General features: G+C 45.5%; 19 protein-coding genes across 20 annotated transcripts in view; 14 read left to right on the top strand and 5 right to left on the bottom strand.

Moving 5' to 3' along the window:
• The first annotated feature begins 707 nt into the window (after positions 1–707).
• Positions 708–3,470, top strand: LOC129456178 (zinc finger protein 773-like). 2 transcript variants are annotated; one of them, XM_055221206.1, is made up of 3 exons: positions 709–1,169; positions 1,716–1,802; positions 1,964–3,465. In XM_055221206.1, exons 1-3 carry the CDS (start codon positions 974–976, stop codon positions 2,713–2,715), a joined length of 1,035 nt encoding a protein of 344 aa, XP_055077181.1. In that variant the 5' UTR covers positions 709–973; the 3' UTR covers positions 2,716–3,465. The 2 variants fall into 2 exon arrangements, with proteins under 2 accessions (XP_055077182.1, XP_055077181.1); XM_055221207.1 differs by lacking the exon at positions 1,716–1,802 and having other exon boundaries at positions 708–1,169; positions 1,964–3,470.
• A 1,896-nt stretch (positions 3,471–5,366) lies between these two features.
• LOC117369955 (zinc finger protein 32-like) lies at positions 5,367–9,484 on the top strand. Its single transcript, XM_033965297.2, has 2 exons — positions 5,367–5,666; positions 6,648–9,484. The coding sequence occupies exons 1-2, from the start codon at positions 5,480–5,482 to the stop codon at positions 7,811–7,813; spliced, it is 1,353 nt and encodes a 450-aa protein (XP_033821188.1). The 5' UTR covers positions 5,367–5,479; the 3' UTR covers positions 7,814–9,484.
• A 5,408-nt stretch (positions 9,485–14,892) lies between these two features.
• LOC117369954 (gastrula zinc finger protein XlCGF57.1-like) lies at positions 14,893–21,689 on the bottom strand. The gene is made up of 2 exons (XM_033965296.2): positions 21,432–21,689; positions 14,893–17,242 (listed from the first exon to the last, which is right to left on the bottom strand). Exons 1-2 carry the CDS (start codon positions 21,601–21,603, stop codon positions 15,924–15,926), a joined length of 1,491 nt encoding a protein of 496 aa, XP_033821187.2. The 5' UTR covers positions 21,604–21,689; the 3' UTR covers positions 14,893–15,923.
• A 3,805-nt stretch (positions 21,690–25,494) lies between these two features.
• LOC117369953 (zinc finger protein Xfin-like) lies at positions 25,495–29,224 on the top strand. Its single transcript, XM_033965295.2, has 2 exons — positions 25,495–25,705; positions 26,533–29,224. The coding sequence occupies exons 1-2, from the start codon at positions 25,510–25,512 to the stop codon at positions 27,993–27,995; spliced, it is 1,659 nt and encodes a 552-aa protein (XP_033821186.2). The 5' UTR covers positions 25,495–25,509; the 3' UTR covers positions 27,996–29,224.
• An 811-nt stretch (positions 29,225–30,035) lies between these two features.
• Positions 30,036–33,146, top strand: LOC117369952 (zinc finger protein 891-like). Its single transcript, XM_055221204.1, has 2 exons — positions 30,036–30,287; positions 31,126–33,146. The coding sequence occupies exons 1-2, from the start codon at positions 30,089–30,091 to the stop codon at positions 32,076–32,078; spliced, it is 1,152 nt and encodes a 383-aa protein (XP_055077179.1). The 5' UTR covers positions 30,036–30,088; the 3' UTR covers positions 32,079–33,146.
• A 2,682-nt stretch (positions 33,147–35,828) lies between these two features.
• On the top strand, positions 35,829–39,684 carry LOC129456227 (zinc finger protein 501-like). The gene is made up of 3 exons (XM_055221576.1): positions 35,829–35,901; positions 36,291–36,395; positions 37,774–39,684. The coding sequence occupies exons 1-3, from the start codon at positions 35,829–35,831 to the stop codon at positions 38,781–38,783; spliced, it is 1,188 nt and encodes a 395-aa protein (XP_055077551.1). The 3' UTR covers positions 38,784–39,684.
• A 655-nt stretch (positions 39,685–40,339) lies between these two features.
• LOC129456180 (gastrula zinc finger protein XlCGF8.2DB-like) lies at positions 40,340–44,790 on the top strand. Its single transcript, XM_055221210.1, has 2 exons — positions 40,340–40,498; positions 42,556–44,790. The coding sequence occupies exon 2, from the start codon at positions 42,564–42,566 to the stop codon at positions 43,491–43,493; it is 930 nt and encodes a 309-aa protein (XP_055077185.1). The 5' UTR covers positions 40,340–40,498; positions 42,556–42,563; the 3' UTR covers positions 43,494–44,790.
• A 4,478-nt stretch (positions 44,791–49,268) lies between these two features.
• On the top strand, positions 49,269–52,733 carry LOC117369951 (zinc finger protein 467-like). The gene is made up of 2 exons (XM_055221211.1): positions 49,269–49,540; positions 50,112–52,733. The coding sequence occupies exons 1-2, from the start codon at positions 49,342–49,344 to the stop codon at positions 50,837–50,839; spliced, it is 927 nt and encodes a 308-aa protein (XP_055077186.1). The 5' UTR covers positions 49,269–49,341; the 3' UTR covers positions 50,840–52,733.
• Positions 52,734–53,008: 275 nt separating this feature from the next.
• On the top strand, positions 53,009–57,757 carry LOC129456181 (zinc finger and SCAN domain-containing protein 10-like). Its single transcript, XM_055221213.1, has 2 exons — positions 53,009–53,288; positions 55,536–57,757. Exons 1-2 carry the CDS (start codon positions 53,093–53,095, stop codon positions 56,135–56,137), a joined length of 798 nt encoding a protein of 265 aa, XP_055077188.1. The 5' UTR covers positions 53,009–53,092; the 3' UTR covers positions 56,138–57,757.
• LOC117369950 (zinc finger protein 583-like) lies at positions 57,715–58,829 on the top strand. The gene is made up of 2 exons (XM_055221575.1): positions 57,715–57,745; positions 57,867–58,829. The coding sequence occupies exons 1-2, from the start codon at positions 57,715–57,717 to the stop codon at positions 58,718–58,720; spliced, it is 885 nt and encodes a 294-aa protein (XP_055077550.1). The 3' UTR covers positions 58,721–58,829.
• A 4,231-nt stretch (positions 58,830–63,060) lies between these two features.
• LOC117369949 (gastrula zinc finger protein XlCGF57.1-like) lies at positions 63,061–70,386 on the top strand. Its single transcript, XM_055221200.1, has 2 exons — positions 63,061–63,308; positions 68,190–70,386. Exons 1-2 carry the CDS (start codon positions 63,110–63,112, stop codon positions 69,398–69,400), a joined length of 1,410 nt encoding a protein of 469 aa, XP_055077175.1. The 5' UTR covers positions 63,061–63,109; the 3' UTR covers positions 69,401–70,386.
• Positions 70,387–73,405: 3,019 nt separating this feature from the next.
• LOC129456179 (zinc finger protein 135-like) lies at positions 73,406–76,239 on the bottom strand. The gene is made up of 2 exons (XM_055221209.1): positions 76,065–76,239; positions 73,406–75,177 (listed from the first exon to the last, which is right to left on the bottom strand). Exons 1-2 carry the CDS (start codon positions 76,237–76,239, stop codon positions 73,844–73,846), a joined length of 1,509 nt encoding a protein of 502 aa, XP_055077184.1. The 3' UTR covers positions 73,406–73,843.
• Positions 76,240–77,440: 1,201 nt separating this feature from the next.
• On the bottom strand, positions 77,441–81,437 carry LOC117370428 (gastrula zinc finger protein XlCGF52.1-like). Its single transcript, XM_033965881.2, has 2 exons — positions 81,213–81,437; positions 77,441–80,206 (listed from the first exon to the last, which is right to left on the bottom strand). The coding sequence occupies exons 1-2, from the start codon at positions 81,349–81,351 to the stop codon at positions 79,008–79,010; spliced, it is 1,338 nt and encodes a 445-aa protein (XP_033821772.1). The 5' UTR covers positions 81,352–81,437; the 3' UTR covers positions 77,441–79,007.
• Positions 81,438–84,815: 3,378 nt separating this feature from the next.
• LOC129456177 (zinc finger protein 316-like) lies at positions 84,816–87,661 on the bottom strand. The gene is made up of 2 exons (XM_055221205.1): positions 87,444–87,661; positions 84,816–85,761 (listed from the first exon to the last, which is right to left on the bottom strand). Exons 1-2 carry the CDS (start codon positions 87,643–87,645, stop codon positions 84,824–84,826), a joined length of 1,140 nt encoding a protein of 379 aa, XP_055077180.1. The 5' UTR covers positions 87,646–87,661; the 3' UTR covers positions 84,816–84,823.
• A 2,405-nt stretch (positions 87,662–90,066) lies between these two features.
• On the bottom strand, positions 90,067–91,944 carry LOC129456182 (zinc finger protein 84-like). The gene is made up of 2 exons (XM_055221219.1): positions 91,881–91,944; positions 90,067–91,367 (listed from the first exon to the last, which is right to left on the bottom strand). Exon 2 carries the CDS (start codon positions 90,979–90,981, stop codon positions 90,388–90,390), a length of 594 nt encoding a protein of 197 aa, XP_055077194.1. The 5' UTR covers positions 90,982–91,367; positions 91,881–91,944; the 3' UTR covers positions 90,067–90,387.
• A 350-nt stretch (positions 91,945–92,294) lies between these two features.
• On the top strand, positions 92,295–102,843 carry sgta (small glutamine rich tetratricopeptide repeat co-chaperone alpha). Its single transcript, XM_033965882.2, has 12 exons — positions 92,295–92,430; positions 94,120–94,268; positions 95,890–95,993; positions 96,493–96,583; positions 96,660–96,759; positions 96,839–96,943; positions 99,347–99,482; positions 99,715–99,777; positions 99,867–99,904; positions 100,469–100,573; positions 101,376–101,499; positions 101,609–102,843. Exons 2-11 carry the CDS (start codon positions 94,169–94,171, stop codon positions 101,485–101,487), a joined length of 954 nt encoding a protein of 317 aa, XP_033821773.1. The 5' UTR covers positions 92,295–92,430; positions 94,120–94,168; the 3' UTR covers positions 101,488–101,499; positions 101,609–102,843.
• A 458-nt stretch (positions 102,844–103,301) lies between these two features.
• On the top strand, positions 103,302–111,522 carry LOC117370430 (zinc transporter ZIP3-like). Its single transcript, XM_033965883.2, has 3 exons — positions 103,302–103,369; positions 106,781–107,036; positions 109,241–111,522. The coding sequence occupies exons 2-3, from the start codon at positions 106,830–106,832 to the stop codon at positions 109,958–109,960; spliced, it is 927 nt and encodes a 308-aa protein (XP_033821774.1). The 5' UTR covers positions 103,302–103,369; positions 106,781–106,829; the 3' UTR covers positions 109,961–111,522.
• A 6,471-nt stretch (positions 111,523–117,993) lies between these two features.
• slc1a8a (solute carrier family 1 member 8a) lies at positions 117,994–128,740 on the top strand. The gene is made up of 11 exons (XM_033965880.2): positions 117,994–118,251; positions 119,252–119,331; positions 120,694–120,909; positions 122,738–122,780; positions 123,509–123,716; positions 124,302–124,401; positions 126,177–126,410; positions 126,514–126,708; positions 126,802–126,936; positions 127,681–127,783; positions 128,587–128,740. Exons 1-11 carry the CDS (start codon positions 117,994–117,996, stop codon positions 128,722–128,724), a joined length of 1,710 nt encoding a protein of 569 aa, XP_033821771.1. The 3' UTR covers positions 128,725–128,740.
• A 6,139-nt stretch (positions 128,741–134,879) lies between these two features.
• LOC117369948 (zinc finger protein OZF-like) overlaps positions 134,880–135,702 on the top strand; it is a 5,387-nt gene continuing 4,564 nt past the window's right edge. Inside the window, exon 1 of the mRNA XM_055221199.1 lies at positions 134,880–135,015. Coding sequence (XP_055077174.1) covers positions 134,946–135,015 — 70 coding nt within the window. The 5' untranslated portion in view covers positions 134,880–134,945. The remainder of the gene's footprint in view (positions 135,016–135,702) is intronic.

Genomic DNA, 135,702 nt, shown 5'->3' with positions numbered 1-135,702 from the left:
TGTCCTTAAATATTTCAGTGTTTTGTGTTTTCCTGGAGATTCGTTTCGTTTGGTTTGGACTGTGGGGCAAACCCTGGGATTGTTGTTCTGTGGTTTTAGTTCGTTCATTTTACAGATTATTTCTGTTCATTGTCGTTAAACTTTATTTATACTTAGTTCATGGTCATGGCTGGTCCCATGTGGATCAAAACACACGTGACAAAAGTCACAGACGACGAGGGACGGAACTGTGTTTATAAATAAATAGCTAAAATTATATTTAAAAATACACGTGTGTGTGTGTGTGTATTTCTGTGTTTGTGTGTGTGTGTGTATGTAGGGGTGGGGGTGTGTAGGTGTGTGTGTGTGTCTGTATTTGTGCGTGTTTGTGTGTTTATGTAAACAGCTCATTCATGCTCATAATATCTAAATGTATTTGCACATTTATATTTATATTGACGCATCACAACATTTATTCTTGTATTTATTTATTTATTTATTTCCAGTTTCGTCACTTTTGGTCCTGTAGATTCATCTGTCACAGACTCACGTGTTTACTCACGTGTTTACTCACGTGTTTACTCTTCTCTGTCCAGGGTTTGTCCACAGACTTTGTTTAATATGTTTGTTCTTTTTGTTGATTGTTGGTGTTTTGTGTGACATTATCGCTCGTGTCCACGCGGGGGCGCAGTGGGGCTGTAGTGGAGCTCGTGTCCACGCGGGGGCGCAGTGGGGCTGTAGTGGAGCTCGTGTCCACGTGACTGTCCAGTGTTTTGAGGTTTGCTCTTTGCAGATTTAGTGAAACGTGAGGAACAGCGGAAAAAATACCGTGAAAAATCCGCTGAGTCTGAGGCCGCGGCTTCGACAGAAAGAGCCCGGACTGAAGCGCGCTCAAGGCGGACTGTGTCTCCTGTGAGCCCCGGTTAGCCCCGGTTAGCCCCTGTTAGCTCCGGTTAGCTCCGTGCTAAAGCTAAAGCTAAGTGCCGTGTGTAAAATGTGTGAAAAGAGGCGCAGACTGAGAGCGCAGGTGACAGAGCGGCTGACTGCGGCTGCGGACGAGATCTGTGCGCTGTTTGAAAGAACAATAGCGGAGTATGAGGAGGAACTGAGCCGCTCCAAAGAGGAGAACCAGAGGAAACAGCGGCTCCTGGACTCGGCTCTCAGGCGACTCCAGGAGCAGGGAGGAGCAGGTGAGGCGTTTACACTCACTGTTTTAAAGCTGCACTGAGTCACTTTTCCTGCACGTGCGCAGTTGTGTCTTTATTTTTATGGGTTTTTCCTCCTTGGACAAAGTAAAATTTATACATGACAGAAGATAAGAATAAATACATGAACTACAAATATAAACTGTACATCATCATCATCACACATAAACCCTGCAGATGTGTAACAGAAAACACTCTGTTCCACCTTGTGACGTCATCATGTGGCAATACAGGAAGTGCTCCACTGTGTTTTTAAACTTTTAAACCAATGACTTAATATTATTTAAGGTAGCAGTGCTCCTACTCGAGTACATTTGCCTTACTTGAGTACATTTCATAATCGTGCTGTAAATCGCCGCCGTGTCTGTTCAAACGTCTCCCTCTCAGTGTCTCTGCGTCGCTGTTGTGTTCAGGGCAGTTCAGACAAGTCAAACCTAAAGAAACATGTCGGAAAAAGGTTTTGTGCCTTAATCAGTAAAAATAATAATGTGCTTTGGTGATTTAATATATAATAATGATCTGTATTTATAGAGCACTTCCTGTATCACCACATGATGACATCACAAGGTGGAACAGAGTGTTTTCAGTTTGAGAGAAGAGCTCAGCCTAAATCTGCAGGTTTGTGTGTTAAACATGTGAGAATGAAACAAAACACAACTCCAGGTCTGTGTGTGACGAGGAAACATTAAAACAGAAGAACATGTTTCTTCAAAGGCCTGATAATAAAAGTGAGTCTTGGTTCCAAAAATCTGACAGTTTCCGTTTGTTTTTTGTTCCAGAGGAGAACGCTGAAGAAGAGGAGAACGTCCTGAGACTAAAGCAGGAAAACCTGGAACATCGTCAGGAGCCAGAACCAGGAGTCCACTGGGAAACAGAACCATTCCAAAGCTTCAATGAAAACTTGGATTATGGAAAAACAGAAATGAACTTTGAAACGCAGGGATATTTACACGATAAACAAACTGAGCAGTCTATGGACTCAGAGAACGATCGAGGAGAAGAGGCTCCGGTCTGGGAACCTGAGACAGAGCAGTTTTACGAAGAGAAAGAATCTTCCTGCGTGAACACGTTTCAATCTTCAGAGGGAGCAAAACGCACGGGAGGTCGCACACAAAAGCAGTGCGCCGTGTGTGAGAAGGTTTTTGGGAATTCGAAAGATTTAAAGAGACATATGGTCGTCCACACTGGAGAGAAACCTTACAGCTGTTCAGTGTGTGGGAAAAAGTTCACTCGAAAAGGTTCCATGCAGTACCACATGGCAGTGCACACGGGCGACCGGCCGTTCAGGTGTCACGTCTGCAGCAAAACCTTCTCACAGAAGGGGAATCTGCAGGCGCACTTGGCTCTGCACTCAGGGGAGAAACCTTTCAGCTGTTCAGACTGTGGGGCCAGGTTCTCCTCTCAGCCGCCGCTCATCAGACACAGGAAAGTGCACACGGGAGACAGACCTTTCAGCTGTCCATTCTGCAGCAAAGGATTCACCCGGAACGAGCATCTGCAGAGACACATGCAAACTCACACCAGCTCATAAGCAAACTCTTCAGTGACCAGTGTGACCGGTGCAGACTCACACAGCCTCTGAAATGTGTTTGACCATTAAAGACGTTATATACGACCACAGACTGTGTAAAGGACTGAGTGAGTGTGACATCACCACAGCGTTGAGTCAAATGAAGCTCGTCGAGGCTGGAGCAGGGACGATCTGGGGCAGAGTTACATATTAGGAAAACTGACCACAAGTATCATAGCAACCAAAGAGCCAATCCAGAGCCAGGCTGTTGAAGGTAACGCCCCTTTCCTCCCACAGCGCTGGTTTAGCAGGGAGCGGGTGCCTAGCAACGCTGTCAATCAAACCTGTTGCTAACGCTAACAGGAGCGACCTCGGGGACAGAAGGACCTGATTTGTCTGTTTTTAATGTTCAGATCTTGATTTACAGACACAATAGTTGTCGTCTGGAGCCTGGCGGCGGTGAGCGGGTGAGCTACACCCAGTTATACGCACAGTCTCTGTTTGTGACCGTGAAGTTTGACCGGAGCAAACTCACTTAAGGGAAAACTGTTACAAAAAACAACCACCAAAGAACTCCAGGACACAACCACAAACCTAATGGTTAGTGGGACCCAGAGGTTTCAGACACGATATGAATAAAGAACATTTATTAGTTCAAATGAAGTGTACTTCAAACTCAGGCGTCTGTGACACTGTCAGGGAGGGCATCCGGTGTAATCTCACATGTTTATTATTTGTAATGTTGATCTGTGCAGTAAAGTCTTGTTCTGGAACATAATGGCTTCTCTTTTGTCTCAGAGTTTGACTTTTCATCCCGATGTTTAATAAAGTTCATCTGTTTTATTTCCCTAAAACAAACTAAACAAATGGACCAATGAGAGAGCTCGGGTCACATGGCCACGCCCACATTACGTCTATGATATAAACACCAGACCCTGAAATGAAATACAAATTGTGGCTTTAAACGGGAGGAACATTTTAGCCAAAAACTGTGACATATTGTTTTCATTTTTGTTGTGCTTATTGCATCTCCACAAACCTGACTCGTATTTGCCTCGTGTTTTGTTTATTTGTGATTTTAATGTTTTACCAAGCTCTTTATATAAACCTCATGAATCAATGAACCACTGTCACACCTATCCGTTTGTCACACCGTATCCGTTAAAGGATACGGTGTGACAAAAACGAAAATTTAAAAACGTTTGTCACACCGTATCCGTTGAAGTACCCTTTAAAGTACCCTTTAAAGTACCCTTCAAAGTACCCTTCAAAGTACCCTTCAAAGTACCCTTCAAAGTACCCTTCAAAGTACCCTTCAAAGTACCCTTCAAAGTACCCTTCAAAGTACCCTTCAAAGTACTCCCCTAAGTATCTTTGAAGCACAGAGAACGTGTCGTCCTCGGTGTAGACGCCTTCGTGCTGAAATGGGACAGGCCTAAACCACAGACTGCACTTCCTTCTCTGTCTTCGTTCTTACATTACGTATGTTATTTTTAATTATTTATTATTTGATATTATAAAAGTCAAGGTGCCGTCGATGCAGCCGTTTATAACAAATATAACGTTGTAACTTTAACAAAATAAACCTTAAAACGTAACAACAGAGACAGAGGAAACATCATTTTACATCAGAGTCGATAAAACACAGAGTTTAATGATTCTGTGTTTGGACCAGGTTTAATTTGATCTGTGGATAAAACACTAACACCAGCAGAGGGCGCTGTTCAGCTTCAGTCGAGATTCAGAGCTGAAATGATCAGATCAGAACCGTGTGATCTGGACTTTTTATTTCATATTTGGACACAAAAAATATATTTATATATTTTTGAGAGTCAATGTCGACTTTTTGGTGATGAATCAGTTTCAGTTTTCAGGCCCTGGACACAGAGTGGACAGGACACAGACAAGACAGAGAGTGGACAGGACACAGACCTGAGAGGACACAGACCGGACAGGACACAGACAGGACAGGACACAGACAGTACACAGAGTGGACAGGACACAGAGTGGACAGGACACAGACAGGACAGGACACAGACAGTACACAGAGTGGACAGGACACAGAGTGGACAGGACACAGACAGGACACAGACCGGACAGGACAGGACACAGAGTGGACAGGACACAGAGTGGACAGGACACAGAGTGGACAGGACACAGACAGGACACAGAGTGGACAGCCTCCCGCCGTCACACGTCTCTCCCTCTGGTCCTTTGTCCCCTGAGAATCTGAGTATTTACACCAGAACGACAGAACGAGAGAACGACAGAGGGACAGAGGGACAGAGGGACAGAGGGACAGAACCCTGTCAACTGGACAAACGTCGAAGGAGTGAACATTATTTAGTTTTTTATTGTTTGTTTATATGGACTGTAATTTGACTCTGGACAAAATCAATTCTAAACATTTTGTCATTTTGTCACTTTTCATTTATTTTTTATGTTCATCTTATTTTAAAAATGTTGTGTCATTTATTCATATTTTCTTTTCAAACGTGTTTAACATAAAACATCAGTTTAACAAAGTGCAGATCTTAAATATAAACATAAAAACAGGGCGGATCCTTTAAAATAACAGATTAACAGGAAAAGGCGTTTGTTTTTCAAATGTCCACAGGGGGCGCCACGTTCACGCCGTCCTGCTTTACGGCCTTTTACGACAGTCAGGCTGCGTCACGACAGTGGGCGGCGCTTTACGGGTGTTTTGTCTGATCGCGGCACACGTCCACGGTCCGCGGCGTTAGCTTCGTGCTAAAGCTCAAACTAGAGAAAAACTGTGCGGAAAATGTCGAAAGGCCAAACTCTGCGCACTTTGGTGAACGAGCGGCTGACTGCGGCTGCGGAGGAGATCTTTGCGCTGGTGGAGAGGACGATAGCGGAGTATGAGGAGGAACTGAGCCGCTCCAAGGAGGAGAACCAGAGGAAACAGCGGCTCCTGGACTCGGTTCTGCCGCGGAACTCTCATGGAGCAGGTCCGAGCCGCGGGTCAGAGGGTCAGGGGTCACGGGGTCAGAGGGTTCTGTCATTTATGGAGCGTCACAAAAGATCCGCAGAGATGTGAGAGTTCTGCGGGGTTAGCATCCTGTCCAACCAGATCTGCTAAATATCTGAGACAGAACCTTTAACAGCAGAGTCTGTCCCGCACGGGGGAAATTCCAGGGTTGCAACGCACAGTTTAAGGACAAAGGCGAACAAAAATCACGAGAATAGACTTAAATCTGACACTGCAGGTCGAGCACAAACATCAGGCTCTGTCCAGGACCAGGTTTAACAACAATGTGCCACACTTAGACTTTAAATATGCTTAAAAATCTGATTCTGTTCAGAGTTTACGTTTGAGAGACAGAGAAACGAATCCAAGAACATGTTTGTAGAAGTACGACAAGATCCTCTATGAAACGGCGATCTGCTCAGTAACTGCACCAACTCAAACTGTGAATCCAACACGTTTGAAGCAGCAGAGACGCCCGTGGACTCGCCGTGACGTCACTTCCGGGTCCAGCGCTGTTTGAAAACAATGAACACGTTTAGCTGCAGTTTCCTCGGTGACACGTCTCGGGTTAAAAAGAGACCGCAGTCGTTCAGAGCTCACACTGTTTTAACTGACCGAAAGTGTACGAGCTAAGACTCTGGGCTAAGCTAGCGTTAGCGTAGCAGCCGGTGAGTTGTACGCGCTGATGATCGTTACTATTATTTACGTCTTTGAGCTAATCGTGGTTTGAAAAGTTATTGTCTCTTATGTTTTTGTGCCGGAGCATGTAGAGACGCGGCAAAACCACGATTAAAAAGTAAACCAAAGAGACGAGTGGGCGGGGATAGGGGGTGGGTGGAAACAGGAATTTTAGATGAATATCGTGACTTAAAATGTGCAGATTATGACATAACGATCCACTGAAGCCGGAGATGAGAACTGTAGACGCACAGTAACGCTGATTCTGCATTGTCCCCCGCAGGTGTCCAGTTTGAGCCCGTCCGAGCCGAAGACTTTGTCCCGTCCTCAGACCCGGAGGAGGAGCAGAGCGGCAGACGTGAGGAGGAGGAGTTGGCCTTCATCCCCGACATCCTGGTGAAAGGAGAGAACGGAGGAAACCTGTCCTCACTGTTCCAACAACAAACTGATCACAGAGAGGGTCCTGGGACGCAGGGACATTACGGAGACAAGACACAGGGACACGGGTACGGAGACAAGACACAGGGATATGGGTACGGAGACAAGACACAGGGACATGGATACGGAGACAAGACACAGACACAGGGACATGGATACGGAGACAAGACACAGGGACACGGCTACATAGGAGACAAGACACAAGGATATGGATATGGGGAGAAGACACAGGGACATGGCTGTGAAGGGAAAGTGGAGGGACATGGGTATGGACAGGAGGACATCCACTTTAAACACTTTCAGGAATCGGAGAAAGTCGAACAGGTCGACTCGGACTCGGAAAGTGATGAGGACTGGGAACCACCGGGGGGCAGCAGCGAGACAAAGCGGATGGAAACGGAGGACGGAGAAAACTACGACCATAAGGACGACTCTTTGGAAATGATGCTCAACGAGAGTTTTTCAGACCACGACATCGAGAACAAAATGCAGACTCACGAGTGTCTGGCCTGTGGAGAGACGTTTGAACGCAGCGGCGAGCTACAGAAACACATGGCGTCCCACGTGGGGTTTAACTGCCCCGTCTGCGGGAAAGACTTCACGCGGGAACACGACTTCAAGACTCACTTGGCCGTCCACACCGGAAGCACACCTTTCAGCTGTTCAGAATGCGAGGCGCAGTTCGCTCTTCAGGATCATTTGGACCGTCACGTGAAAATCCACCTCTCCCAGACGCCGTTCAGCTGTCCGGTCTGTAAGAAGTGTTTCACCAGGAAGTACCGCCTCCGCTCGCACATGTCCTCGCACACGGGGGAGAAACCTTTCAGCTGTCCGGTGTGCGGCCGAGGGTTCACGCGTAAAGATAATCTGGGCGCGCACATGGCCACGCACACGGGGCAGAAGCCGTTCATCTGCGCCATCTGCAACAAGTGCTTCATGAGGAAAGACCGGCTCACGGCCCACATGTCGTCTCACACCGGCGAGCGCTTCTGCCTCAAAAAGAAACACTAGAACGAAGCGCGCGCCGTTCAAAAGCGCCGCCACGTAGTATTAACCCCGAAAAGAGGGAGTATTATGCAAAATCATGTTGTTGTTTTTTTTTATCTTTCTCCCACGTTATTATGTCGTCCCCTCATCCCTCGCGTCTGAAGAGGTTTTAGTTAAGCAGCACGTTTACGGTCAGCGGTAAGATTCTGTACGAGGCTCCGCCCACAAGCGACAGTGATCCATAAACATATAAACACGATGCAAAGCTGCGCACTACGACGCGACAAACCTGGTGTGATGTGCAGTGGGTTCATTCGTGCGACGTGGCCGATTGTGTCGTGATCGCGCTCTGAAGGGGGAGGGGCTTAGCACAGAGAGCAAAGAGAGGAGAAATGTTATAAATGATGTTAATACTTGATTTGGGCGGATACAGTATTTTAAAAACAATAAAACGTGATCTAAATGTTGATTCTTTAAATGAACTGGTGTTAAAAATGAAACTTTACGGTGTTTTGTGTTTAAACAGTTAACGAACATAAATCACGTTTGACTCTTTAATCTGCTGAGTCATGAGATAATCACAGGCAGATGTGGTTTTCATCTAGAGATCGGTTCGTTCCTTATGGTTCTCATCGCTCAGTCCTGTTTTCTCTCAGATTGTTGCTTTTTTTTTCAACTGTTTGGAGTAAAAGTCGTTTTCTTAAACAAAACGCGGCGCGGGCCTTTAATGGAGTGTAGTTTTTAATGAATAAACGTACTGATACTTTGCAGTGACGTCACACGGGGGGGTTCTGCATGTATGTCTATAGTGGAATGTCCAGCAGTTGCCGCGGTGACACAAAGCGCACATTCGCAAACTCTGTGTCTGAAAACCTCAAGATAAACGACAAAATGGATCTGAACAGCACATTTTTCATGGTCCTGTTTGATTTTGAATGAAAAGGTGAGATTAGCTAACTGAAAAACTGTTGGCTAATGCTAATGCTAATGCTAGCTTGTGGCTAATGTTATTCGAGGGACTTGTTTTAACAGCACAAATCACCTGCTGTACTTCAGATAAATCAGCTCTTTATGGTGAGTTTGTGCTGAAACAAAACTCAGATTAAAGTCTAACAGCTTCAGACAGAGCGGTGCCTCCAGTTAGCGTCACACCCCTGGGAATGTTGATGACATCATCTGCAAAGGCTCGTTTGATAGAGTTTTCTGTGGGTTAAAGCCTCATGGTTGTGGTTCAGTATTTTACCTTCAGTGTGACGTCTTTAGCCACAGTGAGCTGCCGTGTCGGCTCTGTGGAGAGGTGCTTTATTTTATTTTATTTTATTGCAGTTTTTTGAGATGGGGGAGGGGCTTAAGTTGCTTTTAGAAACAGGTCATTTATGTTTTTCTTTTGCAAAGTGTTAAGTGTAAACTCGTCACCGTCGGAGAGCGTGACATCACACCTGAAATCGACCAATAAGAGACTTTTAAACTTTATCTCTGGACCAAAACCACTTTGCCGCGGCGGATCTGCGGAGCGTCTGACGGGGGCAGTTAAAGTCGCCTCGTTTCAATTTTTACTTGTAAAAATCTGTTCATCGTGTAAATAATTTGGGTTTTGTATTTTGAGAATTTTCTGTTTCTGGTTTGAGGAAATATTTTATTGTTTACGACCTTCATGTGCTGGAGTGTGATTTTTAAAAACTTAAAATAAAATGCAAAAAAACAAAAAACAAACACTGTCTTTGAGTGAATGAGGCTGGAAAAAAAACAACTATATGAAAATAAAATCACCTCTGAAGATTCACAGCAGAAACAAACGAACTGCACAAAGAGACAAAGAGACAGCAGACTGTGTCCTGAGCTGTTCTCTCTGTGTCCTGAGCTGTTCTCTCTGTGTCCTGTTCTCTCTGTGTCCTGAGCTGTTTTGTCCTTTGGTTGAATCAGTTTTTATCTTTAAGAGTTTGTGGATTTGAAAAAGTCCAGAATCTCAAACTGTGAAGATTCTCTCAAGTTTTTCAGACACGTCCTCAGTTTGAGGAAAAGTTCCATCTTTCCTTCTGGGTCGTCCTGTTTTTTGTCTTTCTTAGATCTACTGAAGACACATTTTGGACGTCCACAAACAGAGAGGACTTTGTCCACATGTTGTTCCTCCTTCACTTTTCCCTCTGTGTCTGTGTCTCTGTTTTTGTGTCTCTATGTTTGTCTCTGTCTCTGTGTTTGTGTCTCTGTGTTTCCTGTAAACTTCTACCTGGAGACACTGGTCAGTCTGAGGAGTTTGTTCTTTGTTCTTCTCGTGTGATCTTCTTGTTTGGATCCACATTCAGTGGGATCCCAGTGAGTGGGAGGAGCCTCTACAACACAGAGCAACGTGGCGCCGCAAAACTTCAGTTGAATCTTCAGTTTGAGATTTCAGTCTTTTTCAAACCCATGAACATTTTAAGACAAAACTAAAGAACAGCTCAGGACACAGAGAGAACAGGACACAGAGAGAACAGGACACAGAGAGAACAGGACACAGAGAGAACAGGACACAGAGAGAACAGGACACAGAGAGAACAGGACACAGAGAGAACAGGACACAGAGAGAACAGCTCAGGACACAGAGAGAACAGAACAGGACACAGAGAGAACAGGACACAGAGAGAACAGCTCAGGACACAGAGAGAACAGAACAGGACACAGAGAGAACAGGACACAGAGAGAACAGGACACAGAGAGAACAGGACACAGAGAGAACAGGACACAGAGAGAACAGGACACAGAGAGAACAGGACACAGAGAGAACAGGACACAGAGAGAACAGCTCAGGACACAGAGAGAACAGAACAGGACACAGAGAGAACAGGACACAGAGAGAACAGCTCAGGACACAGAGGAGAGGGTCGTTAAGGCTGAAACCAGAGACAACAGCCTTTTACAGTTTCAGTGTCGTTAGCTTCAGTGTCGTTAGCTTCAGTGTCGTTAGCTTCAGTGTCGTTAGCTTCAGTGTCGTTAGCTTCAGTGTCGTTAGCTTCAGTGTCATTAGCTTCAGTGTCGTTAGCTTCAGTGTCGTTAGCTTCAGTGTCGTTAGCTTCAGTGTCGTTAGCTTCAGTGTCATTAGCTTCAGTGTCGTTAGCTTCAGTGTCATTAGCTTCAGTGTCATTAGCTTCAGTGTCGTTAGCTTCAGTGTCATTAGCTTCAGTGTCGTTAGCTTCAGTGTCGTTAGCTTCAGTGTCGTTAGCTTCAGTGTCATTAGCTTCAGTGTCGTTAGCTTCAGTGTCATTAGCTTCAGTGTCATTAGCTTCAGTGTCGTTAGCTTCAGTGTCGTTAGCTTCAGTGTCGTTAGCTTCAGTGTCGTTAGCTTCAGTGTCGTTAGCTTCAGTGTCGTTAGCGCCCCCTTCAGACAGACATGAGGCCGTGTCCAGAGGAATCTGACCAGGACTGAAGAAGAGACTTGGACGAGCAGAAAAACATCTTCACTTCTATGATTGTCCAGTTACAGATTCAAACTTCCTCTTTTGCTCTGGACCTGGACAGACGTCTCACTGCAGAGGAACAGACTCCGCCCCCTTCACCAGCCTCGCTCCTGATTGGCTCTTTGGTTGCTATGATACGGTGAGAATTTCACTGCTCCAGTCTCAACTTCATTTGGAGCTGAAGTGACGTCACTTTGTCACTTTTTTGTACCAGAAGAAATTTACAAAAACAACTCGATAAATGGTGCACTCAGATTCTCTCTCTCCTCCTCTTCCTCTCTTCTCCTCTTCCTCCTCCTCTTCCTCCTCTTCCTCTCTTCTCCTCTTCCTCCTCCTTTTCCTCCTCTTCCTCTTCGTCCTCCTCTTCCTCCTCTCTCTCCTCCTCTTCCTCCTCTTCCTCTCTTCTCCTCCTCCTCCTCCTCCTCTTCCTCCTCCTCCTCTCTCCTCCTCCTCTCTCTCCTCCTCCTTTTCCTCCTCCTCCTCTCTCTCCTCCTCCTTTTCCTCCTCCTCCTGCTCTCTCTCCTCCTCCTCTTCCTCCTCCTCTCTCTCCTCCTCCTCTCTCCTCCTCCTCTCTCTCCTCCTCCTCCTCTCTCTCCTCCTCCTCTCTCTCCTCCTCTCTCTCCTCCTCTCTCCTCCTCCTCTCTCTCCTCCTCCTCTCTCTCCTCCTCTTCCTCCTCCTCCTCCTCCTCTTCCTCCTCCTCCTCTCTCCCTCCTCCTCTTCCTCCTCCTCCTCTCTCCCTCCTCCTCTCCCTCCTCCTCCTCCTCCTCCTCTCTCTCCTCCTCCTCTTCCTCCTCCTCCTCTCTCTCCTCCTCCTCTCTCTCCTCCTCCTCCTCCTCCTCCTCTCTCTCCTCCTCCTCTTCCTCCTCCTCCTCTCTCTCCTCCTCCTCTCTCTCCTCCTCTCTCTCCTCCTCTCTCTCCTCCTCTTCCTCCTCTCTCTCCTCCTCCTCCTCTCTCTCCTCCTCCTCTTCCTCCTCTCTCTCCTCCTCTTCCTCCTCCTCTTCCTCCTCCTCCTCCTCTTCCTCCTTCTCTCTCCTCCTCTTCCTCCTCCTCCTCCTCCTCTTCCTCCTCCTCTTCCTCCAGTCTCAGTGAACGTCCAGTGAAAAATTCTGATGAATCTTTATTTATTTATTCGACAAAAGAAAAAGCTGAAATCTTAAAAAACGTCAAACATCAAAGTGTCCGAGTCCGATACAGAAAAGTATTTACACTTTAAACATGATAAAGATTTAAGCTCCGCCTCTCCACAGAGCCGACCGGGCGTCTCAGCATCTCAAACAGAAATGAAACCCAACGAAAGAGCGGAGAACTGTTGAAGTGAGTCCTCACATTTATCGGACTGTGGCGACTGTGACTCTGGCGGCGATCGGGAAAGAACATCATGAGGAATACTTGAATCTGATTGGCCGAAGCGTCGCAACAGCAGAACACGCCGAGAAACTTCAGTTAAATCCATTTGAGAGAAAAGCACAAAGATGTTTCCCTCCTGGATCATTCGTGTGTCTGCGACGCCATGTTTGTTTGGAGCGTTTCACCTTTAGCTCCGCCCCAAACCTCGGGGCTGCTCTGTGATTGGTCTAAACCGCTCGTTAAACGGGAGCCGCACCAGTTTGAGCCGGGCCAGAGTTTGTGAGACGTCTGAAAAAAAAGTGAACAAATGATCGGTTTAAGTTCGGGATAACTCTGACTTTTACACACGGCTGTCACGCGTCGCCCTCTGACTCATTTTCTCGCGTGTATTTTATGTTCATACACGTTTTGAGGCGCATTCTCGTCGTACCAGGTGGGACTGTCCTGTTGTCGCCTTTTGTTTGATAAAGTTTTGTTTGGGGACATTTTCGGTTTCATGTCAGACGTCGGCGCCTTGTTCGAGGTTGGCCCCGTGGTTCTGTTTGGCTCATTTCTGTTGTTACTTTATTTTCCGAATGGGAGACGCTTTAGGGCTTTTTAAAGTAAATTAAAGTAAAATAAACTACTTCACTTTTGATAAACCTCCTCTTTAAAATGTTTGATCCACCCAGGACGTAACAACAATGAACAACTGTAAGGGTTTTGTCGTGCGTGACCTCTGACCTGCTCCTAAAGGGCGCTCTCGTTCTGAGCAGCTGCATGGTCACTGTGAGTTTTTCTGTGAGCTTCGAGATTGGCCTTTTTGGCAAATGTTTTGTCACAGACTGAACAGCTGAAGGGTCTTTCGCCGGTGTGTATTCTCATATGTGTGGCGAGGTTTCCCTTTTTGGCAAACGTTTTGTTACAAACAGAACAGCTGAAAGGCTTCTCCCCTGTGTGTGTCATCATGTGTGTACTGACATTGTACTTTTGAGCAAATTTTTTCTGGCAGATTGAACAGCTGTAAGGTTTCTCTCCCGTGTGAACTCGTATATGTTTTTTTAAAGTCTGTTGACCTGGAAATCTCTTTCCACAGAAAAGACAATCGTATTTCTTCTCCAATATTTGCCATACTCCTAACCATCCTTCCTCTGCTCGTCCCACTGCTCTCCCCATTGCTCCTCCCACTGCTCCTCCCATTGCTCCTCCGATTACTCCTTCCACTGCTCCTACCCCTGCTCTTTCTGTTGCTCCTCCCACTGTTCCTACCTCTGCTCCTCCTCCTCCTCCTCCTCCTCGGTCGTAGTGTTCTCTGTGGTCAGCCTCTGTCTCCATGTGTGCAGTTGAAGTGCTGGCTGGAGGCTCTTCATCACAGTCAGTGTCTGAAGAGTTGTGAGTTTGTAGGTGAGTGTGTGAGTGGACCTGTCCATGTGTGTGTGCTGTGCTGATGTGTGCTCGTGCTCCTCCACAGAGCTCTCCCTGTGCTTCCTCTCTGGGTTCAGTTTGTCCTTGTTGAAGCAGTGAGGACTGTTCTTCACTCTTCACACACACAGCAGTGAACTCTGGGAGCGCCTCTTGTTCCTGTTTGAGGCTCTGTTCCTCTGCTTCCTCTTTAATCTGTGGAGTCTCTGGGGTTTCCTGCTTCACACTGGGCTCGATCTGAACACCTGCAGGAGGAGGAAAACACACAGTTAACAAACATTTGGAGAAGTCTTTATTGGTAAATGACAAAATGAAGAGATGAAATCCGCTTTCACTAAAACAGTCGACTACGTCACAATGAAACGACGACAGACCAAACCTCTTCGTCTGAGTCTGATCCGTCACATCTCAGAGACTAAAACCTGGACCTGGTCAGGACTCAGATGTGACAGGAGCCACAGGGGGCGCCAGAGGTAAAGACTGTTATTTTGTCCTTAGGCGAGACACTTCACCCACACTGTCTATGTACGAATGTGGTGTGAGTGTTGGAGGTGGGAGGGGCAGATGGCGCAGATTGGCAACTCCTGTAAGTCTGCCCCAGGGCAGCTGTGGCTGTATCTCACTGTATCTCAGTGTGGAGAGTTTTATTATTGCAAACAAGAGAATCACATTCAGCGAGAGCAGAGTCTCACTGACCACAGCAAGTCCAGGTCTAGTCCTGCTTTAGTTTGGTTTAGTCCTGGTTCAGTCCTGGTTCAGTCGGATCTTGCGGTGTAGTAGGTCAGAGGTCAGAGGTCAAAGGTCTTTAACTGCTGTGTAATTTGCTCAGGGACAGATGTAAATTGAAGTATTTGCACATTCATGTTTGTGTAAACATGAATGTGTCACGATCAAATAAATAAATAAATAATAAAAACAATAATAGCCGTGTGTCTTTAATAGCATTTTTTATGAAGTTTTTACAAGGAGCTGAACAGTAAAAATAAAACAGAAAAACAAACAAACATGTGAACAGCTCAGTATTTACACAGAACGAAGCTCCTCTGATTGTTTTTGGTTTAAAAGGCATGAAAAAAAAACACACAAAATGCTCCCAGACTCATGTCGAGAGTAAATCTGTTTCCTCTCAAAGGCACGTCTCTCCTCTGCGCTCACACTCCTCCTCTCAGAACATGACCCGGTTTAAACCTGATGTCACGTCTTCAGACTAAATCCACTCATTTCAACACAGAACAGTTTAGAAACTCATTTAAACTTGAAATGTGAACAGAAAAGTGAACAGATCATCAGTCAAATGAAACATCTCTGAAACAATAAAACAAGTTGGACCAAAATAAAACATCTCAAACGCCCCAGACCCTCAAAGCCTTAACACCACAACAGCGTTTTTTAAAGAGCCATTTCATCGTCATAGTGATCACAAACGCACAACATCTCACAGTCGCCAAATAAAGCTCAGGAACGAACCGATCGGACACCGGTGCCTGAAGGTTTGATGGATCAGATGTCACTTTCCATAAATAGGTTCCCAAATATTAGTTCAATCGACATTCTGCTTTCAATGGAAGTATTAAGAGTCTTTACTGGTCGAAGATTAAAGGGGAGAGTGAGGAGGAGGAGGGGCGGGGTCTGGAGGACTAAAGGGGAGAGTGAAGAGGAGGAGGGGTTTTGAGGTATAAGGAACAGCGTGATTGGTCCGACAGGTATCCACCCCTGCAGCCAGGTGTTTGCGATTAGAAAAACCTGGCTGTAATCAGGGCAGTCCTGTGTGATGTCACATAGTACTTGAAATGCAAAGACCACCGGAGGCAGCACAAACTTAGATTTAGGCATGTTTGACCAGAAAGCAGCACTAAAATGCCAAAAATGACCAGGAGCAGTAGATAATAAAAAACCCCTCCACATACATAGTTTAGTTGTAAAAAAGAGTGGATTTAGTGTCTGTTCCACTTTAAGGCTGAGCTGACCCTGATGCCCCGGAGACATTCTGAACAGACGGGTCAGTGTGACTTTCCATGATGTGGTTTTGAAGCTCACACTTTTGGACAAAGGTTGTCTCACAGACTGGACAGCTGAAAGGTCTCTCTGCTGTGTGCGTCCTCAGGTGGACCTCCAGATGACCCTTTCGCATGAACTTTTTTTCACAAACTGAACAGCTGTAAGGTTTCTCTCCCGTGTGGGTTCTGATGTGCACGTTCAGTGCAGATCTACAGACGAACGCTTTGTCGCAGGTGGGACAGCTGTAAGGTTTCTCTCCTGTGTGAGTCCTCATATGGACATTGAGGGCGGAGCTAACGGCGAAGCCCTTATCACAGATTAAACAGCTGTAAGGTTTCTCTCCTCTGTGTCGCCTCATGTGTGAATCACAGTTACCCTTTTTGGTAAACTCTTTTTTACAGATGGAGCAGCTGTAAGGTTTGTCTCCAGTGTGCGTCCTCATGTGGTCATTTAAAGCCGTCTTATGGCCAAAGGTTTTGTCACAAACTGAACAGCTGTAAGGTCTCTCGCCTGTGTGACACCTCATGTGCACTTTGAGGGCGGAGCTCGAGGTGAACGCTCGGATACAGATTAAACAGCTGTGGGGTTTTTCTCCTCGGTGGATTTTCATGTGTGTGTGACGATTGCCCTTCGTGCTAAAGGTTTTGTCACACAATGAACAGCTGTAAGGTTTTATGCCAGTGTGAACACTGATGTGTATTTCATAGCTCTGTTCACTCGTGAAGCTCTTTAAACAAAACGGACACACAAATTCCTCCCCTCCTCTGTCTTCATCAGTCCCAGACAGGGGTCCCTCGGGGCCAGTGGCTCTGGGCTCGGCTCCACTCCTGTATTTACTGAATAGACCTGAGTCGTGAGCAGTTGGACTTGTGTCTCGTCTCTGTCCTTGGTCGTAGTGTTCTCTGTGGTCAGCCTCTGTCTCCATGTGTGCAGTTGAAGTGCTGGCTGGAGGCTCTTCATCACAGTCAGTGTCTGAAGAGTTGTGAGTTTGTAGGTGAGTGTGTGAGTGGACCTGTCCATGTGTGTGTGCTGTGCTGATGTGTGCTCGTGCTCCTCCACAGAGCTCTCCCTGTGCTTCCTCTCTGGGCTCAGTTTGTCCTTGTTGAAGCAGTGAGGACTGTTCTTCACTCTTCACACACACAACAGTGAACTCTGGGAGCGCCTCTTGTTCCTGTTTGAGGCTCTGTTCCTCTGCTTCCTCTTTAATCTGTGGAGTCTCTGGGGTTTCCTCCTTCACACTGGGCTCAGGGCTGGACCGGTCCATCTGAACACCTGCAGGAGAGGAGGAGGAAAATGTTAAATAAACAAATAAATAATGAGGAGAACAAAAATCTGTGTTTACCTTGTGACTACAGGAGGAGTGTTCCTTATTCTGATAAACAGATTTAACCATTTGAACAAACACGTCTCTGTCGTATTTAAATGTCGCCGTGTTCTTCATCACAAGGACAAAAAAGTTGATCAGAAACAACAGTCTTTATTTCACTGATCTGCCCTGGCAGCACCGGCGGCGCGGGGAGGAGTTAGAAGGTCTCTCGTTCAACTCATGGGCCTTTCTGTGTGCAGTTTGCATGTTCTGTCTGTGTCTGTGTGCAGTTTGCATGTTCTGCCTGTGTCTGTGTGCAGTTTGCATGTTCTGCCTGTGTCTGTGTGCAGTTTGCATGTTCTGCCTGTGTCTGGTCTCTCCAGTTTCCTCCGTCGACCCAGATCATGCACAACAGGTCAAATCCTCCGGGTCAGTCCTGACCAAGACTAGGTCAAGATCCTCGTCTTTACAGGTTTAACCTGTAAAGACTCTGACTCTGACTCAGACTCTGAGGCATGGGTCAAATGCAGATGAAACATTTCTCTAGAGACAATAACGTGTCTCTGTAGAGAAACATCAGGCCACAGACAGGGGGCGCTGGAGGGACTTGGAGGTGGAGTTTATGTTCTAATAGCTTCAGAAACACGAGAACGTTTATGTAACTCGACACCAGGCCCGAGGCGGCGACGTCATCAGAAACACAGGCGTCACAGATGGAGCGGGTGTGGAGCGGGTGTGGGGCGGGTGTGGGGCGGGTGTGGGGCGGGTGTGGACAGGGTGTGGAGCGGGTGTGGAGCGGGTGGAGACCGGGTGTGGAGCAGGTGTGGAGCGGGTGGAGACCGGGTGTGGAGCAGGTGTGGAGCGGGTGGAGACCGGGTGTGGAGCGGGTGTGGACAGGGTGTGGAGCGGGTGTGGAGGGGGTGTGGACAGGGTGTGGAGCGGGTGTGGAGCAGGTGTGGAGCGGGTGTGGAGGGGGTGTGGAGGGGGTGTGGAGCGGGTGTGGAGCAGGTGTGGAGCGGGTGGAGACTGGGTGTGGAGCGGGTGTGGAGGGGGTGTGGACAGGGTGTGGAGCGGGTGTGGAGCAGGTGTGGAGCGGGTGTGGAGGGGGTGTGGAGCAGGTGTGGAGCGGGTGTGGAGCGGGTGTGGAGCGGGTGGAGACTGGGTGTGGAGCGGGTGTGGAGCGGGTGTGGAGCGGGTGTGGACAGGGTGTGGACAGGGTGTGGAGCGGGTGTGGAGCGGGTGTGGACCGGGTGTGGACCGGGTGTGGACCGGGTGTGGAGCGGGTGTGGAGCGGGTGTGGAGCAGGTGTGGAGCGGGTGTGGAGGGGGTGTGGAGCGGGTGTGGAGCAGGTGTGGAGCGGGTGTGGAGCGGGTGTGGAGCAGGTGTGGAGCGGGTGTGGAGGGGGTGTGGAGCGGGTGTGGAGCGGCTGTGGAGCGGGTGTGGAGCGGGTGTGGACAGGGTGTGGAGCGGGTGTGGAGTCAGTAGCAGTAGCGATAGTCTGGTCTGGAGCGACGGAAATGATCACGTAGCTCTGGTTGCTACGGTAACATGTTAGCGTCTGTTGCTATGAACAGGCTTAAAATGTGATATTTTTTATTTATGATGTAAGTTGAGACTTTTTTAAGTTAGTTCTGCCACAAAACATTTATCTAACCTTAACCATTTTCCTCATTGTAACGTGATCCTGCTCCAACCCGAACCCTGACCTTTACCTAAGACTAAACCTGTGACGTTCATGTGATGTTCATGTGATGTTCATGTGGCGTTCATGTGATGTTCATGTGGCGTTCATGTGATGTTCATGTGATGTTCATGTGGCGTTCATGTGATGTTCATGTGGCGTTCATGTGATGTTCATGTGATGTTCATGTGGCGTTCATGTGATGTTCATGTGATGTTCATGTGGCGTTCATGTGATGTTCATGTGGCGTTCATGTGATGTTCATGTGGCGTTCATGTGATGTTCATGTGATGTTCATGTGACGTTCATGTGATGTTCATGTGATGTTCATGTGGCGTTCATGTGATGTTCATGTGGCGTTCATGTGATGTTCATGTGATGTTCATGTGGCGTTCATGTGATGTTCATGTGATGTTCATGTGATGTTCATGTGGCGTTCATGTGATGTTCATGTGGCGTTCATGTGATGTTCATGTGGCGTTCATGTGATGTTCATGTGATGTTCATGTGGCGTTCATGTGATGTTCATGTGATGTTCATGTGGCGTTCATGTGACGTTCATGTGACGTTCATGTGAAGTTCATGTGATGTTCATGTGAAGTTCATGTGGCGTTCATGTGATGTTCATGTGACGTTCATGTGATGTTCATGTGGCGTTCATGTGACGTTCATGTGATGTTCATGTGATGTTCATGTGACGTTCATGTGATGTTCATGTGACGTTCATGTGACGTTCATGTGATGTTCATGTGATGTTCATGTGATGTTCATGTGGTGTTCATGTGGCGTTCATGTGGCGTTCATGTGATGTTCATGTGGCGTTCATGTGATGTTCATGTGATGTTCATGTGGCGTTCATGTGATGTTCATGTGGCGTTCATGTGATGTTCATGTGATGTTCATGTGGCGTTCATGTGATGTTCATGTGATGTTCATGTGATGTTCATGTGGCGTTCATGTGACGTTCATGTGAAGTTCATGTGATGTTCATGTGAAGTTCATGTGGCGTTCATGTGATGTTCATGTGACGTTCATGTGATGTTCATGTGGCGTTCATGTGACGTTCATGTGATGTTCATGTGATGTTCATGTGACGTTCATGTGATGTTCATGTGACGTTCATGTGATGTTCATGTGACGTTCATGTGACGTTCATGTGATGTTCATGTGATGTTCATGTGGCGTTCATGTGATGTTCATGTGGCGTTCATGTGATGTTCATGTGATGTTCATGTGGCGTTCATGTGATGTTCATGTGATGTTCATGTGATGTTCATGTGGCGTTCATGTGACGTTCATGTGAAGTTCATGTGATGTTCATGTGAAGTTCATGTGGCGTTCATGTGATGTTCATGTGACGTTCATGTGATGTTCATGTGGCGTTCATGTGACGTTCATGTGATGTTCATGTGATGTTCATGTGACGTTCATGTGATGTTCATGTGACGTTCATGTGACGTTCATGTGATGTTCATGTGATGTTCATGTGATGTTCATGTGGTGTTCATGTGGCGTTCATGTGGCGTTCATGTGATGTTCATGTGACGTTCACCCATAATAAAATCATTGATTTTGCTGATTGACATTCATTAGCGCTAACAGGCACGTTTATTGTTATTAGCCTTATTAGCTTAACATTAATGTTTTTATTTATTACTTTAGCAAACAGTAGCTAACGGCTAACGTTACACCTGCAGTTATTTAAACAGCAGCGTCGGATCTTTCCACAAATCTGCGGCTGTAGAGACAGAAAACCGCTGAGTAGAATAATAATAATAATCTAATCTGTCAGATAAATAAAAATGATCTGAGTTTGCTGCGTCTCCACAGAAGTGACGTCACCCGAGATCCTCAGCTGCTTTTCATGAGCGTTTTTAACTCTTGAAAAACATTTTCCTGAGTTCTTGAGGATGAACAGTATTGAGGACTATTGGATTGTTGATTTGAGCAGTTTGTTTGTTAGCTATGCTAGCTAGCATAACTGCAATCAGTGCAACGGGCTTTACACCAAATATGACAGAAGACTAAGAGGAAACAACAACAGCCCCAGAGCACCCCTGGCGCCCCCTAGAGGCTGCTGTGATGAACACAGAGGAGGGACACTTTTGTCCCGAGGGCTGTACTGTCCTCACACGGCCCTGACACAGAAGTGACGACTCTACACTTGGATCTTCTGTTATATTTGTGTTTTACTGCTCCCTGCGCTTAAACTGTCCCTGGAGGTTCACTCAGCCCTGAGACCTTCTGGTTACAGGGCGCATACATCTGCACAGAGGAGAATGCGCCACCTCCGCTGGGGATTATCTCAAACTTTGTCACGGTCAGTCATGTTTTGTTTACGTTTCTTTCACCTGTAAAACTTATGTAAATGTCTTTAAAGGCGCGAGGGAGACGCACGCGGCTTCCGTAGGCCTCGCGTGGCCAAAACACGCCGCGTGTCCAAACCCCGCGCACCGACACAAGGAGAGACCCACCTGCGCCGAGAGCCGAGTCCAGGAGCCGCTGTTTCCTCTGGTTCTCCTCTTTGGAGCGGCTCAGTTCCTCCTCATACTCCGCTATTGTTCTTTCAAACAGCGCACAGATCTCGTGCGCAGCCGCAGTCAGCCGCTCTGTCACCTTCGCTCTCAGGACCAGAACTTTAGACATTTATGATGTTTAGAGACGCGCGTGAGAGAGAAAAGAGCCGCGTTACACAACAGACTCACGCTCCACTTCTGCTTCCGGTCCCGCACAGGCGCATGCGCACTGAGCCTGCGCTGGGCAGCTGAAAGTTTCAGGGATGAAACATGAGATTTAAAGAGTCTCAGGTTTATTCTGTTACCATGGAAACACAGGACTGTCCCACCGCCAGGAGACAGCAGGAGACACTAGGAGACACCAGGAGACACTAGGACACACCAGGAGACACCAGGAGACACTAGGAGACATCAGGAGACACCAGGAGACACCATGAGACACCAGGAGACACTAGGACACACCAGGAGACATCAGGAGACACTAGGACACACCAGGAGACATCAGGAGACAGCAGGAGACACTAGGACACACCAGGAGACATCAGGAGACACTAGGACACACCAGGAGACACTAGGAGACACTAGGACACACCAGGAGACACCAGGAGACACTAGGACACACCAGGAGACATCAGGAGACACTAGGAGACACTAGGACACACCAGGAGACACCAGGAGACACTAGGACACACCAGGAGACATCAGGAGACACTAGGACACACCAGGAGACACTAGGAGACACTAGGACACACCAGGAAACACCAGGAGACATCAGGAGACAACAGGAGACACTAGGAGACATCAGGAGACACCAGGAGACACTAGGAGACATCAGGAGACACTAGGAGACATCAGAAGACACTAGGAGACATCAGGAGACACTAGGAGACATCAGGAGACACCAGGAGACACTAGGAGACATCAGGAGACACCAGGAGACACTAGGAGACATCAGAAGACACTAGGAGACATCAGGAGACACCAGGAGACACTAGGAGACATCAGGAGACACTAGGAGACATCAGGAGACACCAGGAGACACTAGGACACACCAGGAGACAGCAGGAGACACTAGGAGACATCAGGAGACACTAGGAGACACTAGGAGACACCAGGAGACATCAGGAGACACCATGAGACACCAGGAGACATCAGGAGACACTAGGAGACACCAGGAGACACTACGAGACACTAGGACACACCAGGAGACACTAGGAGACATCAGGAGACACCAGGAGACATCAGGAGACACCAGGAGACATCTGGAGACATCCAGAGACACCAGGAAACACCAGCAGACATCCGGAGACACTAGGAGACATCAGGAGACACTGGGAGACATCAGGAGACACTAGGAGACGTCAGGAGACACCAGGAGACATCAGGAGACACCAGGAGACACTAGGAGACATCAGGAGACACTAGGAGACACCAGGAGACATCAAGAGACACTAGGAGACATCAGGAGACACCAGGAGACACTAGGAGACATCAGGAGACACTAGGAGACATCAGAAGACACTAGGAGACATCAGGAGACACTAGGAGACATCAGGAGACACCAGGAGACACTAGGAGACATCAGGAGACACCAGGAGACACTAGGAGAAATCAGAAGACACTAGGAGACATCAGGAGACACCAGGAGACACTAGGAGACACCAGGAGACATCAGGAGACACTAGGAGACATCAGGAGACACTAGGACACACCAGGAGACAGCAGGAGACACTAGGAGACACCAGGAGACATCAGGAGACACCAGGAGACACTAGGAGACACCAGGAGACATCAGGAGACACCATGAGACACCAGGAGACATCAGGAGACACTAGGAGACACCAGGAGACACTACGAGACACTAGGACACACCAGGAGACACTAGGAGACATCAGGAGACACCAGGAGACATCAGGAGACACCAGGAGACATCCAGAGACACCAGGAAACACCAGGAGACATCCGGAGACACTAGGAGACATCAGGAGACACTGGGAGACATCAGGAGACACTAGGAGACGTCAGGAGACACCAGGAGACATCAGGAGACACCAGGAGACACTAGGAGACATCAGGAGACACTAGGAGACACCAGGAGACATCAAGAGACACTAGGAGACATCAGGAGACACCAGGAGACATCAGGAGACACTAGGAGACATCAGGAGACACCAGGAGACACCATGAGACACCAGGAGACATCAGGAGACACTAGGACACACCAGGAGACATCAGGAGACACTAGGAGACATCAGGAGACACCAGGAGACACCAAGAGACATCAGGAGACACCAGGAGACACCAGGAGACATCTGGAGACATCCAGAGACACCAGGAAACACCAGGAGACATCCGGAGACACTAGGAGACATCAGGAGACACTGGGAGACATCAGGAGACACTAGGAGACGTCAGGAGACACCAGGAGACACTAAGAGACATCAGGAGACACCTGGAGACACCAGGAGACACCAGGAGACTCAGAGAACGATAAACAGACCATTTAAACCACAATCTTTTCTTACATCTAATCCATTTTGTCTTTCGTGGCGATGGATCCACTGAATCTGCCTGAGAGTGTCAGATCTGATCTGGACAGAGGGGGCGCTGTGTTTCTAAACTAAAGGCCTTGGACACAGTAAACCAGTCTGTCCTCCTGTCCAAACTCTCTCAGCTCCATCTTTCCATTGATGCATTACATCGGGTCAAATCGTGTCTCAGATCAGGTCCTCTCTGCAGCCGTGGACAGCAGGGTCCCACAAGGGTCAGTCCTGGGGCCCCTGTTGTTCAGACATCAGGAGACATCAGGAGACAAAGGGGTCCCACAAGGGTCAGTCCTGGGGCCCCTGTTGTTCATCATTTATATCAATGACCTCAGACGTGACATCATCGTGTTCAGATGATGATGTCACAGACACATTTTCTTCAGCCGTGGACAAAACTGTGGTTGGCTCCAATTTTCACGTCTGACACTAAACATCAATAAAGTAAAAATAGTAAATAGTAAGAGTAAAAATAAATATTGTAACAGAATCAGAAGAATCAGAAGAATCAGAAGAATCAGAAGAATCAGAAGAATCAGAAGAATCAGAAGACAGAGACAAAGTACTGAGGGTTCACCTGGACCAGACTTTGTCTTTCAAAAAGCAGATAAAAAAAAGTACAACATCTCTGCCCTGAGACACATGAGGCCCAGACAGTAGAGGGCGCTCTCACACACTTCAGTGTTTATCTCACACACTTCAGTGTTTATCTCACACACTTCAGTGTTTATCTCACACACTTCAGTGTTGATCTCACACACTTCAGTGTTTATCTCACACACTTCAGTGTGAGCGGCTCAAACCTCAGATCCATCTATGATCAGTAAAAGATAAAACACTGTAATGTCCCAAATATAAAAGGTTTAGTTACGATTTTGTATTAAAATCTAAGAAATGTGTATAAAATATAACAACAATACAACAAAGAAGCTCCACCTACTTTGAAAAAATGTTTTAAACTTTGTTCCAAACAAACTCCAGATCCACTCGGTGTGAACTGCACAAACTCTGTCGACTTTTCATTTAAACTTCAGAGAATCAGACTCTGAAACGTCTGGTTCTGTTTCACTGTAAAAACAGAGTCATTTATTTTTATGTGTTTGAGCTGAAAGAAACATCAAGGACTGGACATTTTATTGTATTTTCCTGAAGATGAACTGTCTTATATTTAAAATGTGTTTCATTGTGTGTTTTATTGTGTGTTTTATTGTGTGTTTTATTGTGTGTTCACGTGAACAGCAGCAGGAGCTAAATCTGATACAAATCATCTTTTCTTTTCTAAGATTAATGAATTTGTACACGATCCCAGACAAATAAAAAAAAGAAAGAAAAAACGCCTGCAGTTCTGCGCCTCTCCGCTGCGTGGCGCCACAGAACGGCCCCACGCGCCGCCATTACAGTTTACTTCCGGGAGGACACGCGCTCTGGGCTCGTTCTTCGGCCTCAGTTTGAGTTTAAACCTTTAAAATCTCTAAACATTTAAACATTTAAACATGTCCAAAAAGAGCGAGTATCTGCGCGCGCTCGTGACGGAGCGGCTCACTGCGGCTGCGCAGGACATCTGTGCGCTCCTGGAGAGAACTGTGGAGGAGTATGAGGAGGAGCTGAGCCGCTCCAAACAGGAGAGCCAGAGGAGCCGGAGGAGCCGGAGGAGCCAGAGGAGCCGGAGCCCCACAGTCCGCAGCGCAGGTGAGTCACGTGTCCAGCCCGGTGCCGCGGCTCTTTTCACGGCTCTTTTCACGGCTCTCCTGTGTCTTTCACGGTAAAACTCTCCGAGCTCCGAGCCCACGCACCGAGGATCCGCGCGCTCGAGTCCACGCGCTCGGGTCCACGCGCTCGGGTCCGCCATGAAGCGCGTGACTCCAAAGTTTAACTCCCAGAATAAACCCAAGTTTGAACGTGACTTTTTCGGGCTCCATGAGAGGCACAGTCTACACATTATTATTGAAATGATTATTATTGTCATTATTAGGGACGAATATTGTGAGAAGAAGCGTCAGATCAAACTTTCTACAGACACAGGACAGAGGACACTGGACAGAGGACACAGGACAGAGGACACAGGACACAGGACACTGGACACTTCACACCACTGGACTCATCCAGAATCTGAGCCCTCCGCCCAAAGGCTCCAGGAGGAAACAGACTCATGTGAAGCTGCGATGGATCCTGGTTTAGTGGATGATTTTTGACACATGTTTTTAGAAAATTTGATGAGAGAAAGTGAAGATGGATCTCACTTTTATAGCAGTTTAACATTTTTGGCAGGTGTCGATACTAAAAAACGTCCCACTGACAAAAAAGAGTCTTTCCTGAATCTGTTTATACTGAAGTGTCTCTGTTTCACATGTGAACCGACTGCACACTGAGCAGAAAACAATGTACGAACGTTTCATGTGGAAAATCACAGTAAAATGTGGAAGTGTTTTTATTATCATCAAATCTATTCTTAGTATCGAGATCATGTTTAAAAGTTTAATATCGTAAAAACACTAATAAGTATCTGTGTGTTACAGGTGTCCAGACTGAAGCGGTGTATGAGAGTCCAAATGAGAACTCAAACTGCTCCTCTTCATCAGAGGAGGTCCAGGCTGAGGGAGATGAGGAGGAGGAAGAGGAGGCCCTGGAGGAGGAGCTGGAGGAGGAGCTAGATGAGGAGCCAGAGGAGGAGGGAGGAGCAGAAGCAGAGGAGACGCAGACAGACCTCCGCTCCGACTCTGACGAACCAAAAGAGCATTTTGAAGTCTTAGAAGGTCCATTCAGCTGTTCAGCCCCAGAGACAGAGGCTTGTTTAGAGACTTCCAAACAAACCCAGATGAACGACGACTCCACGGAGGCCCAGCTCCCCGCCGCTCAGCCCAAATCAAAGCTGCGCAAACGGAGAGGTCGTACAAAGAGGAGCAGCATCCCGTTCAACACCTTAAAACGCAAAACCAAACACCAGTGCTCAGTCTGCAACAAGGTCCTCAAAGGCCCTCCGTTTAACCTCCTGCGTCACATGATCATCCACACGGGAGAGAAACCTTTCAGCTGTTCGGTGTGCGGCAAGACGTTTACGCAACAATATCTGTTCAAGAGACATATGGAAACTCATCAGGAGGAGGCGGAGCCAAGTCCCACTGAGCAGCAGAAGGAAACGCAGACCGGAGCAGACGAGCAGAGTGCGGAATGTCGCCAGATCAAATCAGAAGACTGTGGCGTATCTCAGGACTTGGACACTTTCGGGTGTCCAGTTTGCGAGAAGAGGTTCAAGAGGCAAGTTGCGTTTAAGAAACACATGGAAAGTCACGAAGCCGCAAAAGAGCAGGTGAGGAGACACAGAAGAGACGCACACACGGAGGGAGAACGTGAGCGGGCCGAGGCGAAGGGCGTCACCGAGGAACGAGAGGACAACGCTCCACAGCCGGACTCGGAGAACGGACAGGACTACACCCAGGCCACGCTGATGAAGAGCATGCACGCCGCCAGCGCCACTGCCACGGACCACCGCTGCTCCGTGTGTGACCGAGCCTTCACCACCAAAACCCGGCTCAAGAGGCACATGATCGTCCACACGGGAGACAAACCTTTCAGCTGTCCCGTTTGCAACAAGTGCTTCTCCCAAAAATACAACGTGAGGTTACACATGGCCGTCCACACCGACGAGAAGCCGTTCACGTGCGAGATCTGCCTGAAGAGTTACCGGCGAAACGATGATCTCCGTACACACATGGCAACGCACACGGGCCAAGTGCTGTTCAGCTGCATGGTCTGTAACACGGGCTTCAAGCAGAGGAACTGTCTGGTGTCGCACATGAGACTGCACACGGGGGACAGACCTTACAGGTGTCCAATGTGCTCCAAGACCTTCATACAGAAGTCCAACCTGAATCGGCACGTGCGCTCTCACACGGGGGAGAAGCCGTTCCGCTGTCCCGTTTGTCCTCAACGCTTTGTGCAGAAGAGCGACATCCGCAAACACATGTCCATCCACACTTAGGCCGCTGACCGGTCCAGTCTGTGGTGGAACGGGCACTTTCTACATTCATCGTTTTCTTTCATATAATTTGAGGAGACTGTTGTAGCTTTAAGTCGTGTTCTAACGCTGTTCCTTCCTCAAAAACAGACCTGGAGTTGTGTTTTGTTTCATTCACACACGTTTGAATCTCACTTTATTATAAGTCTGTAACATCTACACCTTGTGATGTCATTCAGTGGTAGTTTTCAAGTTTACCTTTTAGTTCACTACAGATGGGCAACTCCAGGACTGAAATGATCCAGATGATTCTAGAAATGAAGGTGTGTGGAGTTTAAAAACACAGTGGAGCACTTCCTGTATCACCACATGATGACATCACAAGGTGAAACAGAGTGTTTTCAGTTTGAGAGAAGAACTCAGTCTAAATGTAAGAAAATAAGAATAGTTTAGTTCTTCTGTGTGTTGGGTCGAGCTCAGAGATAATGTTGGAGTTATATTTCTGGGGGTGATTTGTCTTGGTACTTTTTCTTTGCACTAATGTGGAACTTTTTGTGATTTGAGCTGCAGAGGTTTGAATAAACGGCGTCTTCCAGACATAAAAACACTACTCGAGTATTTGTGCTGATGGTTTTGTGTTTTAATCTTATTGTTCAGTTAAAACACTTTTCTGGGGATAATTCTGCTTTAGTTTTTGTGTCAGAGGGAGATTATTTCCAGTATCATTGTTTATCGTCTGTTCTTCAATATGTTGCACTTGAAAATGTGTTCGACGTCATGTCTGTGCTGAGGCTCTCACTGCAGCTCAGTCCTGTTACCACAGGTATAATACTCCCTACAATGGAAGCAGAGCAGGACCAGACTGGACTGGACCAGACTCTTGTGCCTCTTCATCTCTACATCAAACCTGTTTAAGATATTGTTTTGTCATTGTCATTTAAACTTTGTCATTTAAACTTTGTCATTTAAACTTTGTCATTTAAACTTTGTCATTTAAACTTTGTCATTTAAACCACTGCTCTCCACTCCACAAACCTTCTGCCACCATCAAAGTTTAGATTAAGATTCAAAATATAAAAGGCCCTGATGTAAAGTAGAACTGTCAAAAGAATCAGTTAAAACTAAAACTCATTTAAAACAGCGGGTTAAGATTCACCTGAGATTCTAGGCCAATGTCCAGAAAAGTTCCACAGTGCATCTTTAACCTGTAGGTTTTTATTTCACAAAGACGTTTAACCTTTGAGATGAAACCGACTTCTGTCACATGACACACTTTCTGTTGTTGTGATTTTCCATTAAAACTGATTTTTCTCATTGATTTGACTCATTTGAATCACAAGAGACGTCCCCATCAGACTGTGAATAATATTTATAAATATAAATATTATATACAAATATAAATGTATATGTACAGTCTATGGTCACGATCTCACACTTTATTATTAAAAACACCATTTAACCATTATTCACTTTATTGACACAACGGAACAACAGTGAAACATCACATTTGTGTCATTTTTGTATTTCACACGTTACAACCTCTGACCTGTTTATGAAGCTGAGGAGCTGTGATTATTCAGTGCCCTGAATAATCACGATTATAATGAATAATCACGATTATAATGAATAATCACGATTATAATGAATAATCACGATTATAATGAATAATCACGATTATACAGTGACTCATTCAGGTGTCCAGATCCATTCAGGTGTCCAGTTCGTCAGTTGTTTAATTCAGATTGATCACAAGTTTATTTTTGTTATTAAAAATACTAAATTATAACTTTATTATTTAGTCCATGAACATAAACAAGACTTTTGTCATAAACATTTAACTCAGATCATTTAAATGTAAAAGCTGAAAATCGTGTTGTCCCTAATAAACAAAACTGAACTGAACTCTTTTGAACTTTTTTTTTTTTTATTTAATTATATGTATTTATTTAGTTAGTCTCAATCTTCTTTATGAAAAAAACAAATCTGTCTTTCTCCGGTGGGCGGGGCTGTGGGCGGGGCTGTAGACGGGGGGATGTGGGCGGGGTTTACAGCGGAAGTCAGACAGTGGTGCGGTGGTTAGCATCGTGCTAAAGCTAAAGCTAAAAACAGTTTGTAAAATGTCTCCAAAGGCTGAAGTCCTGAGAGCGCAGGTGACAGAGCGGCTGACTGCGGCTGCGCACGAGATCTGTGCGCTGTTTGAAAGAACAATAGCGGAGTATGAGGAGGAACTGAGCCGCTCCAAAGAGGAGAACCAGAGGAAACAGCGGCTCCTGGACTCGGCTCTCAGTCCACAGCTCCGGCTCCACAGGACACAGGGTCAGGATCACGGCCCGTTTACCCCCGAGATTTACCCCCGAGATTTACCCCCGAGAGAGCGAAGGGGCAGATACAGGGCAGATACAGGGCAGATACAGGGGCAGTTGGTGTTATACTGGATCAAACTGCTTCTCTTATTGGAGTTTTGTGGGGGTTGGTGTCAAACTGCTGCACTGTAGGATGAAAACTGTTTAGAGAGAGATTTTAGTCTCTAAAAACTTTGTTATTATTCACACTATGTGGCAGTAGGATGTGGATACGCCCTCTGGTGGCAGCTCAGCGTGAGAAGCAGACTGTATAATGGATATGTACAGTCTGTGGTTGTACGTTTCAGAGCTTCAGAGGTTTCAGGTTAGGGCCACAGTGACCTGCAGTACTGGACACGGCCTGATGGAGGCGACTCCAGGGTAACACCCTCCTGGAGTAAATAGTGATCCCTGCATTTGTGCAGCACTGAGCCTCTCAAAAGCTGCTGTGTATTATTCATTCACTCCACACTCGTGGTAACAGCTGCAGGGGCCTCTCGCCCGCTGTCTCATTGAGAGAAGGTTTTGACACCAGTCCCCACATTCAAACAGAGACAAAGAGGTGACCTTTTGGTTGGTGGGAGCAAATTCCTAACCACTAAGCCACTGCCGGAGCATGGCTGTAACCTGAAGAGTGTGTCCAGGGTGTAAAGGGTCAACCGTGACCTGCCCCCGAGTCCCTGAGAGCCCTAGGCCTGTTTTTGTATTCACAGATATCAGTGTGCCAAATATCACTGACACAAATATCACTTAAAATGGCCGAGCTCATCTAAAATGATCTGTATTTACATATTTCTTATTGTCTCCTGCAGGTGTCCAGACCCACTGGTCCAGCCCTGAGCCCAGTGTGAAGGAGGAAACCCCAGAGACTCCACAGATTAAAGAGGAAGCAGAGGAACAGAGCCTCAAACAGGAACAAGAGGCGCTCCCAGAGTTCACTGCTGTGTGTGTGAAGAGTGAAGAACAGTCCTCACTGCTTCAACAAGGACAAACTGAGCCCAGAGAGGAAGCACAGGGAGAGCTCTGTGGAGGAGCACGAGCACACATCAGCACAGCACACACACATGGACAGGTCCACTCACACACTCACCTACAAACTCACAACTCTTCAGACACTGACTGTGATGAAGAGCCTCCAGCCAGCACTTCAACTGCACACATGGAGACAGAGGCTGACCACAGAGAACACTACGACCAAGGACAGAGACGAGACACAAGTCCAACTGCTCACGACTCAGGTCTATTCAGTAAATACAGGAGTGGAGCCGAGCCCAGAGCCACCGGCCCCGAGGGACCCCTGTCTGGGACTGCGGGAGGGGAGAAGAAATATGAGTGCTTTGTTTGTAAGAAGAGATTTGCATCAAAACTACATTTAACAATTCACATAAGGGTTCACACAGGGGAGAAACCTTACAGCTGTTCAGTCTGTATGAAAACATTTGCCCAAAAGGGGAACCTCACCGCACACATGAAAACGCACACAGGAGAAAAACCTTACAGCTGTTCCATTTGTGAGAAAGCCTTTGCCCGGATGTCAATGCTCAATCGACACATTCAGGTTCACACTGGCGAGAGACCATACAGCTGTTCAGTCTGCAAGAAAGCCTTTTCCCAGAAGTTTGACATGGATGTTCATATGAGATCCCACACCAGCGAAGACCTTTATATGGCCCTGGGAGGGGGCGGGGCCGGGTGGATTGGGGGTGTGTCCTCTGTCCAAACTGAACCAATCGAATCTGTGGAAGTACAACCGCCCACAATGTGACTCTAGGACAGTCTGCTGCAACGTCGAGGAGCCGCGTCCCAATTCAACGGCTGCGATGAGGCCTGTCCCATTTCACGCGCCGACGAATGCGGCCGACAAATGTGCCCTGCGTGTCCATGGAGATCGGCCGTGAACGAAGCATTTATCCGAGCAGACGCTGCGCACTTCTACATCCCATCAAGCAGACCGCTACAGAATAGTTTTAAATGTAAGTGCAGGTTTACGTCACCTACAGCGTGAAACTCTTAAAACTTGAGTAAAAAGCAGCTGTCACGGTTGCTAGGCGACGTAACGTAAGCGCACAGACAGCGGTTGACATATGCTGAGCTCGCTTCGTCGGCCGGACCGTTTGAAGGAGCGGCCGTTGGATTGGGACACGGGGTTTACTCTGAGTGTGAACATGAACCACAGACCTTACAGGTGTCCAGTTTTAAGTTTCTTTTATTACATAAATGTGTGGGACGTTTCAGGGCTGCAACGAACAATTATTCTGTTAAATCCGCTCTGTTCAATCTGTTCAGATGTTTCTCCTCCAGGTTCTGGTCGTTTCTTCTCTTTGAGCCTCTGAAGTTTTATTTGGACTGATTCATGTTTGAGTTTAATTTTTAATCCACTATTTTTGAGACGCCATTTTGTTTAACCGTATAACCTCCACCATGACATGCCCACTGTGACACGCCCACTGTGACACGCCCACTGTGACACGCCCACTGTAACGTACACACCTTCTGAAGTTTACATTTCACCCGTTTCAGCCTTTGTGTGTGTGTGCGTGTGTTGTGTGTGTGTCTGTGTGTTACATAATGAAATGGAAGGACCTGGCTCCTCTGGCTCCTCTGTCTCCTCTGTCTCCTCTGGCTCCTCTGGCTCCTCTGTCTCCTCTGTCTCCTTTGTCTCCTTTGTCTCCTCTGTCTCCTCTGTCTCCTCTGTGTCCTCTGGCTCCTCTGTCTCCTCTGGCTCCTCTGTGTCCTCTGGCTCCTCTGTCTCCTCTGTCTCCTCTGGCTCCTCTGGCTCCTCTGTCTCCTCTGGCTCCTCTGGCTCCTCTGGCTCCTCTGGCTCCTCTGGCTCTTCTCTGTTTATTTTGCTGCTCGTCTGAAAACTCAATAAAACAGTTTCTCTGTGGCTCTGGCCTCATTCATGACACAGACACATGGATCAGTCTAAAGTCCTACTGTGGAACATTATGGGTGAAATAAGCAAATCTCCATGGAGACGAGGAGAGAAACTGAAGCTCCTCACAGACCGACAGAAGCACTGTCTTAAAGTGACAGAGTCTGGACGACATTAAACAGAAGGAGAAAGTTTCAGTAGAATCAGTATCATTTACTTTAATACAAGGACGGGAGGGCATCTGACACACAGGAGGACGGGAGGGCATCTGACACACAGGAGGACGGGAGGGCATCTGACACACAGAGTTGTGTTTATTTACTTCACTGTGGAGATTCAGATGAACTTTTTCTTCTTGTCCTTAAAAAATCTCAGGTTCCAAACTTTAAGGAGACGAACTTGGTACTTTTCAGTTCACTTCAAAATACACAGTAAAAAGTAAATACAGTAAAAAGTACACACAGTAAAAAGTACATAAAGTACATAAAGTACAGATGCCTCAAAATGACACTTAAAGTGGAGGTTTAGTGTAAAATCATCATGTTATAATGTTGTTCCTGAAAAGGTTCTACATGTCGTCCATGTTTGAGTCATCTAGAGATCTCTCCCACAGTGAGCAGTACGAGCCTGTACGAGGCTCCACCCACGAGTCTACATCCCCCGTGTACGAGGCTCCGCCCACAAGTCTACATCCCCCGTGTACGAGGCTCCACCCACGAGTCCACATCCCCCGTGCTCCACACACTGGTGGAAGAAGTACTCAGTTTTCTTACTTAAGTAAAAGTATTAAAGTACTTGTTCAAAAATGTACTTAAAGAGTAAAAAGTAAAAGTATTTGTTTTGTCTTATGAAGTTACTTTGTTCTTCCACTTTAACACAAAATATACAAATAAAAAATGAGAAAAAAACATTGATTTATTGTTTCGTTTGACAAAATCAAAATCACGATATTTGGAGATTTATTAAATGAAAATCTGCACGAAATACTTTTGAAATAACTTTTTACTCTTTAAGTACATTTATAAACAGGTACTTTAATACTTTTACTTAACTAAACTGAGTACTTCTTCCTCCTCTGGTTAACAGTTAATACTCCATAGAAGTGTAATACTCCTCTTTAAGTGCAGTACTTTTACTTTAGTACTTTGTCACTGCTCAAAGTCTCCACTGCAGTGAGGACCAGAGGAGCAGAGTTTGATCCTCTGACATTTAAACAGGGACAGAAAAATGGAAACAGCTTCTCCCTGAAGCAGCAGTTTGTGAAGGAGAAGAGGAGATCTGCAGAATGTGCATCATAAAAGGAGACCAGACCCTTTCCATAGTCCACAAACACCTCCACCTTCTGAGGAGGTGTCTGAGGAGACAGACGGACAGGAGGAGAAGAACAACCACTGTACTCATCTTTGTTTCTCAAGATGCTCCACAGTCCATGTTCAGGTCTTAGACTGATCTTTCCCTTCCTGTTGATGGACTCTTGGGTCACTCCTAAATCCCAGTTTGTTTTCCCTTTGACCTGAACCTCAAAGTAAAACCTGCCTGAAGAGAAACTCTGTTTTCCTAAAACACAAGGACATTTATCAAACCGCAGAGGAGAATCTGGGAGCTGCTTCTTCACATCAGTGTCATGAACCTGTTTAAGATCTTCAGACAGAGCGAGTTCAGGACGAGCCGTGTCTGGATCCAGAGTCACCTCCACCGCTGCACTCTCAGCTCGGCTTTGTTCAACTGTTTAAACTCCTGAGAGAGACTGTTCTCCAGCTCAGACAGAGCCCGGGTCACACTGTCCTCACACGTCTCCGGCTCAAAGCTCACGCTGCTCCACTCCTGAAGCCCAGCAGGGGGCGTGAGTGCAGCGCTGTAGAAAGTGGAGGGGGTCAAGAGAGCGTGAGAGACATTCAGCCTCAGCGCCGCTCTGCTCCAGATCACAGATCTCCTGCTCCAGCCACCGCACCAGATCCTGGGCTCGTCTGTGGCTCTGGCTCTGACGCGGAGTGTGTGGAGTGTGTGGAGTGTGTGGAGTGTGTGGAGTGAGGCGGAGTGTGTGGAGTGTGTGGAGTGTGTGGAGTGTGGAGTGTGTGGAGTGAGGCGGAGTGTGTGGAGTGTGTGGAGTGTGTGGAGTGTGTGGAGTGTGTGGAGTCATTGACAGTGCGTCCTTAACGTGCGTCCACACCGGGGCATCAGGGGCCTGCACTTTACATCAAAGTCTATGGTGGACGTGCGTCTTGGGCGTCCTGTGTTTTTGCGGCTCGTCCTGAGCGTCCAATGTGAACTTCTTGTCCTTTTTTGACTTTCTGTGCCGTGTTTTAGTCGATGTGCAGGTGAATGATGCTGTTTGAGTTGAGTCGTCACATCAGGGGCGTCAAACTCAGTTTAAGATAAATATTTACTCTCAGGGACAAATGTCGCTGTAAGAAAAATGTCACTAGGTTTTATCTTTTTAATGAACCGTTTCTATATTTATTACTTATTCAAGTTACAAATATCACATATGGATTTGCACAGATATGAAAAATGTCTTTTTAAGTGTGAATCTCCTGATAAACTGATGTTTTAATTCACTTTGTCACGGGCCACAGAAAATGACGTGGCGGGCCGCATTTGGCCCAAGGGCCTTGAGTTTGACACATGTGTCTTATAATAATGGCAAAACGACCGGACAGCGGCACGTCCCCTCAAAGCCAAACCGGACTGTCCCAGACCACAGGAGGACAATGTCCCTCAAAAACTTCACACAAAGACAAAAGTCACAGCTTTGAAAATGAATATAAAATATAAATATTTATATTGATGTCCACCGTGCGCGTGTCTGGGACCAGGGAATTTTGTGTTTGCTCAGACTCGTACAAAATTCGAGGGAACGTTGGTCACAAAGTGGAACAGAGTTTTGAGTTTGAGAGCATGAAACACAGATCTGTGTTTTTCTGACTTTTCTGTTTCTCTTTTACTTTAAGTCTCAGTGGAAAAATAAAAGAATAAAATAAATGATAAAAGTGTAAAACGTCACGGGAGGCTCAGTGAGTCCGTCTGGAGGGGGCGCTGTGGAGCTGCGTCACGGCGGAAGCGCGTGGAGCACTCCCACGTGACCATGAGCACGTGACTCAGGGCTGCGGGACTCGGTGCGCGGCGCAGAGGCACAAAGGCAGAGACCAGTGAACGTGAACGAGGAGCCGAAGAGCGAAGAGGAGCCGGAGCTCAAAGAGGAGCCGGGTACGTGCGTCACCCTCACGCGCTTTTACGTCTGTCTCTGTGTGCGCGCGCTCCAGGCGTCAGTGTCTCCAGGTGTAAGAGAAGAGAGGAAAACAGGAGGAAAAAGGAGGAAACAAGAGGAAAACAGGAGGAAACAGGGGGAAAAGGAGGAAACAGGAGGGAAACAGAGGGGGAAAAGGAGGAAACAGGAGGAAAAAGGAGGAAACAAGAGGAAAACAGGAGGAAACAGGGGGAAACAGGGGGAAACAGGAGGAAAACAGGAGGAAACAGGAGGAAAACAGGAGGAAACAGGAGGAAACAAGAGGAAAACAGAAGGAAACAGAGGGAAACAGGAGGAAACAAGAGGAAAACAGAAGGAAACAGAGGGGAAAAAGGAGGAAACGGGAGGAAAACAGAAGGAAACAGGAGAAAATAGGAGGAAACAGAGGGGAAACAGGAGGAAACAAGAGGAAAACAGAAGGAAACAGGAGGAAACAAGAGGAAAACAGAAGGAAACAAGAGGAAAACAGAAGGAAACAGGGGGAAAAAAGGAGGAAACAGGAGGAAAACAGAAGGAAACAGGAGAAAATAGGAGGAAACAGAGGGGAAAAAGGAGGAAACAGGAGGGAAACAGGAGGAAACAGAGGGGAAAAAGGAGGAAACAGGAGGAAAACAGAAGGAAACAGAGGGAAACAGGAGGAAAGAAGAGGAAAACAGGAGGAAAAAGGAGGAAACAGGAGGAAAACAGAAGGAAACAGGAGGAAACGGGGGAAAAGGAGGAAACAAGAGGAAAACAGAAGGAAACGAGAGGAAACAGGGGGAAAAGGAGGAAAACAGGAGGAAATAGGTGGAAAACAGAAGGAAACAGGGGGAAAAAGGAGGAAAACCGGGAGGGAAAACAGGAGGAAACGGGAGGAAAACAGGAGGGAAACGATGTTTAACACAAACCCTGCAGATTTAGGTTGAGTTCTTCTCTCAAACAGAAAACAGTGTGACTCAAACACGTGTGAATGAAACAAAACACAACTCCAGGTCTGTTTTTGAGGAGGAAGAACATGGATTAAACCTCACACGGTCAGTTTTGTGATACAGGATACAATCTTGTTCCATCAAAGTGAAAATCGTCTTGTTTGTAATATTCAAGTGATGCTTTAAACTTTGATGCTTTGATCAGCCCCTCGTCACTTTCATACCAGGAAACGTGAGTGAAGTGATTTGCCGAAGGATATAACAACAGAACATGGGAACTGAACCGTGGACCTCTAGTGCTGTGTTTATCCATTCAGCATAAAAACAAAAATATATTTAAAATAATTTTTACAGTTTGGAAAATATCATTTGTGAAACTTATCTGCAAACATATGAGACCAGTCTTTGTGTTAACTCTCCTCTCCTGCAGGTGTTCAGATGGACCGGTCCAGCCCTGAGCCCAGTGTGAAGGAGGAAACCCCAGAGACTCCACAGATTAAAGAGGAAGCAGAGGAACAGAGCGCAAAAAACAAAGCTCCAAACATTATTAGTGATCTGCAACGAGGAGGAGAGAAGAAACATGAGTGTGCTGTTTGTAAGAAGAGGCTGTCGACTAAACGGCAATTGAAAAGGCACATTAGAGTTCACACAGGCGAGAAACCTTACAGCTGTTCAGTTTGCAAGAAAGCATTTAGTCTCAAAGGTAATCTCAATGTGCACATGAGAACTCACTCTGGAGAGAGGCCTTACAGCTGCTCGTACTGTGAAAAAATATTTATAGACAACTCTACCCTTAAAAGACATATAAGGACCCACACAGGAGAAAAACCCTACAGCTGTTCAGTTTGTCAGAAAATGTTCAAAGAGAAGTCTGCCCTCAGGAAACATAAAATAACCCACACAGGAGAAAAACCTTACAGCTGTTCAACGTGTGAGAAAGCATTTCGGAGCAGTTCAGGTTTGAACAAGCACATGATGGTTCACACAGGAGAAAAACCTTACAGCTGTACAGTGTGCCACAAAGCATTTGCTGAAAGGAGTAAACTCAATGGACATATGCTGACACACACAGGGGAGAGACCTTACGGCTGTTCAGTTTGTAAGACAACCTTCGCCCGGCGTGACTATCTGAATGTTCACGTTAAAGCTCACACAGGGCTGAGCTGTTTAATCTGTGAGAGAAACTTTATGAAGAAGTGTGATCTCAAAAGACACATGAAAACGCACATAGAAGAAAGACCTTACAGCTGTTCAGCACGTAAGAGAATAAAAAACCCCAAACGTTCTTCAGACAGACGCGGGAGGCCTCACTCCAGGGAGATGCCTTACAGCTGTTCAGTCTGTGGGAAAGTCATTGGCCGGTTGTATAAACTTAAAGCGCACATGAAACGACACACGACGCCTCAGGATGTGCGACTTTTATCACCGTCTGACACATGAGCCGCTGTCAAAGAGGGAGGACAAACCCAGGAACATTTTAATCTGTGAAGACTCTGTGCACCTGACGGACGACAGGTGTGTAGGAGGAGAGGCACCTGACTGAAAGGTTTTAAGACTCCCACAAACCGCCTCACTCTTGGTTCACTTTTATTAATCCTTCTGACCCAATAAAAGCCACAAAGGAATGGAATGGGCTTCAGACAATCTAAAGAACAGGACTGATTTTTACAGCTTCTCAAGGGCCGTCAAAAATTGGATTCTGGAGCATCAAACCTGCTCACACTAACAAGACCAGACGGGGATTTTACCATCAGGTGTTACCCTCGTGGGTGTCACCTGATGGTCCCCAGATTACCAACCTATAGTGTCACTACATTACATAACATTATATTACATCACACATTGCACTTTTAACTTATATTTATTTGTATATTGTTCCTGTGTTATATTTCTTATATTTTATATTGTATTTTTCACCTGTTCACGACAGACGGAAATCCGCTTCGGCTCTAATCTGGTGCAAAGCATCTTTAATGTTTTTTTTCACACTGTCCCTTCAAATAAACTAAACTAAACTCAAGTTTCTGAACTAAACTAAAGAGATGCCACATTGGAGAGAGACCTTTCAGCTGAACAGTTTGTGAGAAAACTAATCCAAACAGACGCTTCATGTGATCTGGGAAACACAGAAGATCCCGCCTCCAACTCGGAAAAACGGGAATGAACTCAACTCAAGTGGGAAGTGTTGGGACTGGAGGACAGTGGGGATTTAGTTTTATTTTTATTTAGTTTTATTTTACACTGATGTTTATTTAAACCCATTTAAGCCAAAAGAATGTTTATTTTTTTGTGGAAAGTTCTGGATGTGCCTCTGTCTTTGAAATAAAAGCTCTTTACTTTTGTTGGAGTCTGTTTCGTCGATCGACTGATCGTGATTTTCAAAATACGACAGATTACTTTTATAGTCGTCTGCTCGTGACTAAACGTCCCCACTGACCCGGGACAGTCCCACATTTAAACCCCGAGTCCCAACAGGTTCAGACAAAACCACTGATTGGACACAGTCCCAGTGTCTCTGTTTTTGACCAAAGACTCGTCCAACAGTCGAGTCGAGGATTTAGTCACTTTTATGTAGAGAAAACACAGAAAAACAGAAAAACAAAAACAGAAATACAGAAAGGCCTTAAAATGAAACAACAACTCGGATTCAGACACAAGTCAAGAAAGACGATGATGAAGATGAGGATGATGATGATGATGTCGTCTTTTCACTCCTTCATTGATCTAAATCCCGGTGTGTTCCAGGTGTAAATGGCCGTTCTGTGGTGCAGGTTAAAATAAAAACACAGAATAAAGCAGAAAAATAAACGTCTCTTTAACCTGAGCCACACAGGAGCCACTGACTCCTCCTCCTGAGCCTTTAGACACTGTAGTGCCCCAGTCTAGCATTCTGAGGGGACTGCTCTGGATCATTTGGTCCTGGAGCATCTGACCCGTCGCCCCCGCGCCGTCTGGAGGGGGCGCTGTGGAGCTGCGTCACGGCGGAAGCGCGCGGAGCATTTCCACGTGACCATGAGCACGTGACTCGGGGCTGCGGGACTCTGCGGTGTCTCCGGTGTCTCCGGTGCGCGGCGCAGAGGCACAAAGACAGAGACCAGTGAACGTGAACGAGGAGCCGAAGAGCGAAGAGGAGCCGGAGCTCAAAGAGGAGCCGGGTACGTGCGTCACCCTCACGCGCTTTTACGTCTGTCTCTGTGTGCGCGCGCTCCAGGCGTCAGTGTCTCCAGGTGTGAGAGACGTGGGTTTACGTGCGTCAGTGCGTCTGTGCGTGCGCCTCAGGCTTCAGTGTGAGACAAGAGACAGGAGGAGACAAGAGACAGGAGGAGACAAGAGACAGGAGGAGACAAGAGACAGGAGGAGACAAGAGACAGGAGGAGACAAGAGACAGGAGGAGACAAGAGACAGGAGGAGACAGGAGGAGACAGGACACAGGAGGAGACAGGACACAGGAGGAGACAGGACGAGACAAGAAACAGGAGGAGACAGGAGAAGACAGGAGGAGACAGGACGAGACAAGAGACAGGACACAGGAGGAGACAGGACACAGGAGGAGACAGGAGGAGACAAGAGACAGGACACAGGAGGAGACAGGACACAGGAGGAGACAGGAGGAGACAAGAGACAGGAGGAGACAGGAGGAGACAAGAGACAGGACACAGGAGGAGACAGGACACAGGAGGAGAGAGGACACAGGAGGAGACAAGAGACAGGACACAGGAGGAGACAGGACACAGGAGGAGAGAGGACACAGGAGGAGACAAGAGACAGGACACAGGAGGAGACAGGACACAGGAGGAGAGAGGACACAGGAGGAGACAAGAGACAGGACACAGGAGGAGACAGGGTGGTGTGTTAATGACAGGGACCGTTGTGTGTCCCGCCTCTTTGTCTCATCTGACTCTAAACCTGCAGAGACATGTCCAGCTGTGTCTCTGTCTCAGTCTGTGGACAGGTCTCCTGTTCCTTTCTCTCTCTGAGTCCTGAGGCTGCAGACGTCTTCTGTCTGTGAGACGTTTGACCTTTGACCTGCTGCTGTGGTGGGCTTTTTATGAAGTGTTATTTTTACAAAGCGACGGACACAGACGGACACAGTGAGACGGACACAGGTTTGTACGTCCTAAATGATGTCATCAAGTGGTAGTTTTCATGTGAACTCCTCCTTTTACCTTTAGTTCAGTCGAGATAAGAGACAACTCCAGGACTGAAATGATCCAAATGATTCTAGTGAAGGTGGAGTTTAAAAACACAGTGGAGCACTTCCTGTATCACCACATGATGACATCACAAGGTGGAACAGAGTGTTTTCAGTTTGAGAGAAGAACTCAGCCTAAATCTGCAGGTTTGTGTGTTAAACATGTGAGAATGAAACAAAACACAACTCCAGAGCTGTGTGAGACGAGGAAACGACAGATCTGAGCTGTTGTGTTTCTGCAGTAAATGTTAAAGTTTATAATAATTATGTTTGAGAAACATTATTTTAAAAACACATTTTTCAAGTTTTTTTCTTTTATTTAATCGGGTCGAGTTTAACACTGTATATTTCAGTGTGGACACAAATATTTCAAAGTGAAGAAGATACAAAAGGATGAAAAAGGAGTTTAATCTGAAAATGATAAATCATCAAAAACATAAATGAAACTGTTTTTCTCCACATTTAATCACGTTTTATGTGGATTAAGATTTTTGACCAAACCTTTTTGTCTGAGCCTGACGTCATCTCAGACGTAAAACACGTCCTGGTCAGGACTGAGACGCTACAGGGGGCGCCAGAGGCAAACGCCACCATTGTGTTCTGAGGCACTTCACCCACAGTGTCCAGGATAAATGAGCTGATGTCCTGTGGCTGGTGGAGGAGTCAGAGGTGCAGGGTCTGACCCAGGGCAGCTGTGGCTACAGCCGTGCCCCACCACAGAGTGTGGAGTGAAAGAAGAACTTGGAATTGTAAAGTGAGTTTGAGCGTCTGGAAAAGCACAGAGTAAAACTGCTCCTGCTCAGTGTCAGTTTGACTCAATGTAGAGAAAGTTTCATCTGTTTTTGTGAAGATAAATAATCACAGTCCAGACGTGACTCTGTCCAGTCACAAACTGACGCCCTGTTCATCGTCACATCATGTGTTTTCCTCTGGTCCAGCTCTTTGTGAATTATTCCTCCCACTGTCTGAGCTGCACAGAAGCTCGGCTCTAATGTGTGATCTTTCTATTGTCTCCTGCAGGTGTTCAGATGGACCGGTCCAGCCCTGAGCCCAGAGTGAAGGAGGAAACCCCAGAGACTCCACAGATTAAAGAGGAAGCAGAGGAACAGAGCCTCAAACAGGAACAAGAGGCGCTCCCAGAGTTCACTGTTGTGTGTGTGAAGAGTGAAGAACAGTCCTCACTGCTTCAACAAGGACAAACTGAGCCCAGAGAGGAAGCACAGGGAGAGCTCTGTGGAGGAGCACGAGCACACATCAGCACAGCACACACACATGGACAGGTCCACTCACACACTCACCTACAAACTCACAACTCTTCAGACACTGACTGTGATGAAGAGCCTCCAGCCAGCACTTCAACTGCACACATGGAGACAGAGGCTGACCACAGAGAACACTACGACCAAGGACAGAGACGAGACACAAGTCCAACTGAATGTGAAACTAACCCAAAGGAATGCCCCTTCTGTAGAAAGAAATGCAGAACCAAACAGGATTTACTGAGACACACAAGAGTTCACTCTGGAGAGAAACCTTACAGCTGTTCGGTCTGTAACAAAACTTTCACCCTCAAATTTAACCTCAAAGTTCATATGAGGATTCATACAGACGAGAAACCTTTCAGCTGTCCAGAGTGTGGCGCCAAATTCACCCAAAAGCATCGTCTTACGGAGCACATCAGAACACACACAGGGGAGAAACCTTACAGCTGTCCAGTTTGTAACCGAGGATTTTCACGAAACGGAAAACTCAATGAGCACGTACGGACTCACAGCACGGACAAACCATTCAGCTGTACAGTCTGTCACAAAGGCTTCAGGCAGAAGGATTACCTCAAAGATCACATGAGGATTCACACAGGGGAGAGACCTTTCAGCTGTTCAGAATGTCACGCAGAGTTCAGATACCAAAGTAACCTGAAATATCACTTAAAAATCCACGCTAAAGAAAACCCATAGACTGTTTTTAAACTACCAAATACAGTTGTTCCTGTCGACTGTTCACTGTCCTGAGAAACAACTGAGATACGGCACTTTAAAGAGGGAGGACTGTGCAAAATGTACTTTTTAAAATCTTTCTCCCATTTTCTAACAGTGTTTCCTCATCAAAAACACGTCTGAAGAGGTTTTAAATGTCACCCATGTATGTTTGAGTAATCTAGCGATCTCTCCTAGGCTCTATTCAAACCCTCCTTACTGTTAGCTGTACAAATCTGTACGAGGCTCCGCCCACAAGTCTACATCACCCACGCTCCCACACGACAATTCTCCATAAATATACAAAAACATGATACAAAACTGTGCACTACGACTTCACAAACCTGGTGTGATGTGCAGTATTTGCATTAGTGTGATGCAGCTGATTGTGTTGTGATAGTGCTCTGAAGGGGGAGGGGCTTAGCACAGAGAGCAAAGAGAGGAGAGACTCAGAGCATCAAAAACAAAAGTGAAACATGTTCAGTTGTTTTGGGCGAATGTAACATTTTCAAAACAATAAAAGGAAAAATGTTGGTCTGATGATGTTAGAGTTAAAACTTCACACAAGTTTAATATTCACTCTTTAAGTGACTCAAACGTATTAAATGTTTCAAATGTTAAAACATAAATCCAAACAAGTTCAAGAAGAAACTCTGTACAAGTGTTTGGAGTGAAAACTGTACTCGAGTACATGTGCTGTTACTGAAAGTACTACTCAAATACAGTAAAAAGAGTAAACTGATCCAGTCTCTTTCACTTTATTAAAACAAACATCACATCATGGAGACGTTTAGTTTTTGTTTTATATTAAAATATGAACCTGAGGAGCTCAAAGTGTTGAACAGGACTGAAAAGTAAAAGTACTTTTCATATGATTTTAGGGGTTATTTGATCACGCTCATCCTGGGGAAAGTTTAAGAGTTAAAGCTTCAGCTTTGACCAAAACAAAAATACAAAATTAAGAAGAAAAAATAAACTGATTTGTTGTTGTTACTGTGGCCAAAATGTGAATAATCCTGAATGAATCTCTACATTTACACTTTAACAAATGTGAGATACTTTTACTTTTTACTCTTAAAGTGCATTTATAAACAAGTATTTAAATACTTTTACTAAAGGAGATTGTTTCACGTGGTACTTTTACTTGAGTATTTGTTTTTACCTCTGTACTTTTACTTGAGTATTTGTTTTTACCTCTGTACTTTTACTCGAGTATCACAGTGGAGTACTTGATTCTGACGGGACCAAAGTGTAAAGTGAATATTCATTTTCATGATTCAGTTTCTGTGTCATGTTTCTGTTTTACATGTTTTATTTTTCATTTTAATAGTTAAACCTTTAAACACAGTGAACACTTCAGACTCCAGGCCGACAGGGGGCGCAGGCCTTTCAGCTGTTCAGACTCGACGAGACAAAACACAGAGAAAAATCTGGGACGTGTTTTTGTTTTTAGCCACATGCTAAGCTAAAGCTAAAGCTAAAGCTAAAGCTAAAAACAGCGAAATGTGTGAAAAGAGGCGCAGACTGAGAGCGCAGGTGACAGAGCGGCTGACTGCGGCTGCGGACGAGATCTTTGCGCTGTTTGAAAGAACAATAGCGGAGTATGAGGAGGAACTGAGCCGCTCCAAAGAGGAGAACCAGAGGAAACAGCGGCTCCTGGACTCGGCTCTCAGCGCTTCAGGTTTGTGCTTCAGCTGAAACACAGAGGATAAAGTGTTTTATTCTCCTGAAGCTTCAGCTCTGAGTGTTTTTACTGAACCTTTTACGGATCAGGTCTATGTTTCCCCCGCAGCATGAGGCGCTTTATTCCTCCTGAGCCAAAACAAAAACATTTAAATATCAGAGCCTCAGGAGGAACAGTTATTAATCTGTAAAACTTAAATCTATAAAACTTAAATCTGTAAAACTTAAATCTGTAAAACTTAAATCTGTAAAACTTAAATCTATAAAACTTAAATCTATAAAACTTAAAACTATAAAACTTAAATCTGTAAAACTTAAATCTTTAAAACTTAAATCTGTAAAACTTAAATCTTTAAATGTTCAAACATGATCCTCGGGGTCAGGACCAAACACATTTACAGTGGAAAGAATCTTTTAACACAGATTATTTTGCACAATCCTCATATTGACACTGTGCAGCTGATGTCATCAATGTTCTATGGGGTGTGATGCTAACTGTAGGCACTGCTCTGTCTGAGGCTCTATTAGACTTTAATCTGAGTTTTGTTTTAACACAATCTGACCATAAAGACCTGACTTATCTGAACTAAACAGGTGAGTGATCTGTGCTGTTAAACACGTCGGCCGGGCCCGAAGGAGCGACGTGGGCCGTCCTCACCTGGACCCACCACCTGCGGTTGATCTGTAAGGGGCGGGTGCAGTGAGATCTGGACAGCAGTCGAAGGCGGGGACCTCGACGACCGGATCTCCGGACATGGAGACTCTGGGGACATGGAGTGTCACCTCGCAGGGGGGAGGAGCCTGAGCTTGTGCTGAGGTTGATATAGTCGGCCTCACCTCCACACACAGGCTGGGCTCTGGAACCCAACTCCTCCAGAGGGGCTGGACTCTCCATTTCTCTGGCGTTGCCCGGGGGGAGCGGCGAGCTGGTGTGGGCTCATTGTCCCACAGCTCAGCCGCCGTGTGTTGGAGTTCATCTCAGTGAACGAGAGGGTCTCTCACTGTTGTCCCAGCCCTTTGACACAACACAGCACCGGGGACTCTGTTGTTCTCCTGGGGGACTTCAACGCCCATGTGGGTAACGACAGTGACACTTGGAGGGACATGATCAGGAAGAACGGCCTCCCTGATCTGAACCCGAGTGGTGTTCTGTTGTTGTTTTGTTGTTGTTCTGTTGTTGTTTTGTTGTTGTTCTTCTGTGTGAGTCACAGTTTGTCCAAAACAAACACCATGTTTCAGCACAAGGTCCATCAGTGCACGAGGCACCAGGACACCTCAGGTCAGAGGTCGATGATCGACTTTGTTGTCGTGTCATCTGATCTCCGGCCGCGTGTCGTGGACAGTCGTGTGAAGAGAGGGGCAGAGCTGTAGAGCACCACCTGGTGGTGAGTTGGATCCACTGGCGGAGGAGGGACCTGACAGGCCCCAGTGCATCATGAGGGTTTGTGGGAACGTCTCACAGACCCCTCTGTCAGAGGGGTCTTCAACTCACACCTCCAGGGAGCTTCTCCCTGATCCCAGGGGAGGCTGGGGACATGGACTCTGAGTGGACCATGTTCTCCACCTCTACTGTTGCCGTGTCCACTCGTATCTGTGGTAACCCCCAAACCCGGTCTGTGATCAGCCCGAGCGTTCATGGCTCTATTTGGGGGGTGAATTTACACAAAAAGGTGACAGTGACTAACTTAAAAACTGTTGGCTAATGCTAACTCTAATGCTAAGGCTAATGCTAACGCTAATGCTAACGCTAATGCTGACTGTGACTGTAATGTTATTTGAGAGGGACGTGTTTAACAGCTCAAATCAGCTCATCTGTTTTAGTTCAGATTGTGTTAAAACAAAACCCAGATTAAAATCTAACAGAGCCTTAGACAGAGCAGTGCCTCCAGTTAAACAGGGAATGTTGATGACATCAGCTGCAAAGTAGCAATTGCATATAAAAAAACGATTATTCTCCCTGTGTCCTGCAGGTGTCCATCCTCAGAGCGCAGACGATGAGGCGTCTGGGACCACGGGCCCCGAAAGCAGCGAGATGCTTCAAATCAAACAGGAAGTGGACGAGCTGAGCATCAAACCAGAGACGCCGCCGCCACAGGCCTCCGTCTGCACCATGAGCCAAGACGAGGACCAGACTGACGATGATGAAGAGTGGGAGCGAGCGGTCCAACTGTCCACACCTCCGCACGGGACAGGGGAGAGGAGACACTTAGAGACACACAGAGAGACTGAATGCCCAGTGCCAAAACAAACAGTGGAGGACACAAGAGGGAAGCCATTCAGCTGTTCAGTTTGTGAGAAAACATTTACACAAAAGGCCACGTTAAGAATACACATGTCGACTCACTTTGACTCACAAAAGCATGTTGTAACTGAACGCCTGAAAGAGCACGTGGGAGAGAAGCCGTTTCACTGTGGACTCTGTGGAAAAACATTCAAACACTTGGACAGATACAAGTCGCACCGAGCGCACAGGCACACAGGCGTGAAACCATTCAGCTGTTCAGAATGCGGTGCTCGGTTTTGTCAAAGGCGAAACGCGGTTGGTCACATGAGCGTTCACACCGGCCTTTTTCCATTTAAATGTCCTGAATGTGATGCACAGTTTGTCCAGAAGAAGGCGCTGATGAGTCACTCAAAGAAGAGCCACAAAAGTCTGGAAACGTGATCAAACGTTCTGTCTGCAGACGAGGGATGTCAGAAGGATCGTAAACCTCTAATCTCTAATTGATACGAAAACTAGTATCGAAATGACAAATTTTGAGCTTTTCTGTTTTAGTTTGATTTTGAGCTTTATCAGAACGAACATAAGACCTCAGTGATATTTATTACTAAAAAAGGAGCATGTTCTACATGGTCCATCTGTCGTGTGTTGAAAAGGTAAATGGACTGACTGATTATTGTGACAGGCTGATGTTTTTAACCTGGATCCATGAGTCTGTTGTTTCTTTCAGATTTCACATAATTCACAGGAACATTCCAGTGTTTTTTTTAATGAACTCAACTCTTTGTCTGAATGTGGTGAGTGTGGGAGGGGCTGATGGCTCAGAGTGGCAGCCTCACTTCTGCCAGTCTGCCCCGGGGCAGCTGTATCTACAATAGTACCACTGAGGAGGAGCATAGACTGTATGAAGGATTATATGTACATGTGTGTACATGTGTGTGTATGTACATGTGTGTGTATGTACCTGTGTGTATGTACATGTGTGTGTATGTACATGTGTGTGTACATGTGTGTGTACATGTGTGTGTATGTACATGTGTGTGTACATGTGTGTGTACATGTGTGTGTATGTACCTGTGTGTATGTACATGTGTGTGTATGTACATGTGTGTGTACATGTGTGTGTACATGTGTGTGTATGTACATGTGTGTGTACATGTGTGTGTACATGTGTGTATATGTACATGTGTGTGTATGTACATGTGTGTGTATGTACATGTGTGTATATGTACATGTGTGTGTATGTACATGTGTGTATATGTACATGTGTGTGTATGTACATGTGTGTATATGTACATGTGTATGTACATGTGTGTGTACATGTGTGTGTATGTACATGTGGGTGTACATGTGTGTGTATGTACATGTGTGTGTATGTACATGTGTGTGTATGTACATGTGTGTGTATGTACATGTGTGTGTATGTACATGTGTGTGTACATGTGTGTATATGTACATGTGTGTGTACATGTGTGTATATGTACATGTGTATATGTGTGTATGTTGTATATTTACACTCTGGAGTACTGCAGTGTGCTCTGGACGAGGACTTTATAAATCTAAAGTATAATAATAATAATAATAATAATAATAATAATAATAATAATTAATAATAATAATAGTAATTATTATTATTATTATTATTATTATTATTATTAAGGATTTAAAATAATTGTTGTATATTTTGAATGTGATTAATCGAATCAAACTGAACGAAATAAATATTGTAATTTGTTTGATTCTTGAGTTTTATTTAAATGCTCCTCAGTCTGATCCAGCAGGGGGCGGTACAGTCACATTTGGAGAAATACCAACAGGAAGGGCCAATATTTATTTTCCCTCCGTTTGGTTAGCTCCTTAGAGCTAAAAGAGCTACAAGAGCCACAGGAGCCAAGAGGCTGAAACAGCTGAAGCTAAAGAGGAAACATGTCTGAGAAAACACGCGCCCTGAGAGCGCAAGTGAACGAGCGGCTGACTGCGGCTGCGGACGAGATCTTTGCGCTGTTTGAAAGAACAATAGCGGAGTATGAGGAGGAACTGAGCCGCTCCAAAGAGGAGAACCAGAGGAAACAGCGGCTCCTGGACTCGGCTCTCAGCCCACAGCTCCGGCTCCACAGGACACAGGGTGAGGCCGTTTGGGGCAGTTTATTTTACGCATTTACGCGCATTTGCGTTTTGTTGTGTGAACCTGGGGCCATCAGCAGGTGGCGCTCTTAACGATTTACTGTGCAAAGCTCGAGTCTCATGTTACACCTCAGACAGAGGCCTGTGTCAAACACCAGAGAAAGAAACATGTGAAATAACAACTTACACTTAAGTTACTCTGACACACAGACACACACACAGACCAGACACACACACAGACCAGACACACACACAGACCGGACACACACAGACCGGACACACACAGACACACACAGACACACACAGAGACCAGACACACACACAGAACAGACACACACAGACCAGACACACACAGACACACACACACAGACCGGACACACACAGACCAGTTTGTGGTTCTTTTCCAGCTCTGGCCTGTGCACGTTGTTGTTGTGTCCTTGGGCAAGACTCTGATGAATCATGTAGGGAATTTTTAAGCAGTTTTAAGGTTCTAGAGAAGCGTAAATATAACTGCTTTTATGTTTATTGTTGCTGTTCTGCTCAGTTTGTCGTGTCGTCTCGTTCTCTTGCAGATGCTCAGGTGCAGACGTATTTGGAAATGGGAAACTTTTCACCTCAAATGAAATATTATTCTGAGATCTTGAGCGAAGACTTTAACTGTCCTGTAAAAAACGAATCCGAAGAGCAAAGTGAGGAGGAGGTGGACGAGTGGGCGGCTCAGGCCAACAGCTCCGCTCAACCACAACCTGACGGAAACCACTACGGCCAGGTGCAGACAGAGGGCGCCACTGGGCTGTTCCCGCCATTTAAATTCGGAGACTTTTCAGCGAACAAGAGCCCGACCGCAACCTCCAGCGACTTCTGCGCCGTAGAAGAAGAAGTGATAAAACACCAGTGTCATTTTTGTGAAAAGAAATTCCGAGACAAACATAATCTGAAGAGGCACATCGCGGTGCACACAGGAGAGAAACCTTTCAGCTGTCCAGTCTGCGGACGCTGTTTCTCCCAGAAGGAGACTCTACGACAGCACATGAGCCTCCACAGCCGCTCAAAGACCGAACCGAGAGTCAAACGCGGCGGCTCTCCTCGTACGGCTCCCGCGCCTCAGGACCCTGCAGCTAGTCAGAACGCACCTTTCAGCTGTCCAGTCTGCGCGCGCTGCTTCACACGGCCCTTCTCTCTGCAGTCGCACATGGTCACGCACACGGGAGAAAAGCCCTTCCTGTGTTTACAGTGCAACATGAGGTTTAACCGGAAATCCAACTTAAAACGACACGCGAAAACCCACGCTCCGAAATGAGCGTGTGCGACTGTTCTCACGTGACTCTGGAAATGTTTTAACACGTTTTTTTAAGCAGAAATAACATGAACTTTGAAACTGACACTCTGTGAGACTCTGTCAAAGACTGAGACTCTGTGTTTTCATGTGACTGTGTATGATTGTGTGCGACTGTTCTTGTGTGACTGTGTATGACTGTTCTCATGTGACTGTGTGGGACTGTTCTCGTGTGACTGTGTGACTGTTCTAGTGTGACTGTTCTCGTGTGACTGTTCTCGTGTGACTGTGTGACTGTTCTCGTGTGACTGTGTGACTGTTCTCGTGTGACTGTGTGACTGTTCTCGTGTGACTGTGTGACTGTTCTCGTGTGACTGTGTGACTGTTCTCGTATGACTGTTCTCGTGTGACTGTTCTCATGTGACTGTTCTCGTGTGACTGTTCTCATGTGACTGTTCTCGTGTGACTGTTCTTGTATGACTGTTCTTGTGTGACTGTGTGTGACTGTTCTCATGTGACTGTTCTCGTGTGACTGTTCTCATGTGACTGTTCTCGTGTGACTGTTCTTGTATGACTGTTCTTGTGTGACTGTGCGACTGTTCTCGTGTGACTGTGTGTGGCTGTTCTCGTGTGACTGTTCTCGTGTGACTGTTCTCGTGTGACTGTTCTTGTGTGACTGTGCGACTGTTCTCGTGTGACTGTGTGTGGCTGTTCTCGTGTGACTGTTCTCGTGTGACTGTTCTCGTGTGACTGTTCTTGTATGACTGTTCTCGTGTGACTGTTCTCGTGTGACTGTTCTCGTGTGACTGTTCTTGTGTGACTGTGCGACTGTTCTCGTGTGACTGTGTGTGGCTGTTCTCGTGTGACTGTTCTCGTGTGAATGTTTCTGAGTGAGGTCGTTTAGGATCATATCAGAGTTTCCAGTGTTTTATATTAACTGTGGATTATTGTTTGTTCGAGGTCAGATTTAGTAAAAATACTTAGTCGGGTTTTGTTTTGTCGTCACATTTGAATAATCCTCATGTTTTTGGTTTTTGTTTATGTGAAACCGCGAGGCTGAAGCTGCTGGAGAATCTGACCCGGGTCAGGACTCTGATGGGAGACGGTGGGACACCAGGAGCACTTCACTGTCTGTGTGAATGTGCTGAGTGGTGGTGGGAGGGGCCGATGGGGCAGATTGGCAGCCTCACTTCTCTCGGTCTGCCCCAGGGCAGCTGTGACTACAGCAGTGTGTTACCACCACAGAGTGTGGAGTGAATGCAGCGTGAAGTGCTCTGGGTCTGAGGACAGACGCTGTATAAACCTGATGCATTATTATAATGATGTAATCATATGTATTTCCATAAAGGTTAGAGGTTAAAGGTCAGAGTGGACAGATGATGCTGGGGTCAGGGGATCGGGGATATGTCCACATATCGGTTTTGAAAAATTTCCACAAAATATTTAACCGACATTTTTACATGTTTTTTTTTCTAATAACTAAAGCAGCTGAAGTGTTACACGTCACCGTGGAAACAGTGAATTTAATTTGCTGTGACGTCACAGTCTGATGTGTCGTTTTTACACAAAGGTCATTTAAAATATTCTGTTGTTAAATTGTTCCAATACATTTAAAATGGACATTGGTAAAAGAGGTTATTGCCACAAGAGCAAATCTCAGTATTAAAGCTCCACATTGGAGCCGCCTGGTTTGGTTTGGGGTAATTACACTGAGGCAGGTACATTGTGTCAGGACAGTGTAAAATAAACTTCTGTAATGACAAAAGTCTGAAATATGTTTATCACATGTTTGTTTCCATGGACTGTGGCGCAGCAGGTCGAGCACTCGCCTCATAACGAGCAGTTCCAGGTTTGATTCCTGGCCCGTGTGTTGCCTTTGTGTGAGCAGTTTGCCAAGACTCTTCTGTAGATCCTCAACAGCTGTAGGCGTTTCTAAAAAAAAGTCAAATGAAATAAAATGATATAAAAATGTTCTTGGGCTCAGTTAATGGAGTTTGATTTTTATTTTTTGTTGTTTTTATTACGAAAACAAACATTGAGTTATTAAGATCTTTTAATACGGTATTTTACAGAGGACTGGAAACAGCCAATAGAAATGACCCTCCTCGCTCTTGATTGGCTGTCTGTCCTTTGTGGGCGTGATTGACAGCTGCGCGGGCCAATGACGCGGCTCTGTGCGCGTGAGGACGGAGGCGGGCACGTGCGGCTCCTCCATTGAATCCTCGGTTAGCTCCGCGGGCTAAAGGCTAAAGCTAACGCCACCGAACCGAACCGAACATGTCCAAAAAGAGCGAGTATCTGCGCGCGCTGGTGACAGAGCGGCTGACTGCGGCTGCGGACGAGATCTTTGCGCTGTTTGAAAGAACAATAGCGGAGTATGAGGAGGAACTGAGCCGCTCCAAAGAGGAGAACCAGAGGAAACAGCGGCTCCTGGACTCGGCTCAGGGCGCGAGAGCCGAGCCGCAGACGCCAGGTGGGTCCAAAGGGAGAGAGGGAGAGAGAGGGTCCAGAGGGGTCCAGAGGGGTCCAGAGGGGTCCAGAGGGGTCCAGAGGGTCCAGAGGGTCCAGAGGGTCCAGAGGGGGGCTCCCGGGGCAGGGACTCTGTGCTGTGGGCTCCACGTTAGACACATCCCGGGGTGTTGTTGTTCTGTTGGGCCGCGGGTAAAGGCCCGGTCTGCACGGAACCGGGACATGGCCCCGGGTTTGGGCCCAGATCAAACCCCCTCAAAGAGCCACGTTTACACCCACACGAGCCAAGTGTGCAAATGAGCCAGATTTACAAATGAGCCAGATTTACATTGTTTGCTGCCAAATATCGTTTTCAACCAGCAGTTTTTAATCAAATGTAGCATATTTTGACACTATTGCACGTTTAGTCTAATGTAAACATGCTAATGGGTTTATTTTATATATGTTTGTAGGGAGTAGTGTTTGTAGGGAGCAGTGTACTCACACTACAAACATTTCAAACTCTATTTTGACACTAAGGATCAGGCTCGATCCTCAAGACTGATCTGATAAAACAACACACTGTGATTTTCCACAGTAAATGTTTGTACTTTGTTTTATTTTGTAAAGTGTCTTAGATCCGAGTAATCCCTCAGTGTCCAGGAGGTTCATAGTGGTCCATGGTCCTGGTTTAGTCCTAGTTTAGTCCTGGTTTAGTCCCGGTTCAGTCCCGGTGTAGCCCTTGTCTAGTCCTTGTCTAGTCCTTGTCTAGTCCTTGTCTAGTCCTGGTCTAGTCCTGGTTTAGTCCCGGTCTAGTCCCGGTTTAGTCCTGGTCTAGTCCTGGTCTAGTCCTGGTCCAGTCCTGGTCTAGTCCCGGTTTAGTCCAGTAGGCTCACTGTGGTCCACAGAGACACATTATTATAAAAACAACAAAAGACAAAGTTTAAATCTGTACCTGGACAAATCGTTGGACTGAAGACGTTTCTCTGCTCGTCCTCGTCCAAACCGTTTGACCAGGAGCAGAACTGAAGCGTTTACGGATCAGATCTGGACGACTGAGGGACAGAGACATCGTTTTAAAGATACTCAGGAAAGGCTCATTTTTGTCACTGTGACTGTTCAAATGAGCATCTAGTTTCAATAGTAGTTTTAGTATCGATTAGTGCCTGATTTTCGATACTTTTGACTCGTGGGCAGAGCAGAATATTTAAAAAAGTGTAACTTGAGTAAAAGTACTGCTAAAAACTTTAATAATATTACTGAAGTACAGAGCAGTGGTTGAAGAAATGGCTCATCTCAGAGTAAATAAAGTAAGAGTAATGCCTCAAGGCCACGTTACAGGTCAGATCTGTGGAGAGGCGTGTCCACTCGCAGTAAGAACGCATGTTTTTTGAGAAATTTTGCGCAATTAAAATCCCTGTAAGTAAAGATCCATACTGTGGAACATTCCGGGTAGAACGATAACATCTCCATGGAAACGTCACCACATAGTGCCACTTTTTAAAGTTAAGGTGATTAGAAAAACAAAACATTAAACAAGTGAAAAACACAAAAATGATCCAAATTAAATCATATCTGAAGGAGCCAGAAACACAAATGTTCAAATCATTTAATTTTGTCTTAAAGCTCAAGTCAGGACTTTTACTCGAGTAAACTCTGCCCCACCCTGAGGACATGTGCGTTTGTCCTGCAGTTATGACCCAGTATTATCCAGTTTGAAGTGTTTTGTAAAGTAAAGGTGAGAGCCTCATGTGTGTGTGTGTGTTCACATCCACACAGCGAGGATCAGGCTGAAGCTGCGGCACATTAGCGATAGCGACTTCCTGTAGCGACTCTACTTCCTGTAGAGACTCTATCTCCAGCCTTCTGTGCATTAAAAACATTTATCTGAACCACCGCGCCACATTTCACAGATAAAAAGTTTTGACTCATATCTAAACCAGAAATGCCCTGCTCTGACCTTTGGAACACTTCAGCGTGTCAGAGACGTTTTTCTGTAGACAGGAAACAGCTTGTGGTGTGCGGTCTCTTCGCTGCAGTCCTCCCGCTCAGAGGATCAGAAGATTCAAAATCTCATCTGATTCTCCTCGTGTCTGTGTTTTTTTTGTTGCTTAAAAATCCTGTAGTGTGGCGGCTTTAGAGCAGTTACACTGTGTGACATATTACTCAAGTAGAAGTAAAAGTATAGGGTCTGAAAAATACTCTGAGAAGTACATTTATTTAAAAATTCCCCACTGTGGGACAAATAAAGGTTTCTTGTCTTATGTTGCAGATGCCCCGACTCCTCACACATGTTTGGATCAGGGGAGCTCAGGTTTGTCGGACTCGTCTGGAGCTGTCAGGCTGGAGCCGGAGTTGGGTTTGTTCGGTGTCAAAAGTGAATGTGGAGAATCTGAAGGGACCGAAACCAGCGAGGACTGGACCCTCGTGGCCGGTCCCTCCGCTCCGCCCCGGGACTCCAAGGACGACGACCAGAACATGGAGCCCGAGGGACAGACCGCAGCCCCAGATTCACACGAGTGCTGCATCTGCGACGAGACATTTGTGGACCCTCAGAGCTTAAAGAGACACATGGACCTGCACATGGAGGAGGTGGAACTGTTGAGCAGGGCCAAAGGGGAGGAGGACACATTTAAACGGCGCGCGCCTCAGTCGCGCCCACAGACTCACAGGACGCTGGCATCTTTCCCGGGCTCACCTTTCAGCTGTCCCTTCTGTAAACGAGACTTTGCGAGGAAATCGGATCTTCAGTATCACATCCTGATCCACACGGGAGAGAAGCCCTTTTCCTGTTCCCAGTGCAACCGGAGATTTAACCGAAAGTCAAATCTGTATCGTCACTACAGAAACCACGCCAAGAAGAAAATCCTCTGAGTTTGAGAAGGGACTGGACCAAATTTGGGTCTGATTTTTGTTACATCATCTTCACTGTTTGTTTTGTGAAATATAAAAAACTCATTAAACGGCAGAAGATATAAAAATAACAGGGCTGTACTCGAGTAACGACATGCGCTGCCGGTCGACTAAAAAGGGGGCGTGGCAAAAGCTCTCAAAACTATAACATATCTGTGTGTGTGTCCCAAACTGCACTGACCAGGCCACACCTGCAGGGGGAGTGCATGCAAAAGCTACTATTTATGCAGAAAAAAGTACTAGGAAGCAACGTGTTTGTATAAGGACGGATTAAATCATGAGTTTAATCTGACTTTTTACAGATAAACACCAAAAATCCCAGATCTTCAGCTCCGTCACTCTCTCCTCTTTCTGCTGTCGTCCCACAGAAATAAACAACACGATTAATCGACTAAGACTCCAACGACTCGATAAGTAAACACCTTCAGCCTCTGGTTAAAGCTCCACTATGGGACGTTTCTGGTTTTCTGTTTGTCTCCGTTTTTACTTTCCATGCAGTATTCCACAGTATGGCTTTATCTGTCTCTGTGGCGATAAGCAGTTGACGACACCAAGCCAAGTTACAGGTCATGTCCGCGGAGAGGTGAGCTGCACATAGGACGGTTGTATATTTTTCGAGCTCGTCTGAAGAAAACCAGTGTTTGTTTAAATCGTAGCGTTGTGGTTTGAGGAAAGACTGAAGTTCTTCTAGATGTTTAATTTGTGAACGCGGGGGCGACTGTCGGCCGTAAGTCGCGCCACAACAAGAGCCAAACGACAGCAGACTCAACTCACTCTAAACACGCTCCAAAACAGACCAGAAACTGACCGATTAAACATTCACATCCTCGTCGCCATAGCAACCACGTGTCACACAAAAGCGGTTACGTTAGCGACGCAACAAACAGAAGAACAACAAAAGAAAAGTCGACCCCAAGAACAAAATATCAGATCATTATAATATGCAACGCACTCGAGACAGAGCGACGCGTCAGACCGATATCTGCTCTTTTTAGAACATCTGTTATCGGCTTTAAATCTCCGTCATGGACCGATATGTTGTTCCAGTTGTCCACCTGGCGAAAGGAGAGGCCCTTAGCTTAAGTCGAACACTTTAACGTGAAGATAAACCTGCGTTAATGTGCCCACACCGCTCTCTGATCAAAACTGACCCAAAATATCGGCTCTAGTTTCAGTATTGGTCATGAAAAACAAACAAACACATACCGTTCGATAGCTATGACATACATATATTAAATGCCATACTGTGGAACATTATGAAAAGCAGTATCATCTCCATGGAGACAAGCTCTACCAGAAAAGCTTCATAACAAAGACTTTATTTTTAGCCACCTGTATGTATGTACTTGTATTTTGAAGCTTTGTGCAGAAAAGATTTAACACTACACTGGTGTGGGCTAGTTACTCGTTTTGAATATTAGTTTCATCTTTTTGTTTTCATGTTTTTTCAATGCCATAAACTGTTATAAAAGTTGTGTTCTAGCGTTTTATTATCAGATGGAAACTAGACAGTAGATGGTTTTAATATGAACTGTAACATGAACCTTCAGTACCACGTGAATAAACCAGGTATTTCTCTCACTGTGGACGTTGTTGTTTTGTAATTTAAAAAAAAACAAAAAAGCGACTTGTTCAGTTTATGATTTTATCCTAAAATAATATGGCTGGTGTATGTCCTCTACTCTTACAGGTGTCCAGCCCCAGACACAAAGCTCATGTCTGGACCAGGAACGTCAGGACTCTCCTCAAACGCAAAACCAACAACACGAGGCCGCTTGGACCGGAAACGACGCGCGCCGAGATTCTCCTCAGCTCAGGAAAAGCGAAATGGACGAACTGTCTGAGAGCGAGGGTGATGATGATGATGATGAAGAAAATGACTTTGAACCATGCAGCAGTTCAGCTCCGCACATGGAGGTGGGGGCGGAGCCGGAGGGAGAGCTCTACAGCCAATCGTACGCAGAGGATTTGGACAAAAATATGTACACCCAGTTTAACTTCGCTGACAACGTGGCGTCAGTAGAGGGCGGTAACACGACGCCAAACGACTCAAACGAAGATAAAAAACATAAACTGAAAAAACATGAATGTTATTTTTGTGAGAAGAAGTTTAAGGATCGGCACAGTTTGAAACGACACACGGTGGTTCACACGGGAGAGAAGCCGTTCCAGTGCCCGGTTTGTGCCAAAAGTTACTCGTACAAAGAGACTCTGATGTCCCATATGGCGCTACACGGCTGGAGCAAAAAGCCCGGCGAGGAGGCGAGCAGCTCCAAACCCACGCTCTACACCTGCCCCATCTGCACCAAGTGTGTGACCACGTCCTTCGCCCTCCGCTCACACATCCTCATCCACACCGGGGAGAAACCTTACAGCTGTCCAGTCTGCAGCAAAACCTTCAGTCAGAAAGTGTATGTCCGGAAACACATGAGGACGCACACGGGGGAGAAACCTTTCAGCTGTACAGAGTGTGATATGAAGTTCAGCAGGAAGTCCAATTTGAATCGACATCTCAAAGTCCACGCAGCACAAAAGGCTGAATAAGAAAAGAACAGTTTATATCCCACAGATGTTTAGCTTTGAAAATGTGTCTTTGATTTCTTAGTTTTGAATGAACACGGGCACTGGTGGAACGTAACAAGTAAAAGTAGTAAAGTACTGTTCTTAAGTAAAGTTTACATACATGTACTTTAGCACATTTTACAGTGTATCCTTTTACTTTTACTTCACTAAATTTTAGAGCTGTATTTGTGCTTTCTACTCCACTACATTATTTCAACAGAACTGAAAAGTAATATTGTCTGAGACGTGCTGAGTGTTTATTTTTAACACGTTCGTTATCAAAATCACCACATTTGAAGCTTTATAAGACTCAAAATCTGTGTGAAATACTTTTACTTTTTAAGTAAATTTTCAAACCGGTACTTTAATACTTTTACTCTAGTATCTGTACTTTTACTTAAGTAACAGAATTGTGTATTTCTTCCACCACTGAACACAGTTTGCCTCTTCAGGGCTGGAGCGTGTCCGTCTCATTGATGCCGCGGGGGTTTGGTGTTGTGTCGACGTCTTTGTGCCTGATGTTAAACCGTGTGAGATGCTAATCACTAGCTTTAGCGCTGACTCAAATGTTCTCTGATCCTGTAGAGACATAGTTGTGTTTACCAGCGCTGACGCAGCAGTTTATCGGTGCTTTTGACTTTCTAAAGTTGTTTTGGTTGATATACCTCAGAGTGCTGCAGTGCTGCCACAAACATGGCGGATTTCCATGGTAACGGCGTATTTTAATGTTCCGTGTGGTGTTCGTATAGAGGGATATCTGTTTGGCCTCACACTCTGTCGCACCTCGAATCAGAGCCAAACGTGACCTTCCAATCAGATTTGTTTATTTCAGTGAAACGAAGCAGCTCATTGGTCAGTCGTCATTTACAAACAAAGTCACATTTCTTGATCCACTTTGATTCTACAGAAATCCGTCAGATTTTTCAGCCCTATGATATTTTACTCTTTTTTCCTCATAAGCAGCTGTATTTGTTCATATTCAGACCACACCTGTTCCTGATTGGCTAATCCACCTGTCAGTCACGCTCATCTGAACTCGGGGAGTTTCTCTTACTCTCAGTGGAGCGATAAACGATAATATTGAAACGACTTCATGGCAGTGACACAAAGAGAATCCCAGTGAACCCAGTTTTAATAAAACGACTTCATAAAAGGCCTGAGCTTAACTAGTTAAGAGCAAAAGAAGTTATTTATTCTACAGGTCAAGTCTCAAATTATGACACAAAAATAACAAAAATCTCTTCACTATTGCAAAGAAATTGTTCACACTTTTAAATACTGAGCCCCAAAAATACAGTTTATACAGTGACATCATGACGGACGAGACTGGACCAAAGGAAGTCCAGAGAGCAACTGTGTCCTCGGCCCGCCCTCGGCCCATCCATGGCCCGTCCTAATATATGGAGATTATTTTTACAAAAGTGAAAAAGTTTATTTGTAAAGGTGATTACAACTTTAGTTTGTGGCAGGGGTGAGGCCAGGGGGGCGGGGCTTGAGGGGGCGGGGCTTGAGGGGATACTAGCCTCCCCTAGAAGCGCCAATGCCCCCCCAAGTTTTGGCCCCACTTTAATAACACGTCCAAACTCAAATAAAAACGTTCAAATGGAAACTTCATAGTTCAAAATGAGACGATAAAAGCAGAATTCCATCACAGGGGATCACTACATTTGAGGCACTTTGTGGCGTAATAAATGAAGCGGTTAATGTTTCATCAGTGTCTGTTCCATCTACGGCTCGTCACGGCTCGAATATTTACTCAGTTTCTTGTACCTGGTGAAACGAGTGTCTCTGTCGTCATTTTGTTCGTTCACTGGAGGAAAAAGTTTGCTCTAAATTAACATGTGTTCACCTTTAGCTCCTCCCACAAACCTGCCTGGCTCCGCCCCTGGTGTGTGGTTGTTTCAGACGATGGCTCTGCTCAGAACATGACACACACAGGTGTGTGATGTAACAAGGAGTAATAATAATGATAATATCGGTATCGATTGTAAATTCCACGTCGTCCGGTTCATATTTGAAATGTGTTTTTTTTGTTATGTTCTGTTTGTTATTGAGACTTGATTTATCTGAGGATGTTGTGTCTTTAAACTTTAGTGTTTGTTTTGTGTCTGATGTAAATTTGCATGTTCAGCTTTGAGTCGACAATAAAAATGTGTGAACTATTTTAAGTTTTGTAGCTCGTTTCTGTCGATGATTAGAACATGTTTACTTTTATTTATTTAATGTTTTTTTCATAAATGTTTCCGTTTGACGTGTTGTTCCAGAGTTTGTCCCGGGGCTCGTTCACGTCCACAGCCTGAAACACAAACATCTGACTCTGGACACAAAGCTCCACGTGTTAAAATGAGCAGATTGTGACGTGATGGAGTCGGCTGCAGGTTCCACCGTGTCCAGACTTGACTGAAAAAAAGCCGTTATCCAAAGGTCAGGGGTCGTACGGAGTCTGTGGACGCCACATCGTAGAAGTAAAGGTCACAAAGTTCAAACTGGAGCCATTTTGAATCGAGTCTTTTTCACGACTGTCCCAGATGTTTGTGATCTCCACGGTGACGGGGCATCTGAGGCTTTTATCAAACATCTTTGTGTCGTTTATTCGACTCTAAACGTCCAACAACAGTTTCCTCAGTTTGTCCCCAGCAACAGGACAAGTGGGAAAAGGACGTCCACTAAAGAGACCGGGGACAATACGTCTCAAGTTTGTCATGTTCTTCATATGTTTTTTTTATTTAGGTTTGAGTCTGAGGTGACTCCATGATTTTTAAATTCATAACAATCGTCTCCTTTTTAATAAAAATGTCAGAGGATGAATTGTTTGTGTTGGTTTTGGAAAATAATTTAGTTTTTGTTTTGCGAATGTTTAGACAAAGAAGAGTTTTTATCTGTGGAGTTTTTTATCTGCAGGTGTCTTGTTTTTTTGAGTATTTAACAGAGGCTGAATTAAAGGGCCCTAACACTGACCCCTGGGGGACGCCCATTTAGCGTTTCAGTTATATCGACCGGGTGGATGTGTCTCCACCTCCAAAGAGTCATTTATATAAAGTTTTATTTGTGTTACACTTCATCACAGGTGCGTCGTACTCGAGTAACTTTAAATACTCAAGTACATTCTTTGCCAAACTTTTCCTCCTTCTTGAGTAAAATAATAACAGTATTCTTACTCGAGTAAATGTTTTGGTCACATGTCGTTAATGTTTGTTTCTTGCTCTGCTCCTTAAATATGATTCAGTTTGTCTCATTTTTGTGTCTGTTTGAAAATACCACATTTTATTTATTATTACAAAAGTGTGAAGCTTTTACTTAAATAAAGTTTGTGTGTTTGACTGATATTAATGTGGGGACGCCGTGGGACGCTGTGGGGACGCCGTGGGACGCTGTGGGGACGCCGTGGGACGCTGTGGGGACGCCGTGGGACACTGTGGGGACGCCGTGGGGACGCAGTAAACTTCTGTACATGATCATGTTTGGTCCTTCAGTCACATTAACTGCAAATTATTTTTACTTAAGTAGTTTCCCTAAATACTTGAGTACTTCTGGGCCACTACTTTGTACTTCTATTTGAGTAATATTATTTTGAAGTAACTTTTTTACCTGAGTACAACTTATGTCTACTCGCCCTGAAAACACGACAAAATACTCTGAATACTCTGAATACTCTAAATACTCTCAATACTCTAAATACTCTCAATACTCTAAATACTCTGAATCCTTTGTGTTTACTCTGTGTTTGTATTTAAATGTTTTGTGTTGTGTTCATGTGTAAATGTTGTGTTTTGTGTGTAAATGTGTAAATGTTGTGTTTTGTGTGTTTATGTTGTGTTTTGTGTGTTTATGTTGTGTTTTGTGTGTTTATGTTGTGTTTTGTGTGTTTATGTTGTGTTTTGTGTGTTTATGTTGTGTTTTGTGTGTTTATGTTGTGTTTTGTGTGTTTATGTTGTGTTTTGTGTAAATGTTGTGTTTTGTGTGTTTATGTTGTGTTTTGTGTGTTTATGTTGTGTTTTGTGTGTTTATGTTGTGTTTTGTGTGTTTATGTTGTGTTTTGTGTGTTTATGTTGTGTTTTGTGTGTTTATGTTGTGTTTTGTGTGTTTATGTTGTGTTTTGTGTGTTTATGTTGTGTTTTGTGTGTTTATGTTGTGTTTTGTGTGTTTATGTTGTGTTTTGTGTGTTTATGTTGTGTTTTGTGTGTTTATGTTGTGTTTTGTGTGTTTATGTTGTGTTTTGTGTGTTTATGTTGTGTGTTCAGTCTCTGTGGGCGGTGTTTGTGGGCGGGGCCATCCCAGTGGGCGGTGTTTGTGGGCGTGGTTTACGCCCCGTGTCCGCGGTTAGCTCCCGTTAGCTCCGCGCTAAAGCTAAAGCTAAGTGCCGTGTGTAAAATGTGTGAAAAGAGGCGCAGACTGAGAGCGCAGGTGACAGAGCGGCTGACTGCGGCTGCGGACGAGATCTTTGCGCTGTTTGAAAGAACAATAGCGGAGTATGAGGAGGAACTGAGCCGCTCCAAAGAGGAGAACCAGAGGAAACAGCGGCTCCTGGACTCGGCTCTCAGTCCACAGCTCCGGCTCCACGGGACACAGGGTCAGACTTTTTACGCGTTTGAGTTTTTGTTGATCAGATTTGAGTTTCGTGTCTAAAGTGTTTGTTTGTGGACGTCACGACCGCGACAAAGACGCGAAATATACAAGAAAATACGAAAAATACACGCGCAAAATACAGGCCCTAAACTGTACACAGAGTCTATAGAGTCTATAGAATCTATAGAGTCTATAGAGTCTATAGAGTCTACACTATAGAGTCTACACTATAGAGTCTACACTATAGAGTCTATAGAGTCTATAGTGTAGACTCTATAGTGTAGACTCTATAGACTCTATAGTGTAGACTCTATAGACTCTATAGTGTAGACTCTATAGTGTAGACTCTATAGACTCTATAGTGTAGACTCTATAGACTCTATAGTGTAGACTCTATAGACTCTATAGTGTAGACTCTATAGACTCTATAGTGTAGACTCTATAGACTCTATAGACTCTATAATGTAGACTCTATAGTGTAGACTCTATAGTGTAGACTCTATAGTGTAGACTCTATAGTGTAGACTCTATAGAGATGTGTTTCTTAATTGGAGGCACTGAACCCCACCAGTTTCATTTGCACATTCACCAAACCCTTGTTTATTGAAATATATATATATATATTTTTTTTTCCAAATTCAACACATGTGTGTTTTACTGGTGCACAAAATGAACCGTGCATTAACATCACTGTGTTCAAAGAATAAAACCAATAAAATGCATGAACTCAACAAATTACACACACATTTTAACAAAGACATGACCTTTTTTATACTGAACACTGAAATTATTTAAGTTTTGAACCTTATGTATTTCAATAATGTACTTATTATATTTATGCTCTTTATTATTTTTAACATTTTAACACACACCCATCACCTCATTTCCATCACCCTACAGGGTCGTGACCTTTAACACACAAAGACTCATTTGGACCCAGTTTTCACGGAAAATAAAACACGGAGCCACAAATACTTTTTGACTCTAAAATGAAGATAACACTGTGTATAATTATAATAATAATGTAACGGAATAATGTAGTTTTATTTTCATGTATAAGCCTTCGACATGTGGCAGATAAATATGGAAAAAATAAGTTAAGTGCATAAAAAATACAACTCACCACTCGCTGCATCAGAGGGAGAACTGCACTAGTGTCTTTGGGATGAGGTGGAGCCATCGAGGAGACGAGAGACAAAGACACCCACACCCAAAACTCTAAAGTCTTATCTTTTAATCCTGGTGCTTATTCTCCATGTGCCAAAGCAGATTTGAAGGTTTCATCGCTTCATTTGTTTTTCCCTCATGTTCCACAGAGCCGACTCTGTGAGACTCACCTGTGGAGACAGATTTAAGTTGGACTCCTGGTGTTGTCTCTTAAATTTAACTTCCTTTTTCTTGGAGGTCGTAGTCTCCTCTTCTGGCTCCTCAGTTGGCTGTTTCTCCTTTGTTAAAAATCTCTCCACAGACTTTTGTTTTGTTTCATTGGCTCTACTTTTGTGCGTCGTGTCTGATGTGTTTTACGTGAAACGTCATCGCAGAGACAAGAGCAGATCCAGCACAGATAGAATAAACTTGTCACAACATCAAATAGATTTATGTGGCCATTTCCTCTCAGTATTTTCATTATTCACCTACAGACGAGTTTATTAGTGCGTCAGGAGGGACGGGCGACAGTTACATCAGAGAAGATCCTCCTGCTCCTGACCCTGTGCACAGCGTCTGAAAACCAGGGCTGTGTCTTTACACACGACTGTGTGTGTGTCTGTGTGTGTCTGTGTGTGTGTCGGTGTGTGTCTGTGTGTGTGTCGGTGTGTGTCTGTGTGTGTGTTTGTTTTTAACATTGTTCCTGGAGTGTGACATTTATTTTGATCAACGAAAAATAAGAAAATATATTGTAAATATGTTGTATTTTAATATTTCCCGATCACAATAATCTTCCAATTTAAACTACAATAAAAAAAAATAACACAAATAAAATACACTTCAATTAAATACTTGAAATTTATTTTCCCAAGCCACGCAGAGCCGCAGTATAAGGACGAAAGAGCCACATACGGCTCCGGAGCCGCGGGGGCCGACCCCTGAAATAATGAATATTTACTGCAGCGTGACGTCTGAGACTGAGACCAGGTCAGAAACACAGGGCTTCACTTTGGCCACTCATGTCATTGTCACAACAAAGTCTGTTCATTTTCTTCATTTTTATGTCGTTTTATGTTTTTATGCCGTTCAAACGGCTCATTTAAGTCGGGCGGTTCTTCAATGGACACATCAGAGGTTGAAATGGGACAATGTCTGGAGACGCTCGCAGTCCACGAATCATATGAGTGTGTGTGTGTGTCTTGACCTGCGCCGAACCCGAGACTGACTCACCGAACCCACGTCAAGAACCACTAGTGCGGAGTGTGCGGAGTGAACTTAGATCAGTGTGTTACATTTTATAAAATGCTTTATTCACCCAAAACAACAGATTAACACGTTTCACTTTAGTTTCTGTCGCTCTGAGTCGCTCCTCTCTTTGCTCTCTGTGCTAAGCCCCTCCCCCTTCAGAGCACTATCACAACACAGTTTTGTGTCATGTTTTTGTATATTTATGGAGAATTGTCGTGTGGAGCGTGGGTGATGTCGGCTTGTGGGCGGAGCCTCGTACAGACTCGTACAGCTAACTGTAAGGAGGATTTGAACAGGGCCCAGGAGAGATCACTAGATTATTCAAACATCCGTAGATGAGCATTAGGACACGGGAGAAAGATTTTTAAAAAGTACATTTAACCAAGTAGCCAATGTTTTGTGACAGAATCAGACTGAGATCGTGGGGTTAAGGTTCATAACCTTAAAATAACGTCTTTAATTTGTTTTAGACGTCCAGATACAGACGGAGAACCACGAGGAGCAGTCGGACGTTAAAGAGGAGGAGACGAGCCCTGAGGTCAGATCTGTTATTGTGAAAAGTGAAGACCTCCACTCTGACGAGGAGGAGGAGCCTGTTCACATGGAGACAGAGGGACAGAGAGGAGCCAATCACCAAACTCCGACGCTCGACCAAAACACAGTCACCCAAACCTCGAACGGCATCAGCACGATCGACTCATCGCACGGAAACGACAGAATGAACAAACGCTCCATCAACAGAAAGAAAAGAAAGCAGCGTTTTCACAGACTCTCAGACCCAGACAGAGCTGAAGAGAAGAGAGGAAAGAGGAAAGAGAGGGAAGAAGAGAGGGAAGAGGAGAGGGAAGAAGAGAGGGAAGAGGAGAGGGAAGAGGAGAGGGAAGAGGAGAGGGAAGAGGAGAGGGAAGAGGAGAGGAAAGAGGAGAGGGAAGAGGCGAGGGAAGAGGCGAGGGAAGAGGCGAGGGAAGAGGAGAGGGAAGAGGAGAGGGAAGAGGCGAGGGAAGAGGCGAGGGAAGAGGCGAGGGAAGAGGAGAGGGAAGGAGCAGAACCAGGCGAGAGTGAACAAGGAGGAGCCTCAGAAACCACCATGAGCTCACCCCGAGACGCACGAGAGGCCCTCAGACGTGACTCTGCTGCAGCGGCTCAAAGTAAATGCTCTAAACGCAGGTGGAGGTGTCTGGAGGGGGGAGGGGCCTGTCCGAGCATCACTCATAAAAGAGGCGTAAACGCCCAGTTTGGATGTGCTCATTGTCAGAAAACATTTCAACGTTTGGACCATTTAGAACGACACACTTTAACTCACACTGGAGAGAGGTCCTTCAGCTGTTCAGTTTGTCTGAAGTCCTTCAGACTGAAGCAGCACCTCATGTCTCATGTGTCGATCCACACAGACGAGAAGCTCTACAGCTGTTCAGTCTGTCCCAAAAAGTTTAAACGTAAAGATAATCTGGGGCGGCACATAAAGAATCACTCTGGAGACAGACCTTTCGGGTGCTCAGAGTGTGACGTCAGGTTCAGTCTGAAGAAAAACCTGCGGCGTCACATGATCGTACACAGCAGGAACGTGACTTTCAGCTGTTCAGTTTGTAACATGACGTTTTCGTCGCCGTTTTATTTCCAAAAGCACAAAAAGACCCATAAAAAAAAGAAAGTCCCACAGTGAACTGCAGCTGGTACTGAACAGTACATTTGTCAAATTAACTTTTTCATAACTGTGTCCCTGTGCTGTCCTGCATCGTCCTGAGACTTGAGTGCTCAGAAAATGTCTGTTTTCACCTACCCCCTATCCCCGCCCACTGCTGTGTACTTTAGTTCTGTAGTTTTGAACAGGAAAACACTGGACCTGTTCAGCAGTTTAAAATAAAAATGGTTGTTTACATTGAACAAAATGTAAAATAATGATTTACAGATGTGTTTGTTTAAAACTAAAGACAAACACGTGAGAAAATGTCACATTTAAAAACATTTCCACCTGAACAAAGTTTATGACGAGTTTGAGATGTGACTCTTAAACGGCTCAATGCTCCGACATTTGTTTAACACAAATAAACGTCATTTTACGACTAAATTGTCTTTGTTTTGTAAGTGCGGCGCGGTGTCTGGGTGTGCGGGCTCAAGTGGGTTAAGGCGGGTTAAAGTGGGTTAAGGCGGGTTAAGGCGGGCTCAAGCGGGTAAAGGCGGGTTTAACACGTCAAGATTGTTTAATGCACAAACATTAAATGTTTAATGTTTGTGCATTAAACACTTGGAGAAAGTTCAGTTTTTGGTGAAGATTCAGGTTTATTTCTGTATTTGTACAGCTCATGTGGCGTCTCTGTGTCCAGACTGAGACAGGACAGGTGCAGCTCTAGAGTCACTGAGACAGGACAGGTGCAGCTCTAGAGACACTGAGACAGGACAGGTGCAGCTCTAGAGTCACAGAGGGAGTCCTGAAAAATGAAACATGTGAAAGGTGCAAAGAAGAAAGTCAGTGTTTGTCGTTCTGTTACAGGCGTCCAGATAAAGACGGAGAGGACGGGAGCCGGCCCCAGTCTGGACCTGTCTGACCCCAGGAACCTGCTCCAACATTCCCCAAAGCAGGAAGAACTGGAAGAACCCGAGGACTGGACCCACGACTGGGAGCCTGAGGCAGCGGGGTCGACACAGCTCAACAACTCGGACGAAGAAACGGACAAACACAACCAGGTCCACAGCCAAGTCCACAGCCTGTCCTCAGACATGTCCAGAGTCACGAAGCTCCGCACAAAATGTGACGGCGAAGGTAAAATCAAACACGAATGCCCCATTTGTCAAAAAAAACTCGGGAGGAAACAGGAGCTGAAGCGACACATGCTGCTCCACACGGGAGAGAAACCTTTCAGCTGTCCAGTCTGTGAAAAGAGGTTCATCCAGAAAAGTAACCTCAAATCTCACATTGTCACTCACCTGGACTCTGTGGACACTATTATTCGACACCAAAAAGCGAGTGAGGTGAACCGGGAGGAGATGGATGCGGAGGAGAGGGGGAGAGCAGAGGAGCAGCAGAGGAGGGAACGAGAGGAGGAGGCGTGGAGAGGAGCAGAGGAAGAGGAGTGGAGAGGAGCAGAGGACAAACTCATGGGACACCCCTCTGACTCTGATAACGAGGAGGAGTGGACCCGGATGGTGGAGGGACCTTGCAGCAGTTCAGCTCCGCGGGTGGAGGAGGGAGACGGCGCTGCGCTGGAGCGGCTCAGCTTCTTACTGAACCAGGCGTTAAACGAAAGTAAAGAGCGAGGACAGACCACGGTGTACCAGTGTCCCATCTGTGACAAGGTGTTTGGGCGAATGGAAAATCTGAGGAGGCACGTTTTGGTCCATACGGGGGAGAAGGCTTTCAGCTGTTCAGTCTGCAGTAAACAGTTCACCCTAAAACAGCACCTGAAGCTTCACATGGTGCTTCACACGAGAGACAAGCAGTTCACCTGTTCGGTCTGCTCCAAAACTTTTATCCGTAAAGATAATCTGCGCTCGCACATGAGGATTCACTCTGCAGACAGACCTTTCGGCTGTTCAGAATGTGGCGCTCGATTCTTCTCCGACCAGGACCTGGAGCGGCACAGGACCATTCACACTGCAGAGAGACCTTTCGTGTGTTCAGTTTGTAACGCCAGCTTCTTAACGCGGCGCCATCTCACCAGACACGAGAAAATTCACAAAAAAGAGCAGCAAAAATCGGATTAAGGCGTTTGTTTTCACGTCTGAAGAACTTAAGTGTCTGGAGTGAACCTGAAGGAGTCGGTTTGAACGAGGACGTGAACTTTTGTGTTATTTAAAGCTCCTGTATGACACAAAACTGACAGCTAACACGTGTTCTAACGCTGTTACCTCAGTGTTTCAGTCACACGTGTTTGAGTCGCACTTTATTATTCGTCTGTCACATCTACAAAGCTCAAAACATGACGTTCCACCTTGTGATGTCATCAAGTGGTAGTTTTCACGTTAACAGCTCATTTTATCTTTAGTTCAGTCGAGATAAGTGGCAACTGAAGATTCGCTGAAATGATCCAAATGATTCTATAAATGAAGGTGTGTGGAGTTTAAAAACACAGTGGAGCACTTCCTGTATCACCACATGATGACATCACAAGGTGGAACAGAGCGTTTTCTTCAGTTTGAGAGAAGAGCTCAACCTAAATCTGCAGGTTTGTGTGTTAAAAATGTGAGAATGAAACAAAAAACACAACTCCAGGTCTGTGTGTGACGAGGAAACATTACAGAATTAATTTAATTTGCCACTACGACCACCTCTTATTATTTTTTTGTGTTGATCTTGAGACTTTGTGAAGGCAGCAGAGATTGTTTAAAGGACTTATCGATAATGAATGAACTTACTTCTTTAAAGCTGCTGTGGTTGTTAAATTAAACCTAAACTTAAAGTGCGTCTGGCAGGTTTCATGTTTGTCTGATTCTGATTTGTTTTGATGGATAAATATCAGAGTTTTACATCAGGTCAGGGGCAGATTGTGGGATAAACTCTGGACAGAAAAGTACAAAAGTGCAGGAAGTCGCTCCTTCGTTGTCGTGACACTCGTGCTCCAGATCCGTTCACCTCGAGGAAGCTTCATTAAACTGGAACGTCAACACAGAAAACTCCAAACACAGAAAGTTTAGGCCCAAGAAAGTCATTTTTTAACCCTTTGTTTCACTGAATAAAGGCGTCTTTTGTTAAAATGAATCTGATCATCTGTGTCATTTCGACGTTTTGTCTCAGACCTGGACTCACCGGGTCGAGACAATCACTGTGTTTATTTGAGCTGCAAAAGATTAAATTATGAACTAAAACCCACGTCGCTTTGGGCTGTTTGTTTATTTGTTGCATCTCATGTTTTTAGAATATTTTAAATTTGTAGAAAACGTTTGGAGACATAATTCAGTTTCACGGTTTGGTTTAAATATCGTTTATCGTCACATCTGCTGCTCGTGTCCAACCAGGAAGTCACGAGATAAACTTCACCAGAAAAACGGACAAACCAAAGCCACATTTGAAGTCCCCACTTTAAAGGAGCGCTGTGCGAGGCCCCGCCCACACCCGAACCAGCCGACCTTCTGCGGAGCCAGTCAGGGCCCAGGTGCATCGTGGGAATCCAAATGATGTAGTTTGTGTTTCTGGAGGTGACGGCCTCCTGGTCCAAAGTAGGAGGAGTCGAGGAGTCGAGGAGTCGCAGGTGATGTATCCTCCAGCAGAAAAGTTCCACTGTGCCACTTTATTTGTAAAAATCACTGGACTCTGATGGTCTCTGTCCTCGTGAGCGCCGCCTCCTGGTCAAAGAGTGACACTAATGAAACTATTAGTTATTAGTAAAATGTGTTTATTACAGAGACATTTTAAGATTTAATTTTTATATTAAAACTTGAGCAGATAAATGTGATTAAATGTAATAACAGGCCCCGCCCCTTTTCACCGCACAAGCTCCGCCTCCAGGTTTGACACGCCTCCATTTTCAATTCAAGAGGTTGATTTAACAAAAAGTTAGAAAATCAAACAGTGAAACAGATCAACCAACTCCACGATACTACAATACTATGATACTACGATACTAACATTCTAAACCCAATTTTGATACTAAAGTCTCGATTCCGATTCCCTTGTTCAGTACAAGCAGATTCAGGAAAGGTTCATTTCTGTCAATGGGACTTTTAGTATCAATATTTGTTTAAATAAGTCTAGTTTCGATACTAGCTTCAGTATTGATTAGTGTCTGATGTTCGATACTTTTGGCTCCCCCCAAACGTCTTAAATCTAAAGTCTCTGCGGCTCAGGACTCGTCACAGATCAGATCAGAATCGGATAAGTCGACCGTGTCTGTATCTGAGTATAAAGTGTTTTATTGTCAGATAATCAGGAAGACTGCGGTTAGCATACTAGCTGGTGTTAGCTCTGGCCCTGAGAGTTATGAAAAGAGCTTATAAACTCATCACTGTGAATAATTAGGATGTTCTGATGCATAAGGTCAGTGAGGAGAAACTTTGTTCCACTGCAAACTGTTTAAAATGAACTAGTTCAGTTTTTAATGTTTTTAAAACAGAAAAAATCAGGTCCGGCGTCTTTAAACTCCAGGAAAATACAGGAGAGATTTGACTTTTACGATTATTGTGACAAGAAACATCACAATTCCACGTTTAGTCCTGAATCTGTGGCATTTTTAAAAAATTGTCTGAAAAGTCGAGAAAAAAATACACAATGTAAGAGTTTGTGTTGAGGAGCCTGAGGTCAGTCTGAGCTCATGGTCCTGTTCAAGAGATTTTACACAAAAAGGTGAAAAACTGTTGGCTAATGCTAATGCTAATGCTAATGTGAGCTAGCATGTGACTGTAGTGCTCTTTGAGAGGGACTTGTTTCACTTCAGACAGAGCAGTGCCTACAGTTAGCATCACACCCCAGAGGAATGTTGATGACGTCAGCTGCAAAGTGTCAATAGTTCCTTGTGTGGAGGTGAATGGCACGTGCACAGTGACGCGGGCACGTGCACAGTGACGCGGGCACGTGCGCAGTGACGTGGGGTCGTAGTTTGTTTCTTACTTCAGACTTAAAGTTTAAAAAAATGAGACTTAGGGGTTTTTTTTAGCCTTTTGTGTCACGCGGGCTCCTAAAACAACAAAATACATAAATAAATACAGAAAAATAAATAAATAAAATGATCCTCACCCTGTGTCCTGTGGAGCCGGAGCTGTGGGCTGAGAGCCGAGTCCAGGAGCCGCTGTTTCCTCTGGTTCTCCTCTTTGGAGCGGCTCAGTTCCTCCTCATACTCCGCTATTGTTCTTTCAAACAGCGCACAGATCTCGTGCGCAGCCGCAGTCAGCCGCTCTGTCACCTGCGCTCTCAGTCTGCGCCTCTTTTCACACATTTGCACATTTTATTAAGAAAAAGAAGCTAAAACTGTAAAATCACATTGTACAGATGAAACATTTAGGTTGAAAAGTTCTGATTCTGCAGGAAATATTTTGTTATAGTTTGGAGTCTTCACTTGTTCTGAGGTTTTTCTGTCCCTCGTTCCTCGTTGTTCTGATCCAGAGTGAACAGAAACACAAATACAATAAACATTTTGAAATACATGTATCTTTTATGCACATTTTAATTTAAAACAAAACTGAACTTTAATGTTGATGAAACATTTGTCACAGACGAGACACAAACATGTCTTTTCTTTTTTCTTTTCCTTAGATTTTTACTTTTACATTTGTACTGAACTTTAACCCCAGTGTTCTGGTGTTAGTCACAAACTGGGCACATGAAAGGTTTTTCTCAAACAGAGCAAACACAGCAGCTCATCTAACAGCTGCATGGTTAGTCTCCTGTGTGAGAGTGCAGTGTTTTACTGAGTAGCTGTAAGGTCTTTTCCCCAGTCACTTCTGGTGCATTCTCAGATTTCACACTGAAGTTAAACTGAATGTGACGCCACAGATGGAAAGTTTAACACAGCAGAGACACTGAACCTGTTCTGTGATGTATCTTGGGTGAAAAATAGAGTCACTCCGACGCTCTGAGGCGTTTGACCCGTTCAGACGCCTGGAGCTTTAAATCTTTTTAGAGAAAGAAGCAGAGCACAGTTTAGACGTGACATAAAGCACAAACTTTTAAAGGTCATATCACACTACTCTCTGATCATTGTCACCTCCTCAAAAACAGACCTGGAGTCATGTTTTGTTTCATTCTCACATGTTTAACACACAAACTCTGCAGATTTAAACACTCTGTTCCACCTTGTGATGTCATCATGTGGTGATACAGGAAGTGCTCCACTGTGTTTTTAAACTCCACCTTCACTAGAATCATCTGGATCATTTCAGTCCTGGAGTTGTCTCTTATCTCGACTGAACTAAAGGTAAAAGGAGGAGTTCACATGAAAACTACCACTTGATGACATCACAAGGTGGAACAGAGCGTTTTGAGGTTTGCAGATGTAACAGACTAATAATAAAGTGTGACTCAAACATGTGTGAATGAAACAAAACACAACTCCAGGTCTGTGTTTGAGGAGGAAACATCATTAGAACATGACTTAAAGCTACAGGAGTCAGTTTAGTGTGATACACGACCTTTAAACTTTAGACAAGATGAACTTTGTGAATCTGACCAGACATTTGTTTATGAGCTTAAACAGCTGTAAGGTTTCAGGAGGTGTTTCACATGTTTCTGTCCTCCAGCTCCTCCTGGCACATGTCCATCTGGAGCAGACCGGAGTTTGGTGAATAAACCAGAGTCTGAGCTGAACTGCTGCAGGGTGCAGCTCGGTGCGTTTTCATGTGGATTTTAAGAGTGAACGACCGAGCAAAAGTTTTCCCACAGACTGAACAGCTGTAAGGTCTCTCCCCGGTGTGAATTCTCATGTGTTCAGTCAGATGGTGCTGTTGGGTGAATCTGTTATTGCAAACTGAACAGCTGTAAGGTTTCTCACCTGTGTGTGTCCTGTTGTGTTGCGTGAGTGAGGATAATTGTGAAAATGTTCTTCCACACACAGAACAGCAGTAGAGTTTTGCTTCTCTGTGTGTGGATGCGTTCACACTCGCATGTCCCAGTCCTCCCGGGGCAGAGGCGTTGGTCTCTGGCACCGCCTCAGCCTCTCTCTGAGCAGCCAAACTTGCACGACGTGCAGACAAACGCTCTCCTGCGTCCTGGACGGTTTTGTGCTGTCTGTGATGAATTTTAAGAGTGAACGATCGAGCAAATGTTTTCCCACAAACTGAACAGCTGTAAGGTCTCTCCCCGGTGTGGGTTCTCATGTGTTCTGTGAGATGGTGATGCTGGGTGAACCTGTTGTTGCAGACTGAACAGCTGTAAGGTTTCTCCCCTGTGTGTGTGCGGTAGTGCTGTGTGAGAGAGGAGAGCTGGGGGAAGGCTCTTGTACACACGGAGCAGCGGTACAGGTTTCCCTCACGGTGCATTCGTGCGTGAGCCTTCAGAGAACACTTCCGTACAAACGAGCTCCGACAGATGGGACACCTGTAGCTCTTCTCTCCAGTGTGAACTCTAGTGTGGATCTCCAAGTTATGTTTAGTCGTGAATCCTTTTTGGCAAAATGGGCATTCGAGTGTCTCTCCTCCTCCTCCTCTTTCTCCTCTTTTCCTCTGTCCTTGGTCGTAGTGTTCTCTGTGGTCAGCCTCTGTCTCCATGTGTGCAGTTGAAGTGCTGGCTGGAGGCTCTTCATCACAGTCAGTGTCTGAAGAGTTGTGAGTTTGTAGGTGAGTGTGTGAGTGGACCTGTCCATGTGTGTGTGCTGTGCTGATGTGTGCTCGTGCTCCTCCACAGAGCTCTCCCTGTGCTTCCTCTCTGGGCTCAGTTTGTCCTTGTTGAAGCAGTGAGGACTGTTCTTCACTCTTCACACACACAGCAGTGAACTCTGGGAGCGCCTCTTGTTCCTGTTTGAGGCTCTGTTCCTCTGCTTCCTCTTTAATCTGTGGAGTCTCTGGGGTTTCCTCGTTGATTCTGGACTCTGGGCTGAACCAGTGGGTCTGGACACCTGCAGGAGACAATAATCAATCACAATGTCAGTAGGGCTCCAGACTCTAATGGGAGCAGGATTTAAAGGGCCCACATTACACTGTTCTCTGATCTGTTCTAACGTTGTTTCCTCATCACAAATAGACCTGGAGTTGTGTTTTGTTTCATTCTCACAAGTTTAACACACAAACAAACTACTGCATCATGACATCACAAGGTGGAACGTCGCATTTTGACATTTGTAGATGTTACAGACTAATAATAAAGTGACTCAAACATGTGTGAATGTGTGAGTGGTTCCTCGGTGTAAAGTGCTTTGAGTGAGAACATGAACAGTCTGAGGAGCACATGAACAGTCTGAGGAGCACATGAACAGTCTGAGGAGCTGATGAACAGTCTGAGGAGCTAATGAACAGTCTGAGGAGCTAATGAACAGTCCGAGGAGAACATGAACAGTCTGAGGAGCTAATGAACAGTCTGAGGAGCTGATGAACAGTCTGAGAAGCTAATGAACAGTCTGAGGAGCACATGAACAGTCTGAGGAGCACATGAACAGTCTGAGGAGCTAATGAACAGTCTGAGAAGCTAATGAACAGTCTGAGGAGCAAATGAACAATCTGAGGAGAACATGAACAGTCTGAGGAGAACATGAACAGTCTGAGGAGCTAATGAACAGTCTGAGGAGCTAATGAACAGTCTGAGGAGAACATGAACAGTCTGAGGAGAACATGAACAGTCTGAGGAGAACATGAACAGTCTGAGGAGCACATGAACAGTCTGAGGAGAACATGAGCAGTCTGAGGAGAACATGAACAGTCTGAGGAGAACATGAACAGTCTGAGGAGCACATGAACAGTCTGAGGAGAACATGAACAGTCTGTGTAGGACGGAAGAGCCGGGACCCACCTGCTCTGTCTCCAAACGAGTCCAGGAGCCGCTGTTTCCTCTGGTTCTCCTCTTTGGAGCGGCTCAGTTCCTCCTCATACTCCGCTATTGTTCTTTCAAACAGCGCACAGATCTCGTGCGCAGCCGCAGTCAGCCGCTCTGTCACCTGCGCTCTCAGTCTGCGGATTTGAGACATTTTTATAAAGAGAACTGTGCTGCTCGTTATTCCCTAATTTGAGTCAAAATTCGATCTGCGCATGCCCAGATGATTCCGCACAAACACTACGGCAACACATGCACGGACAAACTACATGTAATACGCTATCGGTTTTTATTTTTCTTTAAATCTTTTATTTTCATTTCCCTCTGAGCGCATGGTTGGTGTTAACGGCGCATTTAACTGATAAAAAAATCCACAGAGTTCAGAGAAACACCGAGGTTCTGGTTCGAGGCTCATGTTTTGTGATTAGATCGATGTGGGATTTTACGAGTGTTTTTATAAAAATAAACTTTATGAAACTTTCTGTGCGAACTCTATTTAACTTAAATAAATGACGAAATAAAGTTTCAACTGACATATATAATTTTAACTGTTTCTGTTGAGTAAAATAAAAAATAAAAAAGTCAAGCTAACGACTAGCATGATCGAGGCAGTATCGTGAATGAAACTGCTTTAGCATTAGCATTAGCATTAGCATTAGCATTAGCTCTGAGTCTCCACTGGATGTGTTTGATGAGTTTTAGTTCAGTTTTATTTATTTATTTTTATTTAATTTATTTGATTGTATTTTTGCTTTATTTATGTACTTAGATTTATTTATTTCGTTTATTTTATTTAGTTTGATTCATTTATTTCTTTTTATTTATTTTAACTTGATAAAAATACAGAATATGACACTTTATAGAGCAGAATGTGGAGGTTAATAAAACTCCCAGGGGCTTAAAATGTGATAACCTCCATAGAAAAACAGGACAAAATTGATATTTGCAGCTGAAAAAATGCATCAAAACAAACAGTGACACATCAGGTTTAAAAGGAAACGCCACATGGAAAAGTGCAGTGATTCAGACTTTTGTATTTTTTCGATACCAATACTCGATACTGATGCTAAAATATCAAAATGACTTTACCACCAAAGAAAAGGCCTGTGATTGATTCCACAATAAAAATGTATCACGAAAACAAATCAACAGAGACTTCTTCAGTTTGACCCGAGGCCTCGTGTCCTGAGACTGAAATAATCTGTGATTTTTTGAGTCTTTTTCAAACAAACCCGACTCGGCCTTAGACACAAACCTCTGGACGTGTTTTTACAGCGTCTTCTCTGGAGGAACAAACACATTTAAGCCGGAATAAGACATTTGACCAAACAAAAAGAGATGATAGCACTTTTTTTCCTATTGATTAATCACTTTATTTGATTCAAGTCTGTTCAAAAACAGCTTCAGTTTTCATTTTGTAAATATAAATGACACTTTTAATCAGAGTTTATGTTACAAACACAGTGACATTTGTTCCTCCAGCGTCGCCGTCTGCTCCAAACCTCCTGGCTGTTGACGTCTGGATTAAAAACATCCAAACTGATCACAATAGAAATCACAGACTCTTGATGTGGATTCAAATTCGATTCGTTGCTCAGCCTTAAAAACGTTACACTTCAGAATGTGTTACCATGACAACAATCTAAAAAAACACATTTTAGATCCAAATGCTGATTAAAAAAAAAAAGTATTTCTGTCATATTTCTGATCTCCACTGAGACAAATAAAATGGAACTTCAGACAGAGCAGTGCCTACAGTTAGCATCACACCTCCAGACAATGTTGATGACGTCAGCTGCGAAGTGAAAAACCCCCTGTGCTCCAAACCTGCGCCCAATCAAAACCCAGTGTGAGATTAAATGTTTAGGTCTGAATGTGCGAGTCTGTCGTCACGAGTCGGACAGTGGGTGGCGCCGTTTACTCAAAATAACGGCGAAATTAGTTCCACTTTAACCAAAGACGAAATGTTCACACGTTTTGACACTGAAACTCTTCTGATATGAGACGACCTACTGACCCTGAGATCTGTGTCGTGAGGGAACAGCTGCATGGTGCCACTGTAAAGAGTCTTGGATTTACAGTAAAAAGTTCTGTATGAAACTCCGCAAAGGTGAAAGTGTGAATATAATGAGAACTTTTAACCCGAGCACATGAACTCTGAGCCCACACAAACCCACACAAACAGACCTGGAGATGTGTTTTGTTTCATTCACACAAGTTTAACCCTTTAAGGACTGAGCACATTATGGACCATTATATCTCGCCTTGACATTTTTTCTTTTTTTAACCATAAAAATCATGTTAAAGGAAGTATCAGCCTGTACTTTTGCCTTTATTTCGCACAACTACCTCTATTTTACATATCCATTCTTATTTTTTCTTAGATGCATCAAATAACTGACTGGAAGAATCTTGGCGGCTCCTGTGCTCTGATTGGTCGTCTTCGAGGGCGACGTGAGAATTTACATGAAGCACAATTGGTTGTGGAGTTTACGGTAATGGAAAGGCCGCAACCGCGAGTCTATTTGTGGCGATAGCATCCAACGCTATAGGGCTAAAACACAAATATGGCATATTTAGTTCTTCTCTCAAACTGAAAACACTCTGTTCCACCTTGTGATGTCATCATGTGGTGATACAGGAAGTGCTCCACTGTGTTTTTAAACTCCACACACCTTCATTTATAGAATCATTTCAGTCCTGGAACTGCCAATCTCCACTGAACTAAAGGTAAAAGGAGCTCTTAACTTGAAAACTACCACTTGATGACATCACAAGGTGGAACAGAGCATTTTGAGCTTTGGAGATGTTACAGACTAATAATAAAGTGTGACTCAAACATGTGTGAATGAAACAAAACACAACTCCAGGTCTGTTTTTGAGGAGGAAACAGCATTAGTACATAGATTAAAACTACAAGAATCAGTTTTTGTCTGAACTGCCGAAAGGTTTTTCTCTGGAATGAATTCTCTCGTGTTTCTTCAGGGCAGATCCATCTAGAAACGCTTTCTCACAGACTGAACAGCTGAAAGGTCTCTCGCCAGTGTGAACTCGAGTGTGCACTTCGAGACTTAACTTATAGGCAAAGGTTTTGTTACAAATCAAACAGCTGTAAGGTTTCTCCCCTGTGTGAATCATCATATGTTTGTCCAGGGTACATTTACTTCTAAACATTTTCTCGCAGTTTGAACAGCTGTAAGGTTTGTCCCCTGTGTGAATTCTAATGTGCACACCAAGAGCAGACTTATAGGTGAATGACTTCTGGCAGAACGGACAGCCGAAAGGTCTCTCTCCCGAGTGTATTATCACATGTTTATCTAAAGTCGCTTGTTGAGCAAATGTTCTCTTACAAACTGAACAGCTGTAAGGTTTCTCTCCTGTGTGGGTCCTCATGTGTCTCCTGAGGGTTGAGCTCTCTGTAAACATCTTCTCACAGTACGAACAGCTGTAAGGTCTCTCCCCTGTGTGAGTGTTAATGTGCTCATTCAGACACGAGTTTCGAGAAAATACTTTGTCACAGTAGGGACAACTGTAAGGTTTTTCTCCTGTGTGGGTTCTGATGTGTTTATTGAGATTCCCCTTTTGGGCAAATGTTTTGTCACAATAAGAACAGCTGTAAGGTTTCTCTCCTGTGTGAGTTCTGATGTGTACTTCTAGGTTAAGTCTAGTCGTAAATGCTTTCTTGCAAATAGAGCACTCGTGTTTCCTCTCCCTAGAGTTGTGAGCAGTTGGACTTGTGTCTCGTCTCTGTCCTTGGTCGTAGTGTTCTCTGTGGTCAGCCTCTGTCTCCATGTGTGCAGTTGAAGTGCTGGCTGGAGGCTCTTCATCACAGTCAGTGTCTGAAGAGTTGTGAGTTTGTAGGTGAGTGTGTGAGTGGACCTGTCCATGTGTGTGTGCTGTGCTGATGTGTGCTCGTGCTCCTCCACAGAGCTCTCCCTGTGCTTCCTCTCTGGGCTCAGTTTGTCCTTGTTGAAGCAGTGAGGACTGTTCTTCACTCTTCACACACACAGCAGTGAACTCTGGGAGCGCCTCTTGTTCCTCTGGTTCCTCTTTAATCTGTGGAGTCTCTGGGGTTTCCTCCTTCACCCTGGGCTCAGATCTGGACTGGTCCATCTGAACACCTGCAGGAGAGGAAGTGAAAATGGTAATAGTAGATAATAATAATAATAGACTTTATGCTTCAGCTGTGGTGAGGAGCAGGTTCCACAGATGTAACAGTCTGGACTTTGAGTGGTTTGTTCATAACCTTCATTCATAATTAGTTTTCTTTCCAGAGATTATAATTTGTGACAGATTAATTGGATTAATTGAGAAGTAAACGTCTTGATACTCTGCAGTGACCTCATGCTGGGGGTGTTCTACATGCATTTCTGTGGTGGAATGTTCATCAGAGGATTCCCACATTAGCAAAAACTACTGCAAACTACCAGAAGATCATCTGAAAATCAAGAAAAAAAACACAAAAGTGATTTAAACAGCACGGCCTGTGGTCAGTCCGAGCTCGTGGTCGTGTTCAGGAGTTTGATTTAAGATTTGATAAAAGCTCCAACATGTAGTGAAGTGATTTCATGTGAGTCTCTGCTACAGATAAAGACGGACAGAGGAGAGGAGGAGGAGGAAGGGGAGGGAGAGGAGGAAGAGGAGGAGGAGGAAGAGGAGGAGGGAGAGGAGGAGGAGGAAGAGGAGGAGTTAGCCCATTGTACAAACAGCCTTCGTTTACAAATGTGATATGAAATAAGAAATGATTTACGTTTTTATCTCACAGATTTTTCATTTCAGTCCGTCCTGTTCTTCATCGTGTTCTAGTCGTTTCTTCTCATTGAGCCAATAATATTCAACACAGACGAGGGCAGAGGGCAGACCTCAGACCTACAGGCTCCTGTCCCCCTGAGGTCTGTCCCCCTGAGGTCTGCCCCCCTGAGGTCTCCCCCCCCTGAGGTCTGCCCCCCTGAGGTCTGTCCCCCTGAGTCTTGTCCCCTGAGGTCTGTCCCCCTGAGTCTTGTCCCCTGAGGTCTGTCCCCCTGAGTCTTGTCCCCCTGAGTCTTGTCCCCTGAGGTCTGTCCCCCTGAGTCTTGTCCCCTGAGGTCCCCTGAGGCCTGAGCTCCGGCTGGAGCAGAGGACCGGTACCTTGTGTCCCGTGGAGCCGGGCCTGTGCGCTCAGAGGCGGGTCGAGGAGGCGCTGGAGCCGCTGGTCCTGGTCCTCCTCTTCTTCTTCCTCTTCTTCTTCTTCTTTCACAGAAACGCTCAGCGTTTGTCTTTTAAACATTCTGTAAACTGGTTTAATGCGGTTGTAGCTTTAGCTCGGAGCTAACCACCGCACGCGCCCTGTCTCTGCAGCGACACTTCCGCATTAGACCACGCCCACATCCAGATAAAACACAAAAGTCCAAAGATCAAAAACAAAGTCAAGATAAGATAAAGTCATAAAGAGTAACTGATTAACTACTAACCACGAATACACGGACAAGAATCAGACAGGAATCATGTAAGAATCATACAAGAATCATAAAAGAATCATAGAAGAATCGTACAAGAATCATATAAGACTCAGACAAGAGGCCAAAGCTCCATTACATTTATTTGAGAAACCTTTTTAAAGAAATTGTACTTTTCAGAGTACTTTTCTAGCAGCATACTTTTACTCCTACTCGAGTAATCTGTAGTACAGAGTGACAGTACTCTTACTCGAGTAAATGTGGTTCCTCTTCCTCTGAGTCTGACTTTATGTAACTTTATGAAATGATCTGAACATTTGTGTTTGTGATTCAGTTTGTTTAATTGTTGTGTCTCTTTAAAAACACATTTTGTGCTTTATTTTATGTTTATTTCACATTCACTTTCTCTTTAAACGTTAAATCAGATGTCACATTTACTCTTTAAGTGACTCTTACTCGAGTAGTACTTTTACCAAATACTTTTTTCCTCTTACTTGAGTAACTTCTTGGACCTCTGCTGTACTGTACTGCTTGTACTTGTACTCGAGTAATATTTTGAAGTAATGTTATTACTTGAGTACAATATTTGGCTCCTCTCACCTCTGAGGAGAAAAGTAAAGAAACAAACTCTGTCCAAAAACATTTACATGAGAAACAGACGAAGAGCAAACAGACGAGTCCAGACAACAGCGCCATCTGGTGGCTCACACTTTAATGCAGTAAAACACAGAGAGCGTACTCAAATACTCAGAGTACTCACAAATACTCAGGTTACTGCAGTATTTTCCTCCTGTAATTCTGTATGAAACGACTCAGAGAATTTACAGATTGTAGAAATTCTATAAAACAAATATTAAAGATCCAAAATCTGACTAAAGTTTATACTTTTATTTAAAAATGAGGTTTTCTGAAAAATTGACTTTTGGAGCTTTCCCCCATGTTCTAACTCTGCTCCTTTAAAAAATGTCAGCAGAGGCTTTAGAGTCATCCGTGTATGTTTGAATAATCTAGTGATCTCTCCTGGACCATATTCAAACGCTCTTTACAGTTAGAGGTACGACTCTGTACGAGGCTCCGCCCACGACTCTACATCACCCACGCTCCACACGACAATCCTCCATAAATACACAAAAACATGACACAAAACTGTACAAACTGTGGACTACAACTTCACAAACCCGACGTGACGAGCAGCGAAACATCTTCACTCCTACAACGTTTTGTCTTCACTTTGTTTGTCCTGTCCTTTTTGTTTCTTTTTCTGCCTTTCCCAAGTTGAAGTGTAATTTTAGACCAGGTTTAGTTCTAATTAAGGTCTGATAAAACCCGGGTTTAGTTCTGGGGGATTCTCAGAGCGGCAAAAATCTAGCACCGTTACCATGGAAACAATTAAAACCTAAATATTACACCTCCTTTATGTGTGTTTTTGTTTCATATCTGTGTGATCTCTGTCCACATGAAACAAAATGAGCCAAAAGATGAATAAGTTTGTGGAACCAAATCTTTACAAACAATTCTATTTATCATAGTTTGGCTGTTTCATAATTAAAAACCAAAGACTGTGTAAAAACGTGGACTGAGTGAGTAAAACGTCACCCACGGCGTTCAGTCAAATGAAGCTCGTCGAGGCTAACAGTTATAGCGGCTAATTTGGAGCATTTAGTATCATAGCAACCAGAGAGCCAATCAGGAGCGAGGCTGTTGAAGGTAACGCCTCTTCCTGTTCACACCGCTGGTTTAACAGGTGCAGGTGCCTAGCAACGCTGTCAATCAAACCTGTTGCTAACGCTAACAGGAGCGACGTCGGGGAAAGAAGGACCTGATTTGTCTGTTATTAATGTTCAGATCTTGATTTACAGACACAATAGTGAAATAAAAACCCCAGGATCATGTAGAGGGTTAATACGAACATTTAAGACCAGAATGAGTCTGAAGCAGCAGAGACAGAGAGAGGACAGAGAGAGGAGAGAGGACAGAGAGAGGACAGAGAGGACAGAGAGAGGACAGAGAGAGGACAGAGAGAGGACAGAGAGAGGACAGAGGGGACAGAGAGAGGACGGAGAGAGGACGGAGAGAGGACAGAGAGAGGACAGAGAGAGGACAGAGAGGACAGAGGGGACAGAGAGAGGACAGAGGGGACAGAGAGAGGACGGAGAGAGGACAGAGAGAGGACGGAGAGAGGACGGAGAGAGGACAGAGAGAGGACAGAGAGAGGACAGAGAGGACAGAGGGGACAGAGGGGACAGAGAGAGGACAGAGGAGACAGAGAGAGGACGGAGAGAGGACAGAGAGAGGACAGAGAGAGGACGGAGAGAGGACGGAGAGAGGACAGAGAGAGGACAGAGAGAGGACAGAGAGAGGACAGAGAGAGGACAGAGAGAGGACAGAGAGAGGACGGAGAGAGGACGGAGAGAGGACGGAGAGAGGACAGAGAGAGGACAGAGAGAGGACAGAGAGAGGACAGAGAGAGGACAGAGAGGACACAGTTTTTCAATGTAAAGTGAATTGGAGCCAGAGTCGATGGAGCAGGAAGTGCACACATGATCACTTCCTGTTTGGAACGCGGTGGCTAGCGTGTTAGCTACGTCCATTTATATAAACAGTCTACGTTAAAAACACACTCTGAAAAACACATTATACTGGTTTGAAATGACCCACTCTAAGTCTAAACTAACAAACTGTGACTCTAAACAAAATAAACATAATAAACTTGACTAAAACTCTGTCGTCTTATTATAAACCTGTTTGTTAAAAACATCTCAGTCTTTAAAGGTCCAGTTTTACACTGAACTGACTCGTGAGATTGAAGTCATGTTCTAACGCTGTGACCTCCTCACACACAGACCTGGAGTTGTGTTTTTGTTTCATTCTCACATGTTTAACACAAACCTGCAGATTTAGGCTGAGCTCTTCTCTCAAACTGAAAACACTCTGTTCCACCTTGTGATGTCATCATGTGGTGATACAGGAAGTGCTCCACTGTGTTTTTAAACTCCACCTTCACTAGAATCATCTGGATCATTTCAGCCAATCTGGAATTGCTACTTATCTCGACTGAACTAAAGGTAAAAGGAGGAGTTAAACCAGTTGAAAACTACCACTTGATGACATCACCAGGTGGAACAGAGCGTTTTGAGCTCTGGAGATGTTACAGACTAATGATAAAGTGTGACTCAAACATGAAACAAAACACGACTCCAGGTCTGTTTTTGAGGAGAGAACAGCATCAGGACACGGATTTAAAGCTCACAGGGGTCAGTTTAGTGTGACATCTGACCTTTGACCCTGCGGTGGACACACACCTCAGCCCACCTGCTCCGGGTGCGTCTTCTCCATGTGCAGATTCAGAGACACTTTATGCATAAAAGACTTGAAGCAGATCGAACACCTGTAAGGCCGCTCTTTGGTGTGCGTCCTGATGTGCGTCTTCAGGTGAGCCTTCTGTGTGAAGCACTTCCCGCAGACTGGACAGCTGTAAGGTTTCTCCCCCGTGTGCACTCGAATGTGGATCTGTAAACTCTGATTGGTGGAGAATCTCTTTTCACAAAACACACACACGTGGACTTTAGCGCTGCCCAAATACAAAACGTTCTCCGAGGGGCATTTTGAGTTTAAAGCAGCTGGACTCGTGTCTTTTATTTGTCCCTCGGAGGCAGTGGCTCTGGTCTCTCCTCTTCCTCCTCGTTTTCCTCCTCCTGAGTTGTGTGCTGTTAGACTTGTGTCGTTTATCTGTCCCTCTCTGACAGCAGCTCTAGTCTCTCCTCCTCCTCCTCCACCTCCTCCTCCTCCTCCAGTCCGTGCCAGGGCCCCCTCCACATTTGCTCCACACGTGTATTTGCTGTACAGACCGGGGTTGTGTGCGGTTGGACTCGTGTCGTTCCTCTGGCTGTGGTCTCGGGCGTAGTCTTGGGTGTAGTCTCGGTCGTAGTCTTGGGTGTAGTGATCTCCGGGGGCCTCCGTCTCCATCTGTGCCGGAGGTTCCCAGAGCTTGGTCCAGACTTTGCTGCGGTCCATGGCCTGGAGTAGAAATGGTTCCTGTGTGAAGTCTGCGTCTGCTCCTCCGCTGTGCTCTCCCTGTGGCTCGTCTTTGAGCTCAGTTTGTGGAAGCTCCTCGTTCTTCACACTCACTGGTTGGACGAAGCACAGTTCCTCCGGTTCCTCCGGTTCCTCTTTAATCGCTGCAGATTCATGTTTCTGTTCATGTTGTGCCTCTTCTGGACTCTCTGCTTGAATCTTAACACCTGCAAAAAGTCGTCAGATTATTATTTCTGTTAAATCAGACCTATTCTTCAGACTGTTCTGTTCAAATCTTTATACATGTTCTAGTCGTTTCTTCTCGTTTCGGGCTCTGAAGTTGTATTTGGAGTGATTCATGTTTGAATAATCTTTAATCTCTTATTTTCAAGATGGCATTTTGTCGATCTGCCCCGTCTAACGTCCCCCGGTACAGACTAATGATCACACGCTTCTGATCAAACTTTCTCTGTCGATTTCTGTTCTGCTGAAGAACAGGTGCAGAGGGAATCGTTCTTTATTGTTCGTTACAATACAGTCGGATTAAAGCAGCGTCCAGCAAAATTCAGCGCCGAGTCTAACAAAGTGAGATTACTCCAGAGTTTTTATGGTCCTCCCTCAGTGGGAGGCACACGCTCCTGTTTTAAAAGGAGGAGACAGAGAAGAAACGTGGCCTTGACCAAAATGTCGCAGCTTTATCTCAGTCTCCTGTGATTATGATAAATGGAAACTGTTGAATGGGAAACAGAATGTTTTGTACCTTTGTAAGAAAAGCAAGAAATATTTAATATCTTTGTTTATTATGTATATAATGTCCAGCCGGAGGAAGCTGTGGGGACGACTTCAGCCCCAACATAATGTTCATCCAAACTCTCATCATAAAAACTGAAACTGTTATTTGAGTGAATGTTATGAGTCTGTGTTCTACTTTGCACTTTGTTGTATTTAGGCCTGTCACGAGAAAACATTCTGAAGCTCGATACGTTCTGAAGTTCGATACGTTCTGAAGTTCGATACGTTCTGAAGTTTGATACATTGCTGAAGTTCGATACGTTCTGAAGTTCGATACGTTCTGAAGTTCGATACATTCTGAAGTTCGATACGTTCTGAAGTTCGATACATTCTGAAGTTCGATACGTTCTGAAGTTCGATACATTCTGAAGTTCGATACATTCTGAAGTTCGATACATTGCTGAAATAAATATAAAGATGATAAAAAAGTTTTTCTTCATCCAAAGCTTCAGTCTGATGTGAAACGGTTAGATAAAAATGTTGTATCAGTGGAATAATTTCACTGCATTTTAATGAAATAAAAGCCATTCTCCGTCCTCACACTGGTATCGGTTCATATTGAATATCGATACTTAAAGGCTCAGTGCATCTCTAATAATCACTATGTCTGTTTACTGTTCAAAAAAGAAACATGGAAATATTTATTTTGGGCTCAATATTTATCATGAGAACATTTTATAACTTTATAACTTTGTTATAATGGAGAGATTTTTGTTGTTTTAATGACACTTTCCATTTAAAAACATATTTAAGAGTGAGAGAGTGTCTCAGTTTTATCGTTTATATTTCCTTAAAGATGCACCATGTCACTTTTTGGGTGTAGGGTTCGTTACCAGCTGGTCTCCATTGAGATATAATCTCTTTGCCAGGAATGTTCCACAGTTTGGCATTACACTGATCTTGTTTTGGTCAAAGTGTCCGTAGAAACACTCTCACCTGTTTGTCCTTATGGAGACAGACTAATGCCACACTGTGGAACAATAACATCTCCATGGAGACAAAGAAGGCGGCATTCTGTCCACCAGTAAAGTTCCGTCGTGAGCCTTTAAGCAGTGTATCGTGTTTCAGAGTGTGTTATCACGACAGGCTGAAACTTGTAACTTTATTTGTCCCAAACCTGCAGAGCGCGCGTGTGTGTGCGCGCAGAGAGCCGAGTCCAGGAGCCGCTGTTTCCTCTGGTTCTCCTCTTTGGAGCGGCTCAGTTCCTCCTCATACTCCGCTATTGTTCTTTCAAACAGCGCAAAGATCTCGTCCGCAGCCGCAGTCAGCCGCTCTGTCACCTGCGCTCTCAGTCTGCGCCTCTTCTCCCTCAGCTCCATGTTTCATAAATGTGCTGTTCGCGTTTAGCTCCGGATCATTGTAAACTTCCGCATTCTTTGTGGTGACGCAGGACGCTCTAAAGCCGCGGCACTTCCGGGGGCGGGGCTTCACGCTGTGCTGTGACCATGGCAACCTGCGTAAACGGTGTGGTTGACCTAGTTATTAAAACGCAGACTTTTAGACACAAGAAAAAGCGAATTTAGACATAAAATGAAAACAAAAACACACGTGGCTTTACTTTGACTTTTGTTGATGTATCAGTGGCGCAGTGGACGAATGTAAAAATAATAAAGTGCTGTATTTAATTACTTTTTGTACATTTGAGAGCAGTATCTGTACTTTCTACTCCACCACATTTTTGGACTGAAAAGTAAAAGTATTTTTTATTACAGTTTTGAGTTTATTTTTAACAGGTTTAGAATTTGAGAAAAACAAAAATATACCAATAAAAACAGATTTTTTTAAAAATCTATTGTTTCTGTTGAACAAAACTCAGCTCAAATCTTTATAAAAATCACCAAATATGAAGCTTTATAAGACTCAAAATATGTGCGAATTTTTTTTTTAACTAATTTTTAAGCAGGCACTTTAAAACTTTTACTTCAGTATTTTTTCATATGATACTTTCACCTTCACTTTTTTTTTTTCTTTTTTCCCTGTACTTTAACTTCACAAAATTACTTCCACCACTTTTCACAGTCAGGTTCAGATCAGGTTTAGGTTTTTTGGGACAGGTTTACAAACAGGGTCTTGGTCAAAGTGAGCTGTAATTTTTGGCCCAAAGTAAATTCTACATAAAGGTAACTGTATTTAACACATCACAAAAGTACTGTCAGTGTCTCTGGACTTTAATATCTGCTGTACTTACATGTCACTCTGTGGAGAGGCGCGCAGCAGTTTGGTTTGATTGACATGGAGCACTAAGCCCCGCCCCCGGGTGAGGGTAGAGCGTCTCGAGCTGATGGAGGTGGAGTCTGAACAGCTGAAAGTAGCAGCGCCCCCTAGTGACGCGGAGGCGACACGTGACTTCCCAATAATCTCCAAAGCCAATAGTTTGACCTGGTTTTTGTTCCATATCTGAGTAATTCCTGGTCCTATCCACATGAAACAAAAACTGTCACAAAGTTCAGTGTCTTCTCTGTCAGTTTAAATAAACAAAAGTCACAGGATTTTTTCACAATAGCTTCAGAAAGTGGAGCCATTATTCAACCGCAAAGACTTGAGTGTTGTCAGGTGAAAGGTCTGTAGATGGTTTGCATTATTGTCGGCAAATTATTTGAAGGCCCATATGACACTGCTCTCTAATCTGTGTTCTAATGTCGTTTCCTCGTCACACACAGACCTGGAGTTGTGTTTTGTTTCATTCTCACATGTTTAACACACAAACAAATCCACTGTGTTTTTAAACTCCACACACCTCCACTAGAATCATTTGGATTTCATCTTCTGGAGTTGTCAACCTCTACTGAACTAAATTAAAAGGTAATGGTTAACCTGAAGACTACCACTTGATGACATCACAAGGTGGAACAGAGCATTTTGAGCTTTGTCGATGTTACAGACTAATAATAAAGTGTGACTCAAACATGTGTGAATGAAACAAAACACAACTCCAGGTCTGTTTTTGAGGAGGGAACATTAGAACATGGATTAACGTGAGGTTTGTTTAACACAGGACCCTCTTCAAATGCCTCATATATTCTGATGTTGCCTGTTTTCCCGGTGTCTCCTCTTTTACACAATATATTTCCTTCTCATATTTATTTTTTTTCAAACAGTGACATCTGACTCAAACCAAGTCACTTTCAAAAGGTTTTATTCATCACAGGTATATGAGCACACAGCACCACACCTCGCTGTACAGAAACCTCCCCGTGGGTCTGCTGTGGGGCGGAGCCTCAGCAGGAATGAACCACAAAATACACATGAAAAAATTAGAAAAATCTGAAAACTCGTTAAACTCCGACTGAATATTTGAACTGAACAGTTCTGGCTGCACTTTGTAATATAAAAAATAATAAAAATGTGAAGAACTATGTCCTGTGTATTTAATCCATTCTTCTCCTTCTCCACATGATCATGACACGAGTTCAGTCTGGACACGGTGGACTTGGTTATAAAGGAGTGGGGCCTATGTGAAGTTGCGCCCCCTAGTGTTCAATTTACCCCAAAATAGTGTCACATGTTTGTGCATCGTTTGAGCATGACAGCCCCGCTCCACAGCTCATTTTGTGACCAGGAATTTTTAAAAGGATTGACATCCTTTTAGTAAAAATATATAATATATATTTTTAAGTAACAGTCCAATATGTAAAATAAACATATAACTCATGAAAGAAATGTCAAAACAATATAAAAACACACTGACCATAAACAGACACTAATGCAAGAGACTTGAAGTATTTAACCTGGGACCTGACTCAGACATGACATATGTGAACTGCAAAACAGTGGCTCAGTGGTAGAGCAGTGATCCCCCCCCAACCTGAAGGTTAGAAGATTGATTCCTGCTCGGGTCGAGTTCTGTCGTTGTGTCCTTATGCACACATTGCCTAGTATCAATGAGATGTGTGTGTTTGTGGGAGAGGCTGACGGCCCCGGGGCAGCTGTGGCTACAGTAGTATCTGTCGAGTGAATGAATATTGCTCTGTAAAGCTCTTTGAATGTCCTGAAAGATGATGTATAAATCCAATGTATTATTATTATTATTATAAAACCAGGGCTTATCCTGTGTCTGAGCCTCAGTTTCCTGCTCTGTCCAGTGTTCTGTCTCCTGTTCTTTCTTCTATGTGGCTCTTCATGTGATTTTCTATGTCGTTTTTACAGAGAAAGCTTTTCTGACACAAGGAGCAGCTGTAGAGACACAGTTGGTTTGCACTTGACTCTGTACTATGTGAGCTGGCCTCTCCGGGTTTTGGCCCCAACCTTGGGTCATTCCACGGCCCCACCCTTCGGGCATTTAGTGGTCCCACCCTTCGGTCGTTCAGTGGCCCCACCCTTCGGTCGTTCAGTGACCCCACCCTTCGGTCGTTCAGTGACCCCACCCTTCGGTCGTTCAGTCCCACAGGCCTCTTGTCTCTGTGCGTCCCCACATGTTTGAGGTAGATGTCTCTGCGTGTGAATCCTCGGGCACACAGCGAGCATCGATACGGCATGATTCCAGTGTGAGTGCACATGTGGACCTTCAGGTGGGCGTTCTGTGTAAAGCCTTTGTTACAAACTGGACAGCTGAAAGGTTTCTCCCCCGTGTGAACCACAGAGTGCCTCTTTAAAAGTGAACGCCCGGTGAAGACCTTCCCACAGACGAGGCATCGGTGTTCTCTGACTCTGTTCATTGAAAAGTCATGGTCCAGTATAAACTGCTCATAACCCTCTCTGACGTCTTCGGTCTGTATGTGTCTGGCTGAACTGGATGTTTCTCCCCAGTCTTCACTGTTGTCGGTGGAGTAGCCGTTTTGCTGAAAATTATCAAAGTTAAAATCCACAGACTCTGGCTCTTGTTTTGGTTCTTTGGACACTTCCTCTTGAGTTTTGTCTGTTTCATTTTCACTGATTGTGCTTAGAATCTGATGCAGCTCAGACGGTTCCTTCTCCAGCTCCTCGCTCTTCACCTGGACAACTGTAAGGTCTAAAGTTTCAGTCGGATTTTCCTCCTTCGGTTTCTCTAAAACACAGAGAGGAGGCGAAGTGTTGTTGGGACTGCTGCATTTTATCTTCACATCTGTCAAACAGAAAAATACATTGAGTTCTTCCAGTTATAAATGCTAGTTGTATTTCAGCTTAACGTGTCCTAAGTAGGGACACACCCATACGATACTGCTATTAGATATCAGAAGGAGAATTTGCTTGGTTCCATATTATCAGTTCAGCTAATACAGACTGATGTTGGCCCAGAATGTCTTATGATGTTTGAAGTTTATTCATACAAAGCTGTCCTGTAGTTAATTGCAGGGTAAATAACAGACAACTGGATCCATTTTGTAATTGGATAACTGTGTTTTGAGGGGAGAGGTCATTTTCAGTCCCTACATGGATAATGGTTCATATTGGGTGGAGGTCTGGCAGTATCATTTTCCTGTTTTATTATATAATGGGACAATGTAAGATACATTTAAGGAGGAGGGAGGCCTTTTTCCACCAGTGTGCATGCATATAATAATAATACCTAGCACATTTATACAATACAAAAGTAGCCAGCCTGATGGTACGCACCCTGTGTCCTGTGGAGCCGGACTTGTGGGCTGAGAGTCGAGTCCAGGAGCCGCTGTTTCCTCTGGTTCTCCTCTTTGGAGCGGCTCAGTTCCTCCTCATACTCCGCTATTGTTCTTTCAAACAGCGCAAAGATCTCGTCCGCAGCCGCAGTCAGCCGCTCTGTCACCAGTGCTCTCAGTGTGCGCCTCTTTTCAAACATCCTACGAACCTGTTTTGGACTAAAGGCAGATCCTCACGCGCCTGTTAGCTTAGCAACTGTGCAAAGTGCCGTTTCGCCACAATTAAGTCTAAATATTTATACAAAGCCTATTTAGAAAGCATTAATAGTCTTAAATGCGTTTCACACCCATTTATTACTGTATTAGAAACTCTATAGAACAACTTTAGACCAAAAACTACCAAACAAAAACAAACCCGCTGGAGTGGGCAGAGGTGTCGCGCGTTGATGACGTCACACGCTCGCGTCCAGCGCTAAGTAGCTAGAAGATTCGAAGAGCAAAGCAAGAAAGTGGCTATCTGACGTTTTCTTTTCGCTTTTCGCTGCTTTTCGGGATTCCAGCCAAAGACAGCGGGTAGGTGCGACTCTTTATCCGGCCCCTGTCCACGTCCCGGGACCATCTGGAGGTTTGTGAAGCGGATGAAAGACTTAAAACAATAGTTAGCGCGTTAGCATTTAGCATGGTGCTGGAAACACGTCATGCCAGGCTCTTTTCAAACTGGGGCAAAACTCACGTTGAATTGGCCTCGTTCTAATCAAACGCGCAGAACAAACAAAGGACTTATTCACTTAACGAGTCACAAGTGCGTAATCTGATCTCACGGGCAACAACAACGAGCCTTTCCACTTTTCACCTATAAATAGTAACGAGGCATGTGTCATTGTGAGCCTCCTGCACACGCTCATCTCCCTCTGATTGTGGAGGATTTTACTGTGCAGAAAGAGTAGGTTTTCTTGGATAAAGCAAAAATGTCAGTCACATTTTGTTTTTTTGGTAATAAAAATGAATGGTTTTGATAAAATTACTGCCAAATTAATGAACCATGTTACTCAGTAAGTTTGTTTTTATACATAGTTTATGCTAACTAATATTGTTTATCCAACTGTGCAGCTCAACACTGATCTGTTTTGCAAATTTTGAATAACATTTGAAAATGTAGTCACTCAAATATTCACATAAATACTCAAAATTGGGAAGAAGTAGAAATATTTTTTCTAATTTCCGCTCCAGGTGTGTGTAGATCTGAAATCTTCAAACTTTTATCCACTTTTTATGCCAGACCTAAACAATAACCAATAACAACTGTAAAGATGAAATCACCACATTCCACAGGTCAATAATACTGAGACGGAGGACAGTTAAAATGAATATTGTTAAGATGCAGATTTGTGTTGAAATACACTTTGTGGGTTTACTCTACTCACTGATAGAAATGACCAGGTTCAGCATATGTGCATTTACATTTTGGATGTTTCATGTGTAAGTTTTCAAACCCTGGAATCCAGAAACCATCAATACAGAGTTTATGACTGATGTAAAGATGATGCTTGACTGATTTGGTCTCATTACTAACTGTTGACGGCTTATTCAGAACACGACTGAGTAGACACATTTTAAAAGGACTGGGTATTCGCAAGGACCTCAGGATGTTTAATCTGATGTAGAGTTACAACAGTAAAAGGGTTTTAAGAGTTGTGATGTTTTTTGTTATGATGAAAAACAAAACACACTGGATGTTCATGTCCACGATGGCCTTACTATGAAAAGACAAGTGATTTATTAAAAACCCTTTTTTTCCAGGGCTGCAATTTTTAAGAAGATAATGGTTTTTTTTTTAAACATTAACGCTGCTGCAGGGTCGTTACACTAGTACTGTTACATGAACTGCTGAGCCAGGAAACCATCACAGTCTCTTGTTGTTTTGATACTTTGAGCCTAGATCTTTTTCAGATATCACAGGCTGAAGGAAACCTCTTGAAAGCCCAAGTTTAGCTCTTCTGAGATTATTTTTTTCATGGCCAATGCGGATTGTTTAGAATCCAGAGCAAATGTTTGCTGAGAAGGCCTGCTGATATTTTTGAACCAATTATGTGATTTGTAAATTTACTACAAACTCAAACACATCTCTTTTTTACCACAAACCTAAGCAGCAGTTCGGTTAAAACGAAATATTGGTCTATCTTTTGTCTTTAGGCTCCCAGACTCTAGACCGAGAACTAACCCAGAATCTGCCCAGGACTAAATACTTGCATTTTCCCTCAGGTCTCCTCACCCTGTGTTCTAGCTCACTCGGAGCCCTCCTCCTGGGATCATGTCGGACACAAAGCGCCTGGCCTTCTCCATCCTCCAGTTCCTCCATGACCAGCTGCATTCTGGCAGCCTGACGTCCGACGCCAAGGAGAGTCTGGAGGGTGAGTCCTGCGCCATGTGACCAGGAGAAATGACACTATCCACGAGTAAACGCTTACACGACCAGTCAAACGTTTGGACTCCAGTTTCATTTATGTTTCTTCTTTATTTCCATGATTATTCATACTGTAGATTCTCACTGAAGCATCAAAACTATGACACATGTGAATGTAGTGAACAAAAATAAACTCAATAACACAAAGCTTGTTTTAGGTTTTAGATTAAAAAAATATTCTTTACCCATTGCTTTGACCCTGTTCACACTTTTGTCGTGTCCTGACTGAGGCTCAGCTGAATTGAAAACCATTTCAGGGACTTCATCATGAATCTGAGAGAAGACAAGGGTTTGAGCTGCACAACGAGAGACTCTTAGGATCTGAATATGAAATATAAAACATTTAGAGAGTTTTTCCCTTTATTTCCTTTACTACATAATTCCATATATCTGGCTTCATAAACTTGATGTCTCTCGTTCATATCTAAAATGTAGACAGTAGTAAACATAAAGAATAATATTTAATGAGGAGGTTTGTCCAAATGTTTCACTGGTTGTGTAAAACTAAACTAAACTGACGCTGTAAACGTCAGCATCAGTTAAAGTCGAGAAAACCTGAGGGCCTTTTTCTAAATGTGTCATAAATCACATTATAGTGTCTATGGTTTACTATGATAATAATAATAATATTAATCTATGATTAATGTTAAACCCTCCACAACAAAAGTGATTTTATTTTACAGCTCATCAAATAAAAGGTCTAAGTATTGATCCAAGAATATGATGCTCATCTTTTATTTATTCAGAGACATTACATAAAATCAATTTGATGAGGTTTTAACCATTTCATAAGAGTGTTCCCTGATCTTTAGCTCACCCTCACTTATTTTTATTTTGTATTGTGAAGTAAAACAGGGAAACAACTGCAGTTTTGAGCAGAAAGTGACTGCACCTGTTTCTGATTTGAAGCTGAGTCAGTTTAGATCAGTGTTGCTGTTTAAAACTAAAATATGCATAAATCTTCATAAATCCTTATTTAACATTTTGTTAATTGTAAACTAAATCCATTTCCTTCTCATCCGGGGCCGGGTCGTGGGGGCAGCAGTCTAAGCAGGGAATCCCAGACTTCCCTCACCCCAGACACGTCTTCCAGCTCCTCTGGTGGGACCCGACGCGTTCCCTGGCCAGCCGAGAGACATAGTTCCTCCAGTGCGTCCTAGGTCCTCCCCGCGGCCTCCTCCTGGTGGGACATGCCTGGAACATCTCCACAGGGAGGCGTCAGTGAGGCACCCTGAACAGTTTAATACTAACTACAAGAGAAACATTATTTAAATCTCACTGTAAATATAACTTTGAGAGAGCGAATGAGAAGAGAAAATGATTCAGTCTTATCTGTCCCCTTTAAACAATAGATTCATATAAGAATACAGAATAAAAATGTAACGTTAGATCAGGTTCCCTCTATTAAACTCTCTGTAGGTGCAGTCACGGCTTTGACCCGATAGTGTTGTGTTGCGTCTTGTGTCTTGTTATCTTTGGGCAGTTCTGGGAGTTCCTGTATCCACCCGTCTCTGCAGCGCCCTGATGCTGGAGAAACGCTTCATTTAAACCCGTTGTTGTTGTTTCAGTGGCCGTCCAGTGTTTGGAAACCGCGTACGAGATCTCCACTGACGATCAGAGTCTGGCTGTGCCCATGACGCTACCGGAAATCTTCAACGACGCCACAGCCAAGGTGAGCTGACCCGGGTCTGACTTTTACTGTCCACTCACTGTTTGTGCGAGCTGATGATGCGAACCTCAAAAATATGCAGCGTTTACCTTACTTTATATTCAGACACTCATTTTAAATATATAATTATGTGATTATATAAATGTTCGTTCAGTCCGTAAGCGTCCTCTTGTTTAATGGGCCGGGGCGGTGGAGCAGTGGTAAAAGCATTGCCCACCAACCAAAGAGTCAGTGATTCAAATCTTGCCTTGTGCTAATGTGAACTATAGGCCCAGAATGTCACTGAGCCACTGAGACAATTATCACATTACAAACGCTAAAACTGTCTGGGTTATTAGAATTTCTACCTTAACAACAAAATATATCACATCTTTTTATGCGAAAAACCTAAATAAATGTTACGAAATGCACCAGATTCTCAGTTTAGCCGTTCTTTTTTTAAAAATCGTGACTTTGAACGATAAGATTAACGTGTTCTTCTTTAATATCTTTTTACCTCCAGTTCCCAGCGCAGTCTCAGGCCAACAACAACGCAACCCCCAACTGTTTAAGCGATGAGCAGAGAGCGGAGGCCGAAGCGCTCAAGTCAGAAGGTACGGAGCGCTCCCGGTGTGACTGTGGCAGAGTGGTTAGCTTCTTGCAGTAATGTTCTGTTAAATGTTTTTGAAGGAAATGAACAGATGAAAGTGGAGAATTATTCGGCTGCAGTGGAGTTCTACTCACAGGCCATCGCCCTCAACCCTCAGAACGCTGTGTACTACTGCAACAGGTGAGGAGAGCTGCAAAGTATTAGTAGTACTAGTGTGTATGTGTATGTAGTAGTGATATGTTTTGTTGTCTCTCCTCAGAGCGGCCGCCCTCAGTAAACTGGGGAACTACGCAGGAGCAGTACAAGACTGTGAACAGGCCATCAACATAGACCCCAAATACAGCAAAGCATACGGACGCATGGGGTAAGGAGCGGAGCTGGAGACTTGTTTTTTTGCTTCATTCAAACAGGCTTAAAAAAATAAATCCTGCATACGTTTCTCAAACTGAAAAAACACTGTTCCACTTTGTGATGTCATCATGTGGTGATACAGGAAATGTTCCACTGTGTTTTTAAACTCCACACACCTTCACTAGAATCATTTGGATGATTTCAGTCCTGGAAGTTATAATCTCGACTGAACTAAAGGTAAAAGGAGCTGTTCACCTGAAAACTACCACTTGATGACATCACAAAGTGGAACAGAGCATTTTGAGCTCTCCTCCGTCGTCTCTCCTCCGTCGTCTCTCCTCCGTCGTCTCTCCTCCGTCGTCTCTCCTCCGTCGGCTCCTCTGTCGCCTCTCCTCTGTCGTCTCTCCTCTGTCGTCTCTCCTCTGTCGCCTCTCCTCTGTCGTCTCTCCTCTGTCGCCGCTCCTCTGTCGTCTCTCCTCCGTCGTCTCTCCTCCGTCGTCTCTCCTCCGTCGTCTCTCCTCCGTCGTCTCTCCTCCGTCGTCTCTCCTCCGTCGTCTCTCCTCTGTCGCCTCTCCTCTGTCGTCTCTCCTCCGTCGTCTCTCCTCCGTCGCCTCTCCTCTGTCGCCTCTCCTCTGTCGCCTCTCCTCTGTCGTCTCTCCTCCGTCGTCTCTCCTCTGTCGGCTCCTCTGTCGGCTCCTCTGTCCCCTCTCCTCTGTCCCCTCTCCTCTGTCCCCTCTCCTCTGTCGTCTCTCCTCTGTCGCCTCTCCTCTGTCGTCTCTCCTCTGTCGCCTCTCCTCTGTCGCCTCTCCTCTGTCGCCTCTCCTCTGTCGCCTCTCCTCTGTCGCCTCTCCTCTGTCGCCTCTCCTCTGTCGCCGCTCCTCTGTCGGCTCCTCTGTCGGCTCCTCCTCTGTCCCCTCTCCTCTGTCGTCTCTCCTCTGTCGCCTCTCCTCTGTCGCCTCTCCTCTGTCGCCTCTCCTCTGTCGCCTCTCCTCTGTCGCCTCTCCTCTGTCGCCTCTCCTCTGTCGCCTCTCCTCTGTCGCCTCTCCTCTGTCGCCTCTCCTCTGTCGCCTCTCCTCTGTCGCCGCTCCTCTGTCGGCTCCTCCTCTGTCGGCTCCTCCTCTGTCCCCTCTCCTCTGTCGCCTCTCCTCTGTCGCCTCTCCTCTGTCGCCTCTCCTCTGTCGCCTCTCCTCTGTCGCCGCTCCTCCTCTGTCCCCTCTCCTCTGTCCCCTCTCCTCTGTCGTCTCTCCTCTGTCCCCTCTCCTCTGTCGTCTCTCCTCTGTCGTCTCTCCTCTGTCGTCTCTCCTCTGTCGCCTCTCCTCTGTCGCCGCTCCTCCTCTGTCCCCTCTCCTCTGTCGTCTCTCCTCTGTCGTCTCTCCTCTGTCGTCTCTCCTCTGTCGTCTCTCCTCTGTCGTCTCTCCTCTGTCGTCTCTCCTCTGTCGCCTCTCCTCTGTCGCCTCTCCTCTGTCGCCGCTCCTCTGTCGCCGCTCCTCTGTCGCCGCTCCTCTGTCGCCGCTCCTCTGTCGGCTCCTCTGTCGGCTCCTCTGTCGGCTCCTCTGTCGGCTCCTCTGTCGGCTCCTCTGTCGGCTCCTCTGTCGGCTCCTCTGTCGCCTCTCCTCTGTCGCCTCTCCTCTGTCGCCTCTCCTCTGTCCCCTCTCCTCTGTCGTCTCTCCTCTGTCGTCTCTCCTCTGTCGCCGCTCCTCTGTCGCCGCTCCTCTGTCGCCGCTCGTCTGTCGCCGCTCGTCTGTCGCCGCTCGTCTGTCGCCGCTCGTCTGTCGCCGCTCGTCTGTCGTCTCTCCTCTGTCGTCTCTCCTCCGTCGGCTCCTCTGTCGTCTCCTCTGTCGTCTCTCGTCTGTCGTCTCTCGTCTGTCGCCGCTCCTCCGTCGCCTCTCCTCCGTCGGCTCCTCTGTCGGCTCCTCCGTCGGCTCCTCCGTCGGCTCCTCCGTCGTCTCTCGTCTGTCGGCTCTCCTCCGTCGTCTCTCCTCCGTCGTCTCTCCTCCGTCGTCTCTCCTCCGTCGTCTCTCCTCCGTCGGCTCTCCTCCGTCGGCTCTCCTCCGTCGCCTCTCCTCTGTCGCCGCTCCTGTGTCGCCTCTCCTGTGTCGCCTCTCCTCTGTCGGCTCCTCTGTCGCCTCTCCTCTGTCGGCTCCTCTGTCGGCTCCTCTGTCGCCTCCTCTGTCGCCTCCTCTGTCGCCTCCTCTGTCGCCTCTCCTCTGTCGGCTCCTCTGTCGCCTCTCCTCTGTCGGCTCCTCTGTCGCCTCCTCTGTCGCCTCTCCTCTGTCGGCTCCTCTGACGCCTCTCCTCTGTCGCCTCCTCTGTCGCCTCCTCTGTCGGCTCCTCTGTCGCCTCTCCTCTGTCGCCTCCTCTGTCGCCTCCTCTGTCGGCTCCTCTGACGCCTCTCCTGTCGTTGTATTTCGTGCAGTTTGGCGTTGGCGAGTCTGAACAAACACACAGAGGCCGTGGGCTACTACAAGAAAGCCCTGGAACTGGATCCAGACAACGAGACCTACAAATCCAACCTGAAGATCGCAGAGGACAAAATGGACACCTCCAGCCCGGTCAGAGCCAGATGCCCTCCCCTCCTCCCATATCCCTGTGTGTCAGATGCCCTCCCCTCCTCCCATATCCCTGTGTGTCAGATGCCCTCCCCTCCTCCCATATCCCTGTGTGTCAGATGCCGTTCATGCACCATCAGTGTTTGAATTGTTTTGTAGAAATCAAACTGTTTTCTAGTGCAGTGTACAGAGGATTTAAACTGTAAATATTTAAATGCTCTTTTTGTTTCTTCAGACGGCGGGAATGGGAGGGGTCGATCTGGCCGGTCTCCTCAGTAACCCCGGCTTCATGAACATGGTGAGTGTCCTGGTCAGAAGCTCCAGAGTCTGTTCTCAAATTTGTATAAAAATAAAAACAGAATTCAATCTTTTGTATAATTCGTTCAGGCGTCGACTTTGATGAACAACCCTCAGGTCCAGCAGCTGTGAGTAACTTTGTGAGATCTTATTAAACTGCACATTCAGAACTGATTTCTCTGAGAACTGCTTTACACGGCCAACTCCTGTGACCCCTGTGTCCCCCGAGAGGACAGCCTTTTGTCTTTTCATTACATTATCACGTGCTTAGTGCACTGAGTTATGAAAACAAAGGCATCTAAACTATGGCCCACAAGTGATGGGCTCCTGGTTCAGCGTCTGTTTTTTACAAAAACCTTCATAAAAGTAAATGTATGAGCCACGTGTTTGCAAGAGTTTTGTAAATATTTCTAGTTAATGTGTGAAGTGTCTCTCCTACACAATCATACTGCTAGAAGTCTCCCATCCAAGACCTAGACCAGGCCCAGCTCTGCTTCAGAGAGCTGTTGAGATCAGGCTTCAACAACGAGGTGTGGCCCTCAGTAGTAGTAATATAAAATGTGTATATACACAGTGATATCAGCATTTGCTGAGGTTGGAGGCCTCTGTATTTGTGAAACATCAGTGAAACATCAATGAAACATCAGTGAAACATCAGTGAAACATCAGTGAAACTTTCCTTGTTACCACAGAATGTCGGGAATGATGTCCGGAGCCATGGGAGGAGCACCTGGACCCGGACCTGCAGCGGCGGCGGCCTCAGCTTCGTCAGGCGACCTGAGCGGACTCATCCAGGCGTGAGTCCACAGGGTTTACGTCAGGACTCTCTGGGTCTGATGAGGTTTACGTCAAGACTCTGGGTCTGATGAGGTTTACGTCAGGACTCTGGGTCTGATGAGGTTTATGTCAGGACTCTCTGGGTCTGAGGTTTATGTCAGGACTCTCTGGGTCTGATGAGGTTTATGTCAGGACTCTGGGTCTGATGAGGTTTATGTCAGGACTCTCTGGGTCTGAGGTTTATGTCAGGACTCTCTGGGTCTGATGAGGTTTATGTCAGGACTCTCTGGGTCTGATGAGGTTTACGTCAGGACTCTCTGGGTCTGATGAGGTTTATGTCAGGACTCTGGGTCTGAGGTTTATGTCAGGACTCTCTGGGTCTGAGGTTTATGTCAGGACTCTCTGGGTCTGATGAGGTTTATGTCAGGACTCTGGGTCTGATGAGGTTTATGTCAGGACTCTCTGGGTCTGATGAGGTTTATGTCAGGACTCTGGGTCTGATGAGGTTTATGTCAGGACTCTCTGGGTCAGAACAGAATAAAGAGAATAGAAAGTGAATTCAGTACAAAAGCATGTTCATGTTAATTTAGTTTCTTACTGTGGAATATTCTCCATGTTCTTAAGTATGACTTTAACTTTCTATTTCCATGGAATCATGCAGCTGACATGTCACATCCTGAAAGTTACATACTGTACCTTTAAGAACCCATGTAGACGATATTCTGTTGTTTGCAGACAAAATTATAATGCTTATGAAGTTACACCCGATGCTTTTTATAAATTGTGAATATTCTAATTTCGATTACTCTCTGTGTCCTCCAGGGGTCAGCAGTTTGCACAACAGATGCAGCAGCAGAATCCAGAACTCATCGAACAATTGAGGAGTCAGATCCGAAACCGAACGCCAAGCGCGAGCAATGAGGAGCAGCCATGACCCCGACAAGAGGTGAGAGCGCACAGGCTAACCACTCTGCCACACCAGGAGAGAGCAGGAGTCAAACCAACAACCTCCAGACTGAGAGGAGGACTCTGACGACTCTTCTCCTCTTTTTCAGATTGGACCATTTCAAAGCCGAAGTCGTCTTTTTGCAGATTTGGACTCCGGGGGGCGTAGTTTCCATCTCTGTATATTTCCCGCATGAAGAGAGCGTTGAGAAGGAGCCTGTGTGGTTTTTGAGGACAGCGTTCAGCGCTTTGAATGTCCACTCTCTCATTTTAATACGACTAAACTCATGATGAAACACATATTTAACTCCAAATGTTTTCTTTAAAAACTACACAGTGGAAGTGCTTCTCTGAGCTGTCTGCAGATGTCCTGGTTTATGTGTGAGTGACGCGTGAATGTGAACGAGTGAATAGAGGCAGAGGTCTCCAGTTTGAAAAATTAAAATGCATCTCAAGATTTTACACCTGTCTCAATGTCTCCCACTGTTTTTTTTTCTGTTAAAGGTCCACTACGGAACTTTTCCAGTGGAGGGATCACAATTGTTTGTATAAAGGTAGACGCTGCCATGTAGTGTTGTCACGATACTAAAATTTCAAACTCTATTTCGTTACCAAGTGTTGTACACAGGGGCGGCGCCAGGGAGAACTGGAGGGGGCACGAGCCGCCCCTGGAACGGCCAATGCCCCAGAACCGCCAAAGATTTTGCCCCATTTTCATCGCACAACTCAACTCAAACATGGTGTACGGTGGGGGGTACGCTCCATTGTTAAAGGCTCTAAATTAACATGTGTAGTGAGCACCCACACTGGAGCCCGTAGCCCCCCCTTTAGCTGCTCCAACCATAAATGTCTGGCTCCGCCCCTGGTTGTAGAATAAACTGTAGTAACCCGAGAGTTAAGAGAAGAGATGTGATGCTGGAGTTTTAGTTTAGTTGCCATGAGAACAGGACCTAGCCCGCGGATACATGAACCCTCAACACACAGTGACTGTTGTCTATTCTAGTACAGTCCCGTCTGGCTATGCTTCCAATGTAGGGAGTATTATACCTCTGATGACGTAAGCCGGGATGAGAAGGACTGAGCTGCAGTGAGCGCCTCGGTACAGCACAGAAATGGTACTTCTCTAACACTAAGGAATAGATACTTCCCACTGTGAGTAAGTTTACGAGTGACAAAAGCTTTAAGTTGACATTGTGATTTAAACATTTGTGTTTCTTGCTCTTGATATGATTTTAGTTTGGATCGTGTTTGTGTCTGTTTAAAATGTCCAGATTTTGTGCATTATTTGATGTTTTGTCACGTTCACCAAAATTATAAATCAGATACGTCCTGACTGTTATTCTTTAAGTGAGTCTTACTTGAGCAGTACTTTTCCGCAATACTTTACTTTTTACTTGAGTGATTTCTTGGACCACCACTTTGTACTACTTTGTAATATTCTGAAGTAACAATACTCTTACTTGAGTACAAGGTTTGGCTACTCTACCTCCCATCTCTACAAACCTTTACACTACAGAAATAATTTAGATCAGACTTTCTCTTAAGTATATTTTTCTCGTACTTTTTTATTATTTTGAATGTAAAATGTTGAAATATGCCTCAGGTTGTTTTAAATTTAACTCAATATATAAATAATTTAATATTTTCTATTTCTTTCAATTAAATTAGCATGATTTTGTATTAGTGCATTTTAAGTACAAACGTAAATGGATCTGAGTTAGTATTAAAAAGAAAAAAGATTTGTAAACATTAGAGCGGCTACGTCACTGCGCTGTTGACCAATCAGACGCGCCCAGCTGGAGAGACGCGGAAGTGTCTCTGTCTTTGCACCTGCTCCACTTCAGGAAACGGACCAGAGTTCGTTTTTACAGGTAATAACACCGCAGTTACACGTGTGTTCTGCGTATCTTTATCTTTACTACATTTGTATATGGCATTTTTTATGTTTTTAGTCGCGTTCTTTATTGAGACCGCACTTTAGCACCTGAAGCTAACTGAGCTAACAGCAACAAAGCATCAAACTAACGCTGCGACACCGGAAGTGTTTATAGACTGGATTTACTCTGGAGAAATCTAAGATCATATTTATAAAGATGTGAGGAGCGGAGGCAGAAGAAAAGAGGATGTAAAAGTATATAATGAGACGGGACATGAAGTTAGAGAGTACGGGGGAGGAGCAGAGGAGGAGAAGAGGAACAGAGGATGAAGAAGAGCAGATGGAGCAGAGGTTGAAGAAGAGCACAGGGGAGGAGCAGAGCAGAGGATGAAGAAGAGCACGGGGGAGGAGCAGAGGAGCAGATGGAGCAGAGGATGAGAAGAGCACAGGGGAGGAGCAGAGCAGAGGATGAAGAAGAGCACGGGGGAGGAGCAGATGGAGCAGAGGATGAAGAAGAGCACAGGGGAGGAGCAGAGCAGAGGATGAAGAAGAGCACAGGGGAGGAGCAGAGCAGAGGATGAAGAAGAGCACAGGGGAGGAGCAGAGCAGAGGATGAAGAAGAGCACGGGGGAGGAGCAGAGGAGCAGATGGAGCAGAGGATGAGAAGAGCACAGGGGAGGAGCAGAGCAGAGGATGAAGAAGAGCACGGGGGAGGAGCAGAGCAGAGGATGAAGAAGAGCACGGGGGAGGAGCAGAGGAGCAGATGGAGCAGAGGATGAGAAGAGCACAGGGGAGGAGCAGAGGATGAAGAAGAGCACGGGGGAGGAGCAGATGGAGCAGAGGATGAAGAAGAGCACAGGGGAGGAGCAGAGCAGAGGATGAAGAAGAGCATGGGGGAGGAGCAGAGGAAGAGAAGAGCAGAAGATGAAGAGGAGCAGATGGAGCAGAGGATGAAGAAGAGCACAGGGGAGGAGCAGAGGAGGAGAAGAGCACAGGGGAGGAGCAGAGGAGAGGGTCAGAGGAGCAGATGGAGCAGAGGATGAAGAAGAGCAGAAGATGAAGAGGAGCAGATGGAGCAGAGGAGGAGAAGAGCAGAAGATGAAGAGGAGCAGAGGATGAAGAAGAGCACAGGGGAGGAGTAGAGGAGAGGGTTAGAGGAGCAGAGGATGAAGAAGAGCACAGGGGAGGAGCAGAGGAGGAGGAGCAGAAGATGAAGAGGAGCAGACGGAGCAGAGGATGAAGAGGAGCAGGTTAAGAGCAGAGGATCAGATGGAGAAGATACAGAGAGACAGGGTCAGATGGAGCAGAGGTTGCAGAGTGTGTCAGATGCCCTCCCTGTGTGTCAGATGCCCTCCCTGTGTGTGTCAGATGCCCTCCCAGTGCGTCAGATGCCCTCCCTGTGCGTCAGATGCCCTCCCTGTGTGTGTCAGATGCCCTCCCTGTGTGTCAGATGCCCTCCCTGTGCGTCAGATGCCCTCCCTGTGCGTCAGATGCCCTCCCTGTGTGTGTCAGATGCCCTCCCTGTGTGTCAGATGCCCTCCTGTGTGTGTCAGATGCCCTCCCTGTGTGTCAGATGCCCTCCCAGTGCGTCAGATGCCCTCCCTGTGCGTCAGATGCCCTCCCTGTGTGTGTCAGATGCCCTCCTGTGTGTGTCAGATGCCCTCCCTGTGTGTCAGATGCCCTCCCTGTGTGTGTCAGATGCCCTCCCTGTGTGTCAGATGCCCTCCCTGTGTGTCAGATGCCCTCCTGTGTGTGTCAGATGCCCTCCCTGTGTGTCAGATGCCCTCCCTGTGTGTCAGATGCCCTCCTGTGTGTGTCAGATGCCCTCCCTGTGTGTCCATGAGGTCTTATTGTGTGTAAACCTGTTAACCCTGTAGCTTAGACGCTACAAACATGTTGAGAAACACATGGGATTCTTGGAATAATTTAAAGTTCAGATTTCAGTCTCTTTGTGGTGTGAATGCTGCTGGACGGGTTTAAAATGTGAACTCTGAACATAAAGTGCAATTCTAATTGTCACAATGTTTGTCTAAAAAATGACAGCTCCTTATGGGGCTGTAATGAAAACCAGACACTAATCGATACTAAAACTAATATCAAAACTAGATACACATTTTTCTCAGGTTATGATACTAAAAAAAGTCCCACTGACAAATATCACTCTCTCCTGAATCTGTTTATACTGAAGTGTCTGTGTGTTTCACAAGTGTAAGACACATAGACCAGTACACACCATGGACCAGTGTGAACTACAGCACACTGAAGATAACACACATTTAACACACAGATAACACACAGATAACACACAGAGAACACACAGAGAACACACAGAGAACACACAGAGAACACACAGGTAACACACAGATAACACACAGGTAACACACAGAGAACACACAGGTAACACACAGATAACACACAGATAACACACAGATAACACACAGATAACACACATTTAACACACAGATAACACACAGATAACACACAGATAACACACAGAGAACACACAGAGAACACACAGAGAACACACAGAGAACACACAGAGAACACACAGAGAACACACAGGTAACACACAGATAACACACAGGTAACACACAGAGAACACACAGGTAACACACAGATAACACACAGATAACACACAGATAACACACAGATAACACACATTTAACACACAGATAACACACAGATAACACACAGATAACACACAGATAACACACATTTAACACACAACACACAGATAACACACATTTAACACACAGCTAACACACAGCTAACACACAGATAACACACATTTAACACACAACACACAGATAACACACATTTAACACACAGATAACACACAGAGAACACACATTTAACACACAGCTAACACACAGCTAACACACATTTAACACACATTTAACACACAGATAACACACAGATAACACACATTTAACACACAACACACAGATAACACACATTTAACACACATTTAACACACAGATAACACACATTTAACACACAGATAACACACAGATAACACACATTTAACACACAGATAACACACATTTAACACACATATAACACACAGATAACACACATTTAACACACAGATAACACACAGATAACACACAGCTAACACACAGATAACACACAGATAACACACAGATAACACACAGATAACACGCGTATAACACACAGATAACACACAGATAACACGCGTATAACACACAGATAACACACATGGAATAGAACATAAAGAACAACATTTAATGTGGAACAGCACAGTATATTGTCTAAATTAAAAGTGTTTTATTATCATTGTGGTATCGGAATCGGTATCAAGTATCGAGTTTATTCCTTAGTATCGAAATCAAGTTTAAAATGTTCGTATTGTGACTGGTTCCTGACCCTGTCCTTCCTCCTCCAGGCCAGTAGGTGATGCAGTAGTGCTTTGGAGCAGGTGTCGGAGGCTCAGGATGCAGTTGTTGGTGGCCAAGCTGCTCGGCATGCTGGGATTGTTCGGGCTCATGCTGGGAGGAGTCCTGGTCCCCGTGCGCCTCCTGTTGGTGGACCATGATAAAGTGCAGAGGTACAGACGTTCACTGTCTCTGTGTAACGCCTTTGGAGGAGGCGTGTTCCTCGCAACGTGCTTCAATGCCCTGCTGCCGGCCGTCAGGGACAAGGTACTACTGCTACTACTACTAATACTACTACTGCTAATACTAGTACTACTACAAATGCTACTACTGCCACTGCTACTACATCTGCTACTGCTATTACTGCTACTACTACTGTAACTACCACCACTGCTTTTAAGTATTACTACTATTGTGAAATAATAAAAATGCCACTATTTGCACCACATTGTCCAGTCCATAAACGTCGTAGTTGAGCTGCCACAGGAAACGTGACAGAAAAATGAACCACAAACGCGCAGAAGTATCACCACATACTCTTTTTGAACACTCCACATTCATGTTTTTAATAAGGTCTTATTGACGATATACAAATGTTATACATCGTTTACTTTCTTACAAAGGTGCAACATGTTGTTTCCCATCATGCAGCAGTGGCCATGCCCCCCCCCCCCCCCCCCCCCCCGCAGCAAAGAGCAGGAGAGAGCGAACAGATCGTGACACAGGGCAGTGAACAAGAAACACTTTTGCTAAAGAAACACTATGGAAAACATTTTAGCGGGGATGAAAAGAAAGGCGGATATAGACGGAGGTAAAGTCACATGAAAAATAAGACGAGGAGGAGTCTGATGAAGCGTATTTAGCGCTTGGCTTCACCGTGACTCCGGTGGGACACGAGGACAGACCGGTGTCTGCTGTGGCAGTGGACAGTGTGAAGACAAATAAGTTAAGGCCCCACCTCATTACACCTCAGTCACGCTGATGAGACGCTGGAGTTTTTTCAGCGTAAACGTGCCAAATATTGCCAACAATCATCCCGCTTTGTAAATGTCACTTAAGGCAGCATATAAAGGTGGTGTACCAAATTGCTAAATTACTTGTTTTAATTTGATATTAATTTAATTTTAATGTATTATTTTGATATTTATTTAATTTAAATTTATTCATTTGATGTTTATTTAATTTTTGTTTTATTTTATTTGATATTTAATTAAATTTCATTATATCATTTCATTTCTTTTATTTTTTTCGGGGGGGGGGGGGGGGGGGGTTGTGTTTTGGTTACCTGTTTGGTTATCTGTTGGGTTATCTTTGGTTATCTGTGTGGTTATCTGTTTTGGTTATCAATATCACCCTGTCAGACTCTGTTTTGAACGCCGTTTAAGACTTTACAGGACTGCGTCAGACTCTTCTAGCATCTGCTCCAGACATCGCTTCAAACGCTACTCACTCGGCTCTGCTTTGAGTTTTGCTGAACGCAGCCTTTAAATGTATCGCTGTAAACGACAACAAAAATCTACAGAACGATCCCCGAGCCTCTGCACCTGCAACAGAACAGAAACCGACAGTCTTTATGTAGTCTTTATTTCAGAAAGTATACCCATTATATTACGTTTTTAATAGGACTGGTCCGTATCATGTTGTAAATCGATACCCGTCTAATTGTGGGAGGTGATACGAAAACTATTATACTGGAGAGTCCTGTATCGTATCAGGATGAAGTAACGTTCAGTGTGTGAGTGTGGTCCTGTGTTTTAAATAAGCGATGTGTGTTATGTGAGTTTAGCTGTGAGAGGTCGGGAGTCCGTAGGGCCCTTCCCGGTCGTACCGCGAGTTTAGCAGGGAGCGGGCAGAAGAATTGTGTCTTATTAATGTTCATATCATGATTTACAGACACAGTAGTGAAATAAAAACCCCAGAATCATGTAGAGCAGGGGTCTCAAACTCAAATTAGCCGGGGGCCGCAGGAGGCAGAGTCTGGGTGAGGCTGGGCTCATCAGGTATTTAAAATTTTCTCAAACGTCATCGCTTTTTTCAACGTACATGAGGAAATGTACCAATTCTTGTGTATTTTATGGATATACATCGTTATTTGTTGAATCTTTTGCGACGGGAGGACACAGCGCGAGACACATGGTAAAACCACACTAACATTAAACTTTCATATTGTCCTGCGGGCCACAAAATATCCTCTCGCGGGCCGCAATTGGCCCCCGGGCCGCGAGTTTGAGACCCCTGATGTAGAGGGTTAATACGAACATTTAAGACCAAAATGATGAGTCTGACAGCAGCAGGTACAGAGAGAGGGGACAGGAATTGTGCGACGCTCCTGTCTGGATCGCGGCGCTAGCAGGTCAGGTACGGCCATTTGCATCAACGGTCCACGGGTGAGACTGATGTTGTGACGGCGTTGCTTTTGTACTTTCCCTGCGGGGACGATAAACTCACTCTTCCTGTTTGTCGCTCCGCAGGTGTCGGAGGTGTTCTCGGAGCTGAAGCTGACCTCAGATTACCCTTTGGCTGAGACGATGATGATGCTCGGCTTCTTCCTCACCGTCTTCGTGGAGCAGTTGATTCTGACGTTCCGGAAAGAGCGGCCGTCGTTCATAAACCTGGAGACGTTTAACGCGGGCGGCTCGGAGGCGGGCAGCGACTCCGAGTATGACACGCCCTTCATCTCTGGCCCCGCCCCCCGACACCACGGACACTCCCACTTCGACCCCGCCCACCTCGCTAGTGCCGGGCCGTTGCGCTTGATTAGCCTCGTGCTAGCTCTCTCCGCGCACTCTGTTTTCGAAGGGCTAGCGCTCGGTTTACAGGACAACGGCTCCAAGTTGGGAAGCCTGTTTCTGGGCGTGGCCGTGCACGAGACGCTTGCCGCCGTAGCGCTCGGAGTTAGCATCGCGAAAGCCTCGTTGGCGATGAGAGACGCGGCTAAGCTAGGCGTGACGGTCAGCCTGATGATCCCGCTGGGCGTGGTGGTGGGGATTAGCATCGAGTCGGCGCAGACGTTAGCGGGGAGCGTGGTGTCCGTGGTGCTGCAGGGTTTGGCGGCGGGAACGTTTTTGTTTGTGACGTTTTTTGAGATTTTGTCGCGGGAGTTGGAGGATAAACAGGACCGGCTGCTCAAAGTGCTGTTTCTGGTCCTGGGCTACGGGACGTTAGCCGCGCTCGTTCTGGTCAAATGGTGACGACAAACAAAGCGACAAACTCTAAAATAAACCAAAGAAAGCAGCTAAAGCTCCACTGAGGGAATTCATTAAAGGGAACCTATTACGCAACTTTGTGAGGTTTTAATGTCGTTTCCTCGTCGCACACAGACCTGGAGCTGTGTTTTGCTTCATTCACACATGTTTAACACACAAACCTGCAGATTAAAACACTATTAAACACTCTGTTCCACCTTGTGATGTCATCATGTGGCAATACAGGAAGTGCTCCGTTGTGTTTTTAAACTCCACCTTCACTAGAATCATTTGGATGATTTTAGACCTTCAATTACAATCTCTACACAAAACAAAAACAAAAGTTATAAAAGGAGCTGTTAACAACTACCACTTGGTGACATCACAAAGTGGAACAGAGCGTTTTGAGCTTTGTAGATGTAACAGACTCATAATAAAGTAAATAAATAAACAAAACACAGGTCCAGGTCTGTTTTTGAGGAGAGAACAGCATTAGAACATGACTTAAAGCTCACAGGGGTCACTTTTTGCGTAATATGGGCCCTTTAAACAGACCTGAGAGCGGAGGGGCTGTGTGAAAGGGACAAGTCAAAGTTGCTGGTTCAAATCTGCCTTATTTCACATTCTTTATGGTAAATTGTCACATTTTTCTATAGCGCTTTTCCACCTTCAAGGCACACACTGAGGGCGAGGTGGGTTAAGTGTCTTGCCCAAGGACACAACGACAGCATTCATCCGTGTGAGCTAGAATCACACCGCCAACCTACGGATCAGTGGACAAACACTCTACCAACTGAGCCACTGTCCAACCTCTTTAGTGATGAATTTGAACAACACGCTTTCCTTATTCTGTACGCTTCTCCACAAATCTGACCCGTAACCTGCCGTTATGACGTCACCTGCTCGTATCCTTCGCCAGAAAAGCGACGTAGTGCAGCTTTAACGCGCGAGATTGTAGCTGCAGTCCCAGAGAGCACAGACACGTGATGATGATCTGAATGTGTCGTGTTCGCCGTTAATGCCCCAGAGACGTCAAATTCCCCCTGTTTCCTCTCACACAGCGCCCTCTGCTGGGACACTTTAACTGTGTCACGTACTGTATTTTATTATTATGTTAATGAAGTTTATTTAGACATAAAACTGAAGATACTTTGAGTGTAGAATGTTCTATAACCAACAGTGGAGCTAATAGAATCCTTAAGGTTTAGTTAAACTTCACTGTCCCTTAAATGTGTCCTCTGCATTTGACCCGTCCTTCAGTGTCTCTGGGTTAAATCAGGACGACCTTGGCTGGAGGATTTGACCCGTTCTGCGTGTTTTGGGTTGATTGGGAAATAAAAAAGTGCCAGTATTTGTGTACGACTTCCACTCCTGATGCCACAGAGTCACACGACATGAGCGTATTTGTTTTATTTATATTTTAAAGTTGATTGTTTTTTTTGTTTCGTTTACGAGAGGCTGGAGGTAATCCCACTTTTAATAATTACAGGCGCAGACAATCAGATGTTCACATAAATACCCCCTCTTTAATGCCCCACAGACATAAATACCCCCTCTTTAGACATAAATACCCCCTCTGTAATGCCCCACAGACATAAATACCCCCTCTTTAATGCCCCACAGACATAAATACCCCCTCTTTAATGCCCCACAGACATAAATACCCCCTCTTTAATGCCCCACAGACATAAATACCCCCTCTTTAATGCCCCACAGACATAAATACCCCCTCTTTAGACATAAATACCCCCTCTGTAATGCCCCACAGACATAAATACCCCCTCTTTAATGTCCCACAGACATAAATACCCCCTCTTTAATGCCCCACAGACATAAATACCCCCTCTTTAGACATAAATACCCCCTCTGTAATGCCCCACAGACATAAATACCCCCTCTTTAATGCCCCACAGACATAAATACCCCCTCTTTAATGCCCCACAGACATAAATACCCCCTCTTTAGACATAAATACCCCCTCTTTAATGCACCACAGACATAAATACCCCCTCTTTAATGCCCCACAGACATAAATACCCCCTCTTTAATGCCCCACAGACATAAATACCCCCTCTGTAATGCCCCACAGACATAAATACCCCCTCTTTAGACATAAATACCTCCTCTTTATTGCCCCACAGACATAAATACCCCCTCTTTAGACATAAATACCCCCTCTGTAATGCCCCACAGACATAAATACCCCCTCTTTAATGCCCCACAGACATAAATACCCCCTCTTTAGACATAAATACCCCCTCTTTAATGCCCCACAGACATAAATACCCCCTCTTTAATGCCCCACAGACATAAATACCCCCTCTTTAATGCCCCACAGACATAAATACCCCCTCTTTAGACATAAATACCCCCTCTTTAATGCCCCACAGACATAAATACCCCCTCTTTAATGTCCCACAGACATAAATACCCCCTCTTTAATGCCCCACAGACATAAATACCCCCTCTTTAGACATAAATACCCCCTCTGTAATGCCCCACAGACATAAATACCCCCTCTTTAATGTCCCACAGACATAAATACCCCCTCTTTAATGCCCCACAGACATAAATACCCCCTCTTTAGACATAAATACCCCCTCTGTAATGCCCCACAGACATAAATACCCCCTCTTTAATGCCCCACAGACATAAATACCCCCTCTTTAATGCCCCACAGACATAAATACCCCCTCTTTAGACATAAATACCCCCTCTTTAATGCACCACAGACATAAATACCCCCTCTTTAATGCCCCACAGACATAAATACCCCCTCTTTAATGCCCCACAGACATAAATACCCCCTCTGTAATGCCCCACAGACATAAATACCCCCTCTTTAGACATAAATACCTCCTCTTTATTGCCCCACAGACATAAATACCCCCTCTTTAGACATAAATACCCCCTCTGTAATGCCCCACAGACATAAATACCCCCTCTTTAATGCCCCACAGACATAAATACCCCCCTCTTTAGACATAAATACCCCCTCTTTAATGCCCCACAGACATAAATACCCCCTCTTTAATGCCCCACAGACATAAATACCCCCTCTTTAATGCCCCACAGACATAAATACCCCCTCTTTAGACATAAATACCTCCTCTTTATTGCCCCACAGACATAAATACCCCCTCTTTAATGCCCCACAGACATAAATACCCCCTCTTTAGACATAAATACCCCCTCTTTAATGCCCCACAGACATAAATACCCCCTCTTTAATGCCCCACAGACATAAATACCCCCTCTTTAGACATAAATACCCCCTCTTTAATGCCCCACAGACATAAATACCCCCTCTTTAATGCCCCACAGACATAAATACCCCCTCTGTAATGCCCCACAGACATAAATACCCCCTCTTTAGACATAAATACCCCCTCTTTAATGCCCCACAGACATAAATACCCCCTCTTTAATGCCCCACAGACATAAATACCCCCTCTGTAATGCCCCACAGACATAAATACCCCCTCTGTAATGCCCCACAGACATAAATACCCCCTCTTTAGACATAAATACCCCCTCTTTAATGCCCCACAGACATAAATACCCCCTCTGTAATGCCCCACAGACATAAATACCCCCTCTGTAATGCCCCACAGACATAAATACCCCCTCTTTAATGCCCCACAGACATAAATACCCCCTCTGTAATGCCCCACAGACATAAATACCCCCTCTTTAATGCCCCACAGACATAAATACCCCCTCTGTAATGCCCCACAGACATAAATACCCCCTCTGTAATGCCCCACAGACATAAATACCCCCTCTTTAGACATAAATACCCCCTCTTTAATGCCCCACAGACATAAATACCCCCTCTTTAGACATAAATACCCCCTCTTTAATGCACCACAGACATAAATACCCCCTCTTTAATGCCCCACAGACATAAATACCCCCTCTTTAATGCCCCACAGACATAAATACCCCCTCTGTAATGCCCCACAGACATAAATACCCCCTCTTTAGACATAAATACCTCCTCTTTATTGCCCCACAGACATAAATACCCCCTCTTTAGACATAAATACCCCCTCTGTAATGCCCCACAGACATAAATACCCCCTCTTTAATGCCCCACAGACATAAATACCCCCTCTTTAGACATAAATACCCCCTCTTTAATGCCCCACAGACATAAATACCCCCTCTTTAATGCCCCACAGACATAAATACCCCCTCTTTAATGCCCCACAGACATAAATACCCCCTCTTTAGACATAAATACCCCCTCTTTAATGCCCCACAGACATAAATACCCCCTCTTTAATGCCCCACAGACATAAATACCCCCTCTTTAGACATAAATACCCCCTCTTTAATGCCCCACAGACATAAATACCCCCTCTTTAATGCCCCACAGACATAAATACCCCCTCTTTAGACATAAATACCCCCTCTTTAATGCCCCACAGACATAAATACCCCCTCTTTAATGCCCCACAGACATAAATACCCCCTCTTTAATGCCCCACAGACATAAATACCCCCTCTTTAGACATAAATACCCCCTCTTTAATGCCCCACAGACATAAATACCCCCTCTGTAATGCCCCACAGACATAAATACCCCCTCTTTAACCCTCTCGTTGGCACAGAGATTATATGATGTTTTGAGGCTGCTGATGTGAAATTGTCACTAAATGTAATAATGTTTTTTCTAATCTTTGCTCGTTTACTGTACAGAGCAGAACTACTTTTTCCTAAGTGCTTTTGTGAAATAATCTTATTAGATTCTTTAAAAAAATGTTACACTTTTTTGTAAATTATTGACAAGAATCATTTTTTATTTTTGTGAATTTTTGTATTTAATGAAATCAAACCTACATGTATTTAAAAATAAATGTGTTAAATTTAAGTTACTGCGAGAAAGTGCGGTTTGTTTTAACTAAAGAAGAGACAGAGACAGAAGAGACAGAGACAGAAGAGACAGAGAGACAGAGGAGCAGAGAGACAGAGGAGCAGAGAGACAGAGGAGCAGAGAGACAGAGGAGCAGAGACAGAGGAGCAGAGAGACAGAGGAGACAGAGACAGAGGAGCAGAGAGACAGAGGAGCAGAGAGACAGAGGAGGAAAGAGACAGAGGAGCAGAGAGAGACAGGAGCAGAGACAGAGGAGCAGAGAGAGACAGGAGCAGAGAGACAGAGGAGCAGAGAGACAGAGGAGCAGAGAGACAGAGGAGCAGAGACAGAGGAGCAGAGAGACAGAGGAGACAGAGACAGAGGAGCAGAGAGACAGAGGAGCAGAGAGACAGAGGAGGAAAGAGACAGAGGAGCAGAGAGAGACAGGAGCAGAGACAGAGGAGCAGAGAGAGACAGGAGCAGAGAGACAGAGGAGCAGAGACAGAGGAGCAGAGAGACAGAGGAGCAGAGAGACAGAGGAGCAGATTAATGATCCTAATTTCCATTGGCTTTAGTCCTCGTCCCTGGTTTGGTCCTGGTTTGGTCCTGGTTTGGTCCTGGTTCGGTCCTGGTTCGGTCCTGGTTTGGTCCTGGTTTGGTCTCGGTCTAAAGAGCCGTCTTTAGTCCGTCCGTAGACCCTGATCTCGACCTGGACCTGGCCTTTGGCTGACCTCAAAGCTCCTCTGGCCCTCGTCTGTACCAGGACTTTATTGGATTTACTCCAGGTCTCACTCGTCATCAATGATTCCTGGAAGCAGGAATTCAAAAAACAAACCAGGACAAGGAGCGCTCCTTCTGTGGACACTGACTCGTCTTAAAGGCGGAGACTATAATCGGTTCAGTCACAGCGTCTAATACAGTTTTTAAAAATAATTCAGCTTTTGTAAGTGTCGATGTAACAAGTGTCGAGTCCAAAAGACACGTAACTGTAATGATGTGATGTGCACACAGTATCTTAAAATATATTTGTTTTACTTTTTTTAATTCAAAATACTCAAACTGTAAAAAACAACAAAAAGAAACCACTAGTCTAAGGGATCTGGACCAATCCAAAACTCAAAGCAAAATCTAAGAGGTTTCTATAATTGTGCACATTTAAGGGCATTATCTTTACAAATATATTCATGTTTTTTAATATGTTTTTATTTAAATCAAATCGTCAACATAAAACTCGGCTGCTACTGTTGATCTGTGAGACGTTTTCACTAAAAGAAGTGCAACTATTACCATAAATAATAATAATAATAATAATAATAATAATAATAATAATATGGTTGATGGTAAAACACTATTGTAGTCACAGCTGCCCTGGGACAGACTGACAGAAGTGAGGCTGCCAATCTGCACCACCACCACCACCACACACACCACATGTGGACCCTGACATTCCCCACCGTCTCCCCAGGCCCGGCCCTGCTAAGCCTCAGAGACTTGACCAGGTCAGGCCGCACTATGACCACACGCCATCCAAAAATAAACTCAAGTGAAAGAACATGCAACAATTAGCCTACTTCCTCCTCAGAGGTAGCCCACAGCTTAACCCTGTGGCTGCTCTGGACCCTGCGGCTGCTCTGGACCCTGCGGCTGCTCTGGACCCTGCGGCTGCTCTGGACCCTGCAGCTGTTCAGGCCGGACTTTCTTCATTAAGACGCTCCCTCAGAAGAGTTCATGGATGAAACTTGTGACCATCCTGTAGAACATCAAACCCACGTAGACAACAATGGGTACGTGTGTGTGTGAAGTGAGTGTGCAGGGTGTGTGTGTGTGTGTCTGTGCGTGCAGGGTGTGTGTACGTGTGTGTCTGTGCGTGCAGGGTGTGTGTACGTGTGTGTGTATATGTATGTGTGTTCACCTGGACTAAGCCTCTTAGGGCCCAGGGGCGGCTGAGCTCGGCCCGTGGCTGTGCTCCTCCTCGGGCCGCTCTGAGCTAATCCTTCCGCGGAAAGCTGCTCGTCCTCGCGCCTCTCGGAGTTTCACACGGAGCCAGAGACGAAACGGACGGGACACAAGCAGCACCCTGGGAAACGAGGAGCAGACTGGGACACGAGGAGCAGACTGGGACACGAGGAGCAGACTGGGACACGAGGAGCGGCCCAACCACGGCGCCCACCGAGCCGCTCCTTCCCCGCACACAGTGGATCTATAACAAGTGAATCAGGGACAGAGAGGTAAAGGTGGATTATTCCTGTTAGATTAATTAAACTTTAATTAAACTTTAATTATGTAATGTTAAAGTCCATGTTTATGTCCAGGAGTTTTCTTCAGAGAGAATTTAAACTAATCCAAGAATCACATGGGGGGCATCTGACACACACAGGGAGGGCATCTGACACACAGGGAGGGCATCTGACACACAGGGAGGTTTATTTTTTCTGTTCCTATTTGATGAGTTGTCTGAGGTAAAAGGTTTAAAGATTTCTGGAACTTCTGCCCACCTGCTTGTCTCCATGGAGATGTTACTACTTTGCCTGGAATATTCAAATACTCAAAGTTTTTTTTTTAATCTGCAAAAGAAATTAAATCCATGTGAAAAAACAGTAAAACAAAACAAAAATAAAAAAGTAATCTTCTAACTGTATTAAAAATCCTTATACTGAAAACTTCACCTTATTTATTGAATGACCTCGTAGTTTCCAGACTATCAGGCAAAGTTACAGGTCAGATCTGTGGAGAGGTGACCCCATTCACAATAAGAACAGAAGTTTTCCAATAATTCAATTTAAACATTGAGTAAATGATAAATAAGTTAATGCCACACTGTGGAACATTTCAGACAGATGAGCAGGTGGCAGAACCTCCACCAGAAAAATGACACAGTGCAGCTTTAAGTGTTCAACAGCCTTGTCCAGAGCTGGGTAGTACTCAGTTATTTTACTCAGTTACTTTACTCAGTTACTTTTACTTAGTTACATTTACTTGAGTAACTCTTACTTTTCAGATTACTTTTGTCACATACTTTTACTGCTACTTGAATAATACTTTTTATTGAAATAACAGTAGTATACACTGTAGCAGTACTCTTATGTGTACGTGTACTTGAGTAATATCATTTTGAAGTAACGTTACTCTTACTTGAGTACCGTGTTTGAGTTAAACTCTTCTCTGGGAGGTGGGCGGGGCCATGGAGGAGCTGCTGTTGCCGAGCGTAGAGGAGGAGACGCGGTCGGGCGACAGCGTGCCGTTCGCCCCGGAGCCCAGCGGGGGGCAGTCCGTGGGAGAGAGAGTCAAACGCTTCCTGCACGGTCCCGCCGCGCTGGAGCTGCGCAACACGCTCCGCAACTTCTGCCGCCGCAACGGGCTCCTCACGCTGTCCGTCATCGCCGTGGCCACGGGCTGCACGCTCGGCTTCATGCTGCGAGGAACACAGCTCAGCACGCAGGTGAGTCTGACCACGCCCCCTTTAACCACACCCTCTCCTTTATCCACACCCTCTCCTTTAACCACACCCTCTCCTTCAACCACACCCTCTCCTTTAACCACACCCTCTCCTTTAACCACACCCTCTCCTTTAACCACACCCTCTCCTTCAACCACACCCTCTCCTTCAACCACACCCTCTCCTTTAACCACACCCTCTCCTTTAACCACACCCTCTCCTTTAACCACACCCTCTCTACGCAGGTGAGTCTGACCACGCCCCCTTTAACCACACCCTGTCCTTTAACCACACCCTCTCCTTCAACCACACCCCTCTCCTTTAACCACACCCTCTCCTTTAACCACACCCTCTCCTTTAACCACACCCTCTCCTTTAACCACACCCTCTCCTTTAACCACACCCTCTCCTTTAACCACACCCTCTCTTTTAACCACACCCTCTCCACGCAGGTGAGTCTGACCACGCCCCCTTTAACCACACCCTCTCCTTTAACCACACCCTCTCCTTTAACCACACCCTCTCCTTTAACCACACCCTCTCCACGCAGGTGAGTCTGACCACGCCCCCTTTAACCACACCCTCTCCTTTAACCACACCCTGTCCTTTAACCACACCCTCTCCTTTAACCACACCCTCTCCACACAGCTGACAGAATAAGGAATAAACATTGTTCTGTCAGGTCCAAAGCAGAACTAAAGCCGCTGTCCCATCATTTAAAGTCATTCTGAGCAAAAGGAGGAATAAAATTATAAACAAACAAATAAATATTTATCCTAGAGTTTAAACCCCGCCCCCTCTTTAAAGGGGGCGCTCTTTGACGCTCACAGCACAGGTAAAATGCATCATGATGTTCAACAATACTTTTAAATGTGTGACGTTTTATGGGCAGGAGTCACCTGCCATCAAAGTCAAAATATTACAATATTATTAAATACTGCCTCTGACCTCTGACCTCTGACCTCCACACATCCGTCTTTAAACCTGATTTTGTGTTTTTCAGGCAAAGATCTACTTCTCGTTCCCTGGAGAGCTGCTGATGAGGATGCTCAAGATGCTCATCCTGCCCCTCATCACCTCCAGGTCTGTGTCTCTGTGTCTCTCTGTGTCTCTGTGTCTCTGTCTCTCTGTGTCTCTGTGTCTGTCTCTGTGTCTCTGTCTCTCTGTCTCTCTGTGTCTGTGTTTCTCTGTGTCTCTGTGTTTGTGTCTCTCTGTGTCTCTGTGTCTCTCTGTGTCTCTGTGTCTGTGTCTCTGTGTTTGTGTCTCTCTGTGTCTCTCTGTGTCTGTGTCTCTCTGTGTCTCTCTGTCTCTCGGTGTCTCTGTGTCTATGTCTCTGTGTCTCTCTATGTCTCTTTGTCTCTGTCTCTCTGTCGCTTGGTGTCTCTGTGTTATTCTCTCTGTGTCTCTGTGTCTCTCTGTGTCTCTCTGTCTCTTGGTGTCTCTGTGTCTCTCTGTCTCTTGGTGTCTCTGTGTCTCTCTGTCTCTCTGTGTCTCTGTCTCTCGGTGTCTGTGTCTCTCTGTGTCTCTGTCTCTCGGTGTCTGTGTCTCTCTGTGTCTCTGTCTCTTGGTGTCTCTGTGTCTATGTCTCTGTGTCTCTCTGTGTCTCTGTGTGTCTGTCTGTGTCTCTGTCTGTGTGTCTCTCTGTGTCTCTCTGTGTCCGTGTCTCTCTGTGTCTCTGTGTCTCTGTGTCTCTGATTCAGATCTGGAGAGGTCCAGATGGGTCGTCCTGACCAGGACCAGGCTCAGATCTTGTCCACTGCTTCTGACACGTTTAACCCACAGACAGTTTATATAAATGGACAGAGCTAACCTGCTAGCACAAAGCTAACAGGAAGTGATCATGGGGGCACTTCCTGCTCCATCAGCTCTGGCTCCACTTTGTATTAAAAACTGTGGCTCAGACTCGTCATTTTGGTCTTAAATGTTCGTATTAACCCTCTACATGATCCTGGGGTTTTTATTTCACTATTGTGTCTGTAAATCAAGATATGAACATTAATAACAGACAAATCAGGTCCTTCTGTCCCCGAGGTCGCTCCTGTTAGCTTTAGCATTAGCGTTAGCCACAGGTTTGATTGACAGCAGAGTGTATAACTCCTGTCACTTTACATCAGTTCCTTCAGTGCATTTCTGAGCTGCTGTTGGTTTGTGTGGACTGGGCTCTGGTCTGGTCAGATCTCATTTGCTGAGCAGGTCCGTTCCTGGTCAGGACTTGGACCTGGGAGTTCTAGGTGTTGTAGTCCGGCGGCAGTGAGTCCTTAGGCAAGACACTTCACCCCATTGCCTCATATGTCTGTGTGTGACGTGAGGGTTGTGGTCATAGGGCTGAAGACTGCGGCCAGTTACAGGACCAGCTCTTATAATGTTCTGAATCATGTTTAAAGCCGCTGCAGGCCGGAGCAGATCTACGTCACAGTTTAACTCCTGTTTTTGTTGGTTCTACAGTTTGATGTCGGGCCTGTCGTCCATGGAGTCCAAGGCGTGCTGTCGGATGGGCGTGCTCACCGTCACGTATTACCTGTGGACCACCTTCATCGCGGTGGTCGTGGGCATCGTCCTCGTTCTCATCGTCAAACCGGGCGTCGGCACCGAGATGGAGAGTAACCGCCTCGGGGGAGGGCCCGTGATGACATCTGCCGACGCCCTGCTCGACCTCATCAGGTAAGCCGGATGCCCTCCCATCCTCCTGTGTCCCTGCAGTGTCAGGCTGAGAGGGGGCGGGGCTTATGTCTCTATTCTGCAGATGTGATGGTTAAAGAAATACACACAGGGATACAGGGGCATGGGAGGGCATCTGACACACAGGGATACAGGGGCATGGGAGGGCATCTGACACACAGAGCTTGTTGTGGTTAAACTGATCTTTCTTATAATAGAGCAGGTGACTCTTCACTGTATGAGCTCATCTTTCATTAACCTAGTTCTGACCATTTTCCTGCCCCCGTCTCCAGCCCTGGTTTAGTCCTGGTTTAGTTCTGGTTTAGTCCTGGTTTAGTCCTGGTTTAGTCCCGGTTCAGTCCTGGTTCGGTCCTGGTCTCTCTCTGATCCCTTTAGCCTCACTGCTGATCGCTGCATTTGGATGTATTTTTAGCTAACTCCTGGGATAAGTGACAGATTAGCTTTGTTAGCCGAGCCGCGCAGCTATGATCTTTGACTCCGCACGTTGGAAACCCGCGTCTCGTGCGCAAGCTCCGCCCACAAACACACCCAGGTCACACACCCCTGCGCGCTCATCCCCTGACCTCCGACCTCCAGCTGGAGTCATGTGACGATTGTTTACATGAGGTGATTCTGTCCAGTGCTGGGCCCCACATGTCGCCTCTGCTCCACCTTCATAAATGTACAAAAATATGAGACGAAACAATTCAACAACTTCACAAACCTGACGCGATGTGCAGTAGTTTCATTAGTAGTTTCAGAGTCTTTGATTCAACACTTCCACTTTCCCGTTATTTTATATTTTTAAGGGTTTTACTATTAGAAATTCCACAACACTGTGCACAGGACTGAAAGTGTTTTATTCTGCACTCTTCTCGTTTAATGTTTTATGAAAATACCTCCTCTTTAATACAACGTAGAAGTAAATACCTCCTCTTTAATACCCCACAGAAGTAAATACCTCCCCTTTAATACAACGTAGAAGTAAATACCTCCTCTTTAATACCCCACAGAAGTAAATACCTCCTCTTTAATACCACATAGAAGTAAATACCTCCTCTTTAATACAGCGTAGAAGTAAATACCTCCTCTTTAATACCCCACAGAAGTAAATACCTCCTCTTTAATACAACGTAGAAGTAAATACCTCCTCTTTAATACCCCAGAGAAGTAAATACCTCCTCTTTAATACAACGTAGAAGTAAATACCTCCTCTTTAATACCCCAGAGAAGTAAATACCTCCTCTTTAATACAACGTAGAAGTAAATACCTCCTCTTTAATACTAAATGGAAGTAAATACCTCCTCTTTAATACAACATAGAAGTAAATACCTCCTCTTTAATACCCCACAGAAGTAAATACCTCCTCTTTAATACTAAATGGAAGTAAATACCTCCTCTTTAATACAACATAGAAGTAAATACCTCCTCTTTAATACCCCACAGAAGTAAATACCTCCTCTTTAATACAACGTAGAAGTAAATACCTCCTCTTTAATACCCCAGAGAAGTAAATACCTCCTCTTTAATACAACGTAGAAGTAAATACCTCCTCTTTAATACCCCAGAGAAGTAAATACCTCCTCTTTAATACAACGTAGAAGTAAATACCTCCTCTTTAATACTAAATGGAAGTAAATACCTCCTCTTTAATACAACATAGAAGTAAATACCTCCTCTTTAATACCCCACAGAAGTAAATACCTCCTCTTTAATACTAAATGGAAGTAAATACCTCCTCTTTAATACAACATAGAAGTAAATACCTCCTCTTTAATACCCCACAGAAGTAAATACCTCCTCTTTGACCTACATCTTTCTTTTCCACAGAAACATGGTTCCCTCAAACCTGGTGGAGGCCACATTTCAGCAGGTTTGTTATTTTTATTTCGACAAAGTTTGGACTCACGTTTCATTCATGTTTCTTCTTTATTTTCATGATTATTCACTCTTTAAATTCTCACTGAAGCATCAAAACTATGAATGACACATGTGGACCTGGTGAACAAAAAAAACTTATAAAAACTTATAAATCTCCTTGACCTTTTCCTTTGACTCTGTTTTACACTTGTGTCGTGTCTTGACCCTGAGGCTGAAGTGAAAACAATTTCGAGGACTCCATCATGAAGCTGAGAAAAGGACGAGGGTTTGAGACGCACAAAGACAAACTCTGAGGATCTGAATATGAAAATAAAATATAAAGGATCTGAAACACAAACACATTTTAGTTGACTTATTTCACGTTTTTTCTTTGCTACATAATTCAATATATCTTACTTCATATATCTGATGTCTTCTGTGTGTGTCTAACAAACACAGTAATAACCCACTGTCAAAGTCATAACATTTCCATGGAGACCAGTAGGTGGCGCACCCCCACATCCCACATCTGGAGTTTACACACTTTTTTCAAACTCTTGAACAGGACCATGAACGCTCGTACTGATCAAACTAAATACAGTGTGGATTCTTTTAAACTTAAATTAAAACTTTTTTTTTAATCTGTCTTTGTTAATGTGTGAACTGTCACCATAGGAACTGCTGAACATTCCGCCATAGACATGCATGCATCAGAAAAACCCTGTGCGTCTCTGTGTGCAGTACAAGACCGACCTGGTGCCCATCCTCAAAGTGCCCACTCACACGGTGCAGCCCAGCTTCGTGTACGTGATCCCGGACGAGAGCGACCCCAGTGGCCGCACCGTGTACCTGGAGCTGACCCCGCCCCCCGAGGTCCAGTACAAGACCAGTCCCGGGACCAGCCAACAGATGAACGTGCTGGGCATCGTCATCTTCTCCGCCACCATGGGTAAGACGAGACGGGAGGGCATCTGAAGCATACAGGGGGCGGGAGGGCATCTGAAGCATACAGGGGACGGGAGGGCATCTGACGGAAAGGACAGAATATAATTATTACAACGTTATTATTCTACACAAAAAAAGCACGAAAGGCCAAAGCTCTGGGGTTCAACAGTAGATCGTTTTCGCCAGGACTTAGCTAACCCGCTAGCCGTTGTGTTTCAAACAGGAAGTGATCACGACGGCACTTCTGCTCCATCGACTCTGGCTCCAATTCACTTTCTATTGAAGACGCGTGGCCCCTCTCTCTGTACCTGCTGCTGTCAGACTTATCATTTTGGTCTTAAAATGTTCGTATTAACCCGCTCTACCCGCTCTGATCTGGCAGGTTAGCTACGTCCAGCCTCGCTCCGGACTGGCACGCTGTACAGTCTGAACTGGAGCCAACCACAGCCCTTGCTCTTAATAAATATATTGTCATCGTGTGAACAGTCGGTCTGTGCGAAGGCGGAGAGCGTAACGCCGCGCAGAGCACCTGTCTCCGAGCGCTGCGCTCTGATAAAACCCCCTGTTTAAAGTTCTGTGTGTTGTTCAGGTCTGCTGCTGGGTCGGATGGGTGAGAGAGGAGCCCCGCTGGTCAACGTGTGTCAGTGCATCAACGAGTGCGTCATGAAGATCATCAACGCCGCCGTCTGGTGAGTCCAGCAGGGGGCGATACACAGAGCCCAGGCCACAGTTTATATTTGGTTCGTTGTGATTGGTTAAATCCACCTGTCCCTCGCTCAGAGCAGGATGGAGACTGACCAGTCGGAGGAGCGGGTGGAAAAAGTATTTGTATTTGCAATTCTCCTCATAAGAAAATGTGTCCTCTGCGTTTGACCCATCCTTTAGTGTCTTTGGGTTAAATTTGTCAGGAGTAGTGGACCAGAACTGAGCCAGGAGAAACCACAACTTTTACTCAAGTAACAGTACTGTTACACTGTACAATACTCAAGTAAGAGGAAAAGTATGATAAAGAAAAGTACAAGTACCTGTTGTCTTCGCCTGATGGACACGTCTGGTTTGTGTGATGGGACATGTCTGGTTCGTGTGATGGGACACGTCTGGTTCGTGTGATGGGACACGGTGGTTCGTGTGATGGGACACGTCTGGTTCGTGTGATGGGACACGGTGGTTCGTGTGATGGGACACGTCTGGTTCGTGTGATGGGACACGGTGGTTCGTGTGATGGGACATGTCTGGTTCGTGTGATGGGACACGGTGGTTCGTGTGATGGGACATGTCTGGTTCGTGTGATGGGACATGTCTGCGTCCCTTGGCTCTCGTCTCCATTTGGTCCTCTCTCGTTTGTTCTTCTCTGTGTCGTGTTGGGTCAGTCCTGATCCTCTGACCTCCTGACCACTGCTGCGCCCTGTGGCTAAAACGTGCCTCAGTGACATCATCCGGTCGCTAGCCACTCCCCCCCTTCCCCTTTCCAGTGGTAAGCCCCGCCCCTCTCTGACCAAACCCCGCCCCTTTGACCCGGCACATGATCTGATTATGGCAAACGAGATGTGTGACGAGGCGCGTAATGAGCTGAGCGTGACACTAATGATAATCTCTCACACCCACACACACCCCCACACACCCCCACACACACACACACACACACACCCCACACACACACACACACCCCATGCTCACACTCTGTGCTTCTTGGGCCCATTCATTTCCTGGAAAGTGACTATTTTCTTCTTAAGATACAGTTAAGATTGTTAAGGTTGTTTGGGTTTAAAATCTTACTTCCTGGTTGAAAATCATAATATCACACTTGGGAATTTTGTACCTGTTACCTAGCAACCATGTTCTACACTGGGACATCTACACACACACACACACACACACACACGCACCCCCGCACGAACGCACGCACACACACAGACACACACACACTTCATACAGACGACCGTTTGGTGTGTAGATCCTGTGCTCTTACTATTTTAAAAAGGTACCTGCAGACAGAGACACGTCCAGGTGTGTCTCTGTCTCAGTTTATGGACAGACCTCGTGTGAAAGAACCTCCAGACTCACTCTCTGAGCTGCAGAGTTGGGGTTTAGGTAGAGACCATTCAGATCAGAGAGAGGCATTTATGTGTGAGCTGTGGGGCGAGCACTATGGCCTCACAGCAAAAAGGTTCTGTGTGGAGTTTGAACCCAAAACAGGTCAAATGCCCCAACTATGTTAGTCCTGACCAAGACTAGACCAAGATCTTGAGATGGTCCCACTGCTCCTGACAGGTTAAACCCAGAGACACTGAGGGGTCAAATGCCAATGAGATTGTCCTGGTTTAGTCCTGGTCCAGTCCTGGTTTAGTCCTGGTTTAGTCCTGGTTTAGTCCTGGTTTAGTCCTGGTCCAGTCCTGGTCCAGTCCTGGTTTAGTCCTGGTCCAGTCCTGGTCCAGTCCTGGTTCTACCCTGTCTGTGTCCTCAGGTACTTTCCGTTCGGGATCATCTTTCTGGTTGCGGGTAAGATCCTGGACATGGCTGACCCGAGCACTCTGGGGAAGAAGCTGGGCTGGTACGGGGTCACGGTCCTGGCCGGGCTCTTCGTCCACGGCCTCATCCTGCTGCCGCTCTTCTACTTCATCCTGACGCACAAGAACCCCTTTAAGTACATCCGAGGTCTGCTGCAGGCCATGGTGATCGCACTCGCAACCTCCTCCAGGTCAGACCACACCCACTTTAACCCTAACTTTTAAAAACGATGTAAACTTGTGTATTTATTTTGTGAAACTAAATAAAACACAAATATAAAACTCCGCCCTCAGCTCGGCGACTCTGCCCATCACGATGAAGTGTCTGCTGGAGAACTGCCGCGTGGACCGTCAGATCGCTCGCTTCGTGCTGCCCGTCGGCGCCACCATCAACATGGACGGTACTGCGCTCTACGAGGCGGTGGCGGCCATCTTTATCGCCCAGGTCAACGACTACGAGCTCGACTTCGGACAGCTGGTCACCATCAGGTACAAGAGACCGCTCAGATCCCGCCTCGTCCCTCTCGCCGGGAGGTCGTGTTTGTGGGTTCGACTCCCGATGTCTCGTGTTTTATTTCTCAGTATCACGGCGACGGCGGCGAGCATCGGAGCGGCCGGGATCCCTCAGGCCGGACTCGTTACCATGGTGATAGTCCTGACCTCTGTCGGACTTCCTCCTGATGACATCACTCTCATCGTGGCCATTGATTGGATTCTGTGAGTGCACGTCTTTACCCTGACACACGCACAGAGGGTCAGGGGACGCTGTGGCAGAGTGGTTAGCTCTCACAGGAGCTCACTTTATAGAGTTTTCCACAGATCCACAGGTTGGCAGTGTGATTCTAGCTCCCGCAGATGAATACTGTTATTGTGTCCTTGAGCAAGACACTTAACCCCCTCACCTCCAGTGTCTGTGTGCACCGGTGTATGAATGTGTGTGTGAATGTGTGTGTGAATGTGTGTGTGAATGTGTGTGTGAATGTGTGTGTGAATTCTGTACCCCTCTACATTTCTCTGTACCCCTCTACATTTCTCTGTACCCTTCTGTACCCCTCTGTACCCCTCTACATTTCTCTGTACCCCTCTGTACCCTTCTGTACCCCTCTACATTTCTCTGTACCCCTCTACATTTCTCTGTACCCCTCTGTACCCCTCTGTACCCCTCTACATTTCTCTGTACCCCTCTGTACCCCTCTACATTTCTCTGTACCCCTCTGTACCCCTCTACATTTCTCTGTACCCCTCTGTACCCCTCTACATTTCTCTGTACCCCTCTGTACCCTTCTGTACCCCTCTACATTTCTCTGTACCCCTCTACATTTCTCTGTACCCCTCTGTACCCTTCTACATTTCTCTGTACCCCTCTGTACCCCTCTACATTTCTCTGTACCCCTCTGTACCCTTCTGTACCCCTCTGTATCGCTCTTTAATCTGACCTCAGTGTTTCTGTCTCTCTTTCAGTGACCGGTTCCGGACGATGATAAACGTTCTGGGCGACGCTCTGGCTGCAGGGATCATCGCTCACCTGTGCAGGAAGGACTTCCCCCTGAGCGAGAGCGGGAAGGTACGAGAGCTAACGACGCTAAGAACGCTAACAATGCTAACAATGCTAACAATTTAATCCAACAGGTTCTTTTTTCAGACCAAAGTTTAGTTTGTTTCTACCAGGGCTCTTCCTGTGACTCGTCCGATCAGCTGATTTAAACAGGTTTTGGTGTCTCTTCCCACAAGTGGAGGCAGGACAACAGCGCCACCTGCAGCGAAAATGAGCAAACAGAGGGGACAGAGGACAACATCATCTCTGGGACAAGGAGGCAACTGAAATATGGAAACATGTCCACGGGACTTTAAACCGAGAAGAGGCTTAAACCAGGACGAGAGGCCTTTTTACTCTCACACACCTGGGATACTGTCCTGAAGAAATCAGACTGCAGATGGCGCTGTTGTCCTGTCTCCAACATGACAGCGCCAACACCAATTAAAAATCAGCCGTCCCACCACAACCCAGCAACCACTCTGAGGCGCTAGTGAGCAATCAAAAGTGACAGAGATGAAAACAAAGTAAACCTTGGTCTGAAAAAGAATCTATTAGAATAAATTAACACTAACTATGCTAACTACGCTAACTACGCTAACTACGCTAACAACGCTAACAACGCTAACTACGCTAACTACGCTAACTACAACTGCAGTCTGTTTCCCGACCGTTCTCATCTCTGTGTGTTTTTATATTTATTGTTTAAACTCTCTGTTTCTGTCTTTCTCTGTGTCTCTGTGTCTCTGTGTCTCTGTCTCTCTCTGTCTCTCTGTGTCTCTGTCTCTGTCTCTCTGTCTCTCTGTCTCTGTGTCTCTGTGTCTCTCTTTCAGGGTGTCCCTTCTTATGGGACGGGGAAACCCCACAGTGTGAACGTCCCCATGACGGAGCTGCACACTCACAGAGACTGTCTCTATGACGACGACCTGACCCAGAGGCACACGGTCTATTACAACATCTGCCAGGTCTAGACCGGGACTACACCAGGACTAAACCAGGACTAAACCAGGACTAAACCAGGACTAAACCAGATCAGAACTGAAACTAGACCAGGACTAAGCCGGATCTGAACCAGGTCTGACCCACGGACAGACTGGTTCTGAAACACGTCTAAATAAGGACTAAATGGAGTTTACATCCATCCATCCATTTTCTTCCGCTTATCCGGGGCCGGGTCGCGGGGGCAGCAGTCTAAGCAGGGACTCCCAGACTTCCCTCACCCCGGACACGTCCTCCAGCTCCTCCGGTGGGACCCCAAGGCGTTCCCAGGCCAGCCGAGAGACATAGTCCCTCCAGCGTGTCCTGGGTCTTCCCCGGGGCCTCCTCCCGGTGGGACATGCCCAGAACACCTCCCTAGGGAGGCGTCCAGGAGGCATCCTGAGCAGATGCCCGAGCCACCTCAGCTGGTTCCTCTCAACGTAAATGGAGTTTCCCTGAGTGTTAAAGGATTCTTGAAGCCTGCTCTGGTCCCTGCTCTGGTCCCTGGTCCAGTCTGTGGTCTAGTCCCTGGTCTGGACTCTGCTCTGGACTCTGGTCTGGTCTCTGGTCCGGTCCCTGGTCTGGTCTCTGGTCCGGTCCCTGGTCTGGTCTCTGGTCCAGTCCCTGGTCTAGTCCCCGGTCTGGACTCTGCTCTGGACTCTGCTCTGGACTCTGGTGTGGATCCTTTCTCGCCGCGTGGAGGCGTGAGGAGGATTCTCGTTGAAAGTGTCTCAGGAGGAAAAGTCTGAGCGACTCTCCTGACCGCTGACCTCTGACCTCAGATTTGACCTAAACGCCTCATCCTCCGCTGCACCTCTCGTGTTTGTGCAGGTCATAACTCTGCTCTGATTGGACGAGCTGTTCGTCTGGGGGCGTGGCCTAACCCTCTTCAGCGCTGTGCCTTCTCTCATTGGTCGGGGCATGCGGGCATGCGGCGACTCTGACTTCAGTTGAAGTCTCACGTTTTTCATAAATTATATGTATAATATGTATTTTTGTATAAACTGTGTTTTATTTTATTTTAAATGTTTGTGTTGTAGATTTAAAGATGTTTTAGTTCATACCTCATCTTTGTCTGCTACTTCAGGCGGTAAACCAGGGGACGCACAGAGGAGCGGCGGTCCAAACACAGGAGTGGCGGTCCAAAGGGAACGTGGATTTACTCAGGGAAAAATGACAAAATAACATCATAAAAAATCCTTTTTTTAAAAAGAGTTGATTTCCTGAACATGAAAAACACAGACTTTAAATCTGTGTTATTTCAAATAGAAAATAAACCAGTGTATTCTCCAATTAAGAGCCGTCAAAAGTATCGAAACTAAACACTACTCGATACCAAAACTAGTATCAAAACTAGATCTTCATTTAAACAAGTATCGATACTAAAAAAGTCCCACTGACACAAATGAGTCTGTCCTGAATCTGTTTGTTCTGAAGTGTCTGTTTCACAAGTGAAAGACACAAAGTACACACCATGGACCAGTGTGAACTACAGCACACAGAGGATTACACACATAGAACGCACAGAGTTACACACAGAGAACACACAGAGAACACACAGAGAACACACATGTAACACACAGAGAACACACAGAGAACACACATGTAACACACAGAGAACACACAGAGAACACACATAGAACACACAAATAACACACAGATAACACACAGAGAACACACAGAGAACACACAGAGAACACACATGTAACACACAGAGAACACACAAATAACACACAAATAACACACAAATAACACACATGTAACACAAATAACACACATGTAACACACAGATAACACACATTGAACACACAGAGAACACACATAGAACACACAGATAACACACAGAGAACACACATGTAACACACAGATAACACACAGAGAACACACAAATAACACACAGAGAACACACAGAGAACACACAGAGAACACACAGAGAACACACAGAGAACACACAAATAACACACAGAGAACACACATGTAACACACATGTAACACACAGAGAACACACAGAGAACACACAGAGAACACACAGAGAACACACATGTAACACACAGAGAACACACAGAGAACACACAGAGAACACACAAATAACACACAGAGAACACACATGTAACACACAGATAACACACAGAGAACACACAAATAACACACAGAGAACACACAGAGAACACACAGAGAACACACAGAGAACACACAGAGAACACACAAATAACACACAGAGAACACACATGTAACACACATGTAACACACAGAGAACACACAGAGAACACACAGAGAACACACATGTAACACACAGATAACACACAGAGAACACACAAATAACACACAGAGAACACACAGAGAACACACAGAGAACACACAGAGAACACACAGAGAACACACAAATAACACACAGAGAACACACATGTAACACACATGTAACACACAGAGAACACACAGAGAACACACAGAGAACACACAGAGAACACACATGTAACACACAGAGAACACACAAATAACACACAAATAACACACAAATAACACACATGTAACACAAATAACACACATGTAACACACAGATAACACACATTGAACACACAGAGAACACACATAGAACACACAGATAACACACAGAGAACACACAAATAACACACAGAGAACACACATGTAACACACAGATAACACACAGAGAACACACAAATAACACACAGAGAACACACATGTAACACACATGTAACACACAGAGAACACACAGAGAACACACAGAGAACACACAAATAACACACATGTAACACACAGATAACACACAGACAACACACAGACAACACACATATAACACACATGTCACACACATGGAATAGAACACAAAGTACAACATTTACTGTGTTACACCTCACTGTCTAAAGTAAAAGTGTCAGTGTGACCCTCAGTTGTTCAGGTCTGATCCAGAGCAAACAACAAACTTTAAATCTGTCACTGGACAAAGTTGTTGTCGAAGTGAAGACGTTTCGCTGCTTCAGTTCTGGTCAGATTCTTCTTCACTTCTGGTCAGATTCTTCTTCAGCTCTGGTCAGATTCCTGGACACTGCCTTATATCTGTCTGAAGGAGGCGCTAACGACACTCAAACTGTGAACAGCTATTGTCTCCAGTTTCATCCTTAATGACCCTCCTCCCTGCTCTGTTGTTCTCTTTGTTTCCTTTGTTTGCTTTGGGTCTGAGGGCGACGTCTCAGGCTCCGTTCCTGTTCAAGGATCGATTCTTTAACTCTCCTCTCAAACCATTTCTCTGGCTCAGATCTGAACCTCACTCTCACTGAGTGGTCAGAGTCTTTGAGATGGAGTGTTTTTATTATCGTGGTATCAGTATCGAGTATCGAGTATCGAGTCTTTTCCTTAGTGTTGAAATAGAGTTTGACATTTGAATATCGTGACAACACTACTCCAAAGTCTGCGTCTGCTCCAAACTTCAGGCTTTTGCAGACAGAGGACTGACTGTTTACGTCTCCTTTAAAGACACCAGACTGACCCCTGACCTCTGACCTCTGACCCCTGACCCCTGACCATTAGACAGGACTCTGTATTTCTGTATTTCCTCGCTCAGGCTCAGTCCTGCGTTTACTCCACAAACCTTTGGGTCGTTAAGATAAAAACAGGTCTAAACACTGATCATGATAAAACTAAAACAGGACAAGAACGTCAACTCGCAATTTCAAGTCCAGATATTTATTTTTTTAATATTGTTCAACTTTGTTTTAAAAATAAGGCTCATATTTTCTGATCTGATCTAATGTCGTTTCCTCGTCACACACAGACCTGGAGTTGTGTTTTGTTTCATTCTCACATGTTTAACAAACACACAAACCTGCAGACTTACACTGAGTTCTTCTCTCAAACTGAAAACACTCTGTTCCACCTTGTGATGTCATCATGTGGTGATACAGGAAGTGCTCCATTGTGTTTTTAAACTCCACACACCTTCATTTATAGAATCATTTCAGTCCTGGAGTTGTCTCTTATCTCGACTGAACTAAAGATAAAAGGAGGAGTTCACTTGAAAACTACCACTTGATGACATCACAAGGTGGAACAGAGTGTTTTGAGCTTTGTAGATGTAACAGACGAATAATAAAGTGTGACTCAAACATGTGAATGAAACAAAACACAACTCCAGGTCTGTTTTTGAGGAGAGAACAGCGTTAGAACATGATACAGGGCCTTTAAATGACGTGCCTCCTGAAGTGCTCCCCCTGGTGGTCTGTGAGAGTAGTGGGCCACCTGCCTTAACTCATGTCAGACCTCTTCAGCTTCTGAACGCACAAATGTCCTCTCCGACGCTTTTGTATCCGTGTCTTTTGGAATGTGTCAATTCTTGTTTCTGCATTAAACCTGTGATTAAACTGTGAATGTGCTGATGCTGTGTTTAACTTTTCTAAACTGTCTCGTCCTAAACTCCTGTAAACTCCTGTAAACTCCTGTAAACTCCTGTAAACTCCTGTAAACTCCTCGTAAACTCCTCCTAAACTCCTGTAAACTCCTCCTAAACTCCTGTAAACTCCTCCAAAACTCCTCTAAACTCCTGTAAACTCCTAAACTCCTGTAAACTCCTGTAAACTCCTCCTAAACTCCTGTAAACTCCTGTAAACTCCTCGTAAACTCCTCCTAAACTCCTGTAAACTCCTGTAAACTCCTCTAAACTCCTGTAAACTCCTGTAAACTCCTCTAAACTCCTGTAAACTCCTCCTAAACTCCTCTAAACTCCTGTAAACTCCTCTAAACTCCTCTAAACTCCTCCTAAACTCCTGTAAACTCCTCCTAAACTCCTGTAAACTCCTGTAAACTCCTAAACTCCTGTAAACTCCTCCAAACTCCTGTAAACTCCTGTAAACTCCTGTAAACTCCTGTAAACTCCTGTAAACTCCTCGTAAACTCCTCCTAAACTCCTGTAAACTCCTCCTAAACTCCTGTAAACTCCTCCAAAACTCCTCTAAACTCCTGTAAACTCCTGTAAACTCCTGTAAACTCCTCCTAAACTCCTGTAAACTCCTGTAAACTCCTCGTAAACTCCTCCTAAACTCCTGTAAACTCCTGTAAACTCCTCTAAACTCCTGTAAACTCCTGTAAACTCCTCTAAACTCCTGTAAACTCCTCCTAAACTCCTCTAAACTCCTGTAAACTCCTCTAAACTCCTGTAAACTCCTCTAAACTCCTCCTAAACTCCTGTAAACTCCTCCTAAACTCCTGTAAACTCCTAAACTCCTGTAAACTCCTCTAAACTCCTCTAAACTCCTCTAAACTCCTCTAAACTCCTCCTAAACTCCTGTAAACTCCTGTAAACTCCTAAACTCCTGTAAACTCCTCTAAACTCCTCTAAACTCCTCTAAACTCCTCTAAACTCCTCCTAAACTCCTCTAAACTCCAAACCCCAGGGTCATGTGGAGTCTGAAGCTGCAGGTGCAGACGACACAGTTTCAATAGAAAGTGAACTGGAGCCAGAGTGGGTGGAGCCCCCTGTGGCTGAAGTCGGGATCACACCTGATGCTCTTTGTTTTTAATCCTGATGCAGCAAAGTCAGTAATCCACAGATTAACCCCTCTGCACTTTAGGAGGAGGAGGAGGAGGAGGAGGAGGAAGAGGAGGAGGAGAGGAGGAGGAGAGGAAGAGGAGGAGGAGGAGGAGGAGAGGGAGAGAGAGGAGGAGGAGGAGGAAGGTGAGGAAGGTGAGGAGGGAGAAGCACACGTTCACTTCTGTCTTGAACCCAAAATCTCACTGCAGTGACTTTTGTGATTTATGTTTTTTAATCAGTAAATAAAACACGGGGAGGGCATCTGACACACGGGGAGGGCATCTGACACACAGGGAGGGCATCTGACACACGGGGAGGGCATCTGACACACAGGGAGGGCATCTGACACACGGGGAGGGCATCTGACACACGGGGAGGGCATCTGACACACAGGGAGGGCATCTGACACACGGGGAGGGCATCTGACACACAGGGAGGGCATCTGACACACGGGGAGGGCATCTGACACACAGGGAGGGCATCTGACTGTTTGTTCGAGTCTTTGTGATACTTTTGTGCAGTTGTGTAAAAATAACTCCACTCTCACGTCACGGGGGGGCGCTGTGGAGCCGCGTCACACCGGAAGCGCCCAGAGCCGCTGCACGTGACCGTGAGCACGTGACTCGGGGCTGCGGGACTCTGCGGTGACTCTGGAGCAGACACAGACAGAACATGAACGAGGAGCCGAAGAGCGCGGAGGAGCCGGAGCTCAAAGAAGAGCCGGAGCTCAAAGAGGAGCCGGGTACGTCCCCCTCACGCGCTGCTGTGGGGTTTAGTCACGCGCTTCTTTGTTTGTGTGTGTTTGTGCGTGTTTGTGCGTGTGTTTGTGTGTTTGTTTAAAGCTCGTGCTCATCTCGGCTCTGCATCAGTTTGTCTCGTGAATCTCGAGTCTTTGAAGTGTTTGGCTCAGCGGCTCCGCGCATGCGCCTGAGGGATCTGTGGGATAATGATGTTTCCTCTTTGTTTTGTTTGATTCTCACACGTTTAACACAAACTCTGTAGATTTAGTTTGAGTTCTGCTTCTGAACCTGAAGGAAAAAGTCAAACTGTGGACGTGTCTGAAAAAAACTGAGAGAATCTTCACAGTTTGAGATTCTGGACTTTTTCAAATCCACGAACTTAAAGATAAAACTAAAGAACAGCTCAGGACACAGAGAGAACAGGACACAGAGAGAACAGGACACAGAGAGAACAGGACACAGAGAGAACAGCTCAGGACACAGAGAGAACAGCTCAGGACACAGAGAGAACAGCTCAGGACACAGAGAGAACAGCTCAGGACACAGAGAGAACAGGACACAGAGAGAACAGGACACAGAGAGAACAGGACACAGAGAGAACAAGACACGGAGAGAACAAGACACGGAGAGAACAGCTCAGGACACAGAGAGAACAGCTCAGGACACAGAGAGAACAGGACACAGAGAGA

Source organism: Periophthalmus magnuspinnatus, chromosome 4, assembly GCF_009829125.3.
Source record: "Periophthalmus magnuspinnatus isolate fPerMag1 chromosome 4, fPerMag1.2.pri, whole genome shotgun sequence".
NCBI classification, from domain to species: domain Eukaryota; kingdom Metazoa; phylum Chordata; class Actinopteri; order Gobiiformes; family Gobiidae; genus Periophthalmus; species Periophthalmus magnuspinnatus.
This window is presented reverse-complemented; position numbering and strand designations above follow the sequence as displayed.

Bases quoted from the DNA above. Each gene is read 5' to 3' on its own strand.
- LOC129456181 (XM_055221213.1), top strand. From the start codon at position 53,093: ATGTCCAAAAAGAGCGAGTATCTGCGCGCGCTGGTGACAGAGCGGCTG. The intron at 53,289-55,535 runs GTGGGTCCAAAG...CTTATGTTGCAG, and splicing joins AGCCGAGCCGCAGACGCCAG to ATGCCCCGACTCCTCACACA.
- LOC129456179 (XM_055221209.1), bottom strand. From the start codon at position 76,239: ATGTCTCAAATCCGCAGACTGAGAGCGCAGGTGACAGAGCGGCTGACT. The intron at 75,178-76,064 runs GTGGGTCCCGGC...TGTCTCCTGCAG, and splicing joins CTCGTTTGGAGACAGAGCAG to GTGTCCAGACCCACTGGTTC.
- LOC117369954 (XM_033965296.2), bottom strand. From the start codon at position 21,603: ATGTCTAAAGTTCTGGTCCTGAGAGCGAAGGTGACAGAGCGGCTGACT. The intron at 17,243-21,431 runs GTGGGTCTCTCC...CCTCTCCTGCAG, and splicing joins GGACTCGGCTCTCGGCGCAG to GTGTTCAGATGGACCGGTCC.
- sgta (XM_033965882.2), top strand. From the start codon at position 94,169: ATGTCGGACACAAAGCGCCTGGCCTTCTCCATCCTCCAGTTCCTCCAT. The intron at 96,584-96,659 runs GTACGGAGCGCT...ATGTTTTTGAAG, and splicing joins CGAAGCGCTCAAGTCAGAAG to GAAATGAACAGATGAAAGTG. The intron at 99,905-100,468 runs GTGAGTAACTTT...TTGTTACCACAG, and splicing joins AACCCTCAGGTCCAGCAGCT to AATGTCGGGAATGATGTCCG.
- LOC129456227 (XM_055221576.1), top strand. From the start codon at position 35,829: ATGGCAAAACGACCGGACAGCGGCACGTCCCCTCAAAGCCAAACCGGA. The intron at 35,902-36,290 runs GTCCCTCAAAAA...CACGTGACTCAG, and splicing joins CCAGACCACAGGAGGACAAT to GGCTGCGGGACTCGGTGCGC. The intron at 36,396-37,773 runs GTACGTGCGTCA...CCTCTCCTGCAG, and splicing joins GGAGCTCAAAGAGGAGCCGG to GTGTTCAGATGGACCGGTCC.
- LOC129456178 (XM_055221206.1), top strand. From the start codon at position 974: ATGTGTGAAAAGAGGCGCAGACTGAGAGCGCAGGTGACAGAGCGGCTG. The intron at 1,170-1,715 runs GTGAGGCGTTTA...CTGTATTTATAG, and splicing joins CCAGGAGCAGGGAGGAGCAG to AGCACTTCCTGTATCACCAC. The intron at 1,803-1,963 runs GTTTGTGTGTTA...TTTTTGTTCCAG, and splicing joins AGCTCAGCCTAAATCTGCAG to AGGAGAACGCTGAAGAAGAG.
- LOC129456182 (XM_055221219.1), bottom strand. From the start codon at position 90,981: ATGAACAGAGTCAGAGAACACCGATGCCTCGTCTGTGGGAAGGTCTTC.
- LOC129456177 (XM_055221205.1), bottom strand. From the start codon at position 87,645: ATGGAGCTGAGGGAGAAGAGGCGCAGACTGAGAGCGCAGGTGACAGAG. The intron at 85,762-87,443 runs GTTTGGGACAAA...GACTTTTTGCAG, and splicing joins CACACACGCGCGCTCTGCAG to GTGTTAAGATTCAAGCAGAG.
- LOC117370430 (XM_033965883.2), top strand. From the start codon at position 106,830: ATGCAGTTGTTGGTGGCCAAGCTGCTCGGCATGCTGGGATTGTTCGGG. The intron at 107,037-109,240 runs GTACTACTGCTA...GTCGCTCCGCAG, and splicing joins TGCCGGCCGTCAGGGACAAG to GTGTCGGAGGTGTTCTCGGA.
- LOC117370428 (XM_033965881.2), bottom strand. From the start codon at position 81,351: ATGTTTAAAAGACAAACGCTGAGCGTTTCTGTGAAAGAAGAAGAAGAA. The intron at 80,207-81,212 runs GTACCGGTCCTC...CCTCTCCTGCAG, and splicing joins CCGGCTCCACGGGACACAAG to GTGTTCAGATGGACCAGTCC.
- LOC117369950 (XM_055221575.1), top strand. From the start codon at position 57,715: ATGAACCTTCAGTACCACGTGAATAAACCAG. The intron at 57,746-57,866 runs GTATTTCTCTCA...CTACTCTTACAG, and splicing joins GTACCACGTGAATAAACCAG to GTGTCCAGCCCCAGACACAA.
- LOC117369955 (XM_033965297.2), top strand. From the start codon at position 5,480: ATGTCGAAAGGCCAAACTCTGCGCACTTTGGTGAACGAGCGGCTGACT. The intron at 5,667-6,647 runs GTCCGAGCCGCG...TGTCCCCCGCAG, and splicing joins GCGGAACTCTCATGGAGCAG to GTGTCCAGTTTGAGCCCGTC.
- LOC117369953 (XM_033965295.2), top strand. From the start codon at position 25,510: ATGTCCAAAAAGAGCGAGTATCTGCGCGCGCTCGTGACGGAGCGGCTC. The intron at 25,706-26,532 runs GTGAGTCACGTG...TGTGTGTTACAG, and splicing joins CCCCACAGTCCGCAGCGCAG to GTGTCCAGACTGAAGCGGTG.
- LOC129456180 (XM_055221210.1), top strand. From the start codon at position 42,564: ATGGACCGGTCCAGCCCTGAGCCCAGAGTGAAGGAGGAAACCCCAGAG.
- LOC117369951 (XM_055221211.1), top strand. From the start codon at position 49,342: ATGTCTGAGAAAACACGCGCCCTGAGAGCGCAAGTGAACGAGCGGCTG. The intron at 49,541-50,111 runs GTGAGGCCGTTT...GTTCTCTTGCAG, and splicing joins CCGGCTCCACAGGACACAGG to ATGCTCAGGTGCAGACGTAT.
- LOC117369952 (XM_055221204.1), top strand. From the start codon at position 30,089: ATGTCTCCAAAGGCTGAAGTCCTGAGAGCGCAGGTGACAGAGCGGCTG. The intron at 30,288-31,125 runs GTCAGGATCACG...TGTCTCCTGCAG, and splicing joins CCGGCTCCACAGGACACAGG to GTGTCCAGACCCACTGGTCC.
- LOC117369949 (XM_055221200.1), top strand. From the start codon at position 63,110: ATGTGTGAAAAGAGGCGCAGACTGAGAGCGCAGGTGACAGAGCGGCTG. The intron at 63,309-68,189 runs GTCAGACTTTTT...GTTCTGTTACAG, and splicing joins CCGGCTCCACGGGACACAGG to GCGTCCAGATAAAGACGGAG.
- slc1a8a (XM_033965880.2), top strand. From the start codon at position 117,994: ATGGAGGAGCTGCTGTTGCCGAGCGTAGAGGAGGAGACGCGGTCGGGC. The intron at 118,252-119,251 runs GTGAGTCTGACC...TGTGTTTTTCAG, and splicing joins GAACACAGCTCAGCACGCAG to GCAAAGATCTACTTCTCGTT. The intron at 126,709-126,801 runs GTACAAGAGACC...TTTATTTCTCAG, and splicing joins GGACAGCTGGTCACCATCAG to TATCACGGCGACGGCGGCGA.